Raw genomic sequence first — 144,179 nt, forward strand, 5'->3', positions numbered from 1 at the left:
TCAGTCTTACATAGGGTATTCGCTCTTTGAAATCAGACATCAATCATCACATCAAGTAATCAAAACAATGACACAGATCAATATGGCTGTTGGATTTTGTCCTAGTTAATCTTCTCTTTATCAATTGGTAAAAGGTCGTGTTCCTATTCTACTCAAGGATGTTATGACCCTTTTTCTTTGTTTAGTATTTGTGAACTAATGAAGTTTTGGGGCAAAGGTACTTTGGGTGTTTATGTTGGTACATTCGACAAGTATCCTATGCAAAAATGAAAGTCATGGATAGCTATGCTTGTCACTATCACACATACCTTGACCCTAAGTGTTATATCCAAGAATGGAGGGTTCATTCCTTGTATGGAATGTGTTTTCTTTTGCAATGGGATAACATTTACACCTTGGTTCTTCATACCCTAGAGTACAAAACACCATTGATACATAATAAGGCTCAATGATAAAAATGTTGTGCTATAATAAAGGCACAAGAATTTGTGGTTATATACCATTTATTTCCTAATAATTCTTGTTTAATCATTTCTCTTGATTTACTAATACATCCTTGTCCTAACAATTCTTTTGTATGAGCTTTGGATAAAACAATACAACATACTTTGCCACACAAAAAAATAAAACACATCATGCATTCATGTTACAATATAAGTATTCATCATTGTATATATTTACATCTCATGATAGGTATAAGAAATATATTATTATGCATATGAGGTCATATCAATACACATTGCATAACATTCATACAATAAGCATATAAAACACCATCTTACTATCATAAACTATCATATAGATTTGTAAATTACATAACTGTATACATGAAAAAGGCAATCATAAGTTGCACATAATGTAAGTCATTGATGCATTTAGAATCATAAGATCATATAGGTCATAAAATCATCATAGCATAATCATAGAAGCATCATAAAACTCATACACAATACAAAGCATACATATATCATCAGCCATCACATCACATCATCATGCATAAAAATAAAATAATCACATCATGAAGGGCACCATCAAAACTAAATCTCATATATATATATATATCAAAAATGTGTGAGAGTACAATGATCCAAAAGCCATGACAGCTCAATAAAAGTGTCTATCAAGTGTAAACTGACACTCCCCCTATCCTTAGCATGGTCCCCATGACCCTATCCACTAGAACCTCCACCTGGATGATCCAATAGTGGATAGTGTGAGAGTACAATGATCCAAAAGCCATGACGGCTCAATAAAAGTGTCTATCAAGTGTAAAATGACACTCCCCTATCCTTATCATGGCCCCCATGACCCTATCCACTAGAACCTCCACCTAGATGATCCAATAGTGGCAGAGGTGGATCCATAACAACCCCACTACTCATAGCATGGCTCTATGATTGAGGTCAGCTCTGTGACCTGTAAGCTTGATAACTTGACTTTTTTATCCAAAAGGCATTGAAGCCTCATAATGATGATTCTAATAGGATAATTCATATGTAGCCAAAAAAGATAATCAACAGTCGAACGAGCCTCTATTCCTGGGGAAATATATCACTGATAGGCATCCATACAATAATGGGCTTGCCTGGTAGCATCATCATGCTCATGATGAAATAGATACCTCTCAGCAACTACAAGATGTCTCTCAATTGAGAGGCTATCTCTCTTGGTAATAAGAGCATCACTCTCCAGAGCCCACACATCCTCATCAGTTGTACACTTGGATCGATTCTCTACCCTATAGCATGGTTCAATAGACAATTCATCTTAAAATGCTTTTATCTGACCTCTAATGGCCTGTGGATATGATATCTACAGAACATCCTCACCCATAGGTACATCCTTGAGATTTGGCATCTCATAATCACCGACACCCTCACCTTAATCTCCACCCACTCCACCACTATCCTCACCTCCACTTGATGGTCCCTCTCCTCCCATGACCATCTCATCTCCTCCATTATCATGATCATCCTCCTCAACCTCATCTTCATCTGAACTAGATGACTCCAAAAAAGACTCATCACTATCTCCCCCAAATTTGTTGCTCCCCTCAATATCCACACCCATCTCCTCATCCTCCTCCTCATCCTCTACTATTGCTAACACATCACTAAACTAACTAGCTCTACCTCCTCTCCAGCCTCCTCTTAATCATCATGTAGACTCCATCTACACAAGGTGATGTTGCCGCCTCTTTTAAAATATTGTCCACATCAACATTTGTAGATTTCCCAACAAGCATACCCGGGTCTAGCAGTGCAATCTTGCAGAATGCCACATGTCAATTCATTAGGGGTTTTAGCTCTTGGTACAAAATATCCCCTCATGAGGGCCCAATAGCGTAACACGTATCCCGAGCAGTGGTCACAATTTCAAGGAAGCCAGTGCACATTCCTAGAATATTCTCATCCATGCAATTTTTCTCAGTCGAAAAGAAAGACTAAAGGTTGTTAAAAAACACATTTTTAGTTAGCCCATGTAATCATGTGATTGGTGGGATTTTTTTTCACATCTAGCGCACATCCTACAAATAATCAATGGGAAAGACACACTTGTCTTCAAGACAAGAGAATCAAAGATCCAATGCCTTGATCTTCGGCATGACATCTTGAGAGAGAAGCTAATTTTTCCTCTCTATAAAAGGTTGAAGGGCACACTGTAAAAATGGGGTTCACATTTAGATCACTAGTTTTAGAGCTGAGAGTTCAGACTTTAGTATTTTCTGGTTTTGTAATAGATGATAAGGCTATGCCGAGTTTTGGCCTTTGTTTTGATTTGTTTATGAGACAATACTTTATGTCATGTTGAGTAAGGACTGAATTTCATGGTCTTCATAAGCTTTTATTATATTGAACATAACTTCTGTTGGTTGAATCATGTCTTAGACTCTTTTAATCTAGTTCTAGTTGTGCTTGAAAAGTATTATGCTATTATTGAATCTTAGTTAAACATTATGGTCATGCAGAATTATTTAGACTTTGAATTATGCATTTTATGTATGGTTTATTGTGCTTCTGAAGTTTAAATTTTTAATTCTAGCACATCACCTTAGTTAGTTTTAATTTTAGTATCTTACCTCCCTTTCCCCTCTGAATTTTGAAGAACTAGCTTCTAAAATGCCAGAGGTTGTTCTGTGAGGCGCAATTCATCCCCCACTCATAAAAATTCCCATAAGATCATTTCCTTGAGGTCTCAAATTTAAGGATCAACACATCCACCAATCTAGCCTCCTCTCCTCCCACCCCTACCTCCTCCATCTTCATCCCCATCACCTCCTTGACTTTCCTATTGCTATCTCCTCCCCCAAATCATCAAACCCACTATAAGAATTCTAGGATAAGTAAGAGGAATAGGTCGATATGTTTCCCACCAAGTGTTATACTGCAACAACATCCCTGGATCAGCCACACCTTCACCCCATCCCCATTGTACTAGTTGTAGACTATCAAACTCAACATACACAACCTGAGAATTGATACAATAACCCCAATATGATAACCTCATTAGTAGATTTGGCAAAGTATGTTGGGAAAATGGTGTCTCAACCTTGCATTTACATGAGGTTACTATTTATAATAAGTTTTTTTAGCATGAAATTGTGCAAAATTGTCCTCGAAGCTTTTCGTTGGCTAGATGAGCATGCTGGTAAATTTTCATCACAATATCATAGCTAGTTTTGAAGATATTGAAGTTTTTTGTTTTTGGAGGGTGCAGTGAGAGGTTTTTAATTAATTTTGAGGAATTTAGAGGTTTGAAACACCCTAAAAAATTGGGCATAAATGGTGTTGCAATTTACAAGGAAATAGATCACTTTGCAAGCTTTTTGACTCTTCAAATGGTTCGTCAATCAAACACACGGTTCACAAGTTATGGCCTCTGGAAGTTTGGACTCCTGAAATAGGAAATATAAATTACATTGGACACATAAATGAGTTATAAAATGGAGGAACACTTGTTGATGTGTATTTTAACATGTCATAGGTAATATAGAATGAAGATAAGGTCAGATCTACTTTATTGGGTGGTCTTAACCCATGGTTTTGTAATACCATTTGACGGTTTCTTGTATTGTATCTCCTATATATGAGGTGTATGAGATACAGGTTGAGTGTAAGAGTCTTATGGCTATTAAGTTACCTTTGAGTCTCTAATTAATGGTACTCATGTGAATATGTTGCTTTGAAAGTATATTGTAATCTGTTATTGATTGTTGAATAATATATTGAGCTTCTTTAGGAGTGTGGGGTTTTTCTCCTAAAAGGGTTTTCCCCACGTAAATCACTATGTTATTGTGTTGTGGTATGCACGATATTTTGTTTATTTCTGTTAAGTTTTTGTAACTACTATAATGATTTGTAGATATTTATATATTACCCTCCTTTCAAAGTTTGTGTAGGAAGTTGTTCTGCTACTTAACTTCCTTATAAGTGGTATCAGAGCCTTATCACCTTTGGTTTCAGTTGTGGGTTGTTGGGTTTTTTGAACTAATCTAGTTTTTAGTGGGAAATTTTATAGAAGATATTTTTTATCTTGTTGTAAGAAATTTTAGATGGCAAGTTCATCAGGGAGAATAGAGGTGGAGAAATTTAATGGTAGTTATTTTGAGATGTGGAAGCTGAAGATAGAAGATCTGCTAATAGATCAAGATTTATGGGATGTTGTTAGTCCAAATGTCTCAACCTATAGATAGTACTGTGACTATTAAGTATGATGTTATGGAATGGAAAGCCAAGTGTCTATTCAGATTAGGCCTAGCAGACTTGGTTCTGATCAATATCCATGAAGAGAACACTGCAAAGAAGTTATGGACTAAGCTTAATGAGATGTATGAAGCCAAATCCTTATTAAATCATATTTTCTTGAGGAAGAAATTGTATTCCTTTAATATGGAAGAGGGTGGATGAATTGCCAATCACTTGGAAGCATTTAATATTTTGGTGGTTCAATTGGTATCTGTTGATGTTAAGATAGATGAAGAGGAGAAATGCCAAATCTTGCTTTATTCTTTGCTTGATTCATGGGATTATCTTGTTATGGCTATCGGTAGTAATTCTATTGTTTTGAAGTCTAAAGATGTGATTGGTGCCCTAATTGGTGAAGCAATGTGGAGGAAGGTATCCATAAATTTGAAGGATGCCCTAACTATTCATGGAAGACCTAACGAAAAAGGCAAGAAGAATGACAAGCGTAATAAGTCCAAATTCAAAGGGAGATCAAATTCTCCTAGAAAGTCCAAAGTCATTTGTTGGAATTGCAGTAATTCAGGTCACATCCATAAAGATTATAAAGAAGAAAATAAGAAGAAAAATAAGAAGTTTGATTCTGATTCTGAGTCTGAGAAGGAAGATGGTGATGCATTCATTGCAGCTTTGGCTACTCATGCAGGTAATGATGCATGGTTAATTGAATCAGGTGCATCTTTTCATATGACTTCCAATAAAGATTGGTTTTCTAAATATGAATATTAAAATGGAGGCAAGGTGTAATTGGGTGATGATTCACATTTAGACATTGTTGGTTGAGGTAAATTTAGGATTAGGTTTCCTAATGGTAGAATAAAAAGGATTAGTAGTGTGTTGCATATCCTTGGATTAAAAAAAAAATTAATATTTGTGAGCAAACTGATAGATGCGGGTGTGCAGGTAGTCTTTTCTGATGTAGGATGTAAGATGATTAAGGGTTCTATGGTTATTTCTAGAGGTTTTAGGCTTGGCACTTTGTATAAACTAGAGGCATACACTCTTGAGTGTAATAGAACTTATGTAAAAAGTATATCCATGGATACTTCATCTGAAGATTTGAGGGATTTACCTTCAATAGATGGACACAACTTTTGGGTACTTAAGGGTGCTCTTTCTTTTGAAGTAAAGTTACCTGCAGAGAAGACTATGTTATAGCACCAAAGACCTGGCCACATTAGAGAAAAGAGTCTGAGGACCTTGAAAAATAAAAACCTTGTTGAAGGTTTGAATGAATGTAATCTTGAATTTGATTTTTGGATGCATTGCATTTATGAAAAACAAAACCACGTTTAGTTTTACTCGAGTTCTCATTAATCCTATGGTGTTTTGGATCTTATTTATTCTGATGTGTTTGGTCCTATAGATGCTCATTCAATTAGAAAATCTACATAATATGTTTCATTTATTGATGATTTTAGTAGAAAAACATGGGTATACTTTCTAAAGAGTAAATTATCTAGAATTTTTAGTCATTTTAAATAATTTAAAGCAATGGTTGAGTTCTAATTAACAAGAAAAATAGGTTTTCAGGACCTAAAACCTTTAACATAGGAGATTAAGAAGTATCATCATAGAGTATCCAGACCAAAAAAACTGCTTAAAAAATGACTGACAAAAAGGCCAGTAAACAGAAAGGATAGCAAAAGAAAGAAACAACAAAACAACCGAAACCAGGAAAGCACTGCACAATTAAAGAGTCTTTAGGAAGTCCTCCGCCTTAATCACCAACTGGTCATAGGTGGCCACAACAGCTTTAAGTTCATCCAGGTCCTTATTAGGCTTCTACTCCTTCTTTTTACCTCTGGTTCTTGTTCTGGTTCATTAAACATCTCATGTACCTTCAGTGTCAGGGTCAATTTTTAGGATGTCCTTCTCCTCATCCAATTTGTTGATGAGAATTTTGGGATTACCAATAGAGACCTTTAGAATATTTAAGCTTTGCTCTATGATACTTTTGAGACATTCCTCAAGTTTACTAACTTTACTGACAGTTCCCAAAATAGTTTGATCCATAGAATTAGCATTCACTTTCCTCTCCAGCAAGTCTTTCTCAATTTGCTCGAATCTGGGGTTGAAGAAGTCTCTTATATTTTCACCTTTAGCAACTGTATTTGTCAAATCCTCCATATAATCTGCCATAGTCTTCCCTTCACCAGTGTTGATAGTTTCCAGAATTTGGATTTTGTGGCTGAGTTTCTTTTTGTCATCCACAGCTTTCTTGTAACTAGTTATTAACCATTCCATGGTGTCCATAAAACCTTTCAAACCCTCAGGAGGAGGGTTTGAGGGGGGATCTATCTTACTAAAGTTTTCATGTTCCTTATTTGGGGTGTCACCAACAATATCTTTTTCTTCAGCCCTATGAACTTCTCCAGTGGTCGCTTCCCCAAGTTCTAATCAACATCCGAAATCTTTTTCTGTTTATGTTCCTCCAGCTCCTTCACATTCTCATCCTTTCTCTTTTGTTTGTTTATGGTCTAAGTATAGGCTTTGGATTTATTTTTTAGAGAACCCTGGGGTTTCTCCTTCTCTAAATTTTAAGAAACCTCCTTCGAGGAAGAGGAGGAGGAGCTTATCTGGAGAATTTTGCCTTTAGATTTCTCGCCCTTTGAGGAGGAAGGCCTAGTTTTCAAATGTTTCCTCTTCTTGCCTACTTGAAATTCTGAGTCATTCGTGCTCTCCTCAGAATCTCTCATTGGATCACTGTCAGAACCCTCATCCAAAGAGAAAACTAGAAAGAAAATTAAATGTTTGAGGATTGATAATGGTGGTGATTTTTTCTCTAATGATTTTGATAGATTATGTAAAGATTATGGCATTAATAGATAGAGGAAAAGTACGTATTCTCCATAGCAGAATGGAGTTGCAAAAAGAATGAATAGGATACTGATGAACAAGGCTAGGAGTATTTTGAGTGGTGTTGGTCTAGAACACAAGTTTTGGGTTGAAGTTATTGTCGCTACTTGCTATCTAATTAATAGGTCTCCTACATCAGCTCTTGTTGATAAAATGCGTATGGAAGCATGGTCAGGTCACAAGCCTTCACTGAGACATCTTAGAGTTTTTGGTTGTGAGGCATATGCACATGTGTTGAAGGAGAAGTGAATAAAGTTGGAGTACAAGGCTATGAAATATATCTTCACCGGTTATAGTTATGGTGTGAAAGGATGCAAGATTTGGGACCCTGTTGCACAAAAGGTAATTCATAGTAGAAGTGTTATTTTTAGATAAATTAAGTCCCTTTTTGTTACATTGCAACAAGAATGGACTAAACAAGAAGATGTGATTCAATCCCCTTTTATGCCTGAAAGAGTTGAATCAAGAACACTTGATAGGAAAGAATTTGATGATATCTCATCTAGCTCTGAATCTTTAGAAGAGGAGGAAGAACCTCCAACTCAGCTTGTTTGAAGCTCTACAAGACATAGACAACCATCTAAAATGTATTTACCCAATGATTGGAGATGTATGAACTTGCTTTGAATACTAATGTGGATGAACCTAGATTTATAGAAGATGCCTTAGGTATGAATGATGCATAATCCTGGAAGATTTCTATGGAAGAAGAAATGACAACTTTGAAAAAGAATGATACATGGGATCTTGTACCATTGCCTAAAGGATGAAAAGATCATTGGTTGCAAATGGGTGTTCAAGAAAAAGATTAATTCAGATGGAAGCATTGAGAAGTGTAAAGCAAGGTTGGTTGCAAAAGGCTACTCTTAGGTTGAGGGTGTTGATTATGGTGAGATATTTTCTTTTGAAGCATAAATGACATCCATTAGATTTTTTCTTTCTATTGCTGCTACTTATGATTTAGAGGTTAAGAAAATGGATGTGAAAACTACTTTCCTTCATGGTGATCTAGAGAAGGATATCTATATGACATATCTAGAGCACTATGTGCTGAAAGGTAAAAGTAATTTGGTCTATAAATTGAAAAAATCTTTATATGGCCTCAAACAGATTCCTAGGATGTGGTACCATAAATTTGATACATATGTGTTGAGTTTGAGATTTGAGCATTCTAAATCAGATCTGTGTGTTTATTATAAATTTGATGCTAATCATTTCCTGTGCATTGCATTATATGTTGATGATATGGTATTCATTGATAAAGGGAAAGGTATGATATCAAAACTAAAATCTCAAATTGTTGCTAAATTTGAAATGAAAGATCTTGGTGCAGCAAAACACATTCTTGGAATCAAAATTAGAAGAGACTATGACTGAACATAAAGCTATGGCTAGGCCAGAGTAAGTATGTGAATTCAATATTACTAAGGTTCAACATACATGGTTGTAGACCATTATGTGTTCCCTTTATAGTTGGAGCAAAAATATCTATTTTAGATTGTCCTCCATCTCCATCAAAGATGGAAGACATGAGTAGAGCTCCTTACCCAAGTGCAATTGGAAGTTTGATGTATGCTATGATCTGTACTAGACAAGACATTGCCCAAGTAGTGGGAGTTCTTTCCAGATATATGTCTAATCATGGTAGAGTTTATTGGGATCCAATCAAAACAGTTCAGATATTTTTGTTAGGTCTCGGAGACAACTGAGAGGGGGGTGGGGTGAATTAGTTGTCAATGAATTTCAAACTAGAACTAACTTAACCAAACTTAATGCTTAATACTAGTAAACCAAACTTTATGCCGGTAGACAGTTTTCACAGTTAATTGCAGTACCGGTAAATTTTAATGCATGAAACAGAAAGACAATAACATCCACAACACATATCACAGATATTTGTACATGGAAACCCTGTAAGGGGAGAAACCATGGTGGGAAACCTTACCCACAATCAGATGATACTACTGCAAATAGTATGTGTGTACAATATGGAGTCTGCACATGCAAAAAGGCCAACTGCCTAGAGCTCACTGCTCAATCACAAAATGGGAGTCACACTGACTACAATTGGATGGTTAAATCCAATAATAATGTACTGCTCAAAATAGCATCTTCATATGCTGGATTCAGTACTGGTTAAGCTCTGATTTTCTTTCTTCAACCCTTCCTTCAATCTTGAATGATGTCTATGTGTATAGATCTACTTATATTCACATATACCTTATTATATTCCTCTTCCACTATTACTTATATCAATCTCACAAATGAGAACTTACATTTATACCAAAACCTAAGACCAAATGAGTAGGTCGGCTCACTAAAAGATATTACAATGAAATCAATTATAAATGAATCAATATATGGTGCATCATTTTGGCTCAATGCATTTACAATAATAATAAATCATCTTCATAATGTGTCGTACTGATCTAGAGTGGATAATGCTTGTCAGTGCATAACGTAGACCTATTTGTCGGTAACAACAAATATGCAAACCTGATTGGATCAATGACCAAATCACCAAAATAAAGTGTCCAAACAATGTCTTCAACATAACCAAGTAATCTCCAAGTCATTCCAAGTGTTGGTGAACAATATAATCTATTTGTGAACCAGATACTGGTGGTTGTGCATAAGTCACTGATCATGTCGGTGAACATAATCAAAGATCTCCAAGTGCTGATAAGTGTTGACAAGTGTTGACATCAATGACAAAACCATATCAACATATCCAAAATACCAACAATCTCCCCCTTTTGTATTTATGGCAACACAAGATGGAAAACCCATCAAAGTGCCAAAATAGAAATGCCAAAAACCAAAAACCAACAATCTCCCAAAGAGATAATTAACCAGAAATCAAAATATAGATATAGAGAGTAACAATCTCTCCCCAAATAATCTCTCCCAAAAGATAATGTGTTTTTCCATAGATATCTGTCCCCCTTTGACATCAAATGACAAAGCAATACAAAAACCAGATTCAAACTTATTACAAAATACCAACTTATCAATTTATCCAACTACTCCCTCTGAGAAGTAGCTCTCCTCATCAAACTCGGAAAAAGATTTCTCTATTAATTATATCGGTTGATGACAAACATCAACTGTCTAAGTCTCTACTGGTGGGGGTATAACCCCAAGATGCTCTCTGAGATATTCAAAAGTTTCCTTAGGCAAAGGCTTAGTAAAAATATCTGCAATCTGCTCTTTAGTATTGGCATAAACCAACTTGACTTCTTTTGCCTCAACATTCTCTTTCAGTAAATTGAATTTGATAGAAACATGTTTAGTTTTTGAGTGAAATACCCGGTTCTTAGATATATCAATTACTTCCATATTATCACATTAAATTGTTATAGGTTCCTTGCATTTTACCTTGATGTCCTTCAACTTTTGCTTGATCCATAATACCTGAGTGCAATTAGTTGTTGCTACAACATATTCTGATTCTATTGTTGATAAAGATGTGCAACTCTGTTTCTTGCTCAACCAAGAAATTAATCTGATACCAAGAAAAAATGCTCCACTGGTGGTTCTTTTTTTGTCATCTACATCTCCTGCCCAATTTACATTTATGTATGCACATAAATCAAAATTTTCATCTCTAGGATACCATAAACCAAGATTTGTTATGCCTTGTAGATACCGGAAAATCCTTTTCACTGCTGATTCATGATTTTCTTTAGGATTACTCTGAAATCTTGAAATAATACATATTGCATTCATAATATCAGGTCTTGTTTATGTCAAATACAGTAAACCTCCTATCATGGACTTGAATCTTGTCGGATTAATAGGTGTTGATTCATCCTTCAATGATAGTTTATCAGTTATAGTCATAGGTGTGCTTACCAGTTTTGAGTTTTCCATGCCAAATTTCTTTAGTAATTCCTTCAAGTACTATGATTGACTTATGAATATACCTTTATCAGTTTGTGAAATCTGCAATCCTAAAAAGAATTTTATCTCCCCAATCATAGACATTTCAAATTCTTCCTGAATCTTATTAGAAAAGTCTTTACATAATCCATCTTCTCCTCCAAAGATTATATCATCAACAAAAACTTCTATAACCAAGATATCATCATTAGTCACTTTGTAGTATAGATTGATGTCAGCATTACCTTTAGTGTAACCAATCTTCAAAAGATATTTGTCCAATCTAGCATTACCAAGCTCTAGGAGCTTGCTTTAATCCATATAAAGCTTTCCTTAACCTGCAAACCATATCTTTGTCATTTGTTCATGAAAATCCATCAGGTTGTTCAATGTAAACTTCTTTTTCAAGATCACCATTCAAAAATGCACATTTAACATCCATTTCATATACTTTATAGTTCTTGTGTGCTGCAAAAGCTAAGAATAATCTGACTGCCTCAATTCTAGCTACTGGTGCAAAGGTTTCATTATAATCAACTCCTTTCTATGAATATCTCTTACACACTAATCTTGCTTTTTTTATGATTACCTTACCATCTTCATTGAGTTTATTTCTGAATACCCATTTAGTTCCAATTACTTTTTTGTCTTTAGGCTGGGGAACTAATGTCCATGTGTTATTCTTTTCAATTTATTCCAATTCATCTTCCATAGTTTTAATCCAATGTTTATCTTCACATGCCTCATTAACTGATGCTGGTTCAATTTGAGAAATAAGACATACCTCTTCATTTTCCAGTCTTCCTCTAGTCATAACACCTTGACACTTGTTCCCAATTATTTGACTTTTACAGTGGTTCAATCTTACATACTGAGGTGTTTTTATTTGCTACTATTCTTCAGTCACTGTGGAATCTTTAGATGATGCCAGTGTGACTAGATCAAAATTTTGTACCAGTGTAGGTTCATTTGATATTATCTCTATTGCCAGTTTAGAGTCCATGTACCTTGAATTATCTTTGAACTTTTCATCAATCTTCACATTTGCACTTTCAACAATTTTTTGCAATCTCTTATTAAAACATCTATATGCCTTGCTCTTAGATGAATAGCCAAGAAATATTCCTTCATCACTTCTAGGATCAAATTTGCCAATATACTCATCTCTCCTAATATAGCGCTTACTTCCAAATATTCTGAAATATTTAAGAGTAGGAGTATTACCAAACCATAGTTCATGAGGGGTCTTACCGGTTTCACCTTTGATGTGAACTTTGTTGAATGTGTAAACCGCTGTACTCACTGCTTCTCTCTAGTATACATGAGGTAGATTTGATTTTGATAACATATTTCTATCTACATACAAAATAGTTCTATTCTTCCATTCCACAACTCCATTCTACTGGGGTGTCCAAGGAGTAGATAACCATCTCTTAATTCCATTCACTTCACATAATGTATTAAATTCCTTAGATGTGAATTCACCTCCTTGATCTGATCTCAAACATTTGATTTTCTTACCAGTTTCATTCTCTACCATCACCTTGAATAGTTTGAATTTCCCAAAGGCTTCTGATTTCTCCCTGAGAAAAGTAACCCAACACATTCTAGAATCAATGATTAGCATAAAATATCTATCTCCTTGTAAACTTCTAGTTCTTGTTGGACCGCATAAATAAGTATGAATTAAGTCAAGAACATTATTGTATTTTTCTGGAATACTCTTAAAAGATGCTCTAACTTTCTTTCCAAATTGACATTCCTTACATACCAGATTGTGAGGTTTAACAATCTTAGGTAAATCCCTTACTGCCTTAGTTGTACTGATTTTCACAATGCAATCCAAATTTACATGACAAAGTCTCTTATGTCATAGCCAACTTTCATCAATATGTGCAATCAAGCATGCTTTCTCAAGGTTATTCAAATGAAAGATATTACCTCTAGTCTAATTACCAGTTGTAATTTTTAAACCAGTTTTATTCATGATTTTGCATTTACCATTCTTGAATTGTAACTGAAATCCTTTTTCAACTAATTGACCAACACTCAAAATATTATGATTCAAACCTTCAATATAGTAAACAATATCAGTATTGTGCTTACCATCAAAAGATATAGTGCCTTTTCCTTTGATCAAACAAGATTTATCATCTCCAAATCTTACTAGACCTCCATTGTATTCCTGAAAGGTTAAGAACTTACTTTTATCACCAGTCATATGATGTGAACATCCAGAATCAATGATCCATTCATCCTTATCTTTAATTTTAGCTATCAGGGCCTACTCTACCAGTTGAACAGTAGGTGCCGGTTGATCTTCTGTTATAGCAACAAAAACCCATCCATTGTCGTTCGGTTCCTCATCAAAATTATCAGTAACTCCTTCATTAGCATAGTAACATGATTTGTCTCTATTCTTCTTTAATTTGTATCTATGATATTCAGGGTTAGGCTTATATGTTCTTTTATCTTTTTCTTTCAATCTTGCATCTCTATCAGGACACCTAGATGCCATATGACCAATTTTATTGCAGTTAAAACATTTAAATGGTTCTTTACCTTCATACTTACTTCCAACTGGACCTTTAGGCATTTTCCTTGCAAATAGTGCTTCAAGCTCTTCCAATTCTTCATTCTCTTTTTTGATTTCATCAAGTTCTCTTGCATAGAAGGCTTTTCAATCAGATTTTTCAGATGATGATGATGCCTTGAAACCTAAATCTATCTTTATTGTAGCAACAAGACCAAATTCTTCAAGTTCAAAAGCTAAAAGTTTTCCAACCAAATTGTCTCTAGATACTGATGCATTAGGCATTGTTCTCAATTCATTTGTAGTAGTTACTTTTATTTTGTATGCCAGTGGAAAAGCTCTTAAAACTTTAGAAACAATTTCATCTTCACTTAAGGATCTTCCACAACATTGTATACCCAAAACAATTTCATTTACTCTTTCCATAAAAGCAAAAATTCTTTCATCTTCTTCCATTTTCAGATTTTCATACCTGACCCAGAAGCATTCTAGTTTTGCAATTTTGACTATGGTATCACCTTCATTCAATGTTTCCTATTTGTCCCAAATAACTTTAGTAGTAGATCTGTCTGATAATCCCATGATTTGCTGATCTAACAATGCGCTCAAGAGTGCTTCTCTTGCTTTGCAATCATTTTCTTCATCTTTATCCAAGGTTGGTGGATCAAATTGACCTTGAGTAGGAGCAATATAGCCATTCTTTGTAACATTCCATATGTCCTTTTCAATGCAATTCAGATGTGTCTCCATCTTGATCTTCCTTATACCATAGTTGGTTCCATCAAGTTTTGGATTGTCCTTCCTAAAATAGTTAGAAGACATTGGATCTCCTCAAGTTGTTAAACTTCTATAAAAAGAGGACTAGGCTCTGATACCAATTGTTAGGTCTCAAAGTCAACTGAGAGTGGGGGATGAATCAGTTGTCCATGAATTTCAAACCAAAACTAGCTTAACCAAACTTAATGCTTAATACCGATAAACCAAACTTTATGCCGGTAGACAGTTTTAACAGTTAATTGCAGTATCGGTAAAGTTTAGTGTATGAAACAGAAAGACAATAAGATCCACAACACATAATACATATATTTATACGTGGAAACCCTGTAAGGGGAAAAACCATGGTGGGAAACCTTACCCACAATCAGATGATACTACTGCAGATAGTATGTGTGTACAATATGGAGTCTGCACATGTGGAAAGGCCAACTACCTAGAGCTCACTGCTCAATCACAAAATGGGAGTCACACTGACTATAATTGGATGGTTAAATCCAATGATAATGTATTGCTCAAAATAGCATCTTCATATGTTGGATTCAGTATCGATTAAGCTTTGATTTTCTTTCTTCAAACCTTCCTTCAATCTTCAATGATGTCTTCTTGCATAGCTTTGCTTATATTCGCATATACCTTATTATATTCCTCTTCCACTATTCCTTATATCAATCTCACAAATCAGATCTTACATTTATACCAAAACCTAAGACCAAATGAGTAGGTCGGCTCACTAAAATATATTACAATGAAATCAATTACAAATGAATCAATATATGATGCATCATGTCAGCTCAATGCATTTACAATAATAAAAAATCATCTTCATAACATTCCATGTTGACTTGGAGTGGATAATGCTTGCCGATGCATAACCTAGACCTATTTGTTGGTAACAACAAATATGCGAACCCGATTAGATCAATGACTAAACCACCAAAACAAAGTTTCCAAACAATGTCTTTGACATAACCAAGTAATCTCCAAGTCATTCCAAGTGTCGGTGAACAATATAATCTATCCATGATCCAGATACCGGTACTGTGCATAAGTCACTGATCATGCCAGTGAACATAATCAAAGATCTCCAAGTGTTGATAAGTGTTGACAAGTGTTGACATCAATGGCAAAACCATATCAACATATCCAAAATGCCAACAATTTTAAGGGTACCTCTGAGTATTCTTTATGTTATCATGGTAATTTGGTTGGAGATGTTATTTCCCTTGATATTCATGGATATGTAGATTCAGGCAGGTAATATTGATAGCATAAGATCCACTGGTGCTTATGTGTTTACTGTATTTGGTGGTGCAATTAGTCGGATGAGTAAGCAACATGTTGTGGTTGCTTTGTCCACTATAGAATCAGAGTATATGGAAGCTACTCATTCTTGTAAAGTAGTAATTTGGTTTAAAATATTGTGTTTAGATATTGTAATAAAACAAGGTGCAATGGTAGATTACTATAATAGTCAGAGTGCCATCTGCCTAGCTAAGAACTCGACATTTCATGCCTGGACCAACACATTTATGTTGAGTATCATTTTGTTAGAGATATGGTCGAAAATGGCAGGGTGAAGCTAGTTAAGGTAGAAACTTTGATTAATGTTGTAGATTATTTAACTACGGTTGTGAGCATAGAGAAGTTTGGATGGTGTTCGGAGTCTATGGGCCTGATGGCCCATAGGAATTAAATTACTATGTCGATACTCCCTTTTCTCTTGCAAGGTGTTCGACAAGTGGGAAAATGTTATATTATTATCTGGAGTAAATGAATTTCTATTTTGTTTTCCAAGAACATAATGTTCATAAAATTTAACTCTCATCAAAATAGGAAAAATTGTCTAACAACTTTTTATTCAAAATGGTTTTTAAACCATTCTCACCAATGTGGCCCAATCTATAGTACGACAACATACATGTATTTTCAGACTTAGTTACATTAGAAAATTTAACAATTGTAGTGACTTCAAGATGAAAAAGAGTCCCCTTCCTTGTCCCTATTGCTACCACCAAGTTTCCTTTGACTAACTTGCAACCATGCTTGTCAAATGTTACATGCAATTCTATATCATTCAACATAGAAACTGAAATTATATTTATTTCTAAACCTGGGACATGCAAAGCACCTTAAAGATATTTTATTCTCTCATCATTGAAACACAACTAAATCTTACCCCTTTCGACAATAGGATATGAAGAATTATCTCTGAGTTAGATTTCTCCTCCATCATACTTCTCACATGTGGAAAACACTCCTTATGAGGAATCATGTGTTATGATCATCTTGAATCAATTAACCAATGGTTTTTAGTCATAATGTATGAAGAAAAGAAATCAAAGTATCATTAGCTAAGTTTGAGGATTTCTCTATAGAGGAATCAAATATTTTCTTTGGATTTTTGCATTCCTTCTTAACACGTCCTCTCTTTTCACAGTTCCAACACTTCACTTTGCTCTTTTTACTAGGATTTTTAGATATTCCCTTAGACTTTTTCTTAGGCCCGTTCTTTTCTCCTTTAGACCCTCTTTCTTTGGGTATTCCTCTAACATTGAGAACATCAACTAAACTATCCCATAGTATTTCTTCTCATTTCATGTACCAAAAAAGATCCTACAAGTACATCCATCTTTGGATCTTCAAGGTTAGTAGTGATAGCAAGAATGAAAATCTCCCCTAAATTAGGTAAAGAAAAAAGAAGCATAATGCATTTATCCTCTTCTTTAATTGAAATATCAATAGAGGCTAATTGACTCAAAATTAAAACAAACAAATTCAAATCCTAAACTATTGTATCTCCTTACCTCATCTTAAAAGAAAACAATTTTCTTTTCAAGTAAAATTTATCTACCAAAATTTTATCTTGTTAGATCTCACCGATTTGGTTCCACAAAGAATGTGAAGTATTTTCCTTTAACACATTAAAAAAATAGAAATTAGAGAGACACAATCTAATAGTACATCATGCCTTTTTATCCACCTTCTCTCAGTCTTCATCAAAAAATTTATTAGGTTTCTCTTTATTTTTTACAACCGCCCATTGATCTTGTTCTCCAAGGAGATCTTCAATTTTCAACTTCTACAACTCATAACCTATTCCATTGAAATTTTCAATGTTTGAATGAGATGTAGTTGCAACCATGATATCAACACAAATCTACAAAAAATGGATCAGCCAAAACTCCAACAAAAGCTCCAAAAACCTCCCTTATTGTACCCAAGACACAAAACTATCTAGGCTCTAAAACCAAATGTTAGAAAATAAGAGTTGAAATATAATAATAGAATGTTAAAATCAAATCTAATAGTGTATGTTTAAAGGAAGTAAAATCAGCTATAACAACAACAAGATAACACCATAGAAAACTAAACACATGACATTGTGATTATGTGGAGAAAACCTTTCAAAAAAAATTGCACCAAGAAAAGAGGAAACATATATATTAATCTTCAAAGAGATTAGAATACAAAAATATTTCCTCAATCTTGCTTCAATCTGACAACATTTGTGTACTTGTAAAACAACTTATGTTGTCTCCAACTCAACCTCTCAACATATAGACCCTTTGGGGCTCAATTTAACACTATAGAAAATTACCATGGGTGAAAAAATGGTTACTAAAAATCATGGTAAAAATCCAAATGACCCCTATATTCCAATCATAGTCTCTTATATGGTATTATACCTTCTTACAAGTTATCATAAGAATCCCCCAAAAATAGGAGATAGTCTTACATGCATCATATAGACTATTAATAACAAATGTAAGAGTGCTCATACATGTGCAATATAACTAATTCTGACCTCCAAAATGTTTCACCCCACTTTTAGCCCTTATAGTTGTCATATAATATATCATAACATCCCTAAAAATAGGCCTTACATATTATACCAATTGATGGGCATCTTTTGACAACTAAAAACTTGATTTTTAAGGCACCTGCATATGACAAAATTTCCAACTAATAAAACCCACACCCCTTATGATGGAGCAAAATTATTTAATTACATGAATGCCAAATAACCATGGGAAAATGTAAAATAATAATAAATGCATAACTAGAATTAGCAAGGTTGAGACACCTGAATTCCCAATATTTCCAACCATCCATACCTAGGAGGTATCAAGAAAATTAGTAGACTCGTGCCAAAAACAAATACAACTCATAAACAACAATCACAAGCTTCTTATATCAAACCTATCAATGAAGAACATACATATCCTAGAACTCTCACTACATGGGTAATGTCAAGTATAGAAATAGAACAAGGTATATCAATTCTACCAGTAAAAACTCATATCAAGGTATGAAAAATAATTAAAAACATGAAATAATAGGAACAAACATGTTGATACAAACATGCAACCCAAAAGATGCATGATCTCTAGCAACATGTTGACATAATCCTCCTAAAATACATGGACAAGAACCTATAAGAAGTAATCATAGAATGTAAAGAGAAAACTTATAAACTATTGGGATTAAGGTGTCTCAACCTTTGCAATTCCTAACATTGGCAATTAGATTTATTATTTAATATTTGATTTAATTTTATGAGCCTACGAGAAAAAATTGTTTGCAAATATTGTTTTGTCATCTTATGGGAGTTGGCATGTTGACTTGTCATCCTATTGGGAAGGTGACATGGAGATTTTGTCCTGACATGATGATAGGGAGCTTGGAAGGTAAGTGATCACAAGGATAACTTGCTCAAAAAGGATCAATGTATTTGCCAAAACCTTGTAGGATCTGATGTGTATTTTTTACTCAACCTATTTGGGTATTGGAATGCCAAGGATTCCATGGTCTACTTGCCTAGCAAACTCCCTTGATGGTGATAGCTTACTCCCATGCTCCAAAACTACTCAAGGTTCTTGTTTTCCCCATCTTCAACTACTTGTGCTTGGTTCTTGGGGTCTTCTACTTTCAGTTTCAATGTGTACTAGGGGTCTTCCACATGGAAATGCAGGGGCAGCAAGGAGTTACTCACCATGAATGCTCATAAACTTGTTTTAGACCTATAACTCTCAATTTGCTCAAATTCCTTAAAAGGTCTCAACTACCCCCAAATGAGGTTGCATGTTGTCTATGAGTTACAAGTACACTTTTGGACTGTTTGAAATGTTTCCATTATATTTCAAAAACCTCCAAGTTCCATTTTCCCATCGGGTTCAAGCATTCTTCAAAAACTGTCATTTTGTTGTGTGTTATGCAGTCATGAATAGTCATTAATAACTCTCAAACTATTCACCACCCGAACAATCACTTCGGTCCAATTATATAAATGATAGTTATAGAAAGATCCAATTGTTGAATCCAAAGTTGTGATTATTTTTGCAAAATAGGGCTAAAAAGGGCTACTAGCCCGTGAGGCCTAATTGGCACTTTTTATGTTTGTTGTGCTCAACGATGGTCTTTTTAACCACAAAGAAAGTTGGGGATTGTGTTTAGGGAGTTTTTTCTCAAATAGTTTTGTGGTTTTGAGTTCCATGGGGTGTGTTTGAGGACTGTCCACATTTTAAGCCCCAAAAGGAGGGTTTAGTGAGGGTTTGGTGCTTGTTTTGTTTGTTTTGCATTCACCTACATGAACCAAGGCCTAAGACTGATTGGAAGGGTCTGCCACATCTTGGAGTGCCTTGTCCAAGTCTCTATCACCTTCCATTTTTCCAAAAACTTGGCACACAAGAAGGAAAACAGTGATTTTGACCCTACCACTGTTCTTTTACTGCCTTTTACCAGTCAGCAACTTGTCCTCTTTAGAACCTACAAGAATGTAGAACTTGGAGATGGGAAAACACCATAAAGGAGGTCTTCAAACATTTATACATTCACCTATTACATTTCCTTTTAATTTCAAGGCTTGGATTATGCTCTTAAGCATTCCATTAAGCAAAATGACAACAACTTCCCAAAAATAGTGAACTCATTGTTTTGTCTACAAATGGAAATGATTACAAGGTGTAAGCTTATTCAAATAAATCAAGTTGATACTTAAACTATTGGTCCCATGGCAAGACCATTTTTACAATCATTTTCTCACTCAATTACCTTTGAGTGCAAACTTTGAGTCTTTATCAAGTTACTAGCCAAATGACAAACACTTGCCTAGTAATCACTCATTTGCATATTCAAACCATTCTTCTAGCACAAAAGGAAAAATATGTACACTATATACACATGGATCAACTTGGTAGAATCCATAGGAGGGATCCCAAGCCTGGATCAACCAAGTTGACACATTTTACAACCCCAAACCCTTGGCAAGGTAGCAGGTACCTAGTTTCCAATTATTTTTGTAAAAACAATTTGCAAAAGAGAAAATGATGAAACAATTACATGGGAAGATTGGTTAAATCCATATTACAACATCCAAGAAGGTATAGTATAGATTGTAGAGCTATAGTATGGACTGCCCCTCAAAAAGGAAGAAAAACAATCATAAAACCAAAAAAACACTTGTTTTCTATTGAGTTATTCTTTCAAATACAAACACCAACCTTTACAAAGATAAGGAGATGCCTTATATAGTTTCTAAAGTTGGTTTCCATGCCCATGTATGGACAAAAGACATTTAATATGACATTTTTGAAGAAAATGACCTTTTTGACAACTTTCTTGAGCAAAATGACAACTTTTCTTGCTCACAAATGCATTTTTGACATCCTAGCCTTAGAAACTTGTCTAAACCATTTAGGAATGCTTAAAAACACTAAACAAACATTTTTCAATGCTCTTGAAACCATTTGGAGACCTTTTTGGCACTTTTCCACATTTTGGCCAAAAATTGACAACTCAAGGCCTGAAATGCAAGATATGATCTCTCAAGCCCAAAATGAGATCAAAACTACTACAAATGACTCAAAACAACATAAAACAACAAAAAAAACCTACAACAAGACTTTACAAACATAAAAACATGAAAAACCCAAAAATGGAGTTTTTGACTCAACTGGGTGCTCCTGCACAATACTCTCCCAAAAACAATCAAGTCATGTGACTCCTTGGGGCAGCAAAGAAGAAGAAATGCCAACTTTCAGAAAGTTATCTTTAGGTATCCAAGTGGCCTTGGAGATAGGCTGATCCTTCCACTTGATGAGGTGCTCCATGTAGGTGTGATGCCTTGTCTTTTTGAGAACTCTGGAGTCTAGAACCTGTTCAGCAAGGGGAAAAGAAAGAGAAGGGAGAGATAGATCAGAAAGGGACTGAGAAACATCTAAAACTCTTTGAACCTCCTCAGGTGGCTGCCCCTTGAAAGCAATGAGATCTACAACATTAAAAATGGGGGACAAAGAAACATTATTAGGCAAATCAACTTTATAAGCATTAGGTCCATACTTAGCTAAGATCTTGCAAGGGCCTATTCTTCTCATCTGAAGCTTGTTGGGAACTCCCTTTTGTAGCCTCGCATTATTCAAATGAACCATCACATAGTCACCTATGGAAAATTGTACATCTCTCTTTGTAGCATCCACCTTTGCCTTGACCTTTTGAGAGGTGTCTTGGAGAGCTTGTCTCACTTTCTCATGAACCTCCTTCATGGAGTGAGCCATATCATCTGCTGTCCCACTTTTATGCTACAAGTTATTAATATCCCTCAACTCCATTATACCCCTTGGATGCATACCATAAACAATTTCAACTGGACTTTTACCTTTAGACCTGTTAACACTATCCTTGTAGGTATATTCTGCTTGAGGAATGAGCTAATCCCAACTCTGCCCATACTCCTTTGTCAAACACCTAAGCATGTTTCCAAGAGACCTGTTCACAACTTCTATTTGGCCATCAGTTTGTTGATGATAAGCTGAATGAAAAGAGAGATTAGTAACCAATCTCTTCCACAATGTTTTCCAAAAATGACCAAGAAACTTAACATCTCTATCAGATACAATGCTAGTAGGCAAACCATGAATCCGAACAACTTCCTTGAAAAATAAATAAGCAATATGACTTGCATCATGTGTTGTTTTGCAACAAATGAAGTGAGCCATCTTACTAAATCTATCAACTACCACAAAGATGCTATCAAATCTTGATTGAGTTCTAGGTAATCCTACTACAAAATCCATGCTAATGCAATCCCAAGGCCTATGTGGAATGGGAAGAGGCTGATATAAACCAACATTAGAGGAGTTACCTTTTGCTCTTTGGCATACCAAGCACTGCTCAACATACCTCTTGATGTCTCTCTACTTCTATGGCCAATAATAGAACCTTTGACCCAGCTCTAAGGTCTTATTGAGAACAAAATGCCCACTTAAGCACCCATTGTGCTTCTCTTGTATGAGGTTCTCTCTCATAGAACCTTGTGGAACACACAACTATCCACCCCTGAATAACAAACCATCCTACAAAGTGAAATCAGCATAGGCACCATGGAAGTTATTCTCAAAATCTCTACAAACTTTGTAAGCCTCTGCAAAATCATTATCAGTAGGATACATGTCCCTAAAACTATCAATACCAATACTCTAAACTTGAATCTCATGAATAGTTAACAATATTCTACTCAAAGCATCTGCTACTTTATTCAACTAACCCTTCTTATGTATAAGAGGAAAATTGTAAGCTTGTAAATATTCTACCCACTTAACATGCCTATGATTCAGTTTATCATGTGAGTTCAAGAAACAGAGTGCTTGATTATCTGTATATACAACAAACTCTTTAGGAAGAAGATTGTGTCTCCATTTCCTAAGTGCTTGTACCAATGCATAAAGTTCTAAATCATAGGATGAGTAATTTTTCTTTGCATCATTTAACTTTTCACTTAAAAATGCTATTGGTCTATTTCCTTGACTTAAAACAACTCCTACTGCAATATTGCTAGCATTGCATTCAATAGTAAAAAACTTTTCAAAACTAGGTAAAATAAGTACTCGTTGAGTAGCTACTTTAGTTTTCAGTAATTCAAACCCCTTATTTGGGTCACTTGTCCATTGAAACTTTACCTTGACACCCCCTTTGATGGTGTCCAACATTGGAGCACATATCTCACTAAAGCCCTTGATGAATTTCTTGTAAAACTGAGCCAAACCATGGAAGCTTCTGACATCACTGGCTATCCTAGGAGTTGGCCAACTGGTTATTGCTTCAAATTTTGAGTGATCCATTTTCAGATTTCCTTCTAATACAACAAAGCCAAGATAGACTAATTCTTGCTGCATGAAATCACATTTTTCTAGATTTATGGTTAGATGTTCATCAGATAATTGTTTCAAAACAATAGCTAAATGTTGTATGTGTTCTTCCTTAGTCTTGCTGAAAATAAGAATGTCATCTAAATCACTACAACAAATTTTCCAATGAAATCATGTAAAAATTCATTCATGAGCCTCATGAACGTGCTAGGAGAATTAGAGAGTCCAAAAGGCATGACTAGCCACTCATAGAGACCCTCATTTGTTTTGAAAGTTGTCTTGCACTCATCCCCCTCTTTGATGCTTATCTGATGGTAACCACTCTTCAAGTCTATCTTACTGAAATATTGTGCACCCCCCAAACAATCCATCAAATCCTCTATCCTGGGTATGGGAAACCTGTATCTGATGGTGATCTTGTTGATGGCCCTGGAATCTGTATGAGTCTCCATGTACCACCCTTCTTAGGTGCCAACACTGTAGGTACTGCACAAGGACAAATGCTTTTCCTAATCAGCCCTTGGTCTAAGAGTTCTTGTATTTGTCTTGCTACCTATTTATTTTTCTCAGGGGTCATTTTGTAGGCTGCCTTATTGGGCAAAGAGGCTCCAGGTATGAAGTCAATCTGGTGGCTAATGGCTCTAGGAGGTGGTAAAGCTGCAGGTGTATCGTCACTGATTATTTTTTTGAAGTTATGAAGGATTTGCTACACCTCACATGGTATCTCAACTTTCTTTTCTACCTTTTCCTCCTTAGGCTTTACTATGAGTACAAATCCTACTCCCTCACCCTCTTCTAGTGTTTTTATGACCTCTTTCTCATTGACTAACAAGATGTTAGGCACTTTGTTGCTTCTCTCTCCTTCTTCATTGAGGGATTGAATTTGATAGTTTACTCCATCTTTTTGAAAACAATAGGAGTTTCTTTCCCCATCATGTTGTGCTTTTCAGTCAAATTGCCAAGGCCTACCCAATAGTAGGTGGCAAGCATCCATTGGAAGGATGTCACATAGGATCTTGTCAGTAGATCCGCCCATGTGGAAATCTACCCAGGCTTGCTCATTCACCAACACATGTTGCCCCTTGTTTAACCATGTTAGTTTGTATGGTTCTTTGTCTTGTATTCTAGGTAGTTTCAACTTACTAATTGCTTCTTCTGATAGGATGTTATCAATGGATCCTGAATCTATGATCACCTTAAACACCTTTCCCATAATTTTACACTTAATCCTGAACAATGCTCTTCTGTGTCTTCATTAACACTCTCTTGATCATCAAACTCTCACCATCTTCTGAAGCTAGGTGGTTCAATGATGGAGTTATGGTATTACCTCCATCTTCCTAAAGATAGTTTACCCTCTTTTCACCTCCATAAGATGAACTAGGCTTCTCTGGGCATCTGTAGGCAGGGTGGCCCAACTTTTGGTAGTTATAGCATTTCATGGTTGAGAAATAGGACCCTCTCCTTGGTCCATTAGATCAAACCATACTCAGGTTGCCCGATCCCCTACCCCTATAGTTGGGTTTTCTCTGAGAATCCCCACTTTGCTCTAGAAGTTTAGATTCTCCCTGGGATCGTTGATCTATGCTTCTTCCCCCAAAACTGCCCCTATGGCCTCTACCATCTCTTCCCCTACCTCGGCCTCTATTGTTTTGTTCTTGCTTCCTCCTACCTTTCTCTTCCACCTTAAGTGCCAATTTATAGCACTTGTGTACTGTTTGTGGGCATAACAGGCTCATCTCCTCCTGGATGTTCCACCTTAGCCCATTCATATACCTTTCCACCTTTATGCTCTCATCTTCCACTACTCTAGATCTCATGCACAATTTTTGGAATTCCTCTATGTAACTACTAACATCTAGGTCTTTCTGCCTCAAATTTTGTCTTTTCTGATGCAGTTGTATTTCATAGTCTTTAGGAAGGTAGGTTTCTTTGATTTTGGCTACCATTGCCTTCCAGGTGGCTAGTGGTTGCTTGCCTTCTTTCACCCTTTCCACTTGGATGAACTTCCACCATGTTAAGGCTGCTCCTCTCAGCCTTGAGTTTGCCACCTTGTCCTTTTGTGCTTCGGTCACACCATCACACTCAAAATGGTTTTCTAACCCTTCAATCCACTCTATTAGAGCATCTAGATCCATCTTCCTAGTGAAAAGGGTCACTCCTTCCAAGGTCTTATCACTCATAGCTCTCAAGGCTTTCAAGAATGGTTATTGCTCAATGACTAGGTTAGGGATGGGAACCTCATCTTCTATGGCTACCATCTTACCCTTATCTCCAACCTTATCATGGACCTCTTCAGTTTTGAATTCTACTTTAGCTAGTTTCATTGCTATTTGGTCTAATCTTTCTCCAAGAACCCTATTTTCCTCTTCTTGGTCCTCAACCTTCTTTTCCAATTCTGCATTGGTCACCATGTTGCCTAATGTGTCTTTCCTCCTGAATCTTTTGTTGGCTCTAATACCACTGTGATAGGGAGCTTGGAAGGTAAGTGCTCACAAGGCTAACTTGCTCCAAAAGGATCAATCTATTTGCCAAATCCTTGTAGGATCTGATGTTTATGTTTTATTCAACCTATTTGGTTATTTGAATGCCAAGGATTTCATGGTCTACTTGCCTAGCAAACTCCCTTGATGGTGATGGCTTACTCCCATGCTCCAAAACTACTCAAGGTGCTTATTTTCCCTATATTCAACTACTTGTTCTTGGTTCTTGGGGTCTTCTACTTTCAGTTTCAATGTGTACTAGGGTTCTTCCACATGGAAATGCAGGGGCAGCAAGGAGTTACTCACCATGAATGCTCATAAACTTGTTTTAGACCTATAACTCAAAATTTGCTCAAATTCCTTAAAAGGGCTCAAGTACCCCCAAATGAGGTTGCACATTGTCTATGAGTTCCAAGTACACTTGTGGACTATTCTAAATTTTTCCATTATGTTTCAAAAACCTCAAAGTTCCATTTTCCCATCGAGTTTAAGCATTCTTCAAAAATAGTCATTTTGTTGTGTGTTATGCAGTCATGAAATTACAGTCATGAACAGTCATTAATAACTCTCAAAATATAAACCACCAGAATGATCACTTTGGTCAGATTATAGACATGCTAGTTATAGAACTTTCCTCCAAGTTATAGAAAGATCCAATATTTTAATCCAAAGCTTTGATGATTTTTGCAAAACAGGGCTAAAAAGGTCTACTAGCTCGTGAGGCCTAATTGGCACTTTTTTTGTTTGTTCTGCTCAATGATGGTCTTTTTAACCACAAATGACAACAACTTCCCAAAAATAGTGAACTCACTATTTTGTCTACAAATGGAAATGATTACAAGGTGTAAGCTTATTCAAATACATCAAGTTGGTACTTAAAATCTTGGTCCCATTTTTACAATCATTTTCTCACTCAATTACTTTTGAGTGCAAACTTTGAGCCTTTATCAAGTTACTAGCCAAATGATAAACACTTGCCTAGTAATCACTCATTTCCATATTCAAACCATTCTTTTGGCACAAAAGGAAATATATGTACACTATATACACATGGATCAACTTGGTAGAATCCATAGGAGGGATCCCAAGCCTGGATCAACCAAGTTGACACATTTTACAATCCCAAACCCTTGGCAGGGCAGTAGGTACCTAGTTTCCAATTAGTTTTGTAAAAACACTTTGCAAAAGAGAAAATGATGAAATAATTACATGGGAAGCTTGGTTAAATCCATATTACACCATCCAAGAAGGTACAATATAGGTTGTACAGCTACAATATAGACTGCCCCTCAAAAAGGAAGAAAAACAGTCATAAAACCAAAAAAACACTTGTTTTCTATTGAGTTATTCTTTCAAATACAAATACAAACCTTTCCAAAGGTAAGGAGAGGCCTTATATAGTTTCTCAAGTTGGTTTCCATGCCCATGTAAGGAAAAAAGACATTTAATATGACATTTTTGAAGAAAATGACCTTTTTGACAACTTTCTTGAGCAAAATGACAACTTTTCTTGCTCACAAATGCATTTTTAACATCCTAGCCTTAGCAACTTGCCTAAACCATTTAGGAATTGTTACTACTTATCAAGTTTCCATTAGTTTCATGACAAATTTATTCTATATACTCTAGTCGGTTATCTCTACCGAGATATTTAGTCGGTATGAATAGTCTAGTCGGTTACAGAAGAAAGTAGTCTCAAAACGTAGTATACATTGAGCTATCTACCGAGTATCATTTCATGTGTATTGAGAAGCAAAGATGACACACCAAGTTGATATACATTGAGTGAAATGTGTTACCAGATTCATTGAACCTAGACATGCACATGAAAACGTGTTACAAGATCAAGGCACATCTAATCGTTATCACATTAGAAATGCACTTAAAGATTGTGTATGATTTTGAGGTCATCTAACCAATGAAATAATTTGCATGGTTCTGATTGATTGAAAAATAGGTTTTAAGGACCCAAAACCTTTACACCATAGTTAAAATAGAAAGCTAAGAAAATAGAGTCCACATGCAAAGCGACTGGTCCAAAAAACCAGCGAACAGAAAAAACAGCAAAACAACAAAAAATAGTTAAGAACCCAAGGAGACACTACGTAGTAATTTTCTTCAGCAGCTCCTCTGCCTTAGTCACCAGCTCATCATAGGTTGCCCCAACTACTTTTAGCTCCTCTAGGTCCTTATTCACTTTCTTTTCCTTCTTCTTTCCATGGGTGTGAGTTCTGGGACCTTGGGCTTCCCCAGTTCCTTCTACATCCAGGTCAATTTTCTGGGTTTCCTTTTCATCATCGAGCTTGCTGATGAGGGTATGGGTGTTGTTGGCTGAGATTTTCAGAATGCTGAGACTCTGCTCCACAATGTTCTTGAGGGACTCCTCTATCTTGTCCACTTTGGCAGCTGTATCCAAGAGCATTTTTTTGTTAGTTTCCTCCAGGGTTTTTTTGTCCTGTATCTCCTTTTCAATTTTCTCAAACTGGGGATTAAAGGCATCTCTGATGCCTTCCGCTTTGGCAATTGTATTCTTCAAATCTTCAATATAATTGGCCATAGTGTTCCCCTCTCCAATGTTAATGGTCTCTAGGATCATGACTCTATTGCAAAGTTTTTTGTATTCATTCACAATATTCTTATTCCCATCAATAAGCCATTCAATGGTTTTCATAAACCCCTTCAAGGCCTCGGGGTGAAGATCAGGAGAAGGAGTAACTTTACCAGGGGTTATCTGTTCATCTTTAGCAATATGGAGGGCAAAAATAGTATCAACAGCCCTGAGGGTCTCCTCCATAGTCTCCATCTCTAGGCTTTGTTCAGCTTCCGGGGTTCTTCTTTGCTTGTCCTCTTCTGGTTCCTTGCCTGTGTCCTCCGGATCTTTGCCAGTCTCCTCTATTTTCTTTTTCTTCTTCTTGGGTTGGGCTTGGATTTTACTTTTTTCCTTCAGCACTCCCTTAGGGTTCTTCTTCTCCTCAGGGAAATTAGAGTCCTCTTCTTCCGAAGAAATGCTAATCAAGGGTTTGCTTTGGGGTTTTTTTCCCTTAGAAGAAGAGAGTTTTGATTTCCTCTTCTTGCTCCTCTCATACTCTGAGTCGTTAGAGCTTTCCTCATTTTCAGTTGAGGAATCATTATCTGAATCCTCCTCCTTTGAGAAATCAAAATTAGACATTTCTTCTTCCGAATCCACAAAGAGCTACATTCAATTGATTTTACTAGCCTTTAGATGATCATAAATGAGGACCATAAGTCCTTGGTGCATTGTAGTGTCACCCCGAGGATTTTCTTTATATGCTTTTAGGGATGCATTCATAGAAAAAAGCAAGAAATAAGGGAAATTCACCTTATCATTATGCCTAAAATGATTTAAGAGGACAAAGTGATATCCATATACTTTCGTGAACCTGCCATCTAGAGTTATATATCTCATTAAAACAAAGAGAATTTCCCGCCAGGACTTTGCAAAAGCCCTAGGCAGGAAATAGGTTTTGCTCAACTTTACCAGTCTTTTCTTCTCTTTCTCTGTAACCGGGTACCTTTCAATGGCTTCCCTGCTGACCTTCCTATCTCTGTAGAAATTGCAGCCCTCCCTTTTGAGTCCCGTAGCTTTCGCTATTAACTCTTTGTCAATTTCCACCAGTTGGTCACCCATTTTAAGCTTGCCCTTCTTCCAATTTTTGCAAAAGAAGCTAGTTATCTTTTCATCATAGCCATGGAGTCTCTCAAGGAAGCTCAAAAGACGACCCTTCTGCAAAATCTCCCACACCTCTTCATTCTGTTTCCACTCCTTGCAACTTCCTGGCTCATATCTTCTCCTATTTCCGCCCATGGTGTCGTTTCTCACAGTTAAGTTCAGGTTACAGAGCTGGTGAAACAGAAAGCTTTTCGAAGCTAAAACAAAAGCCCAGAAAGTGTGTGTAGCATCAATGATTTGACAAGTTATAATGCACGATCTTCTAAATTTGATGTTATAATGAGTAATTCCCTCATTATCAAAGTAACTCAAAGTGCTTGCTTCAGTACATATCATAATTGCCTTGTCAATCAAGATTCTTTGGGGTACTTCGATATCTTTCATTTATTATGATTTGTCTTACATCTCTGGGAAGACTACTCTCACCTATCCATGTGGTTATTGTATCATTCTTCACCACCACGTTTGCAGCCCAATCAGTAGAATAGTTGGCCTCTCGATATAAATGGGATATGTGGCATTTTTTGAAGGTTCTAATGATGTCAATGGCAGAAAAAATTATATTGTGGATCGACCAAGAGGGTTGAGAGGTCCCATTGAGACACTTAATAATATTGTTGGAATCCCCTTCGATCTAAAGATGAGTACAGTTCCATTTTTTGGCAAGAATAATGCCTTGAAGGGCTACCATAGCTTCCACCTTATGATTGGTTTGAATGCCAATAGGGACAGCAACCATATCTTTGCAAATGCCTCTGTCATTTCTGAGAATCACTCCACAGCCTGAAGGACCTGGATTTCCTTTGGCTGCTCCATCAAAATTGATTTTAAGCCAACCATGGGGAGGGGTTTGCCATTTAACTTCAAGCCTTTTATTGTGGTTGATATTATGACCATCAGTGATCTTAATATTTCAGGCTCTTAAGATATTTGACTCCAAAAAGTTGTTTGAGTAACAAGAGACCTCCATAGTTCCCATATTTTCTTGAATAGCCCTTTGAATTTTCTAAAAAACAATGTCTTCATTTAAGGACACATCCCTGAAAATTTGATTGTTTCTTTCCTTCCAGAGATCCCACAGAATGTGAGGCAGGGAGAGCTGCCACATACAACTCAGAAAAGAGTTGGTCCAATGAATTTTCTAGGAAGAGAACAAATCTCTAATGTTACTAGGAAACACCCAAGCAAGACTAAAGCTTTTGAGGAAGCTTTCCCAGACAAAGGTTGAGAAAGAACAATGGAGGGAAAGATGGTCCACTGACTCTTCCTCTTGAAAGCACAACACACACCTATTAGGAAGGGCAAAACCTCTGCATTTAAGGTTGTCAATAGTAAGGATCTTATTCTGGAGAATAGTCCAGAAGAACATATTGATTTTAGGAGTTAGCCCTTTTAACCAAGCTTTAGACTAGAAAGGATTCATAGGAGGGGAGGGGGAGAGGATACCATACATCGAAGATATAGTAAAGTTACCTTTGGGGTTATATCTCTAGATCAGGGAATCCTCTTCCTTATTTAGCCAGATAGCAGACAATTGGGTTTTGAGCGTGGAGAGACTGGGATGAATACTATCAATGTTTTGCCAGTTGTTCCCGTCCTAGTAATCTGCCACTAAGGTACCAAAAGAGCGAATACAAGAGGGGGCATGGGGAGCCCACTCATAGAAATCCATTAGGGGTTTGTCAAAAAGATAGGGATCCTCCCAGAATCTCACTTTTCTACCATTTCCAAGTTTCCATGTCACACCTTTAGCAATCATCTCTTTACATTTAGAAACATGGTTCCAGATATGAGATCCATTTATACTAAGATCTGAATTAATAAAAGAAGATAGAGAAGAGGACAAAAGAGAATACTTACTTCTCCAAATTTTGCACCATTTAGAATCAGAGTTAAACCATCTCCAAACTTGTTTTGACAAGAGAGCTTCATTTAAAGTGCGAATCCTCCTAAGCCCCAAACCACCTTTGCTTTTTGGCTTATAGACTTGATCCCATGCCACCAAGGAAATTCTTTGCTTTTCCTCCACCCCAGACCATAGGAATCTTTTTTGAATTTTCTCAATAGCTTCAGCATACTTGACTAGAATTCTAAATAAGCTAAGAGCATAAAGGGGGATACTTTGAAGAGTAGCCTTAAGAAGAAGGAGCTTACCGGCTTGACTTAAGAGAGCCCCTTTCCAACCTGCAAGTTTTTTGTGAAATTTATCAACCAGTAAACTCCAGTAGGCGTCAGGAGGGGCAATCCCCATGGGGAGACCAAGGTAGGTAGCAGGAAGGTCAGCAATCTTACACTCCAGAATTCTGCTGATCCTATGTTGTCTTCTCTCTAGAGTATTAATGAAAAAGACATCACTTTTGGCCCAGTTAATAAGCTGCCCCATTGCAGAAGCATATTTACACAAGGTATTCTTCAAAACTTTAGCTTCTGAGATGCTTGAATCCCCCATAATTATTGTATCATCAACAAACTACTGGTGTGAACAAATAAGGTCAGCAGAAGAAGGTTGGAGACCCTTAAAGGATCCTATCTGCACCAAATTTTCCATGGTCCATCCAAAGCATTCTACCATTATAATGAATAGGATGGGGGAGATAGGATCTCCTTGCCTAAGACCTCTTGAAGCTTGGAAAAAAGTTGAAGGAGAACCATTGACAAGAAAAACAAAGGACGCAGTAGTGGTAAGTTGGGATAAGAGATCCACAACTCTTGGGGCAAACCTAAAAGCAGTGAGGACTTTCTGTAGAAGAGACCAGTCCACCCTATCATAGGCTTTGGAGAGATCTAGCTTAAGGATGAGACCCTGCTTCTTCGCTTTAATAATAGAGTGAATATTCTCATGAACAGTAATAATGGAATCGAGAATTTGTCTTCCAGGAACAAACCCATTCTGCTGGTGTTTAATAAAAGCTGGAAGAATAGACAAGAGTCTAGAGGTCAGGACCTTAGAAATGATCTTGTAAAAGGAATTGCAGAGGCTAATAGGTCTAAACTTGTCCAGAGAATCAACACCTTGAATCTTGGGGATAAGAGCAATAAAAGTACCATTTATTTCCTTTAGGAGTTTTCTAGCCCCAAAGAATTCCTTAACCCCATTGGCAACATCAGTCCCAATAATGTCCCAGAATTCTTGAAAAAATAGCATTGGGAATCCGTCAGGACCAGGAGCTTTGTTTCCATCAAAGGAGAAAACAACATTTTTAATTTCTAAGGTGGAAGGAATGGAAAAGAGAAAAACATTATTTTGGGCATCAATGAGATTCTGAAGAAAAGAGGACTAAGCTTCAGCATCCAAACTTTGATCCCTCCAAAGGAGGTCTGAGAAATACCTCTTAGCTTCATTCCTTATTTCATCTTCCTTGACCAACTCCCCACTGTCCACAACTAACTTGTTCATCCTGTTGTCAGCTTTGTGTTTGATAGTTGACATATGGAAGAATCTAGTATTCCTGTCTCCTTCCTTGAGCCATTTGCATCTTGATCTCTGCTTCCAGAACATTTCCTCTTTAGTGATAATATCATGGTATTTCTTAAGAATCTCATTCTCCTCAGTAATAGAGACAGTGCTAAAACCATCCTTCTAGATCTGGTCCTGTATCTCTTTTAGGTTTTCCTGAATTTTACTCTTAGCCTCAAATATATTCCCAAAGTTGTTCTTATTCCAGATTCAGATGTTGTCCTTCACACTTTTGAGCTTCTTAACCACTTTGAACATTGTCGTTCCCTCAACTTGGATACTCCACCATTTTTGAATATACTATTTAATATCAAGGTGAAGAGTCCACATTTTTTCAAATCTAAAGGGATAATTTTTTCTTCTGTTGATCAAATCAGTATTAAGAGTAATTGGAAAGTGATCATAACCAACCCAGATATGTGTAGATAAAGAACAGAAATACTAACTATACCAATCATCAAAAATAAGAGTTTGGTCAAGGCGGACTTGAATAAGGTCATTACCATTTCTTCTATTTGTCCGTGTGAAATTACAACCCTATATCTCCAAATCATTAAGAGCTAGAGAATTAATAAAATCCATGAGAGCCATTCTACTTTCCAACTGAGGCGGGCTGCCTCCAAATTTTTCCTCCTCTTTTAAAGGTGTATTGAAATCCCCCATAACCATCCAACTTATATTTTTGAAACTTTCCCTATCCTGTTTTATCCTTTTCCAAAAGGAGTTTCTAGCCTTTAAGGTATTAGGAGCATAAATGTTTGTGAGAACCCATGAAAAACCATATTTAAGATGCTCAAATTTAATACAAGAAAAATTACCTTCCTGAATAATGACTTGGCCTTTAACAGTGTTAAGATTCCAAATGGTTGCAATACCTCCAGAAGCACCCTCAGAACTTCCCCCACTAATTTTACCATTTTTGAAAAACTTCAAAGATTCAACTTTTTCTCTACTCATTTTGGTTTCTTGAATGAGAAAAATGTCAGGATTGGTATCTCTAATCATATTCTTAATAATATCATGTTTATGGGGATTGTTAAGACCCCTTAAATTCCAAGAGATTATCTTCATAGTTACTTACCAATTCCCAGCTCCTTGAGAGTTTTTTGAGTTCCATCTGCTATGTTCTTGTTGGCCTGCATGTCTCTAACTTTGTGATTAGATGGTCACCCTGGGGAAGAGGAGACGTATCCCACATCAACTTGAGCTATTCTACTGGATTTCCTAATCAAGGATATCAAGGGTGTTACTGCTTTCTTACTCCTATGTTTAGGCTGCTTCCATTCCATTTCTGACATAGGAGCCACTTCCGGAATGGTTAGGATTTTGGAAATTTCATCTTCATTACCCTACTTAGGAGTTCTAGACTCAGTTGAAATAATGTTTTCTATTCTTGAGTGCTAATCCAAATCCGAAAGACTCAATCCCAAAATTGCACACTTTTGGGCCTCTTGTATTTCAAAACTAGGTATGGCTATAGAAGAGTCTATCCTTTCAACTTGTGGATCTGGGATCTCACCTTCCTCCAGTTGATAGTCTTTAGCTTCTACTGTCTGATTTTCATATGTATCATCCACCACTTCATATTTTGCTTTTGGAGGATCATTCTGATTGTTCAAATCCATTTTCTGTGTAATCTTTATGGGACTAGCTTTGGTTGTTTCATTCCTATCTGCCTCCTGAACAGCTACCTCTTGAACAGTGGGACTGAGGATAGAGTTTGAGGCTTCCTTTTGTTCCCCCAAAGGAGAAAAGCGATTTGGATTTTTTTCCTTATTTTCTATGTTTTTAACTTGCCACACCCTTTTCTCTAGCATATTCTGGCTTTCAATCTGAGGTTTTAACTGAATAGGCTCTGCCTTTTTCTTTTTTAGACAAGATTTTGCTCAATGTCCTACCTTCTTACAATAGAAACAAGCAAAAGGAATAGTTTCATATTCTATATGTTGCTTCCAGGTTCCCAGTTTTGAAACTAGATCAATCTGTTCCGACATATCTGCCTTAGGGGCTACTCTAACACAGAACCTTGCATGGGTTAATCTTCTTTTTGAAGTAGTGATTGGGTCAATAGAGAGCAGCTCGCCAAAAGAACTTGCTATTCCAGAGAAGATGCTTTCTACCCAATACTCGAGAGGCAATCCTTGGAGTTTTATCCACACTGGAACGTGCACCAGAATAGAATCATTCATATTTAATTTTGGATGCCATTTTCTTAGAACCAGGGCTATCTTTTCCACCATCTAGGGACTCCCGCACAAGATCTTAACCTTATCTTCTTCGCACGAAAAAGAGAAAGATAGAAGACCTTTGGGAAGAGTTGAGACCTCTACATTTCCTTTTAGTGCCCATTTGTTATTAACAAAGGCCCTAACAACTTCAATATTTGGGTGCGGACCCATAAACTTCCCTACCAAGGAGTTTGACATATTGTTGATATTATGGTCCAGAACCTGGTCAGGGATGGAGATAGCAAACTTACCACCAAAAGGGTCAATAATGTTCTTAACAGGAGGAAGGGAGGATTTACTAGTTGGTCTAGATCCAAAAAGGGAAGACCATTTTTTTCCCTCCCTCCCGTTATCCACAGAGTCTACAAGTGGCAAAGGACCCCCATTGGACCCTACCCCTAGATGCCCTGAAGAATCCACTGTCATGGCAAACAGAGTACCACCGGACTGTGAGTCAGCAACCAGAACTAGGAGGTCAGGGGGCTTGTCCTTATCGTCCATAGGACCAGCACCATTGATCTTGCCGCTCTCACCATTGGAACCAGGGTTCCCACCTTGATGGAAATTTGAAATTTGAGCTCCCGCTCCTCCCTCTCCTCCCACTTCTCCCATGTTTTAGAAATCTGAAGTAATTTGCATGGTTATTCATTCGATAAAACATATTTGTAAGATCGAAACAATGAATGGATCACCGTCATAAAAGATCTATTTATACAACATGAGTTAAGAATTAAAGTGGTGTATGCATGAGTGTAAGAAGACTGTTATAGAGACACAGAGGTCACCGAGAAGGTTTTCAAAGAACAGTCAAAGAATAGAGTAAACAAAAGGGTTTACCGAGTTACTATACGGGTTACCGAGGTATGCTATAAGCAAGGTAACTTATTCTAAGCACATAGAATTTTCTATAACATTCCAGATGTAAAGTTGTAGATATTTGTAATGATTTTATTGTAATATTTTGAAGTTGTAAGAGAAACCTTTAACATCATAAAAGACTCTAATCAAGTCTATAAATTGTAAAGCCTCTAACCAGGTGCATCATTTAGATGAAGTGTTGTAAAATCCTCTAGCAAGGTAGATCTAACAGATCTTGTTACTCCTAACAAGGTAAGCTATCAGAAATAGCTAAACATGTAGCTCTAACCGAGCACTCTTTATTATTGCAGTAGTGAAGTTGTGGGTACCATCCCCACATCAATTTTTCTCTCTAACCAAGTGTTTCTGCATAACCAAAATATATGTGTTATGGAGTGAATCATGTATGATTGTTATCTATTTGTTTTAGCTTTATATTATGTTACTGCACTATTCGGTTTATGCATAATAGTAAGGTTATTATTAAAGAAAATTTTTGGAGTACTGATTCACCCCTCCCCTCTTAGTACATTAGCTTTCCATATTGGGTCTAACAATTGGTATTAGAGCTTGAATCTTGGAAAAGGGTTTAACTGCCTAAAGAGAAAGATCTTATCAATGGAAGGCTATAAACAATCTTGGAGGATTGTATATCTGGAAGAAGAACTAGATCATGCTAATCAAGTGATTGCAGACATGCAAAGACAAATGCAAAAATCTATGAAAGTAAGAAGAAGATTATTTGATGATTTGCAGGACTCTCAAGAGTTAGTGGAACAAATTGAGACATCATCTAAGAATAGTATATTTGAAGAAACTGAAGAAATGATTGAAGTATTGAAAGAAAAGAACAAAGCACTGGCTGATCAATTGAAAGAAATGAAAAGAGATCATGAACATTTCAGCACATAGATGACTGAAAATCTTGATGCATTGAGGACATCTAAGGATAAAGTAAGAGATCTAGAAAGAGAGAAACAACAACTTGAAGTCTTAGTATCTAATAAGAATGATGAAATCACAAGGTTGACTGGAATTCAACAAAACCTATCAGATCAACTAGGCTATGCACATCATGAAGCGGATCTAAAAAATAATGAGAATCAAGCATTGAAACTTGAAGTATCAAGGTTGACCGATGAACTTGAATTAGAGAAGAAATCCAAAGAAACACTCAAAAAGAGTTATGAAGCATCAAAGATGTTGGATGAGAAACTGAATACCAGAAGACCCAACAAAGATGCAAGACTCGGTTACAAAGGAAAAGACTCTACTAAGAAGGGAATTCATACTACTGAGAGAGGAGAATCATCAAAGCAAGCTGGAAACAAGAATAACATCAAAAGAAAGAATCCTATTTGCAACTACTATGGAAATCAAGGTCACACTACCAACATGTGCCAAATCAGAAAAGGTAAGCAACCGAATGTCACTAAGTCCAAAGGTTATTGTTACAACTGCAATAAATATGGTCACACATCTAATTAATGTAGGACAAAGTCTGTTAACAATTATCAGAAGGCAAAATTCAAAGGGTTTTGTAAAAATTGCAATAAATATGGACATAGTATGGAGAAGTGTTGGCTTAAGAAAAAGAACTATACATGTGGTCTGCACACCGAGCAAATGCTAGAGGTTACCGAAATCACACACATCCTTACCGATAGTACTTTGTAGTACCATGGGATTACAATACAAGGATATGGTGTGAATGTTGTGGAAGATATGGACATATAAGTGCCAACTATTTTATAAGGTTTGGAATAAACAACCAAAGATCATGGAGAAATCCTGGTATGGCATGTTTTCATTGTCACAAAGTTGGACACTTAGCTGGAGATTGCAGAGATCAACCTAGAAAAGACACCGAAGAAATAAAAGACAAATTAAAGATGATTTGGAAAAAGAAGGAAATTGTGTCAAATGAAGAAAGCACCTTACCTACCGAGTTAGGTGCACCTATTCCAAATTAATTGGTAAAGGTATGAAGGGACTGCATTCTCTCAAGGTTAAATCTTAACAGTTCCTATTTTATCATGTACTTAATTCAAATCTACATAATTAAGATGTAATAGTAAGTTTGAAATTATATCAAAGTCTTTTGAAGCACTATACAGGAAACTTGTCTAGTCGGTGAATGAAGGAAGTCTGGTTACTTGGTTAAAGCAGAAAAAGGAAAGAAGGTTTAGTAGAACCAAGTGCATTTAATGTTTTTGACCTAAACCGCACGGAGCTCGATAAGCATATTGTGTACTTAAAAGCATTTTTGAAGTCATTTTCACTTACCAAGTTTTTGAGAGAGCAGAGAAAGCGATTCTAAGGTGATCAAACCTCCTACAAAGAAAATTCAAGGTATTTACATCAATCTCAACACATTGTTAAGCTGGTTTACTGATCTTATCTAGTTGCCATTATTTGCTAAGTATAAAGAGTTAATCATTTGAAAATCCTGAAACCCTAAGGATCCTTTGTTAGCTTTTATCTGAAATCTACAATGGCACCCAAGATCCAAGATCCCATAGTTGTCAAGAATGTAGAGAAGCCCTCACTAAAATACTCTTTGACTCCCAAAGTTGCATCTGAACCAGATGAAAAAACCGCTTTTTCACTCATCCAGGATAGAGTGTTGTTAGTCGAGGATGTGAGATTCTTCACCAAATGTTGTGTTGAATAACTTGGTCATGTTGAAATTAAAGACACCTATGATGAGTTGTGCATAGATGGTAAATTGAACAACAAGTATGAACACATCAAGATCAATGGATTAACTAAAGTCCTAACCTATCCCCATGTGTTCAAACCCCAGTGGGTTAAGTTTGTTCTAAGTAGAGTTCACGGTGATTTCGTGTGGCTAGAAGAGAAACCATTTAAGATTACCAAAGAAATCATTCATTTGATTACTGGTTACCCCATTTATGATCATGCCCGAGCCTGAAAGATGATATCACAGAAGGAATTGATCAGTTTAACTGAAGTGGAATCAAATTGCAGAGGATTGAAACTGAATAATGTCACAGATGAAGAACTAAAATTTTCCATAAGAGTTTTAGGTTACTGTTTCTTCCAATCAGCAAGGGAAAGCAGTGTTCCTTGTGCAGTAGTAGACCTAGCTTACAAAATTGTGAAAAAGGGAATGAAAATTGATCTATGTGAGGTGCTGTTGAAGAACCTATTTGAAAATCTGAACACCATTAGGAAGCCAAAGAAGAACAACTTGGCTAATACTCTAAAGTTTGGATCATTACTGGTATGCATGTTTTTCTATTTTGAAAAATTCTTTCCATCAGTCGGTAAAGTTGTTTGGGAACTACACTGACCAATCACCCATCAGATTAATGACTTCATCAAGAAGTTAGGTGATAATTTCAATGATATTATGGATGATTACTTCTGTAAATTTCAAGAGAAAATGCATAACAGATATAGGATTCCACCCCAACTAGTGGAGAAATACAAAAATGATATATGTTTTGAAGTTGACACCGATTACTATTATGTGAATGCTGTGGAGCCAAGGACTCAATCTTTGTCACCGATGGGATACGAAATTGATTTTGAGATCACACAATAGCAAATTGATGCATTTATCACATTACCAAGGCATGCTACTGAGCTAAGGTATGGAACCTATGAGGAAGTAAAGAAAAAGGTAAAAATGAGCATTGTAGTACCTAAAGCTACAAGAAAGGCAACAAAAATGATAAAGGCATTATCAAAGAAATTCAGAGAAGACTCTTCCTCTACACCTGTCAAAGGCACCATTGCCATTACCGAAGAGGAATTTGAAGCCCATGAGGCAGCAATAACACTGACCACTGAATTGCCTAAGGAAAAAGTGTTGAAGAGAAAGAAATAGGACACATCAAAGGCCTCACCGACTCCACCTCCAGTAAAGCAACCTAACACTAGAGCATCTGTAGCCTCACTGAGTAAGAAAACAAAGAGTGTTACTGTTCCCAAGGTAACAAAGACATACAAGAAATCTACTCAGAGACTCATTTTGGCAAAAAAGTCTAGTGATACTGAATCAGAGGATGCAAGCAAATTCTAGATTGTCAAGAGCAAGAAGGTAAATATACATAGTGTTGAAAACTTCTGTGCTAATCTGAAAGAATATGGAGGATTTGGATCATTCATATATGTCAAGTATGAAACTAGGAATAATGATGAGAAGAGACAAATTGAAGAAGCTGTCATCTACACACTTCTAAAATTCTGGTTAGCTCCATTAGAACTAGCAAAGTCACTTCCAAATGAACTTTACTTGCATATTGATAATAGGTGGAAGTATGCAGTGGACTTAGAGAAACAGATCAGAGAAAGAAGTCTAGTTCATCTCTTTCCTGACATGTCAGTAGCTGAAATTAAAGAACATCTAACAACCTACAACTCAAAGTTTCTTGTCAAACAAAGAGCTTTAAAACTGATGAATGGGTTGTACATTGAAGTGGAAAATGAGACAAAAGCAAAGTGGCAGGACATCTTTAAAATCAAGGATGCTGGTGAGCAAGCTACAATTGAAATTGTCCATGTCACCGAGCAAGATCCTTATGTTACCGAGAAAGACCCTGCTGACACCATTCAAATAGATGAAGATGTCATGGATACAAAGGCACCAGAATAGGAAATGATAGAAGGCAATGCATATGCAAAATTTGTATCTAGTGAATCAGTCTTGGAACAAGTTCAACCTTATCCACCGGTCAAGCAACCTATCTCAACCAAAACCCCTCATGACATGGAGCAAGGCACCGAAGGTCACAAGTCTACAACAGGAGAAGGTACTACTCAAGAACAGACATCTCAAGCACCTTCTAACACTGAGAATGTTGCAATTTAGACACAAAGTACCGAGACACCGAAGGACTCTACAGAGGCTAAAGAAACCTATCAAAGTGTTGCCTCTACCAAGCAACCTACCGAGGGTCATCAAGCCTCACAAGCCATTGTCTTAGTTCCATCGATGAAAGGTAAAGAAAAGAAGATGAAAAAGCATAGTTTTAAAGTTGATTTGTCAAAACCAATAGTGTTGCCCAATGTAGACATATCAAAATTAAAGGGGCAAGCACTCATTGATTTTGGTGAACTATGCAAAGCAAAGGCCGAACAAGAGAAGCAAATGGTGACTCAAAAGAAAAATAAAGTACTTTAGAAGGTGAAAGCACTCTTAATAGATATGCTACCTGAAGCTACAGTATCAACTGATGCAACCATCCATATTCAACTAGATGAACTCCTAATAAAGATAGAGACATCTGGAGTTGATGCATCAGAGTATTTGAGCAAGCTAAAAGACAAAGAGCTCACTACAAAAAAGATAGAAGAGGTACAAAAAGCTATAGCTATTGGCAAAGTTAAACTTGTCAAATTTATTGTTGAGTTGACTCCTCAACTCAAGCATATTCTTTATTTATTTCAAAAACTCTACACATTTTCTTTATTCATTAAAGACATTAAGAATAAAACAGAGGCAATTGAGAAAGAGATCACCGATCTCTCAAGCAAGTTGACCATAGAGCCAAATTCAGTTCAGAATTTTTACACAAAGCTACAATAGCTCATGGCTCAACAATTGGACCTAAGAAATGAAGAACACAAGATCCGGATGGACATAATGACAATTCAAACATTATTCCTTTCCCATCTCTCATCCATCCAAGAATAGATCAACCGAGCCACCTCCCTATCTACTACACAAGAGGGAAGCACTCTAGATGGCTTAATATCGTTATTGGCTGATATTCAAGCACATAATTCTTTAATGGACAGTGTAAAGAATGCCCTCTCTGTCGCTCTCATGGATGCCCTGACCAAGTACAAATCCATTTTTGACCAGTTACCACCTCTGAATGGTAATTAAGTTTTGATGTTTGTCCAAAAGGAGGAGTAATATGATATAGTATTAGAGGAGTGATATAGTATTGGGGGAGTGTAGAATTCAAAGCATCAAAGTATAAAATCAAACAAAAGTAGTATAGTATATAGGGGGAGTATACCGAGCAGAGCAAGCAGAGTATCCAAGAGCAGTGCACCAAGCAGCATACAGAACAATAAGCAAAGCACACAGGATAGATCACCGAGCATGCAAAATTAGAGTTTTGTACAGTATATCGATAAGGGGAGTATATCTGGATATATTATATTATTGACTATTGTATATACTATCAGCATAGTCAAATTTTGCAAGTATATAGATTATTGAGTTATAACTTTGAAAGTAGTTTTTGTCAACCATCTCAACTAATGTTAAAAGGGGAGATTGTTAATACTTATCAAGTTGCCATTAGTTTCATGTCAAAGTTATTCTATATACTCTAGTCGGTTATCTCTACTGAGATATTCAGTTAGTATGAACAGTCTAGTCGATTACAGAAGAAAGTAGTCTCAAAACATAGTATACACCAAGTTGTCTACCGAGTATCATTTCATCTCTACTGAGTAGCAAAGATGACACACCGAGTGAAATGTGTTACCAGATTCATTGAACCTGGACATGCATATGAAAACATGTTACAAGATCGAGGCACATCTAACCGTTATCACATTGGAAATTGCACTTAAAGATTGTGTATGATTTTGAGGTCATCTAACCAATAAAATAATTTGCATGGTTATTCATTCGATAAAACATATTTGTAAGATCGAAGCAATAAATGGACACTGTCATAAGAGATCTATTTATACAGCATGAGTTAAGAATTAAAGTGGTGTATGAATGAGTGTAAGAAGACTGTTATAGAGACATAGAGGTCACCGAGAAGGTTTTCAGAGAACAGTCAAAGAACATAGTAAACAGAAGGGTTTACCGAGTTACTATATGGGTTACCGAGGTATGCTATAAGCAAGGTAACTTATTCTAGGCACATAGAATCTGCTATAACATTCCAGATGTAAAGTTGCAGATATTTGTAATGACTTTATTGTAATATTTTGAAGTTGTAAGAGAAACCTTTAACAGCGTAAAAGACTCTAATCAAGTCTATAAATTGTAAAGCCTCTAACCAGGTGCAACATTTAGATGAAGAGTTGTAAAATCCTTTAGCAAGGTAGATCTAATAGATCTTGTTACTCCTAATAGGGTAAGCTATCAGAAATAGCTAAAAATATAGCTCTAACCAAGAACTCTTTATTATTGTAGTAGTGAAGTTGTGCATGCTATCCCCACCACATTTTTTCTCTCTAACCAAGAGTTTCTACATAACCAAAATATATGTGTTATGGAGTGAATCATGTATGATTGTTATCTATTTGTTTTAGCTTTATATTATGTTACTGCACTATTCAGTTTATGCATAACAGTAAGGTTATTGTTAAAGAAAAGTTTTGGAGTACTAATTCACCCCTCCCCTCTCAGTACATTAGCTTTCCATATTGGGCCTAACACACCAACCTTACTAAAGGTAAGGAGAGGCCTTATATAGTTTCTCAAGTTGGTTTCCACACCCATGTATGGACAAAAGACATTTAATATGACCTTTTTGACAACTTTCTTGAGCAAAATGATAACTTTTCTTGCTCACAAATGCATTTTTAACATCCTAGCCTTAGAAACTTTCCTAAACCATTTAGGCATGCTTAAAAACACTACACAGACATGTTTCAATTCTCTTGAAACCATTCGAGGACCTTTTTGGCACTTTTCCACATTTTGGCCAAAAATTGTCAACTCAAGGCCTGAAATGCAAGATATGATCTCTCAAGCCCAAAATGAGATCAAAACTACTACAAATGACTCAAAACAACATAAAACAAAAAAAAAACCTACAACAAGACTTTACAAACATAAAAACATGAAAAACCCAAAAATGGAGTTTTTGACTCAACTGGGTGCTCCTGCACCATACTCCCCCAAAAACAAAGAAGTCATGTGACTCCTTGGGGCAGAAAAGAAGAAGAAATGCCAACTTTCAGAAAGTCATCTTTAGCTATCCAAGTGGCCTCAGAGATAGGCCTATCCTTCCACTTGATGAGGTGCTCCATGTAGGTGTCATGCCTTGTCTTTTTGAGAACTCTAGAGTCTAGAACCTGTTCAGCAAGGGGAAAAGAAAGAGAAGGGAGAGATAGATTGGAAAGAGATTGAGAAACATCTGAAACTCTTTGAACCTCCTTAGGTGGCTACCCCTTGAAAGCAATGAGATCTGCAACATTAAAAAGGGGGGACAAAGAAACATTAGTAGGCAAATCAACTTTATAAGCATTAGGTCCATACTTAGCCAAGATCTTGCAAGGGCCTATTCTTCTCACCTGAAGCTTGTTGGGAACTCCCTTTTGTATCCCCTCCTTATTCAAATGAACCATCACATAGTCATCTATGGCAAACTATACATCTCTCTTTGTAGCATCCACCTTTGCCTTGACCTTTTGAGAGGTGTCTTGGAGAGCTTGTCTCACTTTCTCATGAACCTCCTTCATGGAGTGAGCCATATCATCTGCTGTCCCACTTTTATGCTTCAAGTTAGTAATATCCCTCAAATCCATTATACCCCATGGATGCATACCATAAACAATTTCAAATGGAATTTTACCTGTAGACCTGTTAACACTGTCATTGTAGACATATTCTACTTGAGGAATGAGCTAATCCCAACTTTGCCCATACTCCTTTGTCAAACACCTAAGCATGTTTCCAAGAGACCTATTCACAACTTCTTTTTGGCCATTAGTTTGTGGATGATAAGCTGAACTAAAAGAGAGATTAGTACCCAATCTCTTCCACAATGTTTTCCAAAAATGACAAGAAACTTAACATCTCTATCTAATACAATGCTAGTAGGCAAACAATGAATCCGAACAACTTCCTTGAAAAATAAATAAGAAATATGACTTGCATCATGTGTTGTTTTGGAAGGAATGAAGTGAGTCATCTTACTGAATCTATCAACTACCACAAAGATGCTATCAAATCCTGACTGAGTTCTAGGTAATCCTACTACAAAATCCATGCTAATGCAATACCAAGGCCTATGTGGAATGGGAAGAGGCTGATATAAACCAGCATTAGATGAGTTACCTTTTGCTCTCTAGCATACCAAGAATTGCTCAACATACCTCCTAATGTCTCTTTGTAGCTTAGGCCAATAATAGAACCTTTGAACCAGCTCTAAGGTCTTATTGAGAACAAAATGCCCACTTAAGAACCCATTGTGCTTCTCTTGTATGAGGTTCTCTCTCATAGAACCTTGTGGAACACAAAACTGTCCACCCCTGAATAACAAACCATCCTACAAAGTGAAATCAGTATAGGCACCATGGAAGTTATTCTCAAAATCTCTACAAACTTTGTAAGCCTCTACAAAATCATTATCAGTAGGATACATGTCCCTGAAACTATCAATACCAATACTCTAAACTTGAATCTCATGAATAGTTAACAATATTCTACTCAAAGCATCTACTACTTTATTCAACTGACCCTTCTTATGCATAAGAGGAAAAGTGTAAGCTTGTAAATATTCAACCTATTTAACATGCCTATGATTCAGTTTATCATGTGAGTTCAAGAAATAGAGTGCCTGATTATCTGTATATACAACAAACTCTTTAGGAAGAAGATAGTGTCTCCATTTCCTAAGTGCCTGTACCAATGCATAAAGTTCTAAATCATAGGATGAGTAATTTTTCTTTGCATCATTTAACTTTTCACTTAAAAATGCTATTGTTCTATTTCCTTGACTTAAAACAGCTCCTACTACAATATTGCTAGCATCGTATTCAATAGTAAAAAACTTGTCAAAACTAGGTAGAATAAGTACTCGTTGAGTAGCTACTTTAGTTTTCAGTAATTCAAACCCCTTATTTGCTTCACTTGTCCATTGAAACTTTACCTTGACACCCCCTTTGATGGTGTCCAACATTGGAGCACATATCTCACTGAAGCCCCTGATGAATTTCTTGTAAAACTGAGCCAAACCATGGAAGCTTCTGACATCACTGGCTATCCTAGGAGTTGGCCAACTGGTTATTGTTGCAAATTTTGAGTGATCCATTTTCAGATTGCCTCCTGATACAACAAAGCCAAGATAGACTAATTCTTGCTGCATGAAATCACATTTTTCTAGATTTATGGTTAGCTGTTCATCAGATAATTGTTTCAAAACAATAGCTAAATGTTGTATGTGTTGTTCCTTAGTCTTGCTGAAAATAACAATGTCATCTAAATACACTACAATAAATTTGCCAATGAAATCATGTAAAACTTCATTTATGAGCCTCATGAACGTGCTAGGAGCATTAGAGAGTCCAAAAGGCATGAATAGCCACTCATAGAGACCCTCATTTGTTTTGAAAGTTGTCTTCCACTCATCCCCCTCTTTGATCCTTATCTAATGGTAACCACTCTTCGAGTCTATCTTACTAAAATATAGTGCACCCCCCAAACAATCCATCAAATCCTCTATCATAGGTATGGAAAACCTATATCTGATGGTGATCTTGTTGATGGCCCTGGAATCTGTACAAGTCTCCATGTACCACCCTTCTTAGGTGCCAACACTGTAGGTACTACACAAGGACTGATGCTTTTCCTAATCAGCCCTTGTTCTAAGAGTTCTTGTATTTGTCTTGCTACCTCTTTGTTTTGCTCAGGGGTCATTTTGTAGGCTGCCTTATTGGGCAAAGAGGCTCCAGGTATGAATTCAATCTAGTGGCTAATGGCTCTAGGAGGTGGTAATGTTGTAGGTGTACCATCACTGATTTTTGTTTGAAGTTATCAAGGATTTTCTGCACCTCACATGGTACCTCCACTTTCTTTTCTACCTTTTCCTCCTTAGGCTTCACTATGAGTGCAAATCCTACTCCCTCACCCTCTTCTAGTGTTTTTATGAACTCTTTCTCATTGACTAACAAGATGTTAGGCACTTTGTTGTTTCTCTCTCCTTCTTCATTGAGGGATTGAATTTGATAGTTTAATCCATCTTTTTGAAAAGAATAGGAGTTTCTTTCCCCATCATGTTGTGGTTTTCGGTCAAATTGCGAAGACCTACCAGACAATAGGTGGCAAGCATCCATTGGAAGGATGTCATATAGGATCTTGTCAGTATATCCGCCTATGTGGAAATCTACCCAGGCTTTCTCATTCACCAACACATGTTGCCCTTTGTTTAGCCATGTTACTTTGTATAATTCTTTGTGTTGTATTCTAGGTAGTTTCAACTTACTAATTGCTTCTTTTGATATGATATTATCAGTGGATCCTAAATCTATGATCACCTTACACACCTTTCCCATGATTTTACACTTAATCCTGAACAATGATGTTCTCTATGAGGCCTTTGTTCTCTGTGGCTTCTTCATTAACACTCTCCTGATCATCAAACTCTCACCATCTTCTGAAGCTAGGTGGTTCAATGCTGGAGTTCTGGTATTACCTCCATCTTCTTGAACATAGTTTACCCTCTTTTCACCTCCATAAGATGAACTAGGCTTCTCTGGGCATTTGTAGGCAGGGTGGCCCAACTTTTGGCAGTTATAGCATTTCATGGTTGAGAAATAGGACCCTCTCCCTAGTTCATTAGATCTGCCCCTACTCAGGTTGCCTGATCCCCTACCCCTATAGTTGGGTTTTCTCTGAGAATCCCCACTTTTCTCTAGAAGTCTAGATTCTCTCTGGGATCGTTGATCTATGCTTCTTCCCCCAAAACTACCCCTATGGCCTCTACCATCTCTTCCCCTACCTCAGCCTCTATTGTTTTGTTCTTTCTTCCTCCTACCTTTCTCTTCCATCTTAAGTGCCAATTGATAACACTTGTGTACTGTTTGTGAGCATAACAAGCTCATCTCCTCCTGAATGTTCCACATCTAGGTCTTTCTGCCTCAAATTTTGTCTTTTCCAATGAAGTTGTATTTCATAGTCTTCAAGAAGGTAGGTCTCTTTGATTTCGGCTACCATTGCCTTCCAGGTGGCTAGTGGTTGCTTGCCTTCTTTCACCCTTTCCTCTTGGATGAACTTCCACCATGTTAAGGCTTCTCCTCTCAGCCTTGAGTTTGCCACCTTGACCTTTTCGGTATCAGTCACTCCATCACACTCAAAATGGTTTTCTAACCCTTCAATCCACTCTATTAGAGCATCTGAATCCATCTTCCAACTGAAAAGGGCCACTCCTTCCAAGGTCTTACCACTCATAGCTCTGATGGCTTTCAAGAATGGTTCTTGCTCAATGATTGGGTCAGGGATGGGAACCTCAACTTCTATGGCTACCATCTTACCCTTATCTCCAACCTTATCATGGACCTCTTCAGTTTTGAATTCTACTTCAGCTAGTTTCATTGCTATCTGGTCTAATCTTTCTCTGAGAACCCTATTTTCCTCTTCTTGGTCCTCAACCTTCTTTGCCAATTCTACATTGGTCACCATGTTGCCTAATGTGTCTTTCCTCCTAAATCTTTTGTTGGCTCTAATACCACTATGATAGGGAGCTTGGAAGGTAAGTGATCACAAGGCTAACTTGCTCCAAAAGTATCAATATATTTTCCAAAACCTTGTAGGATATGATGTGTATGTTTTACTCAACCTGTCTGGTTATTGGAATGCCAAGGATTCCATGGTCTACCTGCCTAGCAAACTCCCTTGATGGTGAAGGATTACTCCCATGCTCCAAAACTACTCAAGGTGCTTGTTTTCCCTATCTTCAACTACTTGTGCTTGGTTCTTGGGGTCTTCTACTTTTAGTTTCAATGTGTACTAGGGTTCTTCCACATGGAAGTGCAGGGGCAGCAAGGAGTTACTCACCATGAATGCTCATAAACTTGTTTTAGACCTATAACTCTCAATTTGCCCAAATTCCTTAAAAGGGCTCAACTACGCCCAAATGAGGTTGCACGATGTCTGTGAGTTCCAAGTACACTTGTGGACTATTTTAAATATTTCCATTATGTTTCAAAAACCTCCAAGTTCCATTTTCCCATCGGGTTCAAGCATTCTTCAAAAACTGTCATTTTGTTGTGTGTTATGCAGTCATGAATAGTCATTAATAAATCTCAAAATATTAACCAAAAAAACAATATCTATAGTTAGATTATAGAAATGCTAGTTATAGAACTTTCCTCCAAGTTATAGAAAGATCCAATGGTTGAATCCAAAGTTGTGATGATTTTTGCAAAACAGGGCTAAAAAGGGCTACTAGCCCGTGAGGCCTAATTGGCGCTTTTTTTGTTTGTTCTCCTCAATGATGGTGTTTTTAACCACAAAGAAAGTTGGGGATGGTTTTTAGGGAGTTTTTTCTCAAATATTTTTGTGGTTTTGAGTTCCATGGGGTGTGTTTGAGGATTGTCCACATTTTAAGGCCCAAAAGGAGGTTTTAGTGAGGGTTTGGTGCTTGCTTTGTTTGTTTTGAATTCACCTACATGAACCAAGGCCTAAGACTGATTGGAAGGGTCTGCCACACCTTGGAGTTCCTTTTCCAAGTCTCTATCACCTTCCATTTTTCCAAACACTTGGCACACAAGAAGGAAAACAGTGATTTTGACCCTGCCACTGTGCTTTTACTGCCTTTTACCAGTCAGTAACTTGTCCTCTTTAGAACCCGCAAGAATGTAGAACTTGGAGATGGGAAAAAACCATAAAGGAGGTCTTAAAACTTGTATACATTCACCTATTACATTTTCTTTTAATTTCAAGGCTTGGATTATGCTCTTAAGCATTCCATTAAGCAAAATGACAACAACTTCCCAAAAATAGTGAACTCATTGTTTTGTCTACAAATGGAAATGATTACAAGGTGTAAGCTTATTCAAATACATCAATATGGTACTTAAACTCTTGGTCCCATGTCTAGACCATTATTACAATCATTTTCTCACTCAATTACCTTTGAGTGCAAACTTTGAGTCTTTATCAAGTTACTAGCCAAATGACAAACACTTGCCTAGTAATCACTCATTTGCATTTTCAAACCATTTTTCTGGCACAAAATGAAATATATATACACTATATACACATGGATAAACTTGGTAGAATCCATAGGAGGGATCCCAAGCCTGGATCAACCAAGTTGACACATTTTACAACCCCAAACCCTTGGCAAGGCAGCAGGTACCTAGTTTCCAATTATTTTTGTAAAAATACTTTGCAAAAGAGAAAATGATAAAATAATTACATGGGAAGCTTGGTTACATCCATATTACAACATCCAAGAAGGTACAGTATAGATTGTAGAGCTACAGTATGGACTGCCCCTCAAAAAGGAAGAAAAACAGTCATAAAACCAAAAAAACACTTGTTTTCTATGGAGTTATTCTTTCAAATGCAAACACCAACCTTTCCAAAGTAAGGAGAGGCCTTATATAGTTTCTAAAGTTGGTTTTCATGCCCATGTATGGACAAAAGACATTTAATATGACATTTTTGAAGAATATGACCTTTTTGACAACTTTCTTGAGCAAAATGACAACTTTTCTTGCTCATAGATGCATTTTTAACATCCTAACCTTAGCAACTTTCCTAAACCATTTAGGCATGCTTAAAAAAACTACACAAACATGTTTCAATTCTCTTGAAACCATTTGGAGACCTTTTTGGCACTTTTCCACATTTTGGCCAAAAATTGTCAACTCAAGGCCTAAAATGCAAGATATGATCTCTCAAGCCCAAAATAAGATCAAAACTACTAAAAATTACTCAAAAAAACATAAAACAACAAAAGCAACCTACAACAAGACTTTACAAACATAAAAACATGAAAAACCCAAAAATGGAGTTTTTGACTCAACTGGGTGCTCCTGCACCACATGAGGAAGTAGGTGCCCCACTTAGAGGATATTATATTATTGATAAGTAAATGCCATGTATCTTGTAATGACAAATTATAACATAATATATGATATATATCATGACACACCTGCCTATGGCAACTTATGAGAGCTTATGATAGATTATATGACATAATGAAAAAATTCTAGGAGACACCTTTGAATGGAGAAAGTGGGTGCCCAATTTGGTTAATAATGAACTATAAGAGAATCAACTATTAATAGTCAATTATGATAGATACTCTTACAATTGTTAGTGTTGCCAATTATGATAGTTTTTATGATAGTTTTAATATGTGTAAGAGAATCTATCATATCTAAGTATAAAAAAATTTACGCACCCAAAATTTGAGGTTAGAATGAGGAGTCAAGGGATGATGTACATGTTTCATTTGCATCCTTACAAGTGGTTGAAGAATGCACCAAATGGAATTGGATGCCCATCTCTTTTGGCTTGGTCTAGAAGCTTCCTCTTTTGTTGTGTTTATCTATATAAGATTTTATTGGAGGAATTATGCATGTTATATTTTGTAGGTGCAGTTTTATGTTTCCAAATTAATCCAAATCATGGTTTATGGATTGAATACTCCTATTGAAGAAGCCTAGTGCTGATATTGTATTGTAATTGATAAGTTTACTGGAAATAAATAGTACCATTCTTTTGGAGTGTGGATTTTTTCTCCCAAAAGTGGTTTCCCCATGTATATTGTGTGTTCATCGTGGTATTCTATTTGCATTTTCATTACCTCCACTTGAATACATTTCTTATTATGTAATAGTTAAATATTTATAAGAAAATTTGCACTACTTCACTAGATTAGTGTTAGGAAGTGTTTTCATGTTTTCTTCCTTTCATAAATCGTACAATTTCCTTCTACTAACAAATCAAAGTGTTACACTCTATCATGTATGATCTTCTTACAATCCCCAAAAAATCCTCAACAACAACCAACTAGTCAATCTCATAGATTAATAGAAACATATGTATCATATGTAATACCGAGATGGATGTAATCCTCTATAGCCAAGGAAGATAAAACATAAAATATCAATTCCTAGATTAAGAAACTAGGCCAATAAACATCTCCAATGATCTCATAATCAACATCATAATATAACTCATATACAGTAGCAAATAACCATGCTAAACATCCCTCAAAATGAATTCTTCAAAACTGAGTATCTGTAGCTCAAGATCCATATCTATGAGAAGATAAGCATAAAACATAAGACATCTAAAAAAAATAACCAAGAAAACCAAGCATCAGGATTGAAAATTATCCTCCAAGATAACCAAGTCCTCATGATTCACTCTAATAACAATATCCTCTATAGGTCCATCACGACCTCACATCAATATGTAGGTGAAGAATTCTCAATCTTCCTATAGAAACCTCATCACAAAGTATCCATCTAAAAAAATGTCCCTACCCCCAAGAGAAATATAGAGTTGCCTAAATCTCCAAGTGTGATAGAGTGAAAAATAGGTGTTCACTAGTCTAATATGAACCAGGAACAAAACCCACTTTCCACCATATCACATTAAGGGGAATCAGAGTTAATAGGTTGAACCTCAAATATATTTAAAAGGGTTGAGCACAAATTATACTTCTTTATTCTCCTTGTTTGATTTGAAATTGAATATGATAATGTGAATTAGGGGTATTGAAGGAAAATTGGAAGTAATCAACATGCATAGGTAGTTTCAATACAAATATGTAGACACAAAGTATAGATATGGAAATAGGAAGCAAAGAGGAACTTGTGTTTGCAATGTGGGCTTAGTAATTTGGGATAAATATGCTAAGGGACCTTGAGTCAAAATCATCAAATGTAAACAACAAAATTAGTTTTAGAATCAGGATGTGATTCTAAGTATCGCCTTGAAATTTTGTTAGAAAAGCATTAGACGTTGATGCTAGAAAACCTTGTCCCAGTGCTTTTGTCTCTTCAAATTTTGGTCATGTGTTTCTCAGTATTCTCTTTTAAGATATATATTTGTTATCCTCAAAACTTGTCACCTGCATACATAAGAGGGGAAAAAGGTGTTGGGTTGATAAGGGTTTTCCGAGGTCAAACCCTAGGTTAAATTAATGAGATAAATGAAAGGAAATATCTAAAGTAAAATATTAGATGTATAATATTATACCTCAAGCTTTCTGATGTTGATAATGGTGATGATGCAATTCTCTTTAAATATGATCATAAGTTAAAAATGATCAATTGTGAACACATGATTGCATGAAGTTTGCTACAACTTTCTACTCCATGATTCTTAGATCTAAAAAATACTTGAAGGAAATGGTGGGATGAAATGATATTTATTATTGATATCAAAATGAATTGAAAAGATGATCTTATAAAGGTTTCCCAAGGTATTTCATAAATTAGGCTGACCTCCAATGGTCATATTGATATATTAGGATTGCAAGGAACTAGGGCACTAATATATTTAGAAATTAGCCCAATCTAGGGGGACAAGGGTGCCTAGTACCATTGTCCTCCTAGAAAATGGTAAAATAAAGGTGGTTTAGGAGCACTTAGGCTCATGACAGATTCCTATATCACCATGTGATCATATGACAATGGTTTGATAGTTTAAAGTCTAGAAATAGGCTCGGGAAAGAGATAGGATGGAACACACTAAGGAAAGGGCACAAAAAGAAGTGTAAAATTGTAAGGGGTTACAATTTACTATTGTTTCAAGGTGTGCACCCTTGGTCTCTATGCAAAAAAATTGGTGTGCTTGCGACATGGCTAAATGTCTCTTGTGGTTGTATCAAGAATTGATAGGTCGATCATTTGGTGGAATGACAACCACTCCCAACAATTGGTATTAAAGTTGGGTCACAGGTTCAAACCTCACTTGTGCTAAGCGGGGGATATTGCAAGGTGTGCGCCCTTGGTCTCTATTTAGCAAAAGCGGTGTGTTTGCGACATGGATTAATCACCTCCTATGATTGTATTGGGAATTGATAGGTTGATCTTTTAGTGCAACAACAACCACTCCCAACAACTACTACACCAAGTATCTAGAAAACCTACCAATGGTTGATCCATGCTAAGACCCAAATACATTCTTACACTATCATGAATCTCCTAAGGGCATGACCAATACACTCAATATAAAGAGTTGTCAAAGTTCCAACCTAAAAATCATGAAATCATGATATAACATCTCCTCGTAGGAGATGACATGCACCATTACATACATCATGATCTGAAGAGAAATTTTATCATGTAAAAAATCAAACATAGGATCAAAAGTAAACCATGACACAATATCAAACACACTTTAAACCAAGAATCAACATCTCTAATAATATGAAGATAGCCATCCCCTAATAGTGAACTTTTCAAATGTGAAAGAACTCTCACTATAGCAATAAGGTCCTAGAGCTCATTCATGAAATTCACAAATAGTAAAGAAGATCATCCATCACTAGGTGATGAATTCACATCACTACTAAAGCTCCCACTAAATTATGATACCAAGATACACATGGTATCATGACAAAAATATCATAAATGAAGATCACCAATGGTCCACAAATAGTTAACTACAATCCCAATAGCTCAAAAGAAGAAGATACAACTGCCATCAAACATTAATAATTAGCCCTATAATTTCAAACAATCATTATGAAAAACTCAATAATAAAACCATGTGTTCAAGATATCTATGACATTTGTAATTCCCACCAAAATACCCTAGAGAAATATGACAACTAACTAACAAATAGAGATATTTTTTTAAAACATCATCTACCAATGCAACACATATACTAAGATAATTGTATGCATTAAATAACTATCTTCTAAATATGCTCATAATCATATTAAACATAATTATAGGAGCACAATACAAATGTGAAAATGAATACAACTTATCAATTATCATTCTCTGGGGTATCTCACCGCCATTACTTAAATTAACAGAATAACATAGCATGATAATCACTACCATAGTCCATTACAACCTAACATTTCCTTACAATAGCTTAAGGAAACATTCAATTATCTTAGCTACCATGATCATAATTCAATAATACAAATGCCATTAATTCGCTTATGTTCATTTAAGATTACCAATCCAAATTTTCCTAAATCCCATTCACTTATTCAATTAACACTTCATCATTAAATCAATACTGAACATTGCCTACAACATAACTAATTCATTTCCTTCAATAAGAATAATCATACATTTCTCTCATAACACTATTTACATATCCATTTCAAAAGATAAGTACAATCAGAGAAATAACTTCTTTTCCATAAAGCATATAAACTCTATTCCATCCAAGGCTAATCCAATGACAATTTATTCAACCATGAATCTAAGACCATATTTCCATAAATATACAACATCCAAGATATATCATAGAATCAACTAAGATTACAATATCATATTCTACTATAAGAATCATGATCATAATCCTATTACATCCTTTTCCAATACATAAGATTACAATATTATTTACGCCAATAGGTAAGATAATCTACAAATACTTCTATCTCATGAATATTAAATGAGTCATTATACATCAATCTACCCCAAGAATCCATCCAATATCTGAAGAGATAAGAATTTACATCCATGTGCATAATATAATCCAATGAAGAAGGCATCAAACTACCTGACCATGTGGAACCATAAGGAACCACCCCCCATGCTAGGAGATGACACAAGGTCCCACACACACACTAGACATACGCTGACACCTAACAAACAAAGATATTTCAACAAGACAACAACCACAACTACAACAACCACATAACAAATAATCCAAATCACATCATATGGCTAAATCTAAAGCATAAATCTCCCAAAGGCATATGAACAACAATGGCATAAGGAAAAAGGACACATGTAGGGAAGAGTGTCCTCACATACTATCCTCACAAAGAAGATAATAATATATAAACTACAGGATCTCCACCCACCCCCCTGGTAGACATGTGGTACTATCTCAATCTATGAGATAATTAGGAGAGTTTGGTTTACCATCTCCACGGTCTTGCCAAGATCATCCTAAGTCTCCACTTAAGGGCTATGAGGTGGGGCACCAAATCCATTTAATTATCTTGTTTAGGTGAGTCCTAATTACGCAACCCAACTAATTAATTATTATAGTTATCACTTATTTAAATCAATAAAACTTCCAATGTTTTCCTGGTGGTATAGACCCCAAGCATCCTTACAAGGAACCTCTTAAAAGCCTATTCTCTCATGACCATGACCATCACATGGAAGCCCACTCCCCTAACCATGTTCCAAGACCTTAGGGTAAAAATAAAAAAAAAATCAACAAGGAAGCTCAACCAAAATCACCATAAAATATCCGCATGCACATAAGTAATAGAACAATAGCCAAAATACATGCCAACATATAAAACAAGAGCCTCATCAATAAACAAAAAATTGATAAATAGGAGCAAGGAATAAATCCCTCTTGCTCAACCATAAGTAATAACCATCCTCAATAGTAGGCAAAACCATCTCACTAGAGCCATAAGCATAATAACTCTCTACAACAAGGAAATTTGCATCTTGCTGGAGCCATAGCAATACATCCTCAACAACAAGGTATAACCATCTTTTTGGAGCTAAAAACATAAACAAATATAAAGATCTGAATACTACACAAATCTGAAAATCACAAGGGATAACATAAATAGCCTCTAGTACAAGAACAGATAACAGAAAACCAACTCAGAAAGCTAAAATGACCAAGATACAAAAGTCGGGGTGGTTAGCGCATTTGCAAAATATTTTAGCGCATGTATACAACAATGTAGGGCCTTTGCCAATTCCTATAGTGCTTATATTAAACAGTGTAGTGCATATGGAAAGGAGAATATCACATTTGTTCATTCAGATAGTGCATTCACAGACAAAATCAGTGCTTATGCCTGATAAGGTAGTGCATATAGTAATTTCTACACATAGCCACGTAAAAAAATAGTGCATACATTTCTTCAATGCTTTCAACAACACTTTGAGCACAAATGATATATGAATTCAGAAAAAAAAAATTAAGGAATTACGATCCGAACCTGAAAATAATAAGATCTCAAATAAAACATCAGATAATCCCAAAAGGGATGCAACATGAAGCATGAACTCAAGGAAACTTGCAACAAGTAAATAAAAGATCAATCTCAGCATAACAATAACACTACTCCTAACTCGACATGATACAGAAATACTAGTTATTCTCAAAGACAAATTCCACCAACCAAAAGAGATGAGGAAGAACTTTATTAACATCAAGACTCTCAAGGGATCGGTGGACCAACTAGGCAAATATACAATTCCAGACAATACAAAAATATAGAATCAAACATGACAGTGCTCAGTAATTGATTACAAGAGAAAACACGACAACACACCCATGATAAAATTCCATACAATACAATAATCCTAGTTAATATTATGAATATAAAACTATATCAATGATACAACAACAATATCAATTTTTCCCACTCCCACAAGCAATCTTTCACGGGCACGATGCAAACATTATTACAAAAAGAAATGCAAAAGAAGGAAGAATTTCCTCCAACTTGGAAATTGAAGTTATATTAATGAATTCAAAGTAGAGAAATCTCAATCCAAAATCCAATCAAGCCAAAATCCAAGCTCCAAGCAAATCAAAGTCTTCAATCACACAAATTTTTTTCTAAAAAGCCAACTCGGGTAAATTCTCAAAATGACAATAAATTAAATTTCATTCTAAACTATACAAAAATCTCCACCAATAAAAATAACCGATAAAATAATATTTCATACCTACCATGCATAAAATCAAGGTAAGTGAATATAAAATAATATTATTTACTTACCCAAATAGAGTAGGTAGGATAAATAATATTTAAATAACCCAAATGAGTAAAAATAGAAAGATAATAAATCAAAAGCCTAATAATAAGATAAACCAAGGGTAATGTAAATAAATACCCCAATTAAATATAAAGCCACAAATAATAACATTAGAATAATAATTAAACAATAAATAATAAATATCTAAATAAACATTAAATTATTAAATAATATAAAAGCGCTAAATAAATATAAACCAATAAATCAAGGCTCAATAAACATCAATCAAAATAAATATTAATCTTCAACAACAAATCATCCAATAATCATTAAATATCAAAACTATACATTAATTTAATTTAACATTAATTAACTATGTAAATCAATTATTAATTAATTAAATAATCATAACACCACAAGGCAACCTCACATAGGGTCGAACAGCACAATGCAAGACTCTAACTACCAAATTAAGTCGAGACATTGATTCACAAGAATATCAACTTAAACCTAGAGTGTGTAGAAGGAACTCATACCATCTCTGATCAACTTGCCATTGGGATAAAGACACACTTAGAACTATGGGACCAACTGGAGTCGATGTCTAGTACTTGTGATCTTGCAACCACCAATATCCACAATACAACATATACAATAACATACATCATAAATGATCGAGCAAGTGAGAGATAATCACAATTGATGTCATATCATTCTCATAATGAGTGACATGGCATCATCTCTATCATGAATATAGTCATAATGCAAACACAATAGTCATAAAGTCAATTCATCTGATATAATCATGAAATGGGGTTACTACTATCAAGATATCATCATGCCATCATAAGCAATACAATCCATCTAGGAATAATGAGTACATATAGATCATCAGGTATAAGTCTATCCATCATAATAATCCAAGATATGTCAACATCCACATGAGTCATCATATATCAAATGTCCATATAAAATGTGTAGTATCATCAATAAGGATTTGAGATAGAAATAAAGCCATAAATATCAGTCAATTATCATCAAAGAGTCTAAACAAGTCTATCGATGCATAAAACAAAAGATGAATCAGGGAGGGACACTACAACACCGTGATAAATCCACATTCACAAGTTCCAAATAGTAACCTATAATCATCCATATTCTCATCCCAATACAATACAATACAATACAATACAATACATAAAAATGCACAAATTACCATGTTGGAATCAGGGATCACTGAGAGAGGGGGGAGGGGGTGAGTCACTGATCTTCTGGCTAGCATATTTTCAAACTTAACTTTAAACCACTAAAAACAAATACTTGAAACTGAAATGCAAAAACATAAAACAAACAACCACAAGATTGTAACACTAAAATTTTATGTGGAAACCCAAATGGGAAAAACCACAGTGGGATTTGAACCCACAATATTATTCCACTATGGCTAGTAGCAAAACAATTTTATAAAATGGGAATGCATAGGTATTCAGGCACATTGCCTAGAGCTCACTATTGAATTATAATAACTCATAAGGCTACAACCCTCAAGGAAGTCTCATTGACTTACAAGATAGTTATAGTGATGAATTATAATGAATGAACTTTGAAATAGAATCTACAATGCTTGAATGAGTTCCTGTTTAGTGCCAAATATATTGACTCACTCCCTTATGCTGATTTGCTTATTTATGCACCTTGTTCTCTGTCTCAGTCAGCTATTGGATCAAGAATGTGCACATGAAATTGTGCCAAAATGGATTCTCGATCACCACTCGCTTGCATATCATCACATCATCCACCAAAAGGTTCATCCACACCAAACTTATATATCGAAACCACAAAATAGGCCATACGTCATGTCAACCTGCAAGTTTAACATGTAGTCACATGTTCCCTTGATCAAATCAATAAAGATAAATGTGGATCGTCAAATGATGTGTCTAAGTCAGCCCAATCATCCCAAACATGATTCAATGCATGACAATCACCAGAAAGCTCTGAGACTCAAAAATGCTTTGTTCTTCCTAAAATATCGGTTAATAAGCTATTGGTTAACACCCACTTCTAGATAAGAAAAATTATGACCGCCGGATTGAATCTCCATGAAGAGTTTCCATCAATGACAACCCTAAACCAAGATTCAGCCACTGAAAACCACCAAAAACCACCAGATGAGTATCAATTGCCAACAATCTCCCCTTTTGGCATTGATGACAACACTCGTGAAAAATGACTAAGTGTTGAGCACTGTACACCGATTCAAAAGAATCAAAATAATTTCTAAGGCTCCCCCTTAGACAAAGAATTCCATTCTTCAATACTATATATTTTTCACCATTCCTCTCCCCCTTTGAAAATAATGCGAAAGATAGGGTGCTATCCAAAAAAATTATATACAAAGATTCACCAAAAACTTTACAAATACTTGAAGATATGAGCATAAATAGTCTTTAAAAATCCTAGGTGAGTATCCCACCCACTCTTCAAGTTATCCAAAACTATGATAAATGCACTATGTATACACATAAAAATGGCTATGAGCAATTAAATAAATATTTTATATTTATTTAATTATTATTCTTCCATTAAATAGTTAATTTGAAAAGATTAATTTATTTAATTCATTTTTCATGTCTTTCTATTAATTAATATTTTATTAATTAATTCATCAATTCTATTCTCCTAATTAATTAAATATCTAATATTTAATTAGCCTTTTAACCAAGTTAATTAAATATCTAACATTTAATAGTTATTCTCCTATCCTATAGTCTCAAATATTAAATAATTTCTAAATTATTTAAATCCCTTTTCCAACTCACCTTCCATCTCCACTTCATCTTCCCTTTGCCAACTCATCCATCATGTGGCTAAGGAAATTAATATTTCTTAAATATTATTTCATCATTTATCTCCAACCACCAAAATTAATGAATATTGTGTACGTACACATATTTCATAACCATCTTCTATATTCTCTCCAACATCTTAGGAAGGACTTGATTCCACTTGTCCTATCAAGCCTAAATTTCCTCTAACCATCCCTAGGTTCTCTCAATTAGCAACCTAGTCAAGGTGAGATGAGCAACACTTGTCTTCTCCTTCCCCCTTTTTCTCAACCTTCACCTTTGCTCATAGCCATCCAAATCTGTAGATCTGATCATGACCGTTGATCTAAGCCACATCATCTAATCCTCTCAAGGTCTATAAAATCAAGAGTTTCAGTTGAGAGAGAGTTAGACTTCAAGAGACTTCAAGTGCATTTTTCAAGCTAATCTTATGCATCAGTGAGTTTTTAATCTTGAAACAAATAGCAATAATCATTAGCATAATCATGTAGTATTGCATACCACAGTATCAGTTAACTATCGTTTATCAGTCCATTCTTCATATGCCATCTTGGAAGCTATCAATACATTGTTTGAGAGCACACCATTTGCAACCAGGAATAGTGGAGTTAGGACACCGTGAGATATAAATCATGAAGGTAAAAATAATGTTTTATTTTAATATGTATTTCATGTAGTTTCATTGATTGAGTTTGGATTTCTTGTAGTATTTCCATTTGTATTTTGTGAAACTAACTTGTTGTAGGTAGCATTCTGAGGATGAAATTCAAGTCGACACATTTTGGCACCCACCATGGGGCTCATGGACCTCGCATATACCTTTAGAAATCTCACAAAAAGTAAAATTAACGCATTTGTAATATAGATTCACGCATGTGTGAATTCTGACAGTGCTTTTGTTCCACAAGTTAGCGCATTTACATTCTAGGTTAGTGCATTTGCACCATAGGTTAGCGCATAAGCATTTTAGGTTAGCGCTTTTGTCTTAAAGTCTGCACATTTGCATTATAGGGTTGCGCATTTGTGTCCTAGGTTAGCGCATTTGTCAAAGAAATCACACTTTTGTATCCATAGAGCAGCGCTTTTGCAGTCTAGGTTAGCGTTTTTGACCTATAGGTTAGCGCTTTTGAGCAAGAAGATAGCGCATATGTTAGATTAGCGCTTCTGTTTACAAACTAACAAAAATTTCTTGTAGGTTCGAATGTCCAAGAAATCAGATTTTTCAGGCTACTAACATGAATGTGCAGGATGGTATTTAAGGCAAATTTTATGCATTTCATCATCTAGTTAATTAAAAGCCTTATTTTGGGAAGTAACATATCATATCTTCTTCATTTAGTTTAACTAAGAGGATGAATTGACAGCATGCAACTTGCATTTTTAGTAACTTCTCTAAAATAGTTGCACATAGGCTTTAAAAAAGGGCTAAAATAAACACCATGCTTGTTGGAGAAACATCTCCAAATAGGAGTTAGCCAACAACTGCTTTGAAAGGATTAAAAAGAACACTTATATTTTGTGTCTCAAAAGTGGTAGGTATATGCTCTCCCCTTAATTGGGTGACCAAAAAGCCAAACCCACTCTTTTATACTTTCTTTACTTTCAAGCAATTAAAACTTTTAGATGGCTTGCCTTCCCGAGCTGCCTCAAGGGGGCTAGTGAGAGGGGAATGAACTAAATTGGAAATGGGCTAATACTGAGTCCTTCCAATCCACTATAAATAAATCGTGTTTGAGATGAAAGTCCCAAACAACATGTGCTGATAAATTCATACCAACATTATGTTTCCCCATAAACCCTATGGAGCATAACCTCTATAGGATGGGAACCTTCTGTATTTACAGAGCTGAAAGTGTCGCATGTATGGCCACATGACCAAAAGCCTTTACTAAAAACCACTTGTACTAGTTTCCAAAATCCTTCTAGTTGTTGGCGTAGGAGGTTGGACCTCTGAAGTGGCTCACACACATATGGTTCTTAGTAGAGATATAAAGTTTGCCATGGGGAGTTTTCATGGAAACTAGTGCTTGGCTGCCCCGAAGAAGTGAGTGTCGAGGGTGGAGCCAGTGGGGTCAAGCATCTAAATATCTGTTTTAAATAGCGTAGCCTCAGGGGAAACCCCATGTGAGATTCAACAACTATTGTCTCAACCTGCCATCAGATTTGTACATGCTTGTGCATTTTTTTTATTAAACATTGTGTCTTCTATGTCTATAACATGTTCCAAATGGTCAAAAAATGAAGAAAATTATCATCTACAACTGAGCAAAAATCTAACAAATTGCTCGAAAAGTTTGATCAAAAGAGTAATATAAAAGCTTTCCAATACTTGAAACACCAGATCAAAACAAAAGTGTCAAAACATCAATATCAAAATAATTCTCAAAGTAGGTTTGTCTCTAAACCATCACATATTTTTCAAACCAGCTCAACAAACTAGGGCACTAATCCCACAAGTTAATCCCAAGAAGTTCCATAAGCATCAACATTCAACAAGCTATTGATTCAAACATCTTAAGTGCAAAAATATCAACATCATTGTCAAGTTTCTCATCAAGATAATCAAATCTTCTATCACGAAGCTTGATCAATCTATACTAGGTTCATAATCTTGGATATATCTTTCCTATTTTGAACCTAGGTTATATCAAAACCAAAATTGCATTAACATTGGAATCAAACAAACTTGTAAATTGTCAAATGCTTATATGACTTTTGAGTATTACCTTAAGAAAAGAAAACCGAGTTATAAATCTACTTAGAAAAGGATAAGATTCTTGTATATCAATCACAAGATCTTATTGAAACATAGGACATTCCTACATCATTTTCATCACTACTTAAGTGGCTGCGGTACAGAATTTGATGGTGAAATTTTGCAAAGATGTGCTTTTCAACAAAGAGACGCTTTATCCCAACGAACAAACAATAGTGGTAAAATCAAGAAGGCATATCTTCCTAAACCAATAATCACCTATTGACTTTGTCCTTTGGAAATTTCAATAACTTTGAAATAATCACATGCCAGTTTGGACTAGAGCTCAACACAAACAAATTAAAAAACAACAACAAATTGAGGAAGAAGATAATCCTGTATTCCAAAATTTTGGATTTACCATTGTTGATGAAGAAGCAGTCAATAGCACTATTAGAGACCTTGAGAAAGACTTCAAATTTGATAGGCTAATGGAAAAATTGTTGGCAAAACAAAAAGAAAAATATCTCTTGATGTTGGCAAAATCTGGAGCTAAACTACCACAAGACTTTAACATAGAAATCTTGAAACAAGATGCGGAGGCAAGTAACACCCAAAACACAGATGAGCCAAATAACAAAGATGTGAACACAAAAAGCAATGAAGAAACAAGGAAAGAAAGGGATGACAAAAGAAAAGAGCGTAGTGATAAGAGAACTCATGAAGAAACAAGGAGAAACTATATGGATAATCCATTGTCAAACCTTACTCAACAAATACAAACTCTACAACAACAAATACAAGACATGCAAAATGGGAAAAGCTCCAAGAAGTATTCATTAGAAGATATATGCCCATATCCTTTTGATAAAAATCTGAATATGATACCATTTCCGCAACATTGCGAGATTCCTAAATATGACAAATATGTTGGAAAATCTGATCCTTGAGATCACATTATGGAGTTTTGTACTATGAGCATGGAATTTGCTCATGATGAAACTTACCTTATGTGTCTTTTTCCTAGGAGTCTAAATGGACAGTCAATGGAGTGGTTTTCAAGATTACCATCTGGAATCAAATCTTTTGAAGAACTTGTGAATAGGTTTATTTCACAATACTCCTACAATATAAGGAATGAAATAACAATGATAGATCTTTGTAATGTTAAACAAAAGAATGTTGAATACTTTATGATCTTCTTGCAATGATGAAAACGCATGTTTAATAGGTATCCCCGAGATGTACCTAATCAAGAAAAAATGGACATATTCATTGATACTTATCAGTGAAATGTGTTATCGACTAAGGATGCAATGTCCTCCCTCTTTTGCCAAAATGATCGAGAATGGTCTGAAAAGAGAGAACGCAATGGTAAAGAAAGGAGAACTAAAACTTTACAACAACAACAACAACAACAACAACAATGACAAATCCAAGTTCTGTTCAAAGAATATGAATGTCAACAATGAAGGGAATGATGATAGTAGGACTGTTATCACTGTCTAAAAAAAGGTTTTCTTTTCCCATAAATTGGCTAAGTTTTGAAATTTTGAATTAGACATGCTATCAATTGCTTCAGCTCTGTGTTAGGTCTTAAGGGTTTAGGGTTTTAATTTTAAATTGTTCAATGTTTTATCAAAAAACCCTCTGGTTTCTATTTCTTCGTTACTTTATCCGCTTAAGTAATGGGTCTCAAGTTCATAGGAAGTGTCCCCCCTTGTCATTTGCCTAGGCAGTAATTTGGATTAATCGTAAAATTTTACGCCTTATATTTCTTCCTCATAATGTTGTTGGGCCCAGTAAGTTGTGCGCATCTCTTAGGAAGATCTATGGTTTATGCTATTTTGTTAGGCGAAGTTGCGCATGGTTTAAGACCTGTGAAATGGCGAAAAGGAAATGCATTCTAAATGGCAATTTTGGTCTGGTTTAAAGAGGTCTCATCTTGTCCAAGATCCAACGGCTGGCATTATTTCACAGCCTGAACTTGCAAGCGAAATACCTTTCGTGAAATGGTGAAAGTGTTTGGTGGGACCCTACATGCGAAGATTTTCTAAGTGATTAAAAGGTGATCAAGTCAGATCTGATCCGACGGTTCACGCTATTTCGCAAAATGAAAATGCTCGACAGTTATCTTTCATGAAGTGGCGAAATGATGTGGCACTCCAGGTAGATGGTCCAGCTGGTCGAGAGGGCGAGTAAGATGGTGGCACATGGCAAAGGCCACAATAGTCAGTGAGGTGGGTCCAAGTGTTAAAAGAAGGTGGGTCCCAGAAGTGAGTCATGCCGTGGGATAAGAGGTGACCTGGCAGATACAGGTGGCAAGGATGAGGTGGAACCCAGTGTTTTCTCTCAGCAAATGAAAGACTGACATGTCAGCTTTGGAAGTGACTAGATGCCAGGTGTTTGAGGTTGAGTCAGAGGGCCAACATCTGCCAGAGTCAGTTCAGATGAATAAGCATCAAGCAAGTAAAAAATAATCTAACAGCCCGCATGAATTTGCAAAGGTAAAGTGCTCATGCTTTATGCTCTACAAAATGGCGAAAAGGTTTTTCATCCCCAAAGGCAGATAAAACATAAGGTTAAAGGAGGATCAACTTCGTTTTGATCCAATGGCTGGCATTATTTTGTGGTTGTGAGATGCTTGAAGGATATGCTTCGTGAAATAGCGAAAGTAAAAGGGTCCGTCCAGGTGTCAAGCTAGATGGTGATGTGTCTATGGACACGTGGTTTCAGAAGAAGTTGAGGGCCCACCAAGGTGTAACCACGGTGAAAGGGAGAGACACGTGGCTGACATTGAACTGGGCTTGAACGGTTTTCTAAAAACCAATGGTTGAGTGCCATGTGGTATTCAGTAACCAATGAAAAAGTGGCCTAAGCAAAGCAGGCATAAGGGGTTTCCCTTAAAGGATGGTCATCTCCAGTCTAATCCAGCGCCTCACGTTGTTTCATGGCCTAAAGATGAAAGTTGTTAAGCTTTGGGAAATAGCGAAAGACCGCTAGCAGTCAAGGTAAAGGCACGGTTAATGAAGATGTCGGTGGTCCCGGTGAGAGTTAAATGCCAAGCAATCAGAGTTCCATCTAATGTCTGGTGCGGTTTCGCAAAGGAGAAGTGCTTGAAAGATAAAGTTGTGAAATGACGAAAAGGAGGTGGGGCTAGCGCGAAGGCAAGACTATTAAGTCAATTTAACGACCGATCAAGTTTCTTTTGATTGGATGGTTGGCATGATTTCTTTCAATGAAATTGCCTGAAGGTTATGCTTCACAAAACAGTGAAAGGAAAGAATTGCAGGAATGTTGTGATCTGTTGGAGCAAAAATTTGAATTCTCTCAGGAATTCAATTCTGAAGGGATGGTCGAAGCATGCAGAATCAATGTCGCAGTTAAGACCCTAGGTACCATATATGATCTCTTGTCGATTGAGTAAAGGTATTGTAGACACCTAAAATTGTCATGTCTAATTAAATAAATATTTTATTTATTTAATTATCTAAGCCTAATTCTTCTATTAATTAAATAAATCTTTATTTATTTAATTAATTCATTTATCCTCTTCTAGCCTTATTTCTCATTTAAATAAATACATTTATTTATTTAAATTATCCTTTTCCTAAATTAAATAAATATTTTTATTTATTTAATTATCCTACTTCTTCTATTAATTAAATAAATCTTTATTTATTTAATTAGTTCATTAGCTTTTTCTACCTATGACACATGTCATTCATCTCTTAATTCATACACTACCTACCTCTTTCATTATTTTGGTATTTCTTTTACCTACCCTCTAATCTTAGCCGACCTCTCTTTTTACACCTCTCAATCTTATCCCTCCATTTCATATTGTGTCTTCTATTTAAGGAGATGCTTTCTTCATTGTCAAACCCTAATGACTGATTTTGGAGCACTTGGCTACACTACAATCCTACTTGCAACCACATTCTGTTCTTTGTTGAGCTCTTGTGCATATAAAAATCTGAGAGCAAATATATCAAGCAAGATCAATGAAGATAGGAAGAATGGAGATCAAAACCCTATTGGACATGTGATGGTATAATCTTTGTGATTTTGAATTATTTGCATTGTCTTAGGTAATCTTCATATGTTATGGTGGATCTTTATTGATTGTTAGGCTAGGGTTTGGTGGTTGAATTCATTTAGCCTTTCAATATTGTTATTATTGTTATCCATTTTTCACCATACACATTTTGGCACGCCCGGTGGGACTCTTGTCCCTTTGCATTTAACATTTTTGTTGTAGATCTCGCATTTTTGAAGTTGCAGATCGGATAATTTTTGACGACATTTTAGGTTTTTCCGCGTCTGCGAGCGTTCGGATCGCGTTTTTGTGTTTCAGAAGCATCTGCAATATCTTGACTCGCGTCTGTGTTTTTGCCAGATTTTATTTTTGCAGGTTTCTGGAACTGCGTCTGTGAATTAAAACCACGTCTGTAATTGATCTTATCGCATTTGCGTTCGGGAATAGCATCTGCGGTATCCAAGCGCGTCTGTGCATTACAGAACCACATCTGTGTCATACAGATGCGTCTGTGTCTGGTATAATTGCATCTGTGTTTTCTGTTTTGCAAATTTGTCAATTTTCTTTGATTCGGGTTTTCAGATTTTGTGCTTAGAGTTTCAGATCTGGTTTATTTTCGGCTAACCCTTGCAGATCTAGCTAACCAAGTTTGTGCAGCTTGCTTTGGAGGCAAAAAAAAACGTTTTTGTTGAAGGCCCCTTTTTCACAAAGTCTTTTGGGTTTTCTAAAATTTACCTAACTTGTGTGCTTGCAGGAAGGGGTGATCATTTGAAACAACCCAAACTACTAACAATTTTATTGCACGGCCTTAGCTAGGGTTTTGTAGTTTTGTTGTGTGCCTTGTTTTCATAGATTAGCAAACACTTCCATTGGTGCACTAAAATTGAATCATTGTCTTTTGTGTCTTGAGCAATAGGCTCTTTTTGTTTAATCTTTAGAGGGCCTGTCTTCCCATGTGGTCAATAGGACTACTAGTGAGAAGAGAACGACCCAAGTGGTAGCGAGGAAAACCCACCTCTTCCAAACCACTATAATCAAATGTATTCATGGTGAAAACTATGAATAACATGTGCTGATTAGTTCATACCGACACTATGTCTCCCCATAAACCCGTTTGATCAAATTTATTTGATCATTTGTAGGGCGTAACCCCTACCGGCTGGGAGCCTTCTGTATTTACAGAGCTGAAAGTGCCGCATGTATGGCCACACGAGCAGATGCCCTTACTAGCACCTTTTTGTTTTAGAAGCCCAAATCCTTCTAGTTGTTGAGGCAGGAGGTCGGACCTCTGGTAGCGGCCCACACACATACGGTTCTTAGTAGAGATACAAAGTTCGCCATGGGGAGTTTTCATGGGGACTAATGCTTGGCTGACCCGAGAAGTGAGTGCCGAGGGTGGAGCCAGTGAGGTCAAGCATCTAAGTATCCACTCTGAATAGCATAGCCTCGGGGGTAAAACCCTATGTGGGATCAACAACTATTGTCTTGGCCAGCCCTAAGATTTGTGCTTGTCTTATGCTAAACACTCAAACATTCAAGACAAAACAACAAAACATTGTGTCTTTTGTGTCTTCAAGTGTATGCAAAACTTTTTACATCAAACAACACACTTGTGGAGTCTAAACAGTTTGCAAACATTGGGTCATCAAAATTGTGTCCTCTTGTCACGAAAAATAGTCAAACAGTCGGATTTGGTCACAACAAAACAACTTCACACATTGGAAAAATTGCACTAAGGTTATAGAAACGCGTCTGTGTCTGTTTTAACCACGTCTACGTCATATAAACGCGTCTGTGAAGGGCAGAATAGCATCTATGTTTTTAACAGCGTCTGTGTCAAACAAAGAGGCGTCTGTGTCTAGTAACCGCGTCTGTGAAGTATACAGAGGCGTCTGTGTCAGGAATTGAAAACTTTAACAGTCCAGCGAACAAAGAAAATCAGTTTCGGAATACTTGAGCTTCCTAGGTTGTCTCTTCAGGTTTCATCTAGCATCCAACCTGTCCTAAGGTCTCATACAGTCCATCATTGCTTTACATCTCATTTTACATTCATACTTGTCTAAAAACTTGAGTCAAAAAGGTCACTTGCTTGTCCTCACTATACTCTTTCAACACACTACATACAACTACACTTTGCTAAGTGGTCCCTCATCAAGGTTTCTTACCTTTGGGTCTCATTTGGTCTTACTTAGAGTCAAGGTCAGCTTACCTCATCAAGGGAAACTATCCTCTCTTTGGAAGTCACACCTACTCTACTACTTACATACTTGGTCTTACACTTTGGACATTGCAAGTAAAACTTCGGATTCATTTGCACTCCATACAACTCTTGGTCTTCCATACTCTTGTCATTTTTCATCTAGTCTCTCACATATTGGTCAAACACCTAGTTCATGGTTGAAACCCACCTTCAAAAATCTAGGAGAATAGCTAAAGAAGCTCAAGAATCCGTAAACATGAGTTCCTATGAGTATGACAATGATCTATTCTACAATCCTGAGCACACTACATTACCAGACATGAATGTTTATAGACATAATCCAAATGTGGAAAGCATAAATACTATAAACAACAATGCTACGCACAATGACAATGTTGACAATTCTTCAATACTATCAGCAGACATAGAAGAATCCATAATAAATCCTCAATTCAATAGATTGGTTGAAGAGATAATGAGGAGAGATCGTCAATACTTTTTACACATGATGGCACAAAGTGGAGCTAAAATACCACATGATTTTAACTTATCTCAACTTATAGAAAGTCGACCCTCACAGCAAACTCAACTCAACATGGATCAAAGGAGACCAAATAGTGGAGGAAATAGAGGACCGAATAATATGATGCCTGAGTCACCATCAGTTTTGCTTCAAAAACCAGCAATCCCACATACACAAGCTCAAACATATGATACTTACACTCAAAGACCATCATGGAGGCCTTATGCTCAAACACATGCTCAAGGTGTGGATCAATCAAAACAAGTGGATACTCAAGGACATCCTCAAAATTTTGACACAAGGAGACCTCATGTCAAAATTGGGGGCAACACAATGGAAAATGAAAGGCCTATTGAATATGGTTTATATACACAAAACAGATATGGAGTCCCTCAACATGAAGTTATGCCAAGTGCTCCATATATACCGCAACAATATAGACCTCCATATGGACATGTCTACAATCAATATCATCCATACATGCAACAAGCTCCTCCTCAAATGGGCATTTCAAACATGGGGTATGCTACAAGAAATCAATCTCCTCCCAAGAATAATTTGGAGCAACAAATAAGAGATTTACAAAAGAAGATGGAGGACATGAGTACATCAAAACCTACATACACTATGAGAGATATATGTCCTTATCCCTTTGATAAGAGCATTCCAATGCCTCCATTTCCTCCACACTTTGTGACACCAAAATTTGACAAATATAGAGGGAGAGGAGACCCCAAGGCACACATAGGACAATTCTTCACAGCTTGCATTGAGGTAGCGGCAGAAGAAACATACTTGATGAGGTTGTTCCCATAGAGCTTAGGCGATCAAGCTATGGAATGGTTTTCTCAATTACCTCCTGGTATTAAGTCATGGGGCGACTTAGCAGAGGCATTCATTCAGCATTTCTCTTACAATATAGAAACAGATGTCTCAGTTACTACCTTGTGCAATACGAAACAAAAGGAAGGAGAATCTTTCGCAACATTTTTACAGAGATGGAGAAACTTAGCTAGCAGATGCTCTTGCGAAATCCCGCAAAAACAAATGGTAGAAATGTTCACCCAAAATGTTAACAAGGCTATTGGCTATGATCTCAGAAAAGCTTGTTTGTCTACATTCAAGGATGTTATTGAAAAGGGCCTAGCAATAGAAAAGGTCTTAATTGAACAAGGAATTATCAAGCTATTCAAAGAAAACAAAGAGGACTTTAAAGGAAAGGACAAACCAAAATTTTGGAACAAGAACAAGAACACAGTTAATGATGGTGTTGTTGATGCCAACACAGTGAGACCCAAGTTTGTCTTTTCTGGATCAAGTTCTACCAACAATCAGGTGAACACTCAAACAACTTCTAAACCGCAAAGGAAGTACACCCCATTGGGAGAACCACTTGAATCAGTATTCAAAAAGCTTGTGGCAAACAAAGTGATCACAGTTCCAGATTTTCCTCCATATGAACCAAAGGTCAAACCAAATTGGTGGAATGATGATGAATTTTGTGAGTTTCATAAGAGCAAGGGTCATAAGACAAGTAATTGCCATCGATTGAAAAACATTGTGCAAGATCTCATTGATAGAGGCGACATTGAGATTGAGGGACATTCATCTAATCAAGAGCATGAGATGTTTAAGGAACCATTCCCAAAACATGACAAAGGAAAAGGCAAAGTCACAGATGATCAAGCCAATTACACTAGAGCACCTTACAATTATGATTCTACTATCAATCACATCTCGATGGACAATCATATTTCTACTATCACTATCAAAAACAAAAATCCTGAGAATCCTTCTCAGAGACCCAAGATTGTCCTAAAAGGTGTGGGATCTTCCTCCGAATCTACCTCTGAATGTCATGTTACAACCTATCGAGGTAAGATTACATTGCCAGGTACCTCCACTAAGAATACCAATCCTTTATCAATCAAGCCTGAGTACGACCTTGTAGAACAATTAGGGAAAACACCCACGCTCATCTCCATTCTGGAGCTTCTACGTATATCCCCTGCACATAAAGCTATCCTTGACAAAATCTTGAGAGACACTACTGTCCCTACGGATTTGAATGTGGACCAGTTTCAAGCCATGGTGGGATACCTTTCCATTCCACATTCCCTTACATTCACAGAAGCCGATGACGCCTCCATAAGTCAGCCACATAATGCACCTTTACACGTTGAAGCTTTCATACATAAACATAGAATCAAACGAGTCCTGATAGATGGAGGAGCAGGTCTAAACATTTGTACCTTGAGTACCATAAGACAATTAGGATATTCTGACAAGGCTGTGAATTCTACAAACCAAATCACCATTAAGGCTTATGATGATAAAGAGCGTTCGTCCAAGGGCACAGTCACCTTACTGCTAAGAATAGGACCAGTCACAAAGGATGTGGTTTGTCAAGTCCTAGATCTAGATCTCACGTATAATATATTGCTAGGACGTCTGTGGATTCATGAAATGAGGGCAGTCCCATCAACATACCATCAATGCATTAAGTTTCCTCATAATGGAGTCGAGGTAACAGTCAACGGTGATCCAAATCTGTTCATATATTGCAATAACTTGAGGTCACATACTGAAACTATCATTCCCAGTAATCGTGAGGCTACTCCTTCTTCAGCATACATTGATCCTGAGTCATTAAAACCCTCGACATCCAAACAAGGTGAACTTAGAGGCAAGTTTCAAGACAAAGGCATGGGAGAATACACTTTGAATCAAACAATGTTTTTACGACAAGTCATGAGCTCTCCAAAAGAATATGGGAGGCCACATCCTAACAAGCAAATCTCCATCATGATACTCAAATGGGATCCTACCATCTTTCAAAGATGGGGTGAACTAGAAGAGGAAAATTTATACAAAATGCTTTATAAAGATAGTGAAGAGGACACACATGATCAGACTATTATACCCTGTGAGAACTATGGCAAAGGCTTTAAAATTCTACAAAAATTTGGGTATGATGGAAAAACCCCCTCGGGTTACGCAAAGAAGGTGTTATGGAGCCCTTACAACCTGAGCTAACTACAAGAAGAGAACGCTCCAAGGGACTTGGTTTTTTGAATTCCAAGATTCACAATAAAAGAACAAAAGAGGCATGGCGAATCAAAGTTGCCGAAGTTCAACAAGAGGATTATCCTTCCACAGATTCTAATGAGTGGGAGTGGGGTTCAGACAAATCCTTCAATGACTATGAGCTCACTGAGACATTCAGAGAACCAGATGAACCTACAGAGGAGGAGGAATTTTACAAAAAGTTCAGAGTTGGTCAAGAACCAACCCATAAGGATCCCGCACAGTCTTCGTTTCAAGGTCCTAGGTTGAAATCACATAGGATGAGGACACCTGTCCTAGAAGGCGCTACTAGTGATGACAATTTGGATTCGCTCACGATCGAAACTGATGAGGAGAGTGCCATCGATGACCTCGACGATTGCCTTGACATACCTGAATATAACCACATCTTCACTATTAGTCCAGCAAACTCTGAAAACACTAATGGCCTTCCCCTTGTTCACCCCCAACTCATTGACTGGGATCATGAAGGACCAGCACAATTTGATACATTTCAAAATGACGAAGCTATTGTCGACTATCTTGGCATTCGAGATGATCTTCCCCCTAGAGACCACAAAGCAGGATACACCATAGAACTCAACAACATGGCATACTTCGGTGAGGGTGTCGGGCCTTCTAGTCGCAAAAATGTGAAAATAAGAACAAAACAAGGGTCTTATGGTGAAAACCACACTGTGGCGTTATCTGACCCCAAAAAAGTAAAAAGAAAGGACGTATCTGAGGGCGAAAACCTCTCTGAGGCACCCGAAGATGGAAGGCTCGACATTCTCCCAGCATCATATGAGGAAAAATCATCCATATTGGTAGAGGAGACTATAAAGACAAATATTGGTACAAAAGAGGTTCCACACAACATATTCTTGGCGCAATCATTGACAGAGTTTGAGAGGGCAAGATTCATAAGCTTCTTCAAGGAACGACAAGTCAACTTTGCATGGTCATACGCTGATATGCCTGGACTGGATCCGGATTTGGTTATGCATCATTTGACAGTCAAACCGGGGGCAAAACCAGTAAAACAGAAATTGAGGAAAATGCACCCGCAAGTGGCATTACTAGTCAAGGAAGAACTGGAGAAATTATTGGATGTCGGATTCATACGCCCAATTGATTATCCCGAATGGATCTCCAATCTAGTACCTATTAGTAAACCAGATCGCAGCATAAGGATATGTACAGACTTCAGAGATATCAACAAGGCTTGTCCAAAGGATGATTTCCCATTACCAAACATAGACTTGATCGTTGATCTCACAGCAGGTCATGAAATGTTGTCCTTAATGGATGGATTTTCTGGATATAATCAAATCAGGATTGCACCTGAAGATCAACATAAAACATCATTCACTTGTCCATGGGGAACCTTCTGTTGGAACGTCATGCCCTTTGGGCTGAAAAATGCAGGCGCCACGTATCAACGAGCGATGATGACTATCTTTCATGATCTCATGCACATAACCGTGGAAGATTATGTGGATAATCTTTTGGGAAAATCAATAGACAGAGACACCCACTTGGACATACTTTCAGTTGTCTTTGATCGGCTGGAAAAATATAAGGTAAGACTAAATCCAAAGAAATGTGTCTTTGGAGTAACCTCCGGGAAGCTCCTAGGATTCATTGTGTCTAAAAGGGGAATAGAAGCCGATCCAGCAAAGGTCAGAGCTATCTTGGACATGCCGCCACCCAAGAATATCAGTCAACTTCGATCTTTACAAGGGAGACTCCAGTCCATACGAAGATTCATCGCACAACTTGCAGATAAGTGTAATCCTTTCCAGCACCTGCTACATAAAAATATCAAGTTCAAATGGGATGAGAACTGTCAACAAGCTTTTCAGGCGCTCAAAGACTATCTTTTGAACCCACCAGTCTTGATGCCACCAATTCTAGATCAACCGTTGTTACTTTACATATCACCTACTCCAATAGCACTGGGGGCACTCCTAGCACAACAAGTTGATGACGGCAAGGAAAAGGCAATATACTATATCAGTCGCACATTGGTAGAATATGAGCTAAATTACACACCAATTGAGCGTGCATGTCTTGCTGTGGTCTTTGCTTCACAAAAATTACGACATTATATGCTTACTCACAAGACTAAGTTGATTGCCAGAATTGATCCACTAAAATATCTTCTCAACAAAGCTACACTTACGGGGCGGCTGGCCAAGTGGGTAATGATTCTGAGTGAATTTGACATCGAATACATGGATAGGAAAGCAATCAAAGGACAAGCCATTGTAGATCAATTGGTAGATGCTCCCATGATAGATGATGTTCCTCTACAGTCAGAATTTCCAGATGAGTCCATTCTAACAATATCACCTGCAAAGCCATGGCAATTATATTTTGACGGCTCATATACACAGCATGGGGCAGGAGCGGGTATACTCTTTATAACTCCTCAAGGTGATTCTATACCAAAATCATACCGCTTATCATTTCCTTGCACCAACAATATAGCGGAATATGAGGCATTAACAATTGGATTAAGAATTGCAGTTCAGTGGAAGATCCAAGAGCTTCGTGTTTTTGGGGATTCTCAATTGGTCATACGGCAAGCAACTAATTATTACCAAACAAAAGATGAAAAACTAATGCCCTACAAACAACTGGTAGATGATCTGAAATAGTACTTCACAAAGATAGAGTTTGAGCAGATACCAAGAGAACAAAATCGTGCTATAGATGCCATGGCTACAATTGCTTCGCTCATTGATCTGCCGCAAAATTAGACCTGCTATGAGTTCCTGGTAGACAACTTGTTGATTCCATCATATGAGATCACTCCTATGGAAATGATATGTGTTGTTGGTCCTGAATCCCAGTTATATGGTTCCATATTCACATACCTTCGCGACAATATCTTACCTCCCGATCTATCAAACAACCAACGCCGCACTTTCATTCGCCAATCCTCTCAATACGTCATTTTAGCTGATATCCTATACCGACAAGGTCTAGATGGCACCCTTCTTAGATGTTTAGAGATTGAAGAAGCTCAGATTGCGTTACGAGAAGTGCATGAAGGGATACGTGGCCCGCATACTAGTGGTCCTACCTTGGCCAAGAAACTTATCAGGATTGGATACTACTGGCCTACTATGGAAAAAGATGCATATCAGTTTGTCAAGAAGTGTAAGCAGTGTCAAATTCATGGAGACCTCATACATGCACCAGCACAGGAACTACAACCACTTGCATCTCCTTGGCCCTTTTGTCAGTGGGGACTCGATCTCATAGGCAAGATTCACCCTCCTTCTTCCAATGGACATAAATTCATTATCACAGCCACAGAGTATTTCACAAAGTGGATTGAAGCCATGCCTCTCACACAAGTTACTGGGAAACAAATCACTACCTTCATCTTGAACTACATCATTTGCCGATACGGGATTCCTACTTCCATTATCACTGATAACGGGCGTCCCTTCAAAAATCAGGATGTTCGTGAACTCTGTGACCGCTTCCATATCTCTCACCATTTCTCCACACCATATTACCCCCAAGGTAATGGCCAAGCTGAGGCGTCTAATAAAACAATTCTCAAAATCCTTAAAAAGACAGTCGATGACGCTGGCCGTAACTGGCATATTCAACTCAATCCTGCACTTTGGGCCTATCGTACAAGTGTCTGCACACCTACAGGAGCTACACCCTACTCACTTGTCTACGGAACTGAAGCCATCTTGCCTATTGAGGTCGAGTTACCTTCTTTAAGGGTCTCTTTGAGAAACATAATCAACGATGAAGATTACAGGGTCTCTCGCTTACAAGAACTAGAACTGCTAGAGGAACAAAGACACACTGCTTTTAATCATCTCAAGGCTTACCAACAAAGAATGAGTCGTAGTTACAATCACAAAGTCAAGCCTCGCACATTTGAAGTAGGTGACTTAGTCCTCAGAGAGAACCCCAAGAATCAGCAAGACAGAGATAAGAAGGGCAAGTTCGAACCAAACTGGCTTGGTCCTTACATCATCACAGTGGTATATGGATCTGGGGCATATCAGCTCTCAACTACAGAAGGTGAACCTTTGGAGGATCCTATCAACAGCATGCACCTTCGCAGGTTTTACACATAGCTCTTCAGAGTATCCTAATTCGAAAACACAAAAAAAAAAAATAAAAATAAAAAATACAAAAAAATAAAATTATAAAACAAAAAAATCGTTACTTGGTGAAAACCTGGCAAACAGGCGCCTTGTGACACAAAAACATTGAAAAATCAAAAAAAAAAAAAAAGTAAAGAGAAATAATTTCGTCCAATGGTGAAAACCACTTCGGTGGCGCTCTGGGCAAGTACCATGGTGAAAACTGGGTCACCAGCGCCATGTGTAGAGACATTGCTCCTCCCTCCTTCAGGATTCACTTTCATCCTTTCACTTTGCACACACTCACAACCTATTCATTCATAATAAAATTACCCAGTCCCATCATGGCTTGTTATTGATCTACCCAAGATTGGTTAGCCATTCATAATAAATCTCCCTTTTCACATCCCTTTCCATCCATAATAAATCCGATCCTATCTGTGGCTAAGGCAAAATCCTACGTCTAGTGATGGGTGTGGAACTGAGAACATCACATGTTTTGAGGAGTATAGTTTCTTCCAGCTTTCTTCAGTCTATCCGTGCACAATCTGCAATAAAGCAACATTTGCATCACAGATCCACAATAAAGTTTCATCTTCTCCGCAATAAAGTATCAGTTTCATGGATTCAGTCAGTTTCAGATGAGACACAGCAACAACAATGGGCTTCAACAAAATCAAATCTTTCAACAGACTCAAACAACATATGGTTCAGTGCTATCTATCCTTTCTGTGAAAGTGAACATTGTGACCACAATCAAATAAGACTTATACAGGTGACAAGAGACACTAAACTTGAGGACTACAGTGGATGTTGGTGTCAAGTCTTGGTTTTCTTTTGATTTTATCTTTTGGTGACATGTCTTTTAGCTTTTCCAGGATGTCTTTGACTAGAGATTCTATCTCCAGGATGTCTTTGACTAGAAAGGCGAGGATGGGGTATCGTCACCTATTTGCATTTGCTGTCTGTGGATTGTCTCTTAGTAATGCTATGACTTGTCCAAGGATATGAGGACACTGTGAGTCTAGTATGAACTGGGGCATTCCTTATTTGTGACTGTCTTATCTCCATGCAAACGGGTACAATGACTTTCTAGGTCGAACATATGCCTCGATTGTCATAACCTATCTTGCCATAATAAAGCTCAATGATGATAATGCACAAAAAGCTCTTTCACATTCATATCTTCTGTCTTTCATCCCCCTTTCTTGATTGACTTCCATCATCCTTTTTGAGTCCGCGTAGCCCGCTATCACATGACTGAGTATAATGACACACCAAAAACATTTGCATTTCATGTAGTTGCACCTGCATTACCACATATAAGCATTTCATACATACATATAGATATCACAATTGCATCACATCCTGCATACAACACATGTTAGTACATCTCACATTTTCATTATGTAAATAATCATTTGCATTTATCATATTCATTTGCATTACATACATTCACATTTGCATCATGCATCACATATACAACGTAAAAGAACAAAAATATTGCATTGCATCATATAAGCATCCATATCATAAAACATGTATCACATAAGAACATTTCATCACATAAGGTACACATGCATATAGCTGCCGCAAAAATGGATCATCTCTCATATATAATCAAAATGTGTCATGATACAATGATGTCAAAAGAATCATATGGCTACAAAATCACCCGTAGGTGTCTACAATACAAAAATGGTATATATACTGATACAAGGGGAGCCCTCTATGGCTATGATGAACTCCCTCCCTCGGAGCTGCCTAGCCTTGACGGATGCTGAGCTATAGATGGATCTGCTCTAGGATCCCCCTGCTTGTTTGGTGGTGGCCGAGGACCCATGACCCCACCACTAGATGCCTGCCTCCTGCGACTCCCTCCCGTAGCCGTCGCTGTGCGCGACGATCTATGGAAGCTCCTCGCCCGCTAATCCGCTGGCACGACACCATAGTACAGGTCCCTCCAATACCCAATCTCCTCTCCGGCTCGTAGCACATAGGCGTAGCCTGCCCCTATATCCTCTGTCGCATGCCTCCCTGCCCTCAAAGCTGCCTCGGCCTCAGTATATCGCTGGATGGCCTGGTCTCTCTCTCGCTCTGTGTCCCTGAGTCTGATCCTGAGGTGATCCCTCTCTCACTCCAACTCCTGGATCTCGTCTGCCTGGCCCTGGCAGATCTCTCTCAGCTCTAGCAGCTCATCCTCCTCAGGATCACCACCCTCAGCTTTTGCCTGTGGCTCCTCCTCTGCAGGTGCCTCCACCTGTGCCTCCCCCTGTACCTGTCTAGGTGCCTGAATAGGTACCTGTCTCTGACCCTGCCTGGGCGCCTGCACCTGTCTCTGCACCTGTCCCTGTCCCTGCACCTGTGTAGATCCCTGTGCTCTAGGACCCTGTGCTGCTGGTACATGTAGGGGCAATCCACCTCGACCCCTCACCACCTGAGCTGCTCCCTCCTGTCCTCCCTCCCTCCGAGGTGCCACTCACCTCTCCCCCACTACTCCTCTCCACCTCCGTCGGCCCTTGCCTCCATCCTCTCCACCATCATCATCATCATCCCCTCCAACCTCTCCCTCCAATAGCTCTCCTGGATCTGTCAACCTCGAAAATGGATGCTCTGCCCAATACGCAGCATACTCTGCGTCCATCCCTGCATCCTCCACCTCTGGCCACATATCCCAAGGTAGTGGCAGCATCTCTGTCATCTATGTCATGGCCTGATCATATGATAACAGTGGTCCGAACTGAGCCTGATCCCTGACTATGCAAGCATACATGCCCGAGCCTCGCGGCATCCTCTGGATCCTGCCGAACTATCTCCCAACCCTGTCAACCAGCTGCCTCTCCAGTATGTAGGGCGTACGCCCAATCAGATACCTGCTCCTGAATGTATAGGGCAGCTCCACGGCATCATCCTCCCACTCCTTGCACCCCAGGTACAGCCTCCAGATGACCATGTCAATGTCATCTATAACCCACCTCTAGTGCTCCAGCCGGCCAATCCGAGGCTGTGACGTAATCATATCATATAAATGTACAAAACTCCGTCCCTGTCCTCTACCCCTGAAATGAATAGGCCGTGTGATAGGAAGGTGCTCATATGCCCACACCTGTAACAGAGTCACTCCGCAGCCCAGTCCTACTGATCCGTGATAGAGAAACTGATGCAGCTCATAATATAAGTGTGCCAGGACACATGGCCCCCATGCATATCTGGTGTGCTCAGTCACCAGTATCTCTAGTGCTCCTCCCCAGCCCACTGCCAATCCCCGTGTAGCCCTGTCTGGACACAAGAAACCACTGATGGCTCCTCCAATAATAGCTGGCAGTGCTAACCCTGTCGTGGTCATGGTATCCTATGCCACGTGCCCTGCTCTCATCTCTAGCCCGGGATCCTGGAATACCCGTCTAAGCGCCTCCCTGTCTCCATCTCGATCATATGGAATCAGCTCTCCATCGATCGGTATGTGCAGTATCCTGTACACATCCTCGAGGGTCACTGTCATCTCTCCCATAGGCAAGTGAAATGTGCAAGTCTCGGAGTGCCATCTCTCCGCCAGTGCAGTCAGCAAACCCATGTTTGCCCGAAACTCGGGCACATATAGCACATGTCTGAGGCCCATCTCCTCAATAGCAATCCTGTCCTGAATCGACAACTCTGGTCGCAATCTCTGAGTCGACGGGAATCTCTCCCGTGACTCCAGCATAGGCAGATACTCCTGCAGTCAAACAATCGAATCATGTCAGTTATAGTGGCATTCATTGTTTATCACAAAATGCTACTCACTATCTAAATGCATATGGCTATCTACCCTAGTGACACTCACTGTTCATCACAAAGTGTTGCTAATTATCCTAGTGGTACTCCCTGTTCATCACAAAGTGTTACTCACATTCGCACTCCCTGTTCATCACAAAGTGTTACTCACATTCGCACTCCCTGTTCATCACAAAGTGCTGCCTATCTTGGTGCTCCCTATTCATCACAAAGTGCCTTGATCTATCCTAGTCTTCCTAGAGGACCTGCTTGAGTGTATCCTCTCAGCAGCTTATCCAATCGACAGCGTATGTTCATCACAGAACTGCCGATTTGACCTAGACGACTCAAACTATGCATTTTTGACACACAAATGCGCTTTAAACTCATAAACGCGCTTATAGACTGCACAAACGCGCTTCTGCAACATAGACGCGCTTTTTGAACACATACGTGCCTAAATTCTTCATAAACGCGGCCAGAGAACATAGATGCCCCTAAAGGACACAACCGCATCTGGAATTTGCAAACGCGCCCGAATTCATCACAAACGCAGTCCCAGGCATAGACACGCCTGGACCCGACACAGACGCGCCTGTTGGACACAGATGTGCCTGGCACTGACACAAACGCGGTTGCGCATTTTTGCATTTTTTAACTACCCTATTCCTAGCACATTTATTGCTACCTATTGAGCATTAATGACAAAACTTGAAATGCGTGAAAGTACGAGGAGGTTTTCTGGTACTTACCGGCTCTCCTGCATCTGCTGGTCGCTGAAATCGGCGAACGCGGTCGAATCTATGAACGAAGGCCATCGCTGCTGACTACTGCTGCTCTTTTCTCGCTCTGCACTATGATCTCATAAGGGTGTGGATGACAATGAGGATGTCTTTTGCCCGTGGTCTATCTTATAGCCTACCCTAGCCCTCGCCTTCATTTCCCGAGTCAGTATTCTTCATCCCGTGAATCTGTCACTTTATCCAGTTAGTCCATTCTTTCTTATCAAGAGATTGTCTGCAATCTTTTTAGACATTTTCATCCAATCTCTTGAGGGGGCATATCATTCCCATTCTGGGGCAACTCTGTATCAGTTCATCTTATCTTCTTTGAAACAATGCGACAAGCCGCATTGTCTCAAAGAGGGGCAAAATGTAGACACCTAAAATTGTCATGTCTAATTAAATAAATATTTTATTTATTTAATTATCTAAGCTTAATTCTTCTATTAATTAAATAAATCTTTATTTATTTAATTAATTCATTTATCCTCTTCTAGCCTTATTTCTCATTTAAATAAATACATTTATTTATTTAAATTATCCTTTTCCTAAATTAAATAAATATTTTTATTTATTTAATTATCCTACTTCTTCTATTAATTAAATAAATCTTTATTTATTTAATTAGTTCATTAGCTTTTTCTACCTATGACACATGTCATTCATCTCTTAATTCATACACTACCTACCTCTTTCATTATTTTGGTATTTCTTTTACCTACCCTCTAATCTTAGCCGACCTCTCTTTTTACATCTCTCAATCTTATCCCTCCATTTCATATTGTGTCTTCTATTTAAGGAGATGCTTTCTTCATTGTCAAACCCTAATGACTAATTTTGGAGCACTTGGCTACACTACAATCCTACTTGCAACCACATTCCGTTCTTTGTTGAGCTCTTGTGCATATAAAAATCTAAGAGCAAATATATCAAGCAAGATCAATGGAGATAGGAAGAATGGAGATCAAAACCCTATTGGACATGTGATGGTATAATCTTTGTGATTTTGAATTATTTGCATTGTCTTAGGTAATCTTCATATGTTATGGTGGATCTTTATTGATTGTTAGGCTAGGGTTTGGTGGTTGAATTCATTTAGCCTTTCAATATTGTTATTATTGTTATCCATTTTTCACCATATATAGGTATCATTCAAAAGAATTGTTGCATAAGAGAGGATACAAAGCTATTGTCTTCAAATACAGAGCGAGTCAATTCAGTTGTAGAGAAGATTCCTTCGAGCTAAAATTAGGTTTTCTTGTACTCTTGTGTGGCAATTTCTTTGTGGTATTTTAATTAAGGTCTTGATTTGTCGCTGAACCATTTGGGGGTAGTATTTTGATTGCTTGCATTTTCAAAATGGCACCTAACACAAAATTTTCTAGGAAAGTCAATTATCAGGAGAGGGCCATTTGTGATTATTTTCTTGAGCAGCTGACATTGTCACCTAATTAGGCATCAAAGGTAAAAGAATTAGTGCCTAGAGCTGCTCACTTGAAGATAGGAGAAGGGCTATATGATAAGGGCAACTGGTTGAGAGATCCACAGGTTGGGTTGTCTAGGTTGGGGTTATTTAAAGTTGGATTCGGAATGAGAAATTCTCCAACCCCACAGAATAGCATCTGGGAGTTAGATGTAGGGAAGTTGGTAGTTCCAGGGGTATTCATGGACATGGATCTATTGACTCAAATTGCACATAATTATGATCCAGTCACAAGAAGAATTAGAAACATAAATGGGAAAGCCCTTATTGAAATTAATAATGAAGAGTTCAGAAGTGCTTTTTGGCTCAATGAGTTTACAAATTTTCTGGAACCCATTAACTTCAATTTATTAGCTCAAGTATACGGTGCATAGAGGAATCACCTTAGGAGTGGGCCTCTTAAGGAATTTTTTGTGAAGACAGGTGGGTTGACAGTTATAGGACCCAACACTGAAGAGCCCTTCTCATTAAATCTGTTCACCCTCAAGGCTAAGGGAATGTATTGGTCACTTTGCCAGGTTTTGGGAGAAGATGCTGAAGCAAATATGCCTAATCACTACTTGCTAATGATTGCTCAGATTCTGAATCCTTCCCTTGCAGTAACATTTGACTATGCTTCTTTCATTAATGATGCTATCCATGGAGGGTTAGTAGGAATAAAAAATGGGAAGGTGGATAGGCCTTTTGGATGGTATTCACTCCTCATGCACCTATTTATGTTCAAAGGTGGTGATTACTTTGCCAGTGGATTGGACCTCATAAAAGAGAAAGAGGGAGAAAAGATGTCAGTGCAACTATGGAGTACTATGTTGTCATGGGACAGAGAGGATGTCAGTTTCTTAAAATTTGATAAATATTTTGCATCAAAGATTAGGACTCTCCTCTACTCAGAAAACCCAAGAATGCCCAAGGTTATTTTGGAGTTTGTCTGACCAGAAGAATTTGCAAAGAGTATAAAGATCGTTCATAATTGGGGTGATATTTACCTATACCCAGTCTCAACAGTTTTTAGAATTTTTGGTTTCAAAGGCACTCCGTTCTTACTGCCCGATCAAGTCCCTCTCAAAGTGGGAATTACAGAAGTCCTCAAACAGATTGGTAGTGTACAAGAGGTAGAGCTGACAGGAAGGGGTAAAGGGACTATTTTCCCTATGGTTACCATAGCGCATCAATTTATAATAACCAAGTGAGGTTGGAATTGTTTTGAAGGCTTTCTCAAACCTTATCATTTGTCAACCACGGTATCTAGGTGTGCTGATCCAGAAGACTTCTTCAATGGCATGTTTAGAAAGAGGGTAGTGTGCAGAGGAAGACCCCATCAATTTTAGTTTCCTGAGGACCTCATTAGAAATGAGTTTGATTTGGATGAGTAGGAACTGAGGAAAGAAAAATGGGTGGCTTATAAAAAAGCTTTAGACTTTGTACATCAGTTTGATGCCAGCTATGACCCCTTGTCTAGCTTTTTCCCTTTTTAGGAGAAAATAAAGTTTTAAATTGTTTGCTTTGAGGATGTGATGCAGACCCTGAAGGAAAAGAGGGAAGCTGTGATTAAAAGGAGCCCTGAAAAGGTAAGAATGATTCTAAGTAGGTCTTCCTCCACCAAAGCAATCCCTCCTGGTGACTATACACTGCACAAGAAATCTAGTTATAGTGTGTTGATGCCTACAATAGGGGAGCCCTCTACCTCCAAAGGAAAGAGGAAGATACAAGATGTTATTGACTTCCAAGAGAGCCCTAAGAAGCAAAGAGTATGAAAAGAAATACAATCTGATACACCTTTGTACTCTCCATCCCAATCCCGTATTCACATAGCAGATGAGCAAGCAGTAGCTGAGCAGTTGATACAGTTAGGCAGTCTAGGAGAAACTGCCTATACATATGATGAAGTAGAGGAAGGTATGCTAGAAGAAACCCTTGCTGCTGAAATGAACATTACTACCACTGAACTTAAAGGCCAGGAGTGGGATCCTAAGATAAAGTAGGCTAGTGATGACTTCTTGGCTGACAACAATTTTGTCACATCAAGAGCATTTATGCAATTTTTATGGAAACAAAATATAGATAAATACAATGCAAGATGTGAGAAGAGAAAAGGAGAGCAGCCTAACAAAGATCCAGCTCTGGTGGAGAGGAAATAAAACAAGAAATGATGGAAGAATTTAAGACCATCACTCCTGAGCAAGGAAGAGATATGGTGGCACAAGCTGGAGTGCTTATTCTCCCTGAGTGGGACATAGCAAATGCCTTGGTACTGGAGGCAATGAGGAAAGAAACCAAGCCCATGGAGGGAATTACTTTCAGCAAAGATAATGCTACACTCGTCATGTGGTCTCTCAAGAGAGATGAAAATAAGAGAAGCAAAGATACCCCAGGATCAAGTTACCTTGGTGGAATGATAGTGAAGAGAGTGCAGAACACAGGGGTGGTAGAAGCTGCTAGCATTGTGCTAGAGACTACAAAATTTAGTGTTGCAGTAGTAGAAAAGGAGGCCAAGGAAAAAGAAGACCTCCAAGTCCAGTTGGAGACAATTCTAAAGGCCTATAACAGTGCCAAGGAGGAGGTAAGAGGTAAGGATAGCATCATTGCTAAGTTGCAGAGCTAGATGATAGGACAGTACCATCTAGGTGAGTCTTCAACACTGATGATTTCCTCTTGTCCTGCAAGACCTCCACCTAGCATCCCCATCATTAAGTTCCCACCATCTCCAGCACCTTCCACCTCCCAAATGATTGAGATTACTCCTCAAGAGCTAGAGAATTTGAAATAGGCTCAGGCCCTGTATGCAAAGAAATATGAGGAAAGAGTAAGGGCTATTGTTTCAAGTTTTGCAGATACAATGAATGCCTCACTGCTATATAATAATATAAGTAAGGTTTTGGATATGTGGAATGAGCTCAATGGAGATAAGGCCATTTTGACACCTATTTTTGACAAGTGGAGGCCTAGAGAGCAGGACTTGGAGCTTATTTGTGCATCTTATGATGAAGCAAGGGCCAATCCTATCATCAAATCCACTTGTGACACCACCAAAGACCTAGTAAAATTAGCAGAAGGGGTGGATAATGCTGATAGGAAAATTAAATTGCACAAAAAGGAGTATGCTGATCAGGTTTTTGAGTTGCTCCCAGGAGTTTTTGCTAGCCCAGATCAACTGAAGGACAAACAAGTGTGGCTCAAGGAATTAGAGGCCAAACTATCAGCCAAAATTAAAGGAATTGTTGATTTAGATCATGCTTCCTTCTTTGTTGTGATAATTCAGGAGATAGAGAAAATCAAATCTGATTATGGTTTTCTCAATTCAGAAGTCAACAAGATTAGAAATTCCTGGAAAAGGTTGAGCAAGGCTAAGACAAAAGTGATTAATTTCGCATGGCCAACTGATGATGTGTACAATGAATGGACAACAAAATATACCATCCAGGATGTAGAGTAGTTAGAGGGCACTCCTGAACAATTAGAAGAGGTTGCAACTGGACAGCGAGTTGAAGAAGCTGCAGAGGTCGAAAAGGACTTGTAACTGTTTTTGTAAAAGGCTTTGTAACTTCTTTTGGAAAAGAAATGATTGTAACAAATTCTCTTAGGAAAGTCCGAAGCTATCTGCATCCATATTGTTATAAATGGATACCAGGACTAAGAGTAGAATGATCGCAAAGAATTGTAAGAAAACACTGTAGAAATTTATATCTGATCTTTTCTGAGTTTAATGGAGAATATTCCAAAAATTTTGGAATACTTTCTTGAATTATATATCAATATAGAGACCATCGGCTTTGAGTAAAATTTTGTGTCATCTTCAAATGTGTTTGCAATTGTTTACTATTTCATTCTAAATAATCCAAGGTTATTTTGTTTGAATAGTGTTGTAAGGAAACTTTCAGTAGATGTGTTGGCTAGAATTTCTCTTTAGGAGGGAAATTAAATATGCGGGATCACTTCTACTAGTAAATTCTCTTTAGGATACTTTGAATCTTGATGAGCATAGTTTGGTTTGGTATGCATAAATTCCTATGTATGTCAGGCATATATAAGGATTAACAGAAGCCGAGCCCAATGGGATGTGTAGAGATATTTTGTTTGGGGAGTATTGTTTGAATTTAGATGACTCTGTGACCTTGGATAAGGCACTGGTATAGATTGAAGTTGTCTATTACATGTTTTGTAGGTCAATATACTAAATATGAGCATAATTTTCATTCCTTTGTTTTAGTTAGTTTCAGGGTGATTAGATCCACTGGTTTTCTGGACTGGTTTGTTGTGGATTTATCTTTTGAAAGTGTGAATTCAGTTCACAAAGGTATACCCACCTCGACTCTGAATAAGTTTGAAGTGTAGAAGGTTAAATCAAACCTTGTCATATGTTGTCTTAAGAGTTTCCTTCCCTTTGATATCTCTTCTGCACAAAGTTCAATCATTTTATTATAAGGATGTTAAAGTGAATCAGATTTGGAAGACAACAAAAGTGGCAACTCTGTTGGGGAGAGTCACATTAAGGATCCAGATGCAGATTTGTGTTTAAGTTGTAAAGAACATCATTGTGTTTGTGGAATTCCTGTGTATTATCCTAAACCCTGTTTTCATAATTCTCATATTCTTGTGGTTGGCAACTCTGTTATATTGGAACCAGTCCTTGTGAATTATAAATCATTCTTAAAGGAAAACAAGCATAATGGAAGGAGGAAAAAATACTAGATCATTCGTGAAGAAGCATCCTCGTGAAACTTTGTAGGAAGGTTTACGAGAGCAGTCACGAAGGGGCCATAAGAGATCAGTGTTACATGAGCCATCAAATGCTGCTTGGGTACAAAAGAATAATAATACTAGTAAGATGCCTGATCGACCTATTTATGCAAAGTCTAATTCTTCTTCCAGAGATTTTGAACAAGATATATTAGGTTTCCATTCTGGATTGTTTGGAAATATTGATAATGCACATGTTTGAAATGAAGATCTATCCCATGTTAGTGTCTCTGCAAGAGATAGGACCAGTTCAAATGCAATTAGACAATCTATGCCTAGAATAATTGATGGGAACATTAGTTTGATTGACATAGATCAAGTTAATATATCAGATTCTGAGGAAAATTTCCCTGACAAAGATAAAGTATCCCAAGAAATTGAAGATCTGAATAAAAGAGTTCACCATCTAATTTCCTTAAGAGCCCAAAAGGAAGCAAATAGGGAGAAGGAAGTCAAAGCTAAACTAATGGAGAGAGATAGGCTTCTTAGACAAATAGCTGATCTTGAAGTGCTAGATAAGGAAAAAGAAAAGAGGGATGAGGAAGGCCTTGTGATTAGAGAAATTCTGATCCCCAAAGCCAAGCAAGCATGTAGGTCAGTAGTCCAACCAAATAGGGAAGTGTTTAGTGATTCTCATCTTCCTAGGAACAATGTGGATTAAGGAAAACAGAAATGGGTGGATGATGGGATTGAATCTAAAACTGCAGAGGAGATTTCTCATAGGTTGTTAGCACATGAGAGAGAAATGGAGACAATGAGGAAAGAAAAAGAGGATCTCCAAATGGAACTAGAGAAGGCTGAATTGGAAGTAGCAAATCAGGAAGTAAAGAGAAAAATCAGTTACTTAAAGGCTCCCCCTATCACATTCCCATCAGAAGACCTTAGTAAGCCTAATCCTCAACAAGTTTCCCTTCCCCTAGTTAAGATTCAACCTACAGTGCCTACTAATATAGCCTCAGTGAGTCAAATCCTTGTGAATAGTCAATACACCCAAGTATCTCAAGCTCCAATTCCAAAAGTTAGGATGACCATGGGAAACAATAATGCTATTACTCCTTTTCAAAAGAGACCAATCAATTTAGAACAATATAGACAATTGTTCTTTGATTGGATCCTAGGTTATCCCAATCATGTTCCTACTGAGTTAAGAGACAGAATCCATAAATTTGTTGGGAATAATGCAATTAGTGCTGAGGAACATCTGAAATCTTTTGGGGACCTAATAAATGATTATGAGATAGTGGATGAAGATGTTATTATGAAACTGTTTGTCCAATCCCTGGTTGATGATGCAAGAGATTGGTATAGAGGTCTTCCAGTAAACAGCATAGGGTCATGGGAGGATTTTAAAAATTATTTCCAAGAGTAGTATGGTGACAAGACTAATGTGAGCTTCATGCTCAATGAATTCAATAACATCAAAAAGTCTAATAATGAAATGGTCACTAACTTCAATGCCAGACTCCAAAAGGCCATGCACAGATTGTATCAAGTGATGAGATTAGATGATAACATGTGTTTAAATACTTACTACAATGCATTTGATTCTAAGATGGCCTATATCCTGAGAGATGCTTTTAGAATTGCCATAAATGTAGAAAGTAATAGAAAAGCATCCAAGAAGCTAGGAAGAAGAACATATGGTAGATTATGGCAAGAAGCAAAACAACAACCTAATAAAGTTGCTAAAGAGGAAGATAAGATAGAGAAATTGGTTATTGCAATGAAGGATCTGACTGCCAAGGTAAACAAAAATGACAAACCACATTATAACTGACAAGGTAGACCCCCTAGATTGCATGACGTGCCATATAATACGAATTGGAAAGATGGCAAACCCCAAAATGAGAAGCCCAAAATTGCCCAAAATCAAGACACTCTAGATCCCTTGAAAGGGAAACCTATCCATAATATAGAAAATACTCCATGGTGTATTGCTTGTGATGGACCACATTCTCCTCATCAGTGTGCAGTGGCTCAGGCTCTTGAAGAATCTATGAGACAAGAACTTGAGCCTGACATCAATATGTTTGAAACCATCATAGAAAGTGATGAGGAGTCCATGCAAAGTGAATACAGTGATGTGCTAGATAATGAAAGGTTTGTTCAAGGACAACTAACCATGGATTGGCATCCTATATTGAATGTGGTAACAATTGAGGATGAAGAGGTTCATCTTAGAAGGCCTAGTGAGGAAGAAGTTAAAAATCTCACTAAAGCTGCCATTGCCAAAGCAAAACATAACTATAACTTGAGGAGCACTAAAAGAGACACTGATCAAGGTGAATCGGGTTCCATGTTCATAAAAGAGGTCACTCAAAAGGGGGCATCAAGTAGTGCTGCTACTATTCCTAAGATTGGTCAAGAAAAAGGGGAACAAGTTAAAGATGTACCCAAGAGAGCAAATGATAAAAACACTGGTGATATACAAGGAGCTACCACAATGAAAAAGGCAAGTCAGCTCAAGACAGAAAGAGTTAGAGCTAGTACTGAACTAAGCAATAGTTCTACATTTGACATGGCTCAAGCTCTTACTCAAATGAAGGTCACTATCCCATTAGTAGAATTACTAAAGATTAAAGAACATAGGGATGCAGCCTTGTCTTTATTTTCTAGTATATCTGATAGTGACATAGTCTTACCCACCGGTTCAGCTAGAATTGGAAAGGATCAAGAGTTCCAAACCCCAGAGGTTTATGTTGGAACCACTATCACTCAAGAGCCTTCACAGGTAGATCCTTTCTATGTTACTTTGTTAGTAAACAACAGATTGATTAAAAACTGCATGATAGATTCAGGAGTTGCTGCTAATGTGATGCCCTATGGTGTTATGAAAGAATTAGGACTGTCAGTAACTACTGTATATGGAAATGCTATGCTATAGATAATAGGGAAATACCTGTGATAGGTACAATGAAAGATGTTGAGGTAAAAATAGCAGCATTCCCTAAGGCAACTTATAAAATGGATGTTATTGTTACTGATACCAAGCCCCATTATGGTATGTTACTTTCCAGGCAATGGGCAGTAGCAGTAGGAGGAAATGTTCAATTGGACTTATCCTATGCCACCATTCCAATCAATGGAAATTGGGTCAAATTGTATAGAGAGCCACGAGCTCCTAGGGTAATTGAAAATGTAAATCCTAATATGCTCAATTGTATGATTGATGTAGATCTTGACAATTTTAGACTCCAACCAATTTTACCCCAATTGAAGAATACTAACCCCATTATGGTCGAATTAGAAGCACATTAGTATGGATTATGGCAGATGTATTTTGATGGAGCTTGCTCCAAAGAAGAATCTCGAGCAAGGGTTCTTTTTGTATCCCCATCAGGTATAACTTTCAAGTATTCATTCTTATTGGCCTTCTAGTGCACAAATAATACTGCAAAGTATGAAGCTCTATTGTTGGGGCTTGAAGTTGCAAAGAAGCATGGAATCCAGATGTTGACAGTCTTAGGGGATTCAGAATTGGTTGTATCTCAAGTAAGATCCAAATATGCATCCAAGAATGATAGGTTAAAAAGATATAAACATGCAGTTTGGGATGTGATTGAGCATTTTAGTGCATTTTCCATTAATTGGATAGAGCAATCAAAGAACATTATGGCATATTTCCTAGCTAATGTTGCCTTGGAAAATGATGATGCAACACTGACCGGTATTTCCACTATGGAAATAAAATCTAGGTCTGCTATTCCTGATAATGTGTACAATTGGCAAGTTTTTGTTGATGATGAAGACATTCTTAGGTTCATCCAATGTGTTGATGATTATGATGGACAAAAGATTGATTGCAATGCATTGGTGGAGGTGGTTGATAATAGAGAAACAGTGTTTGGAAATGATTTAGTCCAGTTGGAAACCAATGAAATACCTAAAGGGCTGGTAGAGATGGAAAGCATGTTCAGTTACAATGACAGTCACTTACATCAGTAGTCTACCACCAAGTTGGAAGAACTAGAGGAGGTAAACCTAGGGACTGAATCATCCCCTAAGTTAGTATACATTAGGAAGAAATTACCCCCTCATGTCAAGACTAACCTTATTAATTTATTAAGGAAGTATAAACATGTTTTTGCTTAGTCTTATGAAGACCTAAAGGCATATAGACAAGATCTTTTTCAGCATGAAGTTCCTTTACTTCTAGATGCTAAGCCTTTCAGACAGAAATAGAGACCCATTAATCCCCTATTAGAAACTAAGATGCAGCAAGAGTTGACTAAATTAAGAGAAGAGGGGATTATTAAACCTATAAGACATTCTTCATGGGTCTCCAATCTGGTCCTAGTAAGAAAGAAGAATGGGGACATTAGATTGTGTGTAGATTTTAGGAATTTAAATGTTGCTTCTTTGAAAGATAACTACTCTTCCCCAAATATGGAAGCCATGCTACAGAGAGTGACAAGATGTGACCTTTTATCCATGATAGATGGTTTTTCAGGATACAATCAAGTGTTAGTGAAGGAATCTGAATAGTTTAAAACTGCCTTCACTACTTCATGGGGAACATATGTTTATGTGAGAATGCCATTTGGTTTAAAAAATGTTGGAGCTACATTTCAAAGAGCCATGGATGTAGCCTTCAAAGAATTCATTAATATCATCATGGTGGTTTATCAAGATGATCTAACCTATTTCTCTAAGAAGGTTGATGATCATTGTGGACATTTGGAGTAGGTGTTCAATAAAGCTTTGGAATTTGGTGTGTCACTAAATCCCAAGAAATGCCATTTTGGAGTCACTGAGGGAAAACTACTGGGACACATTGTTTCCAAGGAAGGGGTAAGGATAGACCTTAAATGAATTGAAGCAATAAATAAGGTGTATGAACCTAAGAATATAAAAGGTATTCAATCCTTTCTAGGAAAAGTAAATTTTGTTAGGAGATTCATTGCAAACTTTGCAGAGATAGTGAAGCCTATTATCAAGTTGCTCAAGAAGGATACCAAATTTTGTTGGGATCAAGAGGCCTCAAAGGCTTTTGCTGAAATTAAGAAGGCAATTTAGGAAGCACCAGTGTTAAAATCTCCTGATTACAGTAAGCCCTTTTCTCTATTTTCCTTTGCTTCATATCATACAATAGCTGCAGTGTTATTACAAAAGGACAATGAGGGATATGAACATCCCATAGCCTTCTATAGCAAGTCTTTGTAGGCAGTAGAATTGAAATATGAGACCATGGAAAAACAAGCTTATGCTTTGGTCAAAGCTGTCAAGGCTTTTAGGCCATATCTGGTAAATGCAAATATCATTGCCTATGTCCCTCATGCTACAGTTAAGGATATTTTGTCCCAGCCTGAGGTTACAGGGAAAAGATGTAGATGGATTAATAGAATTCAAGAATTTGACTTGGAGATAAAGATCACCAAATTGGTGAGAGGATTGGGTTTGGCTAAGCTCATGACTGAGTCTAATCTTATGAATGTAGAAATACATAATGTTGAAGTTAGAGATGCTTCAGTTACTAGCATTGAAAGGCAACCTTGGTACTCAGAGATAGTCTGATTCCTAAGAGATGTTGCATTCTTAGAAGGAATGACACATAATCAGAAAAGAACTCTAAAACTCAAGTTCCAAAAATATGTATTCATTCAAGGTGATCTGTTCTGGAGAAAAAGAGATGGAGAGTTACTAATGTGTTTGGATGAATTCCAAGCTAAACGAGTATTGACTGAAATGCATGATGGAATATGTGGGGGTCATTACTCTGCTAAAACAACTACTGGCAAGATAATCCGAGCTGGATACTTTTGGCCTACCTTATTCAAAGATTTTCATGCATATGTTTAGAAATGTGACCCATGTCAGAAATTTTCATCCAAGCTAAAGTACAAAGGAGCCTTACCCCTAAATCCAGTCTCTGTGGAAGCTCCTTTTGTCCAATGGGGCATTGATTTTATTGGAGAGATTGTTGAGAGGTTAGGGAGAGGTCACAGATGGATCATAGTAGCCACTGACTATTTCACAAAATGGATAGAAGCTATTCCTACAAGAAGAGATACAAGTAAGGTTGTCATTGATTTCCTGATGGATAATGTAATAACTAGGTTTGGAACACCTACTAAATTGGTAATGGACAATGCCATGAGTTTCAGATCGGAAGAGTTTGTAGGATTTTGTACCAATCATGGAATACTCATGTCTTACTCTTCACCTTATCGCCCTCAAGGGAATGGACAAGCATAATCCAACAATAAAAGCCTTTTGACTATCATCAAGAAAATCCTAGAAGAAAATAAGAGATCTTGGGATCAAAAATTGAAGTTAGCTCTGTGGGCAGATAGAATAACAATCAAAAAGGCCATTGGAATGTCACCTTTTGAACTAGTTTATGGTACCCAAGTCAAATTGCCAGTGAATAATCTTCTTCCAGTTTATAAATTCTTGCAAAATGAGGATATGGAGTTATCTAAACCAATGGAAAATAGAATGATCCAAATTGTGGAGGTGGAAGAGCTTAGGACTTTGGCTCATAAGAGAAATCAGAAAATCCAATTGCAGTCCAAATACCTTTTTGATAAGAGGACATCATTAAGGAAGTTTCAAATTGATGACATTGTTATTCAGTGGAATGTAAAAGGAGAAGACAAGGGGAAGCATAGGAAATTTGAATCATTATGGATTGGCCCTTTGGTGGTCTGTGACTTAAATGGTAAGGATTCATATTTTCTGAAGAATATGAATGATGAAATTTAGGAATTTCCGGTGCATGGACAATTCTTGAAATATTATTTCTCTTGATGTCCATGCATAGTAGGTCCTTTATTTGTATATATTTTGTTTCTTTCCTGTTTTTCTGTTTGGGTCTATGTTTTGGTCTGTTTCTTCAGAGTTTCTGATTTTTCTTGTATTGACCTTGTGATCAACCATCCCCAGTCAGAGCCACTATTATCACTGTTTAAAAAATGGGTTTTCTTTTCCCATAAATCAGCTAAGTTTTGAAAATTTGAATTAGACATGCTATCAATTGCTTTAGCTCTGTGTTAGGTCTTAAGGGTTTAGGGTTTTAATTTTAAATTGTTCAATGTTTTATCAAAAAACCCTTTGATTTCTATTTCTTCATTACTTTATCCACTTAAGTAATGGGTCTCTGGTTCATAGGAAGTGTCCCCCCTTGTCCTTTACCTAGGCAGTCATTTGAATTAATCATAAAATTTTACACCTTATATTTCTTCCTCCTAATGTTGTCGGGCCCAGTAAGTTGTGCACATCTCTCGGGAAGATCTATGGTTTTTGCTATTTCATTAGGCGAAGTTGTGCGAGGTTTAAGACCTGCGAAATGGTGAAAAGGAAATGCGTTCTAAATGGCGATTTTGGTCCAGTTTAAAGAGGTCTCATCTTGTCCAAGATCCAACGGCTGGCATTATTTCGCAGCTTGAACTTGCAAGCGAAATACCTTTCGCGAAATGGCAAAAGCATTTGGTGGGACCCTGCATGCAAAGATTTTCTAAGTGATTAAAAGGTGATCAAGTCAGATGTGATTCGACAGTTCGTGCTATTTTGCAGAATGAAAATGCTTAACAGTTATCTTTCACGAAGTGGCGAAATGACGTGGCACTCTAAGTAGATGGTCCAGTTGGTTGAGAGGGCGAGTAAGATGGTGGCACATGGCAGAGGCCACAATAGTCAGCGAGGCAGGTCCAAGGGTTAAAAGAAGGTGGGTCCTAGAAGTGAGTCATGTCGTAGGATAAGAGGTGACCTGGCAGATATAGGTGGCAAGGATGAGGTGGAACCCAGTGTTTTCTCTCAGCAAATGAAAGACTGACATGTCAGCTTTGGAAGTGACTAGAGGCCAGGTGTTTGAGGTTGAGTTGGAGGGCCCATGTCTACCAGAGTCAGTTCAGATGGTTAAGCATCGAGCAAGTAAAAAATAATCTAATGATCTATGTGAATTTGCAAAGGTAAAGTGCTCATGCTTTATGCTCTGCAAAATGGCAAAAAGGTTTTTCGTCCCCAAAGGCAGATAAAACATAAGGTTAAAGGAGGATCAACTTCATTTTGATCCAATAGCTGGTGTTATTTCATGGTTACGAGATGCTTGAAGGATATGCTTCGCAAAATAGAAAAAGTAAAAGGGTCTGTCCAGGTGTCAAGCTAGATGGTGACATGTATGTGGACACGTGGTTTCAGAAGAAGTTGAGGGCCCGCCAAGGTGTAACTGACGGTAAAAGGGAGAGACACGGGGCTAACATTGAACTGGGCTTGAACGGTTTTCTAAAAACCAATAGTTGAGTGCCACGTGGTAGTCAGTAACCAATGAAAAAGTGGCATAAGCAAAGAAGGCATAAAGGGTTTCCCTTAAAGGATGGTCATCTCCAATCTGATCCAACGCCTCGCATTGTTTCATGGCCCGAAGTTGAAAGTTGTTTAAGCTTCGTGAAGTAGCGAAAGACCACTAGTAGTCAAGGTAAAGGCGCGGTTAATGAAGATGTCAGTGGTCCCAGTGATAGTTAAATGCCGAGCAATTAGAGTTCCATCTAACGTCTGGCGCAGTTTCGTGAACGAGAAGTTCTCGAAAGATAAAATCTATGAAATGGTGAAAAGGAGGTGGAGCTAGCACGAAGGCAAGACTGTTAAGTCAGTTTAACAACCAATCAAGTTTCTTTTGATCAGAAGGAAATGAAATTGCCTGAAGGTTATGCTTCACAAAATAGCGAAAGAGCAAAAGGAAAGAATTGCAGGAATGTTGTGACCCGTTGGAGAGAAAATTCGAATTCTCTCAAGAATTTAATTCTGAAAGGATGACCGAAGCATGCGGAATCAATGTCGCAGTTAAGAGCCTGGGTACCATATATGATCCCCAGTCGATTAAGTAAAGGTATCATTCAAAAGAATTGTTGTAGAAGAGCAGATATAGAGCTATTGTCTTCAAATATAGAGCAAGTCAATATAGTTGTAGAGAAGATTCCTTCGAGCTAAAATTAGGTTTTCTTGTACTCTTGTGTGGCAATTTCTTTATGGTATTATAATTAAGGTCTTGATTTGTTGCTGAACCATTTTGGGGTAGTATTTTGATTGCTTGCATTTTCAAAATGGCACCTAAGAGAGAATTTTTTGGGAAAGTCAATTATCAGGAGAGGGCCATTTGTGATGATTTTCTTAAGCAGTTGACATTGTCAACTAATCAGGCATCGAAGGTAAAATAATTAGTGCCTAGAGCTCCTCGCATGAAGATAGGAGAAGAGCTATATGATAAGGGCAACTGGTTGAGAGATCCACAGGTCGGGTTGTTTGGGTTGGGGTTATTTAAAGTTGGATTCCGAATGAGAAATTCTCCAGCCTCATAGAATAGCATCTGGGAGTTAGATGTAGGGAAGTTGGTAGTTCCTAGGGTATTCATGGACATGGATCTATTGACTCAAATTGCACATAATTATGATCCAGTCACAAGAAGCATTAGAGACATAAATGGGAAAGCCCCTATTGAAATTAATAATGAAGAGTTCAGAAGTGCTTTTGGGCTCAATGAGTTTACAAATTTTTTGGAACCCATTAACTTCAAATCATTAGATTACATATACGGTGCATAGAGGAATCACCTTAGGAGTGGGCCTCTTAAGGAATTTTATGTGAAGATAGGTGGGTTGACAGTTGTAGGACCCAACACTGAAGAGCCCTTCTCATTAAATTTGTTCACCCTCAGGGCTAAGGGAATGTATTGGTCACTTTGCCAGGTTTTGGGAGAAGATGCTGAAGCAAATATGCCTAATCACTACTTGCTAATGATTGCTTAGATTCTGAATCCTTCCCTTGTAGTAACATTTGACTATGCTTCTTTCATTACTAATGCTATCCATGGAGGGTTAGTAGGAATAAAAAATGGGAAGGTGTTTAGGCCCTTCGGATGGTATTCACTCCTCATGCACCTAATTCTGTTCAAAGGTGGTGATTACTTTGCCAGTGGACTGGATCTCATAAAAGAGAAACATGGAGAAAAGATGCCAGTACAACTATGGAGTACTATGTTGTCATGGGACAGAGAGGATGCCAGTTTCTTAAAATTTGATAAATATTTTGCATCATAGATTAGGACTCTCCTCTGCTCAGAAAACCAAAGAATCCCCAAGGCTCTTTTGTAGTTTGTCAGACCAAAAGAATTTGCAGAGAGTATAAAGATTGTTCATAATTGGGGTGATATTTACCTATACCCAGTCTCAACAGTTTTTAGAATTTTTGGTTTCAAAGGCACTCCATTCTTGCTGCCCTATCAGGTCCCTCTCAAAGTGGGAATTGCAGAAGTCCTCAAACAGATTGGTAGTGTACAAGAGGCAAAGTTGACAGGTAGGGGTAAAGGGACTATTTTCCCTACGGTTACCATAGCCCATCAATTTATAATAACCAAGGGAGGTTAGATTTTTTTTGAAGACTTTCTCAAACCTTATCATTTGTCAACTGTAGTATCCAGGTGTGCCGATCTAGAAGACTTCTTCAATGACATGTTTAGAAAGAGGGCAGTGTGTAGAGGAAGACCCCATCAATTTCAGTTTCTTGAGGACCTCATCAGAAATGAGTTTGATCTGGATGAGCAGGAACTGAGGAAAGAAAAATGGGTGGCTTATAAAAAATCCTTAGACTTTGTACATCAGTTTGATGCCAGCTATGACCCATTGTCTAGCTTTTTCCCTTTTGAGGAGAAAATAAAGTTTTTAATTGTTTCCTTGTAGGATGTGATGCAGACCCTGAAGGAAAAGAGGGAAGCTATGATTAAAAGCAACCCTGAAAAGGTAAGAATGATTCTAAGTAGGTCTACCTCCACCAAAGCAATCCCTCTTGGTGACTATACACTGCACAAGAAATCTAGTTATAGTGTGTTGATGCCTACAACAGGAGAGCCCTCTACCTCCAAAGGAAAGAGGAAAATATAAGATGTCATTGACATCCAATAGAGCCCTACGAAGTAGAGAGTAGGAAAAGAAATACAATCTGATACACCTTTGTACTCTCCATCCCAATCCCCTATTCACATAGGAGATGAGCAAGCAGCAGCTGAGCAGGTGAGATAGTTAGGCAGTCTAGGAGAAATTGCCTCTACATATGATGAAGTACAGGAAGGTATGCTAGGGGAACCCCTTTCTACTGAAATGAATATTACTACCACTGAACTTAAAGGCTAGGAGTGGGATTCTGAGATAAAGCAGCCCAGAGATGACTTCTTGGCTGACAACAATTTTGTCACTTCAGGAGCATTTATGCAATTTGTATGGAAACAAAATATAGATAAATACAATACAAGATGTGAGAAGAGAAAAGGTGAGCAACCTAACAAAGATCCAGCTCTGGTGGAGGAGGAAATAAAACAAGAAATGATGGAAGAATTTAAGACCATCACTCCTGAGCAAGGAAGAGATATGGTGGCACAAGCTGGAGTGCTTATTCTCCCTGAGTGGGACATAGCAGATGCCCTGGTACTAGAGGCAGTGAGGAAAGAAACCAAGCCCATGAAGGGAATTACTTTCAGCAAAGATAATGCTGCACTCGTCATGTGGTCTCTCAAGAGAGATGAAAATAAGTGAAGCAAAGATACCCCAGGGTCAAGTTACCTTGCTGGAATGATAGTGAAGAGAGTGAAGAACACAGGGGTGGTAGAAGCTGCTAGTACTGTGCTAGAGACTACAAAATTTAGTGTTGTAGTAGCAGAAAAGGAGGCCAAGGAAAAAGCAGACCTCCAAGTAAGGTTGGAGACAATTCTGAAGGCCTATAATATTGCTAAGGAGGAGGTAAGAGGTAAGGATAGCATCATTGCTAAGTTGCAGAGCCAGTTGACAGGACAATACCATCAAGGTAAGTCTTCAACACTAATTATTTCCTCCTCTCCTGCAAGACCTCCACCTAGGAGCCCCATCATTGAGTTCCCACCATCTCTAGCACCTTCCACCTCCCAAATGATTGAGATTACTCCTCAAGAGCTAGAGAATTGTAAACAGGCTCAGGCCCTGTATGCAAAGAAATATGAGGAAAGAGTAAGGGCTATTGTTTCGAGTTTTTCAGATACAATGAATGCCTCACAGCTATATAATAATATAAGTAAGGTTTTGGATATGTGGAATGAGCTCAATGGAGATAAGGCCATTTTGACACCTATTTTTGAAATGTGGAGGCCTAGAGAGCAGGACTTGGAGCTTATTTGTGCATATTATGATGAAGCAGGGGCCAATCCTCTCATCAAATCCACTTGTGACACCACCAAAGACCTAGTAAAATTAGTAGAAGGGGTGGATAATGGTGATAGGAAAATTAACTTGTACAAAAAGGAGTATGCTGATCAGGTTTTTGAGTTGCTTCCAGGAGTTTTTGCTAGCCCAGATCAACTGAAGGACAAACAAGTGTGGCTCAAGGAATTAGAGGCCAAACTGTCAGCTAGATTTAAAGGAATTGTTGATTTAGATGATGCTTCCTTCTTTGTTGTGACAATTTAGGAGATAGAGAAAATCAAATCTCATTATGGTTTTCTCAATTCAGAAGTCAACAAGATGAGAAATTCCTGGAAAAGGTTGAGCAAGGCTAAGACAAAAGTGATTAATTTCACGTGGCCAACTGATGATGTGTATAATGAATGGACAACAAAATATGCCATCCAGGATGTAGAGCAGTTAGAGGGTGCTCCTGAACAGTTAGAAGAGGTTGGAACCGGATAGTGAGTTGAAGAAGTTGCAGAGGTCGAAAAGGACTTGTAACTATTTTTGTAAAAGGCTTTGTAACTTCTTTTGGAAAAGAAATGATTGTAACAAGTTCTCCTAGGAAAGTATGAAGCTATGTGCATCCATATTGTTATAAATGGATACTAGGACTAAGAGTAGAATGATCGAAAAGAATTGTAAGAAAATGCTGGAGAAATTTATATCTAAGCTTTTCTGAGTTTAATGGAGAATATTCCAAAAAATTTGTACTACTTTCTTGAAGAATATATCCATATACAGACCATTGGCTTTGAGTAATACTTTGTGTCATCTTCAAATGTGTTTGCAATTGTTTACTATTTCATTCTAAATAATCCAGGGTTATTTTATTTGAATAGTGTTGTAAGGCAACTTTCAGTAGATGTGTTGGCTAGCTTTTCTCTTTAGGAGGAAAATTAAATATGTTGGATCACTTCTACCAGTAAGTTCTTTGTAGGATACTTTGAATCTTGATGAGCATAGTTTGATTTGGTATGCATAAATTCCTATGTATGTCGGGCATATATAAGGATTAACAGAAGCCAAGCCCAATGGGATGTGTAGAGATATTTTGTTTGGGGAGTATTGTTTGAATTTAGATGACTCTGTGACCTTGGATAAGGCACTGGTATAGATCGAAGTTGTCTATTACATGTTTTGTAGGTCAATATACTGAATATGAGTATAATTTTCATTCCTTTGTTTCAGTTAGTTTCAGGGTGATTAGATCCACTTGTTTTCTGGACTAGTTTGCTGTGGATTTATCTTTTGAAAGTGTGAATTCAGTTCACAAAGGTATACCCGCCTAGACTCTGAATAAGTTCAAAGTGTAGAAGGTTAAATCAAACCTTGTCATATGTTGTCTTAAGAGTTTCCTTCCCTTTGATATCTCTTCTGCATAGAGTTCAATCATTTTATTATAAGGATGTTAAAGTGAATCAGATTTGAAAGACAACAAGGACTGCAAAACAACAACAACCAATTTTTAATCTATCAAGTCAAATCCCAAGCAATAAAAATCCAAAAAATAATAAAGCCAATTCCCTTTTCTCCAATCCTCAAAGGAAATTCACAAACATTGGAGAACCTTTAGAATCAGCTCTAAAAACCCTGCTTGCCAATAAACTAATTGTTTTACCAGAAGCAAGAAGTTATGAACCACCGGTCAAGCCCAATTGGTGGAATGACAATCATTTTTGCAATTATCATCGGAATAAAGGACACCTAACAAATGATTTTCAGAGATTGAAACACCTTATTCAAGATCTAATCGATAATGGAACTATCACAGTGGATAGCCATAAGACAAACAAATCACACTTGGCTTTCAAAACTCCACTTCTGAATTATGACAAAATTGAATCATCCCAATTAAAAGATGACAAAGGAAAAACTAAAGTGAATTAAACTTATACACATGATGATGTGGTAAATGTGATCATTGTTAAATATAATCCACCTTCAGAACCAATCAATGTCATCACTAGAAGCAAAGCAAATATTACCTTTTCAAGTATAGCAAAAGACCCAACATCCACTTCACAACAATACAATTTAGTAGAGGAATTACAAAGAATACCCACTCAAATATCAATTCTGGAACTTCTCAAATTTTCACCTGTGCATAAGGAAATTTTGGAGAAAACTTTAGTGGAAACATCAGTTTCAAAAGATTTGGATGTAGATCGGTTCCAAAACATGGTAAGACACCTTGTAGCTCCTCATTGCTTATCATTTTCTAAAAATGATGACACATCCTTACAACATCCTCACAATGCTCCCTTACATGTTGAAGTCTCCATTAATAAAACTTGTGTCAAACGTGTGCTCATATATGGAGGAGCTGGCTTAAATATTTATGCATTATTTTGATAAATGCTTTGGGATATTCAGAAAATGTAGTGGACCCGAAAAAGAAAATAACCATCAAGGCTTATGATGAAGCAAAATGTTCTTCTAAAGGAACTGTTGTACTACCAATAATAATAGGACATGTGGAAAGGGATACATTGTGTCAGGTTTTAGATTTGAACCTCTTTTACAACATTCTTCTAGGACGACCATGGATTCATAAGATGCAAGCAGTTCCTTCTACATATCATCAATGTGTAAAATTTCCTCATGAAGGAAAAGAGATCACTATAATTGAAGATTCCAGTCAATATTGCAATAATTTGAAGCCAACACAAGATACAAGAGTTCCACATAACAGAGAATCAGTATATCCTACCAAAGAAATTCAAGAAAAGTCATGGGAAATTTTTGAAGAAAAGCTCAAGTTAAATGATGAAGGAATGGGAAAGTATTCTTTGAATAATTTTCCATTTCCCCAAAGTCATATGGAAAGCCTACAGATATTCAATCAAAGACATCAAAAAAATCAAAATATATGTTTAAAGGGACATATGTTAGTGTTGGAACTCTTGAAGAAGAAAATGGAGATAAAGACATTCTTGGTTGGTTGTACAAGGATGAAGATAAAACTATAGCAACAGCAGTAGAAGTCAGTATTCCCATTAACAATATGGCAAAGGATATGAAATCATGAAAAAAATGGGATATGAAGGAAAATGACCAATTGGTAAGTGACATCAAGGTATTTCAGAACCCATTTGTCCACACTCACAATCCAAAGAAGATAAATCAGGGCTTGGATATCTAAAATCCAATCAAAAGAAACATAATCACCAACAACAAAAATGGAAAAAGAAATCAGTTTCTAAAGAAGAAAATTGGCAAGAAAAGCTACATCAAGCGGCAGAAATAGTAACAAATAAATAAAAGAAGCAAGAAGAACATGAAAACAAAGACAAGGAGATTACCATCAAGGGTAAAGAGAAATCTTGTCAAAAAGTTCTGGAAATACAAACAAATGCAAAATCTAAACAAGATATTCCAAAAATAGTAAAAATAGAGATGGCAAAAATCAGGAAACTTTTTGCGCCAGATAACATTCCTGTATGGTATAGTGGAGTAGTCCTAGATCATGATTCAGAGACAGATTCAAATGAGTATGAATGGGGTCCAGATGTTTTATCTACCACATCAAGTAAGGACACAATCAAGACCAAGAAGCTATCACAAAAGAAGACTTGTCTATTGTAAAACAAAAGATGAAGTTAGAAATAAGACAAGAAAAACTCAGAATTCAAAGAAAAGAGGCATATGCAAAAAGGAAAGGAAATGATAAAGACAAAAAAGTAATGCCACAAGAAATACAAACAAGGATAGATAAAGCATCTGAATATACAAGATTTTCATCAAAAGAGGAACAAGATATATCCAGATATGGTAGTACCATAGAGGAATTAAGAGATAGTCAAGTTGGATTGACTATTAGTCTAGAAGAAGTTGAGTTTGAAAGGGGACAAATTCTAGCAAAAGAATCCTCTTTATCATGTATACATGTCAACTCCAAAATGCAAATAAGGTCAATCAAGAAGGAATCTGTAGTATTAAAGATGTGTGTGTTGATATAATCCATTCATTTAAGGGACAAACGTCAATTGAAGAACCACTTGAGTGTGAACTACAAAATGCTAATATTGATTTTGTTAGAACTAATTCGGAGATGCTTGAGAAAGAAAATTCTCAAAAAAATTTAATATATGACAGTACCTATTCTATGCCAAGTTATGATCATTATGTCATGAATGTTGAAACACCTAATGATGATAGTGATTATGATTTACCCCTTCTTCATCCTAAACTAATTGATTGGGATAATTTAGACAACCTTGAACTGAATGTCTTTTCCAATGATCATGACTTAGTTGTGTACCTTAACATAATTGTTGAAACCATCCATCCTAAGATATCTTCCATTGCAGAATCAAGTGATGTTTCTCATAGTCAAGAGAATGCCACACTTTCCAGTTGCAAAAGCGAAATAAAACAAGGAAAGAGACCTATTGTTGAAAACCATTTCATGGCAACATTAGATCAATCAAAAGAGAAAACAAAGGACGTATTTGATGGTGAAAACCTCCTTGACATGCCAGAAGATGGAAAGTTTAACATTCTTCCTACATATTTTCAAGAGAGATCCGCTATCCTGATAGAACCAACAGAAGCAGTCAACATTGGTACATCAAAGGATCCTAAAATACTTCATTATGCTACCTCATTATCAGAAAAAGAGGAATGAATACATGGAATTCTTTAAGCAAATGAAAATAAATTTTGCTTGGTCCTATGCAGATATTTCCAAGACTTAATCCATATCTTATCATGCATCATCTTAATGTGGATTTAAAAGAAAAACTAGTTAAGCGGAAGCTAAGAAAGATGCATCCACACATTGCTCTTCTTGTAAAAACCAAGCTGAAGAAACTATTAGAAGTGGGTTTAATAAGACCTGTTGCTTATCCAAAATGGGTTTCAAGTATTGTACCAATATCAAAACCAGATAAAAGCATAAGTGTCTATACAAATTTTAGAGATATAAATAAATCATGTCCAAAAGATGATATCCCGCTACCAAACATTGATATCATAGTGGACTTATTAGCAGGGCATGAGATGTTTTCATTAATGGATGGCTTCTCAAGATATAATCAAATAATAATTGCACCTGAAGATCAAGAAAAGACAACTTTCATTTGTGCGTGGGGAACATATTGTTGGAATGTTATGCCATTTCAGCTTAAGAATGCATGAGTGACTTATCAAAGGGCTATGATGACAATTTTCCATGATATGATGCATACTTTTGTGGAAGACTATGTTGATGAGATACTTGCAAAATCTCATACAAGACAAGAACATTTGAACATTTTAAGCAAGATTTTTGATAGGCTGGAAAGATATGAATTGAGATTAAATCCAAAGAAATGTGCATTTGGGGTAACTTTTGGAAATCTCCTTGGGTACATTATATCAGCTCGTGGAATAGAAGTAGATCCTGAAAAAGTCAAAGCTATCATGGAGATGGATTCACCTAAGAACATAAGTCAATTGCGATCTTTACAAGGAAGATTTCAATCAATCAGGAGATTTGTTTCTCAGTTAGCAGATAGATGCCTTCCATTTACCCATCTTCTACATAAAAATGTTCCATTCAAATAGGATCTAAAATGTGAAGAAGATTTTTTGCAAATAAAAGAATATCTTATGAGTCCTCCAATACTAATATCACCAACCAAAGGGAAACCATTATTTCTCTATATCTCAACAACAAATGTATCATTAGGCACTCTCCTAGCTCAACATGATGATGAAGGAAAAGAAAGAGCAATTTATTATATAAGTAGAATGCTTGTTGGCTATGAATTAAATTATTCCTCAATAGAAAAGACATGTCTAGCAGTTGTATTTGCAACTCAAAAGCTACGACATTATATGTTGATTCATTCTGTAAAACTAATAGCAAAGATAGATCCTCTCAAATATTTGTCGAGCAAGTCAACATTAACAGGGAGACTAGCCAAATGGGTTATGACACTGAGTGAATTTGACATAGAATATGTTGACCGGAAAGCTATCAAGGGACAAGTTCTCATTGATCAATTGGCTGATGCACCTTTACAAAATAACATGCCTTTGCACATCGAATTTCCTGATACATATATCTTTACAGTAAGTACAAACTTTTGGGAATTGTACTTTGATGGTTCTTATACACAATATGGATCAGGCATGGGAATCTTTTTCATCACACCTCAAGGACACACAATTCTGAAATCGTATAGACTACAATTTCCATGCACCAATAATATTGGAGAGTATGAAGCATTGACTATAGGGCTTAAAATGGCCATTGAATGGAGTATCAAATAACTACATGTCTATGGTGATTCTCAACTTATCATCAATCAAGTAAATGATGAATATCAAATAAAGGATGATAAGCTTATGCCATACAAATAGCTGGTAGAGAAATTTAAAGAACACTTTACAGAAATCACATTCACCTAGATTCCAAGAAATGAGAATAAAGCAGTAGATGCAATGGCTACAATAGCATTTCTCTTCCAACGAATTTTTCATGGAAGATATCTTAACCCCTACCATTCAATCCCAGAATACCTACCAAAATTGCCATATATCAAGGACTGATCAATCCTTATACGGTCAAACTTGTCAGCATTTAAAAAAACATATCCTTCCTCTTGACTTATCTCATAATCAGAAAAGGAATTTTATCCGTGTTGGTAAACAGATTTGTTGCTTTAAGAAACTTTCTTGAAATTTTTTTTTTTGTTTTGCCCTGTGATTAGCAACAAAGCGTTTACAACAGTTGAAGAATCACAAAGAAATGGTAATTCTTCTCTGTGTTTGAGAGGGGCAGCTCCCTCGTATAATGGGGGTATTTGGATTTTTTGAAAATTTAAAGAACGAACAATAAAGAAAGATTGAATGCCATACAAGGTATGAATCTAGTTTAAAATAAATTCCATATAATCAAGTTTCAGATACCACAACTTGAAATAATCTTCTTCACATTCAATGTTAAAGGGAAAGCATTAGGTAATCATCAATTAAACATAAGAACATTGATAATAACCCATGAGAATAAGTTGAACACACATCCAAATTGATCTCTATTGCTTAATTGCTTGAATAACACTATCCAAGTCTCTTATACAAAGCTTGTGAAAAAGTGGAATCCCCTACATTGAATAATAATGAGGTATATATAGGTGAAGTCATAACCACCTGAGGTAACTACCCTAACCACCTTTATAACTACTTTATAACTTCCTCAACTACTTGAAATAACTTCCTCAACTTTGAAAAAAATAACTACTTAGAAAAACTACCCAAAATGAGAACTTAGGATAACTACCTCATCCAATGCTTAGAAAAACTACCCCTTACAAATAAGTTAGGATTGACCTAACTTTCACAAAAGAAAAGCCCAAATTCTAACTTTAATTACAATAAGTGACTTAGGTCACTTTTACAAAGAACAACTTGAAACATTATAACATTAAAGTTATGGATCTTGCTGAAGTACACTTCTCCATCTTTGTCTGCTCCATTTGCCTTTGTAATCATCTTTTCATATAGTCATTCAAGGATGTGACACATATGTCTTTCCCTTCTAATAGAAAATAAAACTCCAAGGGTCTCCATAAGAATGAAAATCCACCTTTCAAACGAGCACTATAATGGACAAGATGGCCATGTTTTGTTACTGCAATCCCTATACTCTATGATATGATATTTCCTCCAGGCGGTTTGTCAAACTTTCTAAGTGTATTTTCAGCAATTGCATTCCATATGGTGACATCTCTTTCGATGGCTCTTTATGAAATATTTCAAGTGCATTTCTTTTGTTTCCATATTCGGAATGTATTTCTTTGGGAACGATTCAAACTACAATATCTGACAAAAATGTCCCAGCCTATGTGTTTTGATACATGTCGATAACCTACCCCAAAATTATCATTCTTGAGCATGGTAAGATGCCGACAAAGCTCATGAGGCATGGATTTATACTTGTACTTGCATTCTCTTGAAATTTTCTAAAGTGCTTTCAGTAGACATTGTGTGAAGATCTTTGAAACCACCTTTTTCCTCATCCATTTCTTGTGAAACTTTATATTTCAAAAGGCGGCTTTTCTTTAAGATAATCTGCTAAACTTTTACATGATTTATCTTTGATTCCTTATGATATGCATATCTACCATAGGCAACTGCAACTCCAACATCTGATAAAACCCTTTTACCGGTAATGCTCCGCTCCATGCTTCACATTCAAGAAAACATGTCCTCACAATGAATCTATTTTCTGCAAATCTTGCAATCATTACGTTCCTTGAGATGACATCTCCTTCGAGCTATTATGATAAAATATATGTACCCACTATGCTCTAATATGTGTTCATAACCTTCTAAAGGCTCCCATTTTATCACTGTCGTGGAGGATGCTGGAATGGATCATGACAGAAAAGTCTACCAACTTCTGAGCATTGCTGTTATAGACAGAAAGGATGATTGTCATGAAACTCGAGTTCATAACTACCTGGTTGCATGCGCTTGAAATATTTATGAAGCCTTTTCAACAAAACCATTTTATTGTATATCATGTTGGCCAAAGCGTTTCTAACAATATTATCGCACAAAATCCTCTATACCATTATGCTTTGATGAAGTAGTTATTTGCAAGTACTTATAATAACTACCTCCCTCTTGGTCTTTGAGATCGAATGAGAAACTCCTGTTGTCGAAAATTTGTGAAAGTTGGCCAATCTTTTGATAATTTCACTTATCCTTCATGTCTTCACTTCATCGATGACTTTTGAGAGTGCTAAATTTTTTTTTGATAAGCTTTCTCCAAATCTTTTTGGTGACTTTCCTTGTACACTCCACAACTTGTCACTAATGCTATTAGATGGGACATATCAGTGGTTTTGGAAATTTGAGCAAGTCATCGATAAATGAGTGGATTGGGGTCTTTCAAAATTGAAACAATTCATCGACAAGTGAAGAGCTAAGTGAGAGAATCGGTCTTAAATACTTCGGAAACTTTGTGAAATGAGCAATAAATATCATTTTGATATGCCATTTGATAAAAGCTTCATCTTCGGTGATTTATTAAAATGTAACAACTCATCAAAAATGCCTCATGATTGAATACCTTGGCATCTTTGAAAACTTGGCCACATTATGAAAAATCTCACTAGGAAGGAACATTGACACAAAATTTTAAATTTTGACAAGTTTGAAATTAGGGCTAACATCTGGCTTTGACTGGGGACAAGGACCGAAAGGGACGATGAAGGAACCCATAATCTTTGGTTGACAAAGGTCAGTGTATTATTCATTGGGCAACAGAGTCAAAAGTATTGGTGCACTACTTTACATGGAACAAGGAGGGAGAACCAAGACAAAAAGGATAAAGAACAACACACACACAAACAAAAGGGAACAAAGCCAAAACTCCTAGCTAAGCTATATACAAGATGAAAGGCAAGTGACCTTATGGATTATATAATTTTAAGTGTTGCCCATTATAAGGAAGGAGCATATGTGTGCTATCTAAGTATGCCAGATAGAATGAATTTGTGCCACAGACTTGCTTGATTTGAAAAGGTCCTCTCCAAAGTGAATCAAATTTACCATGTAATCCCTTTGGTTCTCTTTGTTTATCCCATAACAGGACCAGATTGCCAACTTGAAAAGATCTTTCCCTTGCTTCCTGGTCAAACAGTTCTTTCACTCGCATTTGATGTTCTCTGATTCTATCCACTACTGTTTCTCTCTGTTCTTCCATCTTGGTTAAGTACAATATCCATTTTTCCAATGCATCTTTAAATTCATAATTTTTGACTACTTCTTGCAACTTAAGAGAAGCTAATTCCAATGGAATAGGTAATCTAGCTTCCGCACCAAAAACTAATTCGAATGGAGACATCTTGATAGCCCGCTTCTTCATAGTACGATCAGCCCACAGTGCTTCATATAGATACTTATGCCACATTCTCTGATTTTTATCGACTAACTTGCAGAGAATAGTGATGATATTCTTATTGCTCGCTTCAGCTTGACCATTTCCCTGAGGATAACAGTCAGATGCATGTGAAAGTATAACTCCATACTTGTAACAGAAAGCCGATATTTCATAAGAAGAGAAGTTGGTAGCATTATCGGTGATGATTTTCTGCGGAACTCCATATCTTACAAGAATGTTTTGTTTGATGAAGTCACAAACTAATTCTGATGTTGTTCGTCTAACAGGAGCTACTTCAACCCACTTGGTGAAATAATCAGTGGCTACCAAGATGTGAGTATGACCCGCACTGGAATGAGGATGGATTGGACCGATTAAATCTAGTCCCCACTGCTGAAATGGTTCTTCAATAATCACAGGTTTCAAAGGTAGGGCGGCAAGTTGTACTCTTCCCTTGAATTATTAACATGCGTCGCATCTCTTTACCCACTCATCTGCATCTTTGAACATTCCAGGCCAATAATAGCAATTTCTCAATATTTTGAAAGCCGTTACTGAGGAAGAAAAAATCCCTCCACAGGCTTCATTATGAAAGAACTGAAGGAGCTTCTTTCTTTGTTGTTTGTCTACACACCTGAGAAATGTGCCATCTATTCCTTTTTTATAAAGAACATCACCCCAAATAATATATCTAGCAGCCTTCAACTTGATAGTTCATTTCTCCCTAAGGGTTAGATGAGAAGGACATTCTCCGTATGTGAGAAAATGTGCTATGTTGGAAAACCACTCATCTGTGGTGCTAACAAATAAAATCAAAGGTAGTTCAGACTCTTGAGCAACATTCCCATTAGAATTATTCTCAGCTATTAGCTTACACAACCCATGCCCGTGAACAAGCTTGGTTGGTTTGATATCGATATCATACTCTTGAATCTTTGCAATCCAAGAGGCTCGCTTGCTCATACGAATTTCTTGTTGTGTGAGTATGGTCTTCACTGCAGTATCTGGGACATACACTAAAGAATGAGAATTTAGAAGATAAAAGCAAAATTGCTTCATAGCCTTGACCACTGCATAAGCTTGCTTTTCAACTGGAGAATACTTCAATTCATGCTTTTTCAGTGGAATACTCATAAAAGAAATCGGTGCCTCAATGTTTTCATTATGATGTTGGGTCAATATTGCTGATAATGTAGTGTCAGAAGCATAACAATATACATTGAAATCTTTGGAGAAATCTGGATAAACCAATGTAGATGCATCCGCAATGGCTGACTTGATCTGATTGAAAGCCCTTTTTCCTTCCTCTGACCATTTGAATTTGACATTATCTCTCATCATGTCAACAATGGATTTTGTAATTTCTGAGAAATCAAGAATGAACTTTCTTATAAAATTAATCTGGCCAAAGAAAGAGCGAACACCAGGCTTACTGGAAGGTAATGGTAACTACTAAATGGCTTTGACTAACTCTGGATCAATATGAATACCTTCTTTCGAAACAATGTGACCTAATAATTTCCCTTCTGTCACTCCAAAAATGGATTTCTTTGGGTTCAATGAAATACCTTGTTGCCTACAACGTTGTAGCACACACTCCAAATGATAAGCATGTTCTTCACGTTTCTTGGAGAAAACAGTTAAGTCATCTAGGTATACAATAATAATTTTATTTCTTAAGTCACCAAAAGAAAGATCCATTGCACGTTGAAAGGTGGCACCAACATTAATCAAACCGAAAGGCATACGGTTATAGGCAAATGTTCCCCACGGAGTAGTGAAAGTTGTCTTATGTTGATAATCTTGTTTTACACCGATTTGATTATATCCAAAAAAACCATCAAGCATCGACATCATCTCCGAACCAGAGACAGTTTGAAGGAGATGGTCCATTACTGGTAAGGGATAGTTGTCTTTAAGAGATGCTTGATTGAGATTGCGAAAATCAACACAAATTCTTATCTCACCATTCTTCTTTCTAACAGGCACTATGTTTGCAACCCATGTAGAATGATGGATTGGATAAATGATTTTAGCCTTTAAAATTTTATCTACTTCTGCAAATCTGCTATCTTTGGATTGAATTGCCTTTGTTTTTGCCTTAATGGGGGTGAATCAAGCTTAAGAGGAATATGATGCTTAAATTCGCCATTCATAAACACTTTGAGATCATCATAGCACCATGCGAATACATCAATATAGCTATTCAACAAATCAATGATGACTTTTCTTTCCTTGTGGGACAAGCATTTTCCAATTAAAACAATCTTGGGATCATTTTTAAAACCAATATTTACTTTTTCTGTATCTAGAGAACTTGAGGGATTCTTTTCATCATTCTTTACAAACTAATCATTCTTATCAAAGAGACTCTCAAGAGTGACTAATCCCTTAGGAATAGTATTTCCCTTTAGTTGCAAAATCTCTGATTCTTTATCTTCTTCTTTTATATTTTGTTGGCTTGTCAAAGAATGATTACCATCAAAGGACGAATTTGAGAAGGTTCTGGTGCCCTCCAAAAATGAGATGATATGTTTATCATCATCAAAAACTTGCCAATTTTGATTATTATCTGGCACACTAGGTCGGTAGATCATTTCTACTATATACACATCTTTTTCAAACTCAGGATGGGGTAGTAATAAAGAGGCTGAAACAGCAAGAGAATGTGCCTTTGTATTTTGTTCTCTTGGGATGGCTTGTATGGAGAAAGCATCAAAACTTTTGATCTCATCCCATACTTTGTTTCGATAAGACCTGAGCCTTTTATTTTTGGTCTGATATTGACTCCTCACTTGGTTGACAACTAATTCAGTGTCTCCCATAACTTGTAACTTCTTGATTCCTTTTTCTTTGGCAAATTCCAAACCTAGAAGAAAAGCTTCATACTCTGTCGTGTTATTGGTAGTATCAAATGTGAGCTTGTAGGCTTTAGGAAAATTTTCCCCTTGAGGAGATATCAACACCACACCAACAACTGAACCAGAAGATGAAGAACTTCCATCAAATTACATTACCCAAAGTTCTACAGATATGTCAAGAGCCAGAATTTTAGGAACACTCTCCTTCTTTGATGACATCATATATGTACCTGGGCCCATCTCAACATATAATATTTCAGCTCTTGGATCATCAGATTTGAGAACTGTGTATTTGGCGTTGGGTTCTGGGTCCAATCTAACTTTCTTGTTGCCAAGAGGTATCAAGGCATGTGACCAATCTAATTGAATCTCTCCACCCAAATCTTTACAGAAACTACGGCTTAAGAGCATACCATAGCTGGCTAGAATATTGGCAACCAAGATGTTAAGTTTCAACTTCTTTTGAGGATGAGCAGCTAAAACAACTTGAGCATCCTTAATTTGTCTGACCATGGGTAGTTGCTTTGATTCCATTGAGAACATTTTACCAGTAGGTTTATTTAAAGATAGGCCTAGTGCATGAGCAACTTTGGAAGGCATTACGTTATTAGAAGCACCGGAATCTATAATACAGTTACTCAACTTACAATCTGCAATGTATAAGGAAATATAGAAAGGATCTGGCTTATTAGAAAAGAAAGTGGCAACAAGAGATGATTCTCTTGTAATAGACTCGTCTTGCTCATCCTCATCAAAATTCTCACTTTATTCTTGATGTACGTCCGAGTGAGGTTTCTTGTAATCCTTTTTGATACAATGCACCAATTTATCCAATTGTTGTGGATTCTTCTTAAGATACTCAAATTGAGAAATTTGCACCTTAGTCTTTTTACAATATTCAATGAAATCAAAAGAATCTTCAAAAGAGGAATCACCATGTTCAACTTCTTTTTCAGTTTTTCTTGATGATCCTAGTTCTTCTTTACTTTGTTTCCTGGAAAGAATTTGCTTAGGAACCTCATCCACCTCTTTATCTTTTGTAGTTAACTTAGCTTTCTCCCCGAGCTTCTGGCACCAATTCTTTGTAAACACATTACATGAATGATTATTTATGTCACTATCTTTCTCATTTTCCTCACCAGACTCATATTCCAAAAAGTTGACTGTAGGTGGACCAAACTATTGATTAGTTTCATCTTCAACATATTCTTCAATCTTTTCACTGGTCTGGTTCATCTGCATAAACCTAGTCATCTTAGGACATGAAGCACCATCATGGTTTGTTGTGAGATGAAAATCACACATTGCAGTAGTTTGACGATTACTTGTAGATGGATGCTCAATCGCCAACCTTGGTGTTGGAGTTGGTATCTTTGGTTGCCGGTTTTGTTGATATGGAATATAATTCCTTCTAGGAATATCTTGATACATAGGTGGTGGATTTTGTGGTAATTGCTTCTTCAATAGAAGTAAATCATTAGCTAGCTTTTGAATCATTGGATCGGTAGTTGCAGGATTGGCTTGTTGAATTTTTCCTTTCTATAATTCTTTATTCCACTTTCTAGCACTCAGTAGGTCATCTTCAACTTCAATGGCTAACCTTTGTGCTGCAGTGAGATCAACTACTCATCCTCTTCTTATTTGGAAACTAATGTCAGGAGGTTGTGCATTAATGAAGAAACATTTTTGATTTTCCTCCGTAGGTCTCTTATCAGCTGTTAATTTATTGACTATTTTGTTGAAACGAGCCACAAATTCTCTCATAGGTTCATGCACTTCTTTCTTCATTTGGGTTAATTGAGCAAGAAGTAAATGACCATCATCTATAGTTTTAAATCTTTCTTCAAATTTTTGTAACAGAGTCGCCCAATTACTAATGGAACCGGATGGTAACTGATTAAACCATTCAGCTACGACATCAATTAGAGTTTCAACAAAAAGTCGTACAGAAACATCCTCATATTGAACTCCGAGGATTGCGCATGTAGTAAAGAAAGCACTAATATGATCTTCTGCAGTGACTTTTCCATCTCCTGAGAACTTCGGAAGATGCTTCCTTGAACCTGTTGGCAAATCATGCAATTGATTTCCTAAAGCTAGAGGGCCTATGGTAGTACCCCATGGAACTGGTTGTGGATGAGCCATGATTGGTTGTGTAAAGTTAATAACAAGAGGAGGAAGTAAAGTTAAGGCTTGGACAAATAAGGAATGAGCACTTGCTTTCTTTGGCGAAGAAGGTCTACTAGTAGACTTAACTTTCTTTTTATAAGTGGTAGAAGGTGTGGAAAAATCAACTTTGTATAGTTCAGCAAAATCAGGGTCAATGATACCCTTGCTTCTATCACCTCTAGTATACCTTTTGCTTGCCAGCGTGCTTGCTAATCACCTTGCTTATACTGGTCTTGCATACATCAAATATTTTGTCTTTTTCACCTAGGAAGCACAAAAATTCTCTTAATGACAATAAGTTATTGTCTAGGATGTACTCTCCTAAGAAAGTAATAATTCAACTTTTTCCACCAACACTTGATGCACTTGTTAGTATTCTGGATCAACTTGTCATATTCTAGGTTGTCTTTGATTTGGTTGCTGATTTAATGGAATCAAGAACACACGAGGAAATCTTTCCACTATTCTTTCACGGACCACCATTGGATTCTGAGCTTGTCTTTCTTCTTCTGCCAATATAGCACTTACTCTTTGATATTCAGCCGTACTTCTTCTATTCCTCCAAGATAAAGTATCAAAGTTCTCATGCAGAAGAACCATCTTGTTTCATGATAGGCAAGTAAAAAAAATATCAAAGTGACTGTCTTCTTGTTTCGATTTCGTATCCCTAGCAGAGTCGCCAAAAATCTGTTGGTAAACAGATTTCTTGCTTTAAGAAACTTTCTTGAAAAAAAAAACTATGTTTTGCCTTGTAATTAGCAACAAAGCGTTTACAATAGTTGAAGAATCACAAAGAAATGGTAATTCTTCTCTACGTTTGAGAGGAGCAGCTCCCTCGTATAATGGGGGTATTTGGATTTTTTGAAAATTTAAAGAACGAACAATAAAGAAAGATTGAACGCCATACAAGGTATGAATCTAGTTTAAAATAAATTCCATATAATCAAGTTTGAGATGCCACAACTTGAAATAATCTTCTTCACATTCAATGTTAAAGGGAAAGCATTAGGTAATCATCAATTAAACATAAGAACATTGATAATAACCCATGAGAATAAGTTGAACACACATCCAAATTGATCTCTATTGCTTAATTGCTTGAATAACACTATCCAAGTCTCTTATACAAAGCTTGTGAAAAAATGGAATCCCCTACATTGAATAATAATGAGGTATATATAGGTGAAGTCATAACCACCTGAGGTAACTACCCTAACCACCTTTATAACTACTTTATAACTTCCCCAACTACTTGAAATAACTTCCTCAACTTTGGAAAAAATAACTACTTAGAAAAACTACCCAAAATGAGAACTTAGGATAACTACCTCATCCAATGCTTAGAAAAACTACCCCTTACAAATAAGTTAGGATTGACCTAACTTTCACAAAAGAAAAGCCCAAATTCTAACTTTAATTACAATAAGTGACTTAGGTCACTTTTACAAAGAACAACTTGAAACATTATAACATTAAAGTTATGGATCTTGTTGAAGTACACTTCTCCATCTTTGTCTGCTCCATTTGCCTTTGTAATCATCTTTTCATATAGCCATTCAAGGATGTGACACATATGTCTTTCCCTTATAATAGAAAATAAAACTCCAAGGGTCTCCATAAGAATGAAAATCCACCTTTCAAACGAGCACTATCATGGACAAGATGGCCATGTTTTGTTACTGCAATCCCTATACTCTATGATATGATATTTCCTCCAGGCGGTTTGTCAAACTTTCTAAGTGTATTTTCAGAAATTGCATTCCATATGGCGACATCTCTTTCGATGGATCTTTATGAAATATTTCAAGTGCATTTCTTTTGCTTCCATATTCAGAATGTATTTCTTTGGGAATGATTCCAACTACAATATCTGACAAAAATGTCCCAGCCTATGTGTTTTGATACATGTCGATAACCTACCCCAAAATTATCATTCTTGAGCATGGTAAGATGCCGACAAAGCTCGGGAGGCATGGATTTATACTTGCACTTGCATTCTCTTGAAATTTTCTAAAGTGCTTTCAGTAGACATTGTGTGAAGATCTTTGAAACCACCTTTTTCCTCATCCATTTCTTGTGAAACTTTATATTTCAAAAGGTGGCTTTTCTTTAAGATAATCTGATAAACTTTTACATCATTTACCTTTGATTTCTCATGATATGCATATCTACCATAGGCAACTGCAACTCAAACATCTGATAAAACCCTTTTACCGGTAATGTTCCACTCCATGCTTCACATTCTAGAAAACACGTCCTCACAATGAATCCATTTTCTGCAAATCTTGCAATCATTACGTTCCTTGAGATGACATCTCCTTCGAGCTATTATGATAAAATATATGTACCCACTATGCTTTGATATGTGTTCATAACCTTCTAAAGGCTCCCATTTTATCACTATCGTGGAGGATGCTGGAATGGATCATGACAGAAAAGTCTACCAACTTCTAAGCATTGCTGTTATAGACAGAAAGGATGATTGTCATGAAACTCGAGTTCATAACTACCTGGTTGCATGCGCTTGAAATATTTATGAAGCCTTTTCAACAAAACCATTTTATTGTATATCATGTTGGCCAAAGCGTTTCTAACAATATTATCGCACAAAATCCTCTATACCATTATGCTTTGATGAAGTAGTTATTTGCAAGTACTTATAATAACTACCTCCCTCTTGGTCTTTGAGATTGAATGAGAAACTCTTGTTGTCAGAAATTTGTGAAAGTTGGCCAATCTTTTGATAATTTCACTTATCCTTCATGTCTTCACTTCATCGATGACTTTTGAGAGTGCTAAAATTTTTTTTGATAAGCTTTCTCCAAATCTTTTTGGTGACTTTCCTTGTACACTCCACAACTTGTCACTAATGCTATTAGATGGGACATATTGGTGGTTTTGGAAATTTGAGCAAGTCATCGATAAATGAGTGCATTGGGGTCTTTCAAAATTGAAACAATTCATCGACAAGTGAAGAGCTAAGTGAGAGAATCGGTCCTAAATACTTCGGAAACTTTGTGAAATGAGCAATAAATATCATTTTGATATGCCATTTGATAAAAGCTTCATCTTCGGTGATTTATTAAAATGTAACAACTCATCGAAAATGCCTCATGATTGAATACCTTGGCATCTTTGAAAACTTGGCCACATTATGAAAAATCTCACTAGGAAGGAACATTGACACAAAATTTTAAATTTTGACAAGTTTGAAATTAGGGCTAACAATCCACCAATCCTCTCGCTATACTATAATTTCCGATATCCTATATAGGCATGGTCTAGATGGTACTTTGTTAAGATGTCTTGAACAAGAAGAAACTGAAAAAGTTCTTAACGAAGTTCATGCAGGTATTTGTGGCACACACTCAAGTGGTTTAACATTGGTTAAGAAACTTCTTCATATGGGTTACTGTTGCCCTACATGGAAAGAGATTCATTCACATATGCTAGAAAATGTAAACAATGTCAGATCCATGGAAATCTCATCCATGCACCAGTACAAGAGTTATATCCTATGACATGATGTTATATCCTATGACAGGATCATGGCCATTTTCACAATGGGGTCTTGATTTGGTAGGAAAGATTAATCCCTCATCTTCTAATGGACATAAGTTTATTCTAATTGCTACTGAATATTTTACTAAGTGGATTGAAGCAGTTCCTTTAACAAAAGTGACAAGAAAACAAATATCATCATTTATTTTGAATTATATAATCTGTTGCTATGGAGTTCCTATGACCATTATCATTGATAATGGAAGATCATTCAAAAATTAGGATGTGAAAGAGATATGTGAACAGTTTCATATCCAACATAGGTTCTCTACTCCATATTATCCACAAGGTAATAGTCAAGCCGAGGCATCAAACAAAACTATCTTGAAAATATTGAAGCAAATAGTCAATGAAGCTGGAAAAGGTTGGCACATTCAGCTAAATCTTGCTCTTTGGGCATACCGAACTAGCATCTGCACTCCAACAGGGGCAAATCCATATTGTTTGGTCTATGGATCAGAATCCATATTACCTATAGAAGTAGAGATATCTTCTCTACGAGTATCCTTGCAAGGTCTTATACCAAAAAAAGAAAAACGGGTCTGTTGAGTCCAGGAACTAGAACCGATTCAGGAACGTCGCCAAAATGCAACAGATCATTTGAAAGTATACCAACAAAGAATGGCAAGAAGCTATAACCATAGAGTCAAGCTACATATTTTCCAGATTGGAGATATAGTTCTAAGAGAAAATCCAAGAAATCAGCAAGATCGAGAAAAGAAGGGAAAATTTGAACCAAATTGGCTAGGACCTTTTGTCATAGTAGCAACATATGGATCAGGAGCATACAAGCTATCTACCCCTAAAGGTGATTGGTTTGATGAACCTATCAATTCTATTCATCTCAATAAATTCTATGCTTGAGATATAAAGTCTTGAAAAAATCAACAAAAAGCATATAAAGTCCTGAAGAAAATCAATAAAAAGCATATAAAATCCAAAAAAATGCAATAAATTTAGATGTTGAAAACCTAGTAAACAAGCACTATCTAAAAAGTGAGTTCCTTCATCTATGAGATCGCTTTGAACACCTATCCACTCAATCATATCACATCTATCGCTTCCATCATTGTTGGCATTTTTTATGTTTATGTTGTGATTGTCATTGATGGACACACACTTGCTTTGCGATCACTTTTTGTATGTATGAGTTATGCTCAACTGGTATTTGTTCCAAACCGGTATTGCATTATAGTCTATACGCTATCGGTGTTTTGCAGAAAGTGTTTACCAATCTCAAGCGGTTCGAGGATCTCAAGTAGAGTGAAAAAACTGAAGTGACAGTTATCATTTTCTCAGCCTTCATTTTTGGACAACCGGTAATTGGTAAAGTTGTATGAACCAGTAATACTCTGTGAGAGTTACCGACCAGTATTTTTGTGATGAGTTACCATCCACTAACACTTTGACGGTGATTTGTGTCATGTTATAAAATGTGTCTAGATGCAATGAACCTAGGAACTTACAATGTAATCCTATTGGACTGACATGAAATCAGATTCCTTTTTAAGGGCATCATGTCTAGGGTTTTAGGTGGTGTAGTTGTTAGGGTTTTTGGTAGTTGATGAGTTTTTGTATGTGTGATCTTGATAGAGAAGATCAAGTCTATGTGTTGTAATAGAGTGTGGATTTACTAAAGACTGAAGTAATGTTGAAATGCATTAGCAATGAGCTATCATGGATCTAACCAAGTAGATTGTGCTATTAGCTAGATCATTCACTTGTTGATTACTCACATCTTTGACAAGTTAGAAACCCTTAATAGGGTAGGCCTAGAAAAGCCTTTGTAAATCCTCTAACAAGGTGATTCACATCGGATCGGAAATCCTCTCACAAGGTAGTCTTTAATCGAACTTATCTCCTAACAGAGATTGAGATTCCTAATAGGATTTGTTCTGGTAAAGAACATTGTATGACCTTAACTAGTCTGGTTACTATTCTACAGATAGTTACTTGTGAGTTTCATCTCACCATGGTTTTTCCCATTTGGGTTTCCATGTCAAAATCTCTTGTGTTATGGTGATTGTGCTTCTGTGGGTGAATGCCTTGTTGTTTTATTTGCATTTGTGTTAACCGGTTTGTTAGTTAAACTGTTATACCGGTTTACTGCTAAACTGTTAAAGTGTTTTAGTTCAGTATTTTCTGCTATACTAATTCACCCCCCCTCTTAGTATTCATCAATTGGTATCAGAGCCAACCTTTCTATAAGTTTAACCACTTGGAAAGAGATATGGGGGAATATACTATGAGGGAACTTTCTCATCGGCTCATTCAGTCTGAGAAAGCCTATGATGAACTTAAAGTCAAGTATAAGGCCTCTCTGGCAAAAAGGAGATAGCATGCTGAGAAACTGATGGAGCTAACTAAAAATAGTTTCTCTAATGAAGCGGACATGGATGCCCTAGTTGAAGAAGTTGAAAAGCTAAATGAGTCTAATGCCAACCTGAGAAGGGAAATTGAAGGACTGACTATCAGGATGTGTCAAGAGCTTGAGAACCGGAGAAAAGATGAAGATCTGGTAAAAGACAAAGATCATGAAATCTCCAAGTTGAAGCAAGAAATCAGTGCACTTACCACTCATCTCCAAGAGAGCAAAGTGGAAAAAGAGGAAATGCAAGGTGAAATAAACATGGCTATTTTTGAGAATGCAACGTTGAAGGAATCCAATGTTGTTATTGCCAAAGAACTTACTAAGTCAAAGGAAATACTTGCCAAATTCAATAAGAGCACTGTCAAGCTAGAGCAGAAGCTTGAATCAGCTAAACCGGTGAAGAATACCACTAGACTTGGTTTTTATGGTTATGAGAAAGGTGAGACCTCTGGAGAAAAAGCTGTAGCATCAAAGAAGCAACCGACACCAAAGCATAAAGGTAAGAAAAAATTCAAACCTATTTAATTTAATTGTCTCAAGGAAGGACATACTGCTAATGTATGTAGAAAAAAGGCTTACAATAACTTTCCTTACTTTCTAAACAATAAGCCTAGATCCAATAGATTTAATGGAAATTGTTATGCATGCAACAAGTCTAGGCATAGAGCATTTGAATGTAGGTCTATCATGCACACCACTGGAAGGTATCCTCAAAGGAGTCAAGGAGTCTTTCCCAAACCGTCTGGGAATCGGAATCTAGACCAGTTTAATACCTATAATCATCAGTCAGGAAGCAATGGCTATCAAGTAGCAACTAGATGGAGAGAAACTTGTTTGATCTATCATGGTAGTGGCCACACAGCTGCAACATGCAGAAGTAAGAATGGAAACATGAATAATGGACCTTGGAGAGCACCTAGAATGATTTGCTATCATTGCAATAAACCAGGTCATACAACAAGATTCTGCAGAATGAGAAAGAATATATCAGATGATATACCAGTCACTTCGGAAGGAAAGATTGATGTTGAAACTGTTCAAGCGAATATGAAGAAAACCTAGAAGAAGAAGCCAGAAGAAGTGTCTCAAGAAGAACCGGTTTCTGCACCTAATGTGGAAGTCGCTGAACCAGCAAACTAAGCAACAGAAAAGCTTAGGGGGAACAAATCGGTGAAATGTTTCGAACCCTCGGTTTAAACCAGTAAAAGAACTTAACTGGTATCCGATACTTGTCAATTAGCAGAAGATCGGAAATGGTAAAAGGCAAATTAGGGTTTACGCCCTAATAGTGGACCATTTATTATGGTAGATGAAGAATTCATATAAAAAGGATTTTCAAGTGATTTTCACTTATCAATTTTCAAGCGAAGAAGTTTTCAAGCACATAACGACAAAAGGTGATTTGTCTTGCAATTCAAAGAGATTTCAAAACCCTGAAGAAGAATTTGAAGATATCATCAATTGGTCAAGTGTAGAACCCAAAGTAGTAATCCAACAACTGAAGTGGTGAGTGTCGAAGCAGAAATTGCAAGCCCTAAATCTCAAGATTCGAAAGTATTTCTTGAGTTTCTATATTTATCAGGGCTTCAACATCTCACTCTAGCTCTAGTGCACCCATTGATTCAGTTGATTTCATACAATGGAAGACAAAATATAATGTGCTATCCCAAATTCCCGCTGGTGTTATAGTAGAGGAAGGTATTTTGGATTACATTGCCTATAAAATTGAAGACCTAGGATCTCTAGTGATCCATTCTCATTTGAGTTTGTTCTGTGGAAAGGACAAGAAGATCAAACCAGAATTTAGCATCTTGGAAAAGAAGAAGCTTCACAATGCGGTCTATTTCCTTGAAGAATTCTTAGATGATCACATTCACATCATTTTAAGCAGAGTGCATAGTGACAAAATGTATTTAGAGCGAATGCATGACATCACACCAGAAGCGATTCATGTCATCACCAGTTTCTGTAACATTGGAGAAGTGCTAGCCCTAAGGAAGATTAGCAAGACTGAAATGACTAAGCTCACTAGTTTTGTGAGCAACCAAAGGGGAATGACCATCAATACCATCAAGGATGATCTTGCCAAGTATGCCTGCATGGTCATAGGTTACTGGACATTCTATGGTAGCATGATCAACTTTGTCTCTACTGTAGCGGTAAATGTTGGGTACAGGATGATTATGGAAGATGCCTCATTTGATTTATGCACCTGTATACAAAGGCAACTCCTGGTGAACCTGAAGTCAATAAAATAGGACAATGCCTTGAGATTTAAATTCAGACAACTATTGGTCAGATTGTTCTTCTACTTCCAAGGCTACTTTCCAGGAGTTGGTGATATTCAGTGGTCTACTGACCAACTGATTACAAAGTAAATTAGGGAAAGTCTACAAGCGGTTGGAACTAGTTACCTTGAAGTCCTGAACAAATATTTTGATGAGTTCAGATGCAAGATGAGCCAAAGGGTAAGAATATCCAGTGATATTGTCAAGAAGTATGAAGAGGACATCTACTTTATCATCAAAGTAGATGAATGCATAATGGAGGCTGTTGAGCTAAGGAAGGAAGAAGTGGAGCCTATGGGTTATGAGGTAATGTACGATATGCTAGATGGGTATGCTTCTACCCTACTTGCCTCATCGCTTGATCCTAAGGAGAAGAGAATAGACACCTATCTAGAGAGGATTACATCGATTGAGGAGCACTCAGTGAAGAAAGGGAAGACAGTACCATTTGTATTGGCACCAGTTACTCCACTGAGTCCTAAAGTGACCAAGCAGTCACTGCCAAAGAAGAAACTGGAAGTCGCTCTTGCAAAAGTCTTTGAGAGAAAGCAGAAAATAAAAAGCAACACACCAGACTTAGAAGACACTGTATCTGAAGAACCGCCTAAGAAGACTAAGAAAATGAGGAAGAAGACAAAGACAACTAGTAGTGAACTGACATCATCAGCACCGGTAAATATTGATATCTCCTCTTACAAACCTTTGACACATTGTCAAAGAACCATTAAGATTATTAAGAGGAAAGTGTTGAGTGACTTAATAGATTATTTTGATGATTTCAATGATAATGAGAAGGAGGAAGTAGAATAGTCAGTCATTCAATATTTATGTATTAATGATCGATCGCCATCAAAAATTAAATCTGTGACACCAGATTCTTTATATAATTCTTTGGACAACAAATGGCGCATTTCCATAGAAAAGGAACAAGAGATAAGAGAGGAAATATTTGCTAAATATTTTCCTGATGTGTCCAATTCTGAACTCTATGAAGTTATGGAAAAATATAAAGGCCTCTTCTTTATACGAAAAAGGAGACTCTTGTTGCTAGAAGGGAAAGTCCCTGAGGTGGTAAAAGATACCCACTCTCATGCTCAAGCTACTCTGAAATTGCATCAAGTATCTGAAGCCAACAACTGAAGCCAACAAAAAGGCTGAACAAGAACCAAAAGTTGCAAAACCGGATAAGGTGTATAATAGTGAGGGAGAATAGGTCACTGAGAAAATGGACACCATTGATGTTGATGCCCTAAACGGTGAAGATGTTACCCCTGATACACCATTAGAAATGACAGGACAGGAGAAACAAGATGAGAAGAGAAAGGAAGAGGAGAAGAGAAAGGAAGAAGAGAAGAAATAGGAAGTGGAGAAGATGGAAGAAGAGCAGAAACAGGAAGAGGAGAAGAAGAAGAGGGAAGATAAGAAGAAATAGGAAGTAGAGAAAAAGAAGGAAGAAGAGCAGAAATAGGAAGAGGAGAAGAAGAAGGAAAAAGAGTGAAAATAGGAAGAAGAGAAGAAGAAGGAAGAAGAGTGGAAACAGGAAGTAGAGAAGAAGAAGAGGGAAGAGGAAAGGAAAGAAGAAGAGAAGCAGAAAGAAGAAGAAAGGAAGAAGGAAGAAGAGAAGAAGAAGAGGGAAGAGGAAAGGAAAGAAGAAGAGAAGCAGAAAGAAGAAGAAAGGAAGAAGGAAGAAGAGAAAAGAAAGAAAGAAGTTGAAGAGTAGAAGAAGGCAAAAGAAGATATGTAGAAAGCCAAAGAAAAGGAGGAAGGGGCAAAGAGTGCTCATACAGAGACCCCAAAGGCAATTGGTTGACATCACCAGTCCCATTGACCTCAATTCTGCAAATGAAACGGAGCTACTGCAAAGCATTAAGCTTTCTCAAGAGCGATTGGATGCACTAAGGAGGAAAAAGGAGGAAGTTGTGATTGAAACTGTGGTGGAAACACTCACCAGTTTGATTCCCAGTACCAATCTCCCAAGTATCGATTGTTCGATGTGAAGCCTAATCAGTCTCCAAGAGGGAGATTGTTGAAATGTGGCAACTGATCAGCAAAGTACTGTACACTCAGCATGTATCCTTGCTGGGGTTCAGGGCTGGGCTGGGCCGCGGGCAGGGGTTCGAGGGCGGGAGCCCCCGAGAAAATTTCTTTTGGGTATTTTTTTGATGAAAACCGACATTGTAATAAAACCCTAAAAAGGCCGAATTTATTTTTGCCCTAAAAATGCATGTTATAAGTGGCTAGGATGCTTAAGGCATTGTAAGGTTAATGTACTATTTTTTGTTGGATAATAAGAAAGATTGGATGGCTGTGTATGGTGGACGTAACCCATTCTGGGTGAACCACGTTAAATCTCTGTGTTATCTATGTCCTATTTTATTTCTTTATCTTTGGTATTTAAATCTGCATATAATTGTTAGTTCATATTTGCTTCGGATCTGCTTGAAACCCTAACAATTGGTATCAGAGCGAAGTTTTCTATAAATTGGCAGGACTCTCAGATTTGAGTGGGAGCAATGGAGGATTCCAAATTCAAGGTTGAAAAATTTAATGGCCAGAACTATCAGTTATGGAAAATGCAGATGGAGGATTACCTGTATCAAAAAAATTTGTGGCGGCCATTGGAAGGAAAGGCAAAAAAAGCGACCACAATTTCAGATGAGAAGTTGGACATTTTAGATAGAAAGGCACTGGGATCCATTCAATTATGCCTTGCACCATCTATAGCATTCAATATAATAGAAGTAAAAACGACTGTAGATTTGATGGCAACATTGACAAAGTTGTATGAGAAACCCTCGGCTTCGAATAAGGTATTTCTTATGAAGCGTTTGTTTAATTTGAAAATGAGTGAGGGAGGATCTGTAGCAGAGCACTTAAATAAATTTAATAAAATTACTAGTCAACTATCTTCGGTAAAAATTACTTTTGCATAAGAGGTTAGGGCTCTCTTGATTTTATGTTCTTTGCCAGAAAGCTGGAATAGCTTGGTTATGGCTGTAAGTAACTGTGTCTCTGGTAAAAATACTTTGGTATTTGATGATATTGTTGGTGTTACCCTAAGCGAGGAAATGCAAAGGAAAAGCACAGGTGAGACTCCAACATCATCGGGTAGTGTTTTGAATGTGGAGAATAGAGGAAGATCAAAGAAAAGAGGAAAAGGCCCTCGGAATGAGAAGTCACGAGGGAAGTCAAAGAAAGGACACTCTCAATCTAGAGGAAAGAAATATTGCTGGTACTGCGGAAAGCTTGGTCATCTTAAGAAAGACTTTTGGTCTTGAAAAAACAAAGAAGGAGACAAAAATGAAAATGACAGTAAGGAAGCTAATATTGCAAGTAATACTTTACAAGATGCTTTAATCTTATGTTTGGATAATGTTAATGATTCTTGGGTAATAGATTCTAGGGCTTCATTTCATGCTACACCCCATAGAAAATATTTTCTAGATTATATTCAAGGTGATTTTGGACAGGTATATTTGGATGATGATGAGCCCTGTCAAATTGTTGGAAAAGGAAAGATAAAGATCAAGTTGCAGAATGGAAATGACTAGTTTCTATAGGAGGTAAGACATGTTCCTAATTTAAGAAGAAATTTAATTTCTGCAGGGGATCTAGGTAGTGAAGGTTGCATAGTTACCTTCTCAGATGGTATGTGGAAGGTCAGTAAAGGATCATTAGTAGTAGCTAAAGGTGTGAAGGTAGGCACATTATATCTATGTACTGGTAACACTTACTCTACCTTAGCTGCTACAGATAAAGTTACTATAGGGATAGTAACAATAGATGTTGCAAGAACAGATTCGATAATGTGGCACCATAGGCTTGGGCACATGAGTGAGAAAGGGATGAAAATCCTTCACTCCAAAAATCTATTGCCAGGACTAAAGATGATTGATTTAGAGTTCCGTGAAAACTGTGTTTATGGAAAACAACAAAGAGTCAGATTTCTCAAGGTTTGGGAAGAGAAGAAGAGTGAGAAGTTAAAGCTTGTGCATTCAGATGTATGGGGACCAGCTCAGGTATCATCTCTTGTGGCTCTTGTTATTATGTTATTTTTATTGATGACTCAACTAGAAAAAAATGAGTATATTTCCTAAAACAAAAATAAGATATTTTTGAAACTTTTAAGAAATGGAAAGCTTTGGTTGAGAATGAGATAGGAAAAAAGTTGAAGTGTCTCAGATTGGATAATGGAGGTGAGTATTGCAGCAAAGCATTTGAAGATTACTGCTCCTTAAATGGGATTAGAAAGCAGAAGATAGTTCTAGGAACTCCACAGGAAAATGGTGTGTCAGAGAGAATGAATAGGACTATCATGGAATGCGCGAGGAGCATGAGATTGCATGCTAGATTGCCCTTACATTTTTGGGCAGATGTTGTACATACTATTGTCTATTTGATAAATAGAGGACCTTCAACCCCTTTGGATGGTGGTATTCTAGAGGAGGCATGGACTGGTAAAAAGGTAAATTATTCTTTTCTGAAAACCTTTGGTTGTGAAGCTTTTGTCCATGTTGATAAATAAAACAGAACCAAGCTTGATGCTAAATCTCAGAAATGTACCTTCATTGGATATGGGATAGATGAATATGGCTATCAGTTATGGGATTTTGAAAATAAGAAAATAACTAGAAGTAGAGATGTTATATTCAATGAGAAGGTTATGTATAAAGAACAGATGCAGGAAAAGAAGCATGAACAGGACAAGCAAGAATATGTGGTGTTGGATGAGATTCCTAAAAATGAAATGCCACAAGTACCTGATGCTCAACAACAATAGAATGTCCCACAAACTCCTACAAGTGTTAGACGTTCTACAAGGTCAAGTAGACCCCCTGAAATATTTTCTCCTTCTTTGTATTCTATATTATTAACTAATTATGGTGAACCAGAAGAATATGAAGAAGCAATGCAGGTGGATGCCAAACAACAGTGGGAGCTAGGCATGAAAGAGGAGATGGACTCCTTGATGAAAAATAAGACTTGGGACTTAGTCCCTTTACCTGCAAAAAAAGAGCCTTGCCTAACAAATGGGTTTATCGGCTGAAGGAGGAGGAAGGAGGTCATAGAAGATATAAAGCTAGACTTGTGGTAAAAGGTTTTGCATAGAAAAAGGGTATAGATTATGATGAAATATTTTCTCCAGTTATAAAAATGACTTCAATTAGAACTGTACTTAGTCTTGTGGCTGCAGATGATTTACATCTTGAACAATTAGATGTGAAAACAACTTTTCTCCATGGAGATTTGGAGGAGGAAATTTACATGTTGCAACCATAGGGATATTAGGTCAATGGTAAGGAGAACATGGTGTGCAGGTTCAAGAAAAGTTTGTATGGCATAAAGCAAGCACCCCGACAATGGTATTTAAAATTTGATAGTTTCATGGCTGAACATGGTTATCATAGATGTCATTCTAATCATTGTGTATATTTTAAGAGATTGGATAATGACAATTATATTATCCTGTTGCTTTATGTTGATGACATGCTTGTTGCTAGTTCTAACATGGAACACATAAATGATCTTAAACAAAAATTAGCTAGGTCATTTTCTATGAAGGATTTGGGTGCAGCTAAACAAATTCTGGGTATGAGGATTACATGGGATAGAAAAAATAGAACCTTGAATTTGTCCCAAAGTGAATATATAAAGAAGGTGTTGAAAAAATTTAACATGCAGGATGCAAAATCAGTTAGTACACCTTTGGCTAGTCATTTCAAATTGACTAAGGAGATGTGTCCAAAGGCATAGGAAGAAGTAAAGAAAATGTCTAACATCCCGTATTCATCAGCTATTGGTAGTCTAATGTATGCAATGGTATGCACAAGGGTAGATATTGCACATGCAGTGGGAGTTTTGAGCAGGTTTATGAGTAATCTGGCTATGGAACATTGGAATGCTGTGAAATGGATCCTTCGGTATTTGAAAAGAACTACTACGAAGGCATTATGTTTCAAAGGATCTAATGTTGCTCTGAGTGGATTTGTTGACTCTGATCTGGTAGGTGATATTGATTCACGAAGGAGCACTACAGGGTATGTTTTTACTTTAGGGGGAACTGTAGTCAGTTGGATTTCTAGGCTGCAAAATGTTGTTGCACTTTCAACCACTGAAGCTAAGTATGTTGCTGCTACAAAAGCAAGCAAGGAGATGATTTGGTTACAATTTTTTCTGGAGGAATTGGGTCAGACACAAGAGGATCACCCATTGTATACTGATAGCCAGAGTGCCATTCATCTTGTGAAGAACTCTGCTTTTCATTCAAGGACAAAGCACATTCAGCTCAAGTACCACTTCATCCAGATTGTTTTGGAGGAGGGTCAATTACGGCTTGAGAAGATTCACACAAGTGAGAATCTTGTTGATATGTTCATGAAGGTAGTTCCATAGGAGAAGCTAATTTCTTCATTAGTTTTTGTTGGTCTTCTTGATTGATAATTGTGGAATTTATACTACTCGAGTCCTAGTGTTTTATCTAGCGGATGTTGCATGTACAGTGGTGTCATGTAGTATTAGTCTCCAAGTGGGAGATTGTTCTATGTGGAGCCTGATCAGTCTCCAAGTGGGAGATTGTTCAGTGTGGAGCCTGATCAGTCTCCAAGTGGGAGATTGTTGAAATGTGGCGACTGATCAGCAAAGTACTATACACTCAACACGTATCCTTGTCGGGGTCTGGGGCCAGGCCCGGCCTCGGGTAGGGGTTCGGGGGCAGCAGCCCCCGAGAAAAGTGGGGGTTTAGGGGTAAGAGCCCCCGAGAAAAAAAAAATTTGGTATTTTTTGATGAAAACCAACATTGTAATAAAACCCTAAAAAGGTCGACTTTATTTTTGCCCTAAAAACGCATGTTATAAGTGGCTGGGATGCTTAAGGCATTAAAAGGTTGATGTACTATTTTTTGCTGGATAATAAGAAAGATTGGACGACTGTGTATGGTGGACGTAACCCATTCTAGGTGAACCATGTTAAATCTCTGTGTTATCTGTGTCCTGTTTAAATCTTTATCTTTTGTATTTAAATCTGCATATAATTGTTAGTTCATATTTGCTTCGGATCTGCTTGAAACCCTAACACCAATTCCTTTTTAGCTCAATTGAAGCTCTTATGCACAGTTGTAGAGGACCAAGTGCAATTCCTGGAAGATGTTGCCGAAGCTAATGCCAAAAAGAAGCATCAAAAGGCTTTAAACACTGCCTTGGTGAAAAAGTTAAATGAGCTTCGGTCTGATCTACAGAAGGCACAAAAGGACATTAAAGATGTTCTAGATGAGGGGAATCTATTACTCAATAAGATATGTCAACCCCATCTATTCTATGATGATGTGCTTGCTCAGAAAGACAAACTGCAAACTGATTTGTAGACATTCATAAGAACCTTCATGATGCCATATGATTCCTTTACCGCTTATGGGAAAATCGTTCACCGGTTTCAACTTCAGGCTATAAGAATTGATTTGGAGATCATCAACCAGACTAGGGATTTCCAGGAACTACAACTAGTTCTACTCCCAAGATTGCAAATACTTCAGAAATGCTATCTCAATCTGGATGCCTTGACGGTTACTCAAGAGATGAGTACCCTGGATGCCATGGAGGAACAGGTATCCCAGATGCAAATGGAGAGTGAGGTTGCTACCTCATTGCTTGAGTCATGGTCTGTATCCATGAAGACATTTATGCAAGACTTTAAATCAGTTTTTGACAAGTTTCACTCTTTATTGTCATAAACTCTTATTATTTTAATGCTAATGGACACAGGGGTTATTCAACTGCACTTTGTCATTGTTGGCAAAGGGGGAGTAGTATTTTGATTTTGTATTTAAAATTTTGATGCATGTTATGGATACTTTCATGTTTATCTCTATAAGAGACTAGTATACATTGTATTTTCTGCAAAAGGGATAGTGCATATGCTTAGGGGGAGTAGTTTTGATTATGGTATATTTTTGTTGTAAAACACTTAGATGTCAAAATTTTCCTAAGTGTTGCCATCAATGCCAAAGGGGGAGATTGTTGGCATTTTTTATGTTTATGTTGTGATTGTCATTGATGGACACACACTTGCTTTGAGATCACTTTTTGTATGTATGAGTTATGCTCAACCGGTATTTATTCCAAACTAGTATTGCATTATAGTCTATAGGCTATTAGTGTTTTGTAGGAAGTGTTTACCGATCTCAAGCGGTATGGAGTCCTCAAGCGGTTTGAGGATCTCAAGTGGAGTGAAGAAACTGAAGCGGCAGTTATCATTTTCCCAGTATTCATTTTTGGACAATCGGTAATCGATAAAGTTGTATGAACCAGTAATACTCTATGAGAGTTACCAACCAGTATTTTTGTGATGAGTTACCATCCACTGACACTTTGATGGTGATTTGTATCGTGTTATCAAATGTGTCTAGATGCTATGAACCTAGGAACTTGCAATGTAATCCTATTGGACAGACATGAAATTAGATTCCTTTTTAAGGACATCATGTCTAGGGTTTTAGGTGGTGTAGTTATTAGGGTTTTTGGTGGTTGATGAATTTTTGTATGTGCGATCTTAATAGAGAAGATCAAGTCTATGTGTTTTAATAGAGTGTGGATTTACTGAAGACTGAAGTAATGCTGAAATGCATTAGCAATGAGCTATCATAGATCTAACCAAGCAGACTGTGCTATTTGCTAGATCATTCACTTGTTGATTACTCACATCTTTGACAAGTCGGGAACCCTTAACCGGGTAGGCCCAGAAAAACCTTTGTAAATCCTATAACAAGGTGATTCACATCTATGGATCTGAAATCCTCTCAAAAGGTAGTATTTAATCAGACTTATCTCCTAACAGAGATTGAGATTCCTAACAGGATCTGTTCTGGTAAAGAACATTGTATGACCTTAACTGGTCTGGTTACTATTCTGCAGATAGTTACTTGTGAGTTTCATCTCACCGTGGTTTTTCCCATTTGGGTTTCCATGTCAAAATCTCTTGTGTTATGGTGATTGTGCTTCTATGGGTGAATACCTTACTTGTTGTTTGGTTTGCATTTGTGTTAATCAGTTTGTTAGTTAAACTGTTATACCGGTTTACTGCTAAACTGTTAAAGTGTTTTAGTTCAGTATTTTCTGGTATACTAATTCACCCCCCCTCTTAGTATTTATCAACATCATATCCTATCTTATCCATTCCATCTTTCACATCCATTTCTCTGAAACATCAGCAGAAATATGCAGCTTACCAATAGTTATCAATATTTGACATACTTGTCGTAGTCACTATCTTAGATTTTATCAAAATCAATCATATCTGCATTTCTATCCCACCATGGTTTGGATCTTGATCAATTCATACATTCATAATAAATTTGTGTTTCCACTAGGGGAAAAATCCTAATTCCTTTTGCTAAGGTGATCTTTTGAATCTTTGAAAATCCCAAAACATTCGGAAAACTTAGAAAAACCAAAAACACCTAGGATTTTGAAACAGATAACGAGCAACAAAGCAACAAAGATCAAGGCATTTCATCAATAACTGAATCATGAAACTTAGGAAAATGAAGAATTGATCAGCAAGTAATAAAGGATTATCAAAGATCATTCATCAAGATGATTATATCAGTTAATGACCATAAGAACATGTGAATGACATGCAAGATTCAGTGTTTATATTTTGATTTTATTGCTAATCATGTACTCTATGCAACTCAAGGATGTCCATGACTAGAGAAGCTATGATGGGGCATGATTATTTTCTTTGATTGTTGTCTATGGTTTATCTCTTACTAAAGTATGTACTTGTCTCAAGATATGATCGGAAAAAGATCAAGGAGGATGTTCCAAGTCATGCATGAAAGGGGATAATCCTTGTCTGTTCTGCAAGCAATACTCAGGTCAACTTGATCCATTATATCAAGTTGCTTGTATTAACTTTCTATATAAAAATTCATGTCAAAAATACTTAGGTCATATTGAATCATTATGTCAAGTTGCTTGTATTTTCTTACAACATTTTAAAGCTAAATGATGAAATCAAGCATTGCTACAAGATAGCGTATGAAGAATGGCAGTACAATTTTAAGTTAGATGATTTTGGATTAGCTCATTATTCATTTGCACTATAAGCATTCATGGTTAGTTGCATTATAAGCATTTCATTTCATTAACAGGTCAACGGTCATAAATAAAGATTGAGTATACTTGGACAAGCAAAAACAATTTGCATTTAATCATTGTAAGTGCATTCATTTTTTAGAATCATTTTAATCATCATCCATTTCATTTAGTTGTATATAAATCATTTCATTAATTTGTATTCATATAAGTGCATTTCATTCATCATGTAGTGTATCATCATTATTATTTGCATTATCATTCCATTAATGATCATTTAGTTGCATCTTTACACTTAGATTCATAATAATTATAAACATTACATATAAACTCAAAAACATTTCATGTAGATCATTTGCATTTACATCATCATAAATCAAAAGAAAATCAATCATTCATTTGCATTTCCATATAGATCATCGCATTTGCATCATTTACATATCATTTAAGTTAGTAATCATTTTCATTTGCATCCAAGATCATCAAAATCGAAAATCAAAACAAAAACATTTATCATTGCATCATATAGATCATAATCATAAGGCAAGGAAAGAGAATCATCATCATATCATTACCCATCTAATCATTGCATCCATGTAATCAATGCATATAAAGCATAATCATCAAATAAAGTAACATGCATAAAGATCATTGTCCAGCTAATCATTGCATCCATGTAATCAATGCATAATAAAGATCATCATCATATAGAGCCCATGTCTGCATATAGAATTATCATAAAACAATAAAAGTGCAAGTATACAATGATATCAGATCAAAAGTACAAGTGCTTCATCAATACAAATCAATGTCTCATATCAATATGTCAACTAGGACAAAGAGCACCACTCTTTTCAGATGTTGTAGGCCTCACTAATCCTCCTAATCCCCCAAGATGAATCAATACGTCTAGATCCTCCAGCAACATGATATCAACAAAATGTCAGTTCTTGATCCAATCAATCACTTTGATCAATCAATCAGCTATCATATCCGCTCACTTGAGATTTCTATCAATCTCTTTGACCACATATTAGTGACACTCATTCATCACGAGGATACACATCTAGTCTATCCAATCTTGAGTTTACACCATTGACGTTCATCAATCATAAAGTCAATCAAACTCTATCCTATCAGATCATCAAAGCTTTGAGTTTATATAATTGACCCTCATTGATCATGAGGTCAATCAAACTCTATCAATCATCAAATTAAGCAAAACATCAAAGTAATCAAAGAGAGGACATTTCCATCAACCAAAGTTGCAGAAATTTCAATCAATTATCATGAGATCAATCGCTTATCCAAAATTTTCAACAATTTCACGATGAAATATCTCCCGAGGAGGCACACAATCAGGATTTTCATCTGTATCAGGTGCACTATCGAGACTTGATTTAATCTTTGAAATAATGTTGTCTCGACATCATTTCAAAGAGGGGCAAAATGTATACACATAGAAATGGATATGAGCAATTAAATAAATATTTTATATTTATTTAATGATTTTTCTTCTATTAAATAGTTAATTTGAAAAGATTAATTTATTTAATTCATTTTTCATGTCTTTCTATTAATTAATATTTTATTAATTAATTCATCAATTCTATTCTCCTAATTAATTAAATATCTAATATTTAATTAGCCTTTTAACCAAGTTAATTAAATATCTAATATTTAATAGTTATTCTCCTATCCTATAGTCTCAAATATTAAATAATTTCTAAATTATTTAAATCCCTTTTCCAACTCACCTTCCATCTCCAATTCATCTTCCCTTTTCCAACTCATCCATCATGTGGCTAAGGAAATTAATATTTCTTAAATATTATTTCATCATTTATCCTCAACCACCAAAATTAATGAATATTGTGTACATACACATATTTCATAACCATCTTCTATATTCTCTCCAACATCCCCTACATCTTAGGAAGGACTTGAGTCCACTTGTCCTATCATGCCTAAATTTACTCTAACCATCCCTAGATTCTCTCAGTCAGCAACCCAGTCAAGGTGAGATGAGTGACACTTGTCTTCTCCTTCCCCCTTTCTCTCAACTTTCACCTTTGCTCACAACCATTCAAATATGTAGATCTGATCATGACCTCTGATCTAAGCCACATCATCTAATCCTCTCAGGGTCTATAAAATCAAGAGCTTCAGTTGAGAGAGAGTTAAACTTCAAGAGACTTCAAGTGCATTTTGCAAGCTAATCTTATGCATCTGTGAGTTTTTAATCTTGAAGCAAATAGAAACAATCATTTAGCATAATCATGTAGTATTGCATACCATAGTATTAGTTAACTATTAGTTATCAGTCCATTCTTCATATGCCATCTTGGAAGCTATCAATGCATTGTCTGAGAGCACAACATCTGCAACCAGGAATAGTGGAGTTGGGACACAATGAGACATAAATCATGAAGGAAAAAATAATGTATTATTTTAATATGTATTTCATGTAGTTTCATCGATTGAGTTTGGATTTCCTGTAGTATTTCCATTTGTATTTTGTGAAACTAACTTGTTTCAGGTAGCATTCTAAGGATGAAATTCAAGTCGACACACACTAAATAAAGTAGCATGAATTTCTAATTCCCTTAGGTCAGATGGCATAGGCTAGGCTATTTTCTTCATATAATCTACCTTATTACTCAACACGATGTCCAACCGAGGGGCAATTAGGTTCCGTAGTTCACCATTTTTACTCAAAATTTTATCCTTATCCACTTGAGACTTGTGATCTGATCATTTAAATCTATAAGCTTTCATTCAATACTTCTAGATTAAAGTTACATTAGGATCAAAAGACTATGAAATGCTAGCAAGCTTGTCCTGGAAAATACCTATCCGATTGTCTATATCTATATTAAATTTAGGAAAAATTAGGCAAGATTTGTACAATTTAGTGCCTTCTGACAATGTGTCAGAAATAATCTACAATATCTAATTTAGTTTCTCTCTATCATCCTCAGTCATCTTCTATAATTTCTATATCCTAACATCCTTAAATTTATCCAAAGCTTTCTGAGTAGAAGACTTTTCTAAAGAATCAAAACTGGTATTTACACTATTAATCAATCACAACAATTTACTGGAGGGGCTATTATTGGAATCCAATTATACATCTGGAGCCACCTTCTGCAAAACATCTACCAACATCAAAATTATCTTCTTGTCCTTAGATTCATACTTCACCAGATCCTGGCTAGCCTAAGCTTGCACAATAACTGCAAGCATGAGCTTTTCCACAAGAGACATTTGTCCAAGGTTCAGAGGTCCATCTATATTTATAGGGATCTGAGGTGGGCTCTCTATAACTAGAGGAGTGAAAATTGATGGTATAGCTACACCTTTTCCCTTGTTAGACTCTCCAACATTTGCCTCTGTAGTCTCAACATCCTTCTTCTTCTCATCATCCCCTTTATCTTTTGCACCGTTGTTCCCACTTGGTGCATTATCAACTTGTTGGATCTTAGGGGCTGCAGAGTTGTCCACCACCAGAGGATTATTGTTTGTCTTAGCATCAAGTATGGTGTTATCTTGTTCTTCTGGATGATCCTCAATCTGAGTTTCATCCTTCTAACTACCAGAAACACCTTATTTTTCTTCTGACTGAGAGGACTTAAATGCATCCTTGTATAGGAGATCATGTTGAATGATCTTTCTCCATATATCCTCTATCTCTTTCCTCACCTCTTTCACATTACCAATCAGTAGCCTATTCATCTTGTTCTTACCTCAGAATTCTTTCGTATTTGCCTCCTTAATTAGCCTCTTGGCTTCATCGTGAGTGATACAAATACACATATTTATCAGCTCTCTCTCCTTCATATCCTTGTCAATTTTACTTGTTGTCATTCTCCTTGCATCTATAAGGCTGTACAAGTCCTTAGGAATGGTCTTCTCTAATTCAATTAATATCTTACTAAAATTATTTAAATATAATACAACTACACTTCCTCAAACTTTCTTTGATCAACCTCATCTGAATTCTCATAACAGGCTCCAATATTCTTCAAGTTTCCATCAACTATTATTTCATCTATTAGTTGATTTTTTGATAGTGGAGGAACAATTATGTACTTAAATTGTATGTCACTAGACTCAAGGTCTTTGTCAAGTTGACTTCTGACCTATCTACCTCTTTTAGATTTTCCAGTAGGAGCAAGATCAAATTTTTTCTTCTTGATCTATTGGGCTCCACCGGATTGCGACTTCCTCACCACTCTGACAAATTATCCTTTCTTATTTGTCTTTCCTGCTTCCTCTTCAGAATTTGTTTTAGAGGCTACCAAAGATACTACAACATAGGTCCTTTTAGGCTTGTCCTTCTACTTCAACACACCTTTCTCGCATGGGCTAGGTATTGCAGATTGTGCCACCGGAGCAAGAGCAGACTTGGTCTCTTTAAGTTTGACCTTGGAGGGAACTGGATCAACCTCAAGATTCTTGGTTTCCTCTTTGTCCTACTTCTACGCATGAATCTCCCTTTCTTTCTTCATGTCCTCCTGAGTGGGACCCATCTGAATTGCAACCTCCTCAACCATCTTTGTAACTTTCCTTTTTCTAGTAGGTGCACTGAATTGACTGTGCAATTTAAGGTGTTTTCCCTTGAATATTTTGAATCTCCCTTCCTTGGGATCCACCGATTGACTCAAAAGATGTTGGGCATATGCCTCAAGTATCACAGAGTCAACTTCATACCCCATGGGCATGATCCACACTATTTTGGGCTCAACTGCTTCCATTAGACATTGATTTTTGTTGATCATGAAGCATATAGTTTGCTCATACTTATCCACATGAATTTCCTTAGGGATCCTCTCTCTACTTTTCATTTCTGCTTGAAAGGATTTAAAGTATCCCTAGAGAGTAGATATTCTCATTGTTGCATCACCAATTCCCCATAATCCTTCTTTAATCTACACGGCCATCGGTCTATCATAGGCCCATTGGACCTTTCCTTCCATACCGGGTATCTCATTCAGGAAGTATAAAGCCAACATACATCTCTTCTACCAGTGGTCATCCTATAGTGGTTGACATCAATGACAACACAATGCCAATAATATACCCCTTTGGTATTGATGTCAACACATGTAGTATCTGGCATACTACACAATTCTTCTCCCCCTTTCACACAATGACAAAGGGCACTGTCAGGATATTATTTCTCTTTGTATCTACCGGTCACTAACAAAATACATTCTCCCCCTTGGTCTTCAATGGATGTAACACTTCCTTTGTTATCTTATCATCAGTTGTTACATCTTCTCAAGCCACAACACTTGAGGTGGGGAACATAACCATCAACATTCTCTGCTATCGGGGTTATTGCAATGATTTTCAATGTCATTGCCTTACATAACCTATTTTGCATTCATGTTGGTAACATCTAGCATATACTAGTTAACACCTGATACCAATTATTAACCTTTACTCTTTGAATCATGTAGTAGTGATCCATCATTGATCTGTAGGTGTGTAGTCAAGGAGACACCTACACACTCTTGTCATATTCTTTCTTTATGACGCCAACAACATGATTTTCATGTTACCTTCATTATTGAGGGGGTGAATGATAAATTCGATACATTACTCCCCCTAAGATCCTACATCTCCTTTAGGCCTTAGGATATATCACCTATGCATTCAATGCACAGTGCGTGTCCATGGTCCTCTTCCTCCATAACTACTTAATCTCATTCTTCTCCCTACTTTCGGTCTTGGGAGCAAGGTTTGCCTTCTTCTACTGATGGGACCTTTCTTTTCTAGTCTCTGCATTACAATTGGAAATAGTGCTGCAGTAGCACACAACATCCATACTAACCTCATGACTAGGGAACCTTCTAATGTACCAGTTCACTCTTCAAGTCTTCTTTTCATGTCATTGCAGCCATTAGTCGGTCTGCTTGGATACCTTGCTAGAGTAGGAACACCACTCATCTTATTCCATGTAGGTCTTTTCTTTCCATATACTCTATTTTCACTTTTCTGCAAAGTATGGCCATTTTGTCAACCTCCATGTGACTACAGGTTCCTCTTCCTACATTCAAACTCACTATGGTCAGATCCATTATAGTTATGACAAATAATCTTTGCATAACTAGGAGAAGGAACATGCATGTATCTACTTCTAGATACATTCTTCCTATCAGCATAATTTCTATGAGATCCTACATTATCCTTTCTATATCTCATTCTACACTCCCTTACCTTATGGCCATAATCATTACATGCAAAGAAGTAACTGGTAAATGATGACATATGACTTACATATTTACTTTGCCATGCATGAGGAGATTTTTCTAGTTTTGCATCCCCATCTTCATCCTTTTGGGAATGGATCCTTGGTTGTCCATTTTAAGCACCTCTTCCATCTGATCTCTGTTAGTGTAGGTTTTTTATTTTCCTTATGTTAGGGGGTATTTATTTTTCCTACACATATGTTATTTAAGCTTGCTTAGGTTAATAGGAGTGGTTTATATGAGGACACGTGGCGAAATACTTTAGCTACATGTGTAACTCTCCACCTCACATGGGTAGATGAGTTACACAACCTCTTTTGGCTTGTTGTTCCACCTCTCATAACCACTATTTTATCATTTCCTAAGTGGGTTATGGGGTAGTTGGGTTACACACCCTCTTTTGCCCTTATGTGCCAACTTTCTCAACTCCTTTGTTGTCTTCATGTAAGGAGGTTATGCCACATTTTTTGGCATTTACCAAGAAGGTAAAACCTCTCACTTTTTATGGGGAATAGGAGCTAATGCACCCCTTGGATGTATATGCTTATATTTTTCTATATAATAAGCACTATAGTCTCACCTTCACTACTAGAGTGATAGGTCAGTGAGAGTCTTCTCCAAATTCTCTTCTTTGTCTCTATTTCTCTCTCATATCAAAATTATCTTCATTCAGCTATTTTGAACTTCGATCATCCATTGCATGAGGAGTTGCATGTGATCTACGATGAACATCAGATCTTGGCTCGGTTCTCATTTCTCGTAGAATCTCACAATCTCTTCTTCTTCTCCCACACTTGCTTCCCCTATGGGTGGTAGCATTTCTTTGTCCTCTGCCAATGGAGGAACTCCTTTGATGTTTTCCCTTCTTTCTGCTTCTAGTGGAGTTTTCTTCTTCCATCTCTTCCCTCAGCTTCAAACACTATTTGTCCTTTGTTTCTACTACTAGTTGAAGATCCTCACATCTTCTCTCCTTATCATCAAAGACTGATTTCAACTCACCAGTCAATCCTTTTGCCTCTTCAAGTTGAGATGTCAATATGCAGATATTTTTATTTGATTCTTCAATGCATATTCTCAATCGGCTACATTCATTATGAACTAAATCTTTGTAATTTTTAAAAGCCTTTCTAATACTTTGCAGCTCATCTAGTGCACATACCAGTTCACATTCAAGATCTACTTTGGCTTCATCTTCACCATCAGTCCCAAACACATCTTATTGAGGAGAGGTGATTGCCCAGCCACTTTCCATTTTTTGGGCCACAAGAAGTTGAGCTCCTTCTTCTTCAGTGTTGCGGCTGCAGGAAGATCCATCTTCCTCATCCACATAAATATGAGATGTATTTCTCATATTTGCTTCAAATGTAGGATCTACTATTGAGGGTTCATTTCCATAGAGCTTCTTCAATCTTTCCCATAAGCTCTTTATTGTTTTACACCTATCCACCTATGAAGAGACATCACCAGTGATTCCACTAAAAATAGCCTTCATGGATTCTTCATTGCACTAATTTATTCTTTCTTTTACAAATCTGGTAGGAAGACTAACCTATCTAGGGATACCATCTACTACTGACATCCATACATCAAATCCTAAAGAGGATAGGAAAAATTCCATTCTGCAACTCCAAATAGAAAAATTTGAGCCATCAAATACTGGAGCAGAGATAGATACTAAACAAACCATTGTGTCCTTAGGTCAGAATCTACCCAATTGGAGACCACTCTTCTAACCGGGAATGTAGGCTCTGATACCAATTGTTAGATACAATGTACCACTGAGAAGGGGAGGGGGTGAATTAGTGGTTCTTAAAATTTTTCTTTTTAGCTCTCGTTTGTGAGCACGCCAGTTGAAGGATATAACTTAAAGAAAACTTACCGATTGGGGATGAGATTAACTTAAATGCAAAACATACTCACAAGAGGATTGTGAGGCCCCACCTCAACTTAGTCTTACATTTCAGTAGTTTTTATATTGAGACTATTACGGATGCTTTATTTTTATGCATTTTGGATTTAGAACTTATATGATTTCATGATTTGGATAACATTGCTATATATTGATGATTTATTTATATGCTTTATGATATAGAACACTACATGATTTTTAAATAAGATGAATTTACGGTGATAAATGTCGTTATGGAATTTGTAGGACTTACTATGATAATAGAATTAAGATGTATGTTTAAGTGTGGATCAACATTATGAGAATTAGGATGAATTGCTTATGTGAAATTGCTTCGATAAAAGATGTATTAAATTGTTCAGATGTAAATTGTATGCAAGTGATGATGTGTATTATTATTCCTGTGATTTATATTATATGTGGTTATTTGAAAGTTACTAATGTGTAAATTGAGATGCGCAGGAAGTTATCCATGTGACCATGGAAATATTATGGAGAACCAAACCTAGACCTATGTATGTTCATAAGCCAGGGTTTATCTATTTGGGGAGACAACACCCCGTTTGTGTTGTATTTTATTCGTAACAGTAAATAATGCATGTGTGTTAAGTGTTATTTAATTGATTTATGTAAAATCCACAAGAGATGATTTCTTGTATTAATTTGTAAAAGTATTTTCTTTGTGTCACTGGACACGTGTGGATTTATGTTTGAATTTTTAAATTTGTCTCTTGGTGGGAATCGTTTAAACTATAGTCTTTTTTTCAATTAATGTAACGTGATGTGATAAATGCCTTGGGTAAAGAATCTTTGGGATGGTCAACATAGGTTTGACCCGAAAATAAACTTCAAAGGGGTTTAAAAAGGGTTAAATGGACACCTAGGGGTAGTTTAATAGGGTTTCCTAAAGCCCATAAGGTATACCTAAGGGTTAGGGGTAATTTAAGGCAAGTTTCTACTCCCATGTGACCTTTTAGACACCCTAAAAATTTGACTTTTCTAAGTTGTGCAAAAATTGAAATTAGAAGATTTGAACCTAGTTGTAAACCTTCCTTTTTGAATGAGAATTCCTTTTCCCATTCTATCTTACCTTCCTCTTTAGTTTTTAGAAACTGGTGAGAGCTCTCACAATGGGCTTCTTAAGCAAGAATTAGAAAATTTGTGGGTAATCACCCACTCTTCAGTTTTGGAGAGAAGAGAATTTTTGAAAAGAATAGACTAGATTTTGGAATAGGGAATTTTGGCTAAGGGTAGGAGGAGAAGAACCGTGGAATTGGGCTGCTCATCCTCAACAAAACTAACCTACCTTTGGGTAGATTAAGGCTAGTTGTATTCTTCTTAAAATGGCTTTCTTATTGCATGTGTTTGAAAGTAATGTTGGTGTAAAAGATTTGCTTCCGTGCATGTTCTTTTGGAAATTTTATTTGGTATTTTGTGTTATATATTGTATCTATTTTTGGGAGTCATCAAGACCTCTTACTCTTGGGAGAGAGGAGGATCTTGTGGGTGGTAGAAGTGACAACCCTCGAGTGAGAGACTCTCGTTATGAGAGTGATCACAAGGGATTTTGTGTGACCCTTGCTGCATGGCTTGTTTGTGAAATGGGGGTCATAAGGAGGGAAATAAGGCTTGAATGCCTTGGGGGGCATAAGGAATAAGGGGTTGCTATTCTTGATGTATTTGGTATGCCATGAGGTGGCTACATGTTTTTCATACTTGCAGTTATCCTTAGGGTATTTGGTCCACTAACACCCTTAAAAAGGTCATCACCAAGGTGTGGTGCAGTGTAGCCGGGTTGGGAGTGTGTTTGAATTTGTGTGTATTCTATCTTGTGTTCTTGCATGTTTGTTTCCTATCTAGGGCTTGGTTCTCCGAGCTCGGGGGTGGCTACCAGTTAGCCTAGGCTGGGAGGTGAGCACTCCATGGTCATAGATTTGATTCATTTGCAGGAAATTAGGAGAAATATCAGATGCATGCAGTTATGGCGGAAGATGTTGATTTTAAAGAAAAAAAAAAGGAGTTACAAATGTATTTATTACTTGTTTTTAAAAAAGTCCTCTCTTGTTTGAAATGAGAGGCTATTTGTAAAAATAGAAATAAAGACTTGAGGATATGTTAATTATTATGCAGAAAAT

The 144,179-nt window shown here is 36.9% G+C and overlaps 1 protein-coding gene across 1 annotated transcript; it reads right to left on the reverse strand.

Annotated features, from left to right (window-relative positions):
* Positions 1-1,881: 1,881 nt before the first annotated feature.
* Positions 1,882-112,430, reverse strand: LOC131875864 (uncharacterized). The gene is made up of 6 exons (XM_059220563.1): positions 112,028-112,430; positions 111,668-111,901; positions 111,322-111,541; positions 111,024-111,171; positions 110,207-110,927; positions 1,882-2,102 (listed from the first exon to the last, which is right to left on the reverse strand). Exons 1-6 carry the CDS (start codon positions 112,428-112,430, stop codon positions 1,882-1,884), a joined length of 1,947 nt encoding a protein of 648 aa, XP_059076546.1.
* Between the last annotated feature and the right edge of the window lie 31,749 nt (positions 112,431-144,179).

This window comes from Cryptomeria japonica, chromosome 5 (assembly GCF_030272615.1).
Source record: "Cryptomeria japonica chromosome 5, Sugi_1.0, whole genome shotgun sequence".
Classification (NCBI taxonomy): domain Eukaryota; kingdom Viridiplantae; phylum Streptophyta; class Pinopsida; order Cupressales; family Cupressaceae; genus Cryptomeria; species Cryptomeria japonica.

Bases quoted from the DNA above. Each gene is read 5' to 3' on its own strand.
- LOC131875864 (XM_059220563.1), bottom strand. From the start codon at position 112,430: ATGGACCATCTCCTTCAAACTGTCTCTGGTTCGGAGATGATGTCGATG. The intron at 111,542-111,667 runs GTATTCCACTGA...TGTATGTCCCAG, and splicing joins GGCACCGATTTCTTTTATGA to ATACTGCAGTGAAGACCATA. The intron at 111,172-111,321 runs GTTTTCCAACAT...CACATTTCTCAG, and splicing joins GTTAGCACCACAGATGAGTG to GTGTGTAGACAAACAACAAA.